At 43.5% G+C, this 112,089-nt stretch overlaps 5 protein-coding genes and 1 long non-coding RNA gene across 10 annotated transcripts; 3 read left to right on the plus strand and 3 right to left on the minus strand.

Annotated features, from left to right (window-relative positions):
- Positions 1-16,458: 16,458 nt before the first annotated feature.
- kras (v-Ki-ras2 Kirsten rat sarcoma viral oncogene homolog) lies at positions 16,459-27,379 on the minus strand. The gene is made up of 6 exons (XM_047595910.1): positions 27,102-27,379; positions 24,898-25,015; positions 23,935-24,113; positions 23,424-23,583; positions 21,194-21,318; positions 16,459-18,806 (listed from the first exon to the last, which is right to left on the minus strand). The coding sequence occupies exons 2-5, from the start codon at positions 25,006-25,008 to the stop codon at positions 21,199-21,201; spliced, it is 570 nt and encodes a 189-aa protein (XP_047451866.1). The 5' UTR covers positions 25,009-25,015; positions 27,102-27,379; the 3' UTR covers positions 16,459-18,806; positions 21,194-21,198.
- A 4,541-nt stretch (positions 27,380-31,920) lies between these two features.
- On the plus strand, positions 31,921-44,296 carry LOC125015437 (ras association domain-containing protein 8). 3 transcript variants are annotated; one of them, XM_047597306.1, is made up of 6 exons: positions 31,921-32,824; positions 37,639-37,840; positions 38,870-39,663; positions 39,833-40,030; positions 40,566-40,710; positions 42,343-44,296. In XM_047597306.1, exons 2-6 carry the CDS (start codon positions 37,738-37,740, stop codon positions 42,462-42,464), a joined length of 1,362 nt encoding a protein of 453 aa, XP_047453262.1. In that variant the 5' UTR covers positions 31,921-32,824; positions 37,639-37,737; the 3' UTR covers positions 42,465-44,296. The 3 variants fall into 3 exon arrangements, with proteins under 3 accessions (XP_047453262.1, XP_047453261.1, XP_047453260.1); XM_047597305.1 differs by having other exon boundaries at positions 31,959-32,824; positions 38,870-39,669; positions 40,566-40,704; XM_047597304.1 differs by having other exon boundaries at positions 31,993-32,824; positions 38,870-39,669.
- Positions 44,297-45,306: 1,010 nt separating this feature from the next.
- On the minus strand, positions 45,307-50,477 carry bhlhe41 (basic helix-loop-helix family, member e41). The gene is made up of 5 exons (XM_047596698.1): positions 48,943-50,477; positions 48,784-48,850; positions 48,518-48,625; positions 48,301-48,412; positions 45,307-47,978 (listed from the first exon to the last, which is right to left on the minus strand). Exons 1-5 carry the CDS (start codon positions 49,002-49,004, stop codon positions 47,035-47,037), a joined length of 1,293 nt encoding a protein of 430 aa, XP_047452654.1. The 5' UTR covers positions 49,005-50,477; the 3' UTR covers positions 45,307-47,034.
- Positions 50,478-50,640: 163 nt separating this feature from the next.
- sspn (sarcospan (Kras oncogene-associated gene)) lies at positions 50,641-54,777 on the plus strand. Its single transcript, XM_047596699.1, has 3 exons — positions 50,641-51,014; positions 52,370-52,456; positions 54,160-54,777. Exons 1-3 carry the CDS (start codon positions 50,787-50,789, stop codon positions 54,517-54,519), a joined length of 675 nt encoding a protein of 224 aa, XP_047452655.1. The 5' UTR covers positions 50,641-50,786; the 3' UTR covers positions 54,520-54,777.
- A 4,103-nt stretch (positions 54,778-58,880) lies between these two features.
- itpr2 (inositol 1,4,5-trisphosphate receptor, type 2) lies at positions 58,881-109,355 on the minus strand. Of its 2 annotated transcripts, none has more exons than XM_047596697.1 (57): positions 108,961-109,355; positions 104,562-104,632; positions 104,180-104,298; positions 104,012-104,098; positions 102,883-103,041; positions 102,066-102,164; positions 101,878-101,961; positions 101,609-101,755; positions 100,520-100,615; positions 100,157-100,201; positions 98,326-98,477; positions 97,112-97,211; positions 96,874-97,034; positions 96,647-96,788; positions 96,370-96,528; positions 94,455-94,627; positions 94,167-94,286; positions 93,764-93,946; positions 93,378-93,629; positions 93,158-93,305; positions 92,920-93,067; positions 92,357-92,544; positions 92,113-92,236; positions 91,964-92,021; positions 91,704-91,869; positions 91,318-91,485; positions 90,870-90,956; positions 90,663-90,788; positions 90,446-90,568; positions 90,109-90,309; positions 89,590-89,841; positions 89,370-89,495; positions 89,059-89,187; positions 88,599-88,719; positions 87,889-88,070; positions 87,361-87,503; positions 86,918-87,026; positions 78,237-78,357; positions 77,772-77,956; positions 77,507-77,687; positions 76,523-76,776; positions 76,241-76,441; positions 75,847-75,957; positions 75,487-75,582; positions 75,275-75,394; positions 74,377-74,511; positions 74,054-74,246; positions 73,755-73,880; positions 71,047-71,222; positions 70,806-70,970; positions 70,517-70,700; positions 69,373-69,459; positions 68,594-68,715; positions 68,296-68,461; positions 68,049-68,209; positions 61,670-61,831; positions 58,881-60,215 (listed from the first exon to the last, which is right to left on the minus strand). In XM_047596697.1, the coding sequence occupies exons 1-57, from the start codon at positions 109,050-109,052 to the stop codon at positions 60,135-60,137; spliced, it is 8,067 nt and encodes a 2,688-aa protein (XP_047452653.1). In that variant the 5' UTR covers positions 109,053-109,355; the 3' UTR covers positions 58,881-60,134. The 2 variants fall into 2 exon arrangements, with proteins under 2 accessions (XP_047452653.1, XP_047452652.1); XM_047596696.1 differs by having other exon boundaries at positions 77,772-77,959.
- Positions 74,160-87,490, plus strand: LOC125015054. Of its 2 annotated transcripts, XR_007113551.1 has the most exons (4): positions 74,160-74,297; positions 83,768-84,244; positions 84,402-84,486; positions 87,353-87,490. It is a non-coding gene; the product is annotated as an uncharacterized LOC125015054 (long non-coding RNA). The 2 variants fall into 2 exon arrangements; XR_007113550.1 differs by lacking the exon at positions 74,160-74,297 and having other exon boundaries at positions 80,870-84,244.
- Positions 109,356-112,089: the final 2,734 nt, after the last annotated feature.

Here is a 112,089-nt window from a genome sequence, read left to right on the forward strand (position 1 = left end):
TGTTTCATCTGAGAAACGGAGCAGTAGAAAGGAGGTTATTTTTTTTAGTTGCCAAGGACGGAAGCATTCAGCCGTTACAAATTATATAAAAGGTGGAATTTTATCTGTGTAGTTAAGTGCAGACTGACTGGAATATGGAGATATGATTGTGCCGGTGGTTTAAGCAATTGAACAGCTGGATATAAGGTCAGTTATTCTTTTGTAAAGGCACAAAAGGATACGTTACAAGGTCATATTCACTTAAGCAATTTTTAATAAGGGTTTGAGGAACGCACTGGTGTTTTCTGTAAACACAGAAATCAGTTCCTGTGTTGGTTCAGGAGATGTGTGAAGGAAACAGAGCCACGGTGTTGCTGAAATAATTTCTCTAATTGATTTAGAGGGAATACTGGCTTGGCAGCGTGCACAAACACCATATTTTTGGACTCACTGATGACAACCGAAAATAAAGCGAGCAATAGCCCAGCTACAGACCTCAATCCCTGCCTGCTCCTCTACTCTGCTCCTTGATCTATGAAAGTTTCTCCTCCAGCATAGGCTTAGAATTCGTGTTATATTTTGACCCTTGTTACTGTACAGTAAAAGTCATGAGCAGCACATTATATATAGAAGTTCACCCTCAGTCTCCCGCACAGAGCTGCCAAGATGAATTTTAATCGATAATTCTTAGAGAAATCTAGTTGTGCGTTTATTAAGGCTGGATGAAGCCCTTAGAAACAAGTGTGGTATTGATTTTCAGAAACCTGTTGGACATTTAAATACCAGCAGAGGTGATCTCATGGTCAGACTGTACCCTATTTTTGACTTAATGATTTTTTACAAGCTGAATCAATCAATTCAGAATGTCCTCAGTTCAAATTTATCGGTGATTGGATGTTGGATGGTGATTATATTGTGGCAGTTTCTTTATTATTTACATTTAGCACAGGAGGCAATAGGTCTTCCGTTTTAAGAAGACATGTTTTATTAAAATAAACACAAAGCTGATGTGCAGTTGTGGTAGCGTTCTTACTCTCTAATTAGATACACACCCTACTGTCAGACATCTACTCATTAGAGTTCAGTCTTTTTTAATCTTTATCAAAAGCTGACACCTGACTCCTTTGTTGTCTGCCTGTAAGAGATTAACTAGGAGTAGGGAAATCTGATAGTGTTTTAATTACAAATTATACGTTACAGCTAATTTCTTTCTTCAAAAAAAAAGGCATACAGCTGAAATATGGCTGACACCTGACACACTATTTGAAATCTCTCGATTCGTTCAGAAATTAATTTCAAAGAGATTAATTCAAGTACATATATAATAGAATATGGTAGAATTCATCAGATAAACCAGATTAAAGGAAAAATGTGTGAGGACCAACTGTTGATGATATGTTGAAGGAAACTCGGGCTCATATTAGATTATGCATGTACCGTACGTGAATAATGAAGAGTCCAGTAATATCCAAATGATTGCTTAATGTTGCCAGAGTTTCTGGGGTGAGTGTTACTAAATTAAATCTAGCTGCTGATTCAGTTACACGGAGGATGCGGGCTTCATTCTCCAAGCTGGCTTTGGATTCATCACGCTGCAGGAATCTTGGCCAGGGGCTGCATGATTGATGACATCAGTGACGTCTGAGGCATCAAGACGTGCAACTCAAAATGCCAGTGATTAACATGTCAAAGTGAACGATTATAGCAAGTCTGACATGAAAAGTTTGCTATTTCCCCGTGTTTTAGTTTCGGATGTTTTCCCCTGATTTATTGGGAAATACGTTTCTGATGAGTGGTCCTCAAACGCACCTGGTGTTTACCTGAGCCTCGTGGTGTGTTTGGTGTCTCTCCACATCAGTGAATCTCCTTTCGGGCCATCAGTCAGGAGCTGTGGTTGATTAAGACAAAATTAAAGTAGAGACCTCAGTATATTTTGTCACGCTTTAGCCCAGAATGTGTCACACCGAGTGAGTAGGAGCCCCACACACCCTACTGTCAGGCATCCTTTTATCATCTGATCTATGAGGAAATTCTCCAGAGGCACAGTCATGCAGGAGCATGACAGGAACGCTTTGCACTTTGAAGTAGAGTGACATTATCAGTAAGTATGGTCTTGAAATAGCATCTCTTCTCTCTCCTTCTCACTCCATTTCTAAGTCTCCCCCCACCACCTCCCGCCTCATCTGATCTCCGACTTTCTTCCCTCCATCTATTTTCCTCTGCCGCCACCCTCATTTTCCAGCTCTTCCTCTTTGCTTTTCTTCTCCCCTCACCGTCAATTTCTAATCCAGCGTCTCACTCTCCTGCCATTCCTGCCTCCGGCTTTCCTTATTTTCCCCTTTCACCCGTTATCTTGGTCATTCACCTGCTTTCTCTCTCATTCATTGTCCTGCTCCTTTGTGAAACTCTTCCCATTTTCCCTCCTCTTCCTTCCACTCCAACCCTGTTGCCGGCACACCTTTTCCACCCACACTTTCCCCTTTGTTTTCTCCTATATTGCCACCTCCTCACTTTCTATCCTCCTCACTCGCCGTCAGTGTGCTGTTTGGCTGCCTCTCGGGGAGGTCATGAGATCGGGGGCAGATAGAGATGGGCTGCTGGTCAGCGGTAATGACACACAGGCTGAGGGGCCACTCGGGTCACCTCTGTCGGGAATGTGAGATTTCAGCCGGCACGGAGAGATAAATAGATGGATGGATGTGGATGGGGAGGAATGACTGAGCATCCCTCCCTGCGCACACAGGAGCGAGATGGTGATGAATTTCCACCGGGACGATATCTGAAATCATTTGCGTTCGGCAGTGAGAACGTGTATGAATAATTCAACATAAACATGTCCCCCTGCTGGGAACAAAGAGGACAGAGAAATCTTTAAAATCAAGACATCCATCTGGTTTTGCCTGACAGCCGCCCAAACGCTGCATACCGCCTTAAAATCCTCAAATGGGGGCTGAGAGAAACTACGCATCCGCTCCCACAAGGCTAGGACCTGGAATATGAGTCAAAGGAACTAGGGCAGTAGTAACATCAAAATGAATTACCACGCAAATGAGCAGATAAAAATATATCATGGCGGGAAAAAAGGTGATAATGGGCGAGGAAACGCTGAAGTAATGCCAAGCGCACTCTGGATTTCCTAATTAATGGCCGCTACCCAGGAAGTCGTGGTCCCTTGCTGCCAATAGAGCCTTTATCAGCTCAGCCATTTGTCATTCCAGTCAGCACCAGAGAGAGAACAGTCTGTACACAATGGCTAAAAGTACCTGTTTGATGTTCCAGGTTTACAGAAATAAATGGGGTTGCTCTGTAGGGGCTATGCAAACAACTGAAAGCCCGTCGGCGTGTGTCTGCAGCGGCTGAAGCGCCGCACTCGAGCGCAGGTGTCTCCAGCTGACCTCACAAGACACACACAGGCCATTATAAAGAAAATCTGCCACATAACAGCTTTGCTTGCTGGATTGGATGCAAACTCTCATGGTCATACACTGATCACAATAGTATGATCGTGTGCTGTGCTTTTCCAATTGAATTTCTAATATACAATACAATTTCACGACATTCATTCTATCTGTGCATCTTTTATTCATGTTCCATTTTTCTAAGCGGTTGAAAAACCAGAGTACAAATCAGCAGGTAACAGTTTGCATGTATCAGTTTCTGCAAATTTGCTTCATGACATTTTGCGAAACGACAAAACTGCGATTGTAAACTCCCATTAATAAACCAACACACAGAAATTACCTCCTCATATACAAACCGGACCATAGGGATTCCTTGCCCACCTCAGAGACTCACGCCGGCCAACCTCCCCCACATTTTATTACTTCTCCACTATAACCTCCATCCCCTTCCCCTCATTTTCCTCCTCCTCCTCCTTCTCATCCTCCTCCTCCTCCTCCACCACCACCACCTCAGTGCGCTCCCTCCGCTTCTCCTCCTGCTGCCTCTGTGGTTATCACAGGGAATCTGAAGGATCTATCCTGACATTTGATGTGACACAAAATTGGATTTCCACTGTGATTATCTCCCCAAGCCCCTCGTGAAACGCAATCCACGCTGTGACTAATTGAGTGACATGCCAACAGTCTGAGTGTGTAAATGGATGGTTGCTGGTGAAATGTGTCTGTGACCTGAGCCTCTTTCTTTCTTTCTTTTTTTTTTTTTTTTTGTCTGGCGGCCTTTGAGTTCATTAGACGGAGGAGGGAAATCACGCACAGACACACAAGTCCCTAGCCGTGCAGTGTCCTCCGGTGCAAACACACGTTTCATCCTTTGTCAATGTCACGTCTTGTCGTTGCCCACCGAATGTGTCCCTGCTCGCATTGTTATCTGAATGTCCGTCTGTGACATTCATGACTAATCTCAGCAACAGAAAATCAATTTTTCTTGTTGCTGTGGACCGGTTGAACCTGTGTGATGGGTGACATGAATTACCAAGGTCTGACATTGACATTACCCCGTGTGCATAAGCAAAACCTGTAATCCAAAGTGAGAAGCAGAGGTGTCAGAGACAGATGTTACAGGATGACTCACCACAGCTATGTTCCCTCTCTGACCACCAGCATCCCAGAAGGCTCTGCTTTAACCTGGCAAATCCCTTATGCAGACAGAGGAAGAGCTCAATAACAATGACGCAACACAAGAAAGAAAGAAAAAAAAAATAGTTTCCATGTCTATGGGTTATCTTTGCACAAAATCCCCACAGCCTAATCTCAAATCTCTGTCATGCCCTCTGCTCTGGAGACCCCGCATCTGATTTGGATTTGAATAATTGAAGCGGCTTCCCTCCCCGGAGGACTGGATACACCAGTTTCCTCTTCATTAAAAACTTTCCTCTAATATGTGTGTGCGTGCGTGTGTGCGTGTGTGTGTGTATTTGTGCCTCCTCATCCGCTGACTCTCCTCCCAAGCCCCCGCTAAAAAACACACGCCCACACAAATTCAAACACACACACACACACACACACACAGGACTGGGACTGGGATGTAGGAACGTACGCTGGACGCACACTTAACTGTGACACGTTCTGAAAACAATGGTGATTACTTTGAGCAAGTGAGTTGCTGGCAGTAGTGTGGAGCGTAATGGCAGGCGGCACGCAAAACAAAAGGGACTGATGAATGCACTCATGGATGGATGATGATGTTGGCTTATACGTACCTGCAGGATTTCATTCACCAGACTCTCCCTGCTGGCTTCACCCATCAGTTTGCCTCTTACCCTCTCTCATGCTCGTTGTGGATGTGGCTGTGCCGGTGCCAGTCTGTTTCTGGAGGAGGGAGTCTTCACACTATCGAGTCGGGGACCGGGGCTCAGCTGCAGAGACTGACATCATCCCTTTCAGAGAGGAGGTTTTCCCCTCCCGCTATCTGCACCCTCTCTCTCTCTCTCTCTCTCTCTCTGTGTCTCACTCTCCCTATTTCTCCCTCTCTCTCCCCCTCTCTCTCACCCTAACTCAACCACTCACTCTGTACAGTAGTACACTCCTCCTCTCTCCCCTCCCCTTCTCCTGTTTTTTTATATCTTCTTATCTCTTTTTGCTTCAAATATCGCTGCTATTTTTTCAAAGCCACCCCAGGTGAGTGGCTCTGGCTCTATATACAGTAGCTAGTGCTATTAACGGCAGCCTGCAGTTGTACTGTATTTCCACCCTCATAATGATTCGTGTGACTTTTCCATCACTGAGGAAACTTTACAACTAGGAGTTTAACAAAAGGGTTTTATTAATAGATGTGTTTGCCCGCAGGCTTCTCACAATTAGCTTCCCCTTCTACCCCTTTTCCCCCCGCATCTCCTTTCCATTCCCGGTAAAGATCAAGGACTTAAAGGAGTACATCAAGACTGAAGCCTAATGGGCAGCCTGCTTTCCCCTATCCAATTCTTTTAGATCAGCAGGACTGAAAAAGGAAAGGAGCTAAGCACATGGAGCCTCTTTGAGTCTATTGAGATGGATGCCTGCTGTGGTGCCTGCGATGGTGGAGATCGGTGTTGCTGTCCATGGTGCTGATTACAGTTGAAGGAGACATCACTAAGGACAGCAGTGACCCTGCAGACCCAGAGAAAATAGCCTTCGACAGAGCTGGGAGGAAAAAACCTGTTTCAGCCGCTGCAGAAACCTTAATGAATACACATGCACAGGCTCGCACGGACCCACACACGCAAGCACTCGGGCGTACACACACGCCGACGAAGACAAACACACACGTATAGAGACTTAAATCTGCCTCCCAGCCTCCTCCTCTGTCTCCCGCGGGCATTTCTCTGCGTCTCAACTCATTTAGGCTTACATTCATCATTGTAAGGTAACTGTGGCAGGTGGGATTAAAATGGATTAGCCCTATTAAAGAAATGTGCGGTGCATATTACACCAGAGCCACACACGTTATCCACGGAGCCACATGCATTGAGCCATTGAGCTGCAGACACAGCGACTAGACTCAGACAAAAAAGACAAATGCCGGGAAGTACATTGAAATGCACATAGATGGCGAATACACAGACAAACAGTCTAGAAAAGGCAAAAACCTCGGGATGAAAGTAAAACGGCTGACAGGGCGGCTCGATGATGACATTCAAGACGGCAGAACAGGGGGAAGAAGTATAGATGCTGTGTATATTGCTGCTTCTCTGCCACTCACACAGTGGACTCCTTTTTGTTGTCTTAACTCTCGTCTCAAGAGGTAGCTTTTAGAATCTCGCCTCCTTGTTTCCATAGTGACACTTTCCCTCCTTTGTGCAAGAGACTATGTGTGTATTTCAGAGACACACAGAGAGGAGAAAGACAGGCGTAGGGAGGGAGAGAGGAGGGGGATGACAGCAAGATAACTTGGTTGACTTACATTTATTCACTAGAAAAGGAGAAAAAAGGGCAAAAAAAGAGGGGGGGTCACACAGTCGGTTCTGTACATCAAGGAAAGTCTCATCTGCTCACTTTACAGTGGCCGACAGCAGCAAGTTGCTTTGCACGAGCACGCCAAAAATAAAGCAGTTGTTACTTCAACTGTGATCCCCACAATAGTACATGCTGATTCCTCGCAATATTTTGGATGACTTCACCGTGTGAAGTGCTGCGATTCCTTTAAAAAAAACAAAACAAAACAACAAAAAAAAACACTACTGGAAAAAAAATGGTGATAAAAAAATGGTGAATTGAAACATGTTTTTCTTCGTGGTGAAATAGTACATTGCTGTGTGTTTTTAAAGATATTTTTTTAACTCGGATTTGGATTTTTATCAGTTGTGGGGGATACATTCCACCCGAGACCATCTGGCAATCCTAAATCCTAAGTGAAGACATAATTAGAGAAAAACATAGTAAACAAGCATCACAGTTCCCCCTCAACTGTTTATTTATTTATTTATTTTTCTTTCCGTACCTACCCGGGTACTGTCACTCAGTCACATTAGAGGTACGTTACCGAACGCCTATACTGATATTAACTCCTAAAGGTTAATGAAAAACATCCAGAATAACCTTGAAGGGTACAACTATTACCTAGATAAAATACAACCTAATCTAAATCTGTGGCGCGCTGCGTGTAATAAATTATTAATTATGGATATTAAATGGCTGAATTTATCACTTTCAAAACAACGAGGGTGGAGTTAGGAGATTGATGGCGGGAGAACAGATGTGTGTCGCTTGTGTGCGCGCACACACCCGTTGGAGAGTGCAGATACGAGAGTTTAAGTCTCCTCTCGTGGCCCAGTAGGAATCTGCACGGAGAAAAGACTTAGCCGAGGAGCAAATCCCTTCTCCCCATGCCCTCCAACATCTCAGCCGACTGTGTTCCACATCAGTGAAGCTGATTCCGGGGCAAGGACGCCGGGGGCTCGGCTGAGACGCAGGGGTTGACTACACATAAGGGGATTGTCTAAACTGAGACGTCGGCCATCTTGAGCTGTCACAACTTTTGTCTATGAACAAGGATACATATGACAAACTTAATGAAATGATGGAAGAGGTAAATTGATCCTTGTAGAGCATGCAGCACATTTAAGACCTAGACACTTTTCGGCTATTTTGTGAAAACAAAATAGCCGAACGTTGCTCCTCTTTGCTCCAGCCTCAAATGAGCGCGACGTCAGGGTGGTTTAAACAGCAGGTGTTCGTCATGAGCGGTCGCAGGTAAGTGGCTGCTCTTGACATCAGTTCTGGTTTTGTTTGAGAAAGAAGGGGGAAGAGCCAAATAAGCAGCGAAGGAAAATGCAGAGAGGAGTGAGATGAGGCTGTTCGTATCAGCCTTCTGCTGGCTGACGCTTGAGTGGCTCTGAACTGCTCTCAGCAGCAGGTTGATGTCGTCGTAAGCCCAGTAATGCTCAGCGGCTCCATCAAGCCGCAGTTATCTCCATAAAAAGAAGGTCTATCACCATGGCCGTGAGGCTGATGCGAAGGTGGAGTACTCGACCTTTCAGCATTTCAAATTACTCTAACCTACCAGCCGCACGCTTACACAGGAGTGAAGCCGCGTTACCTTGTAAGGATTTGTTATCGCTGTTATATTGAAGTTGCTCGTCCATGTGATTCTGAATTTTTGTGTGCGTGCGTGTGCGCGGGCGAGACAGTGACTCCAAGCAAGTGGCGCGTGGCCACAGATGACTGTGTAGACTTCTCTTCACTTTTCTATTTTGTCTTGAATCAATCCCCAGAGTGTAACAATACCTATTTCTCTCTGTATAATTGGACTGGATGACAGGCACATCTGAAGTCAGCGGATGAAAGCCTCTCCTGACAATGGAGTGTCTGGCCTGTGACATGACTTGAATGAGGAAGAGATAACGCTGACACACACACACGCACACATATGCACACACACACGCACACTCATGCACACACATACTGTAGGTGCCAAAGGCGGCGATAAGCGAAACGCCACAGAAACTATGCACACAGATTTATTTACTCATTCATTTGCCACAACTGAGTAAATGTCATGACGGGAACAGTGAGTGATCACAAATAACAGGCGTATAAGAGATGAAATGATGCAATTTGTGTCATGATCTCCGGCCTGCCCCGCAATAAATCTCCCCCGTATAAGCGAAAACTAAGTTGCTGATTGAATTTATCGCGGTCCACGCCAAATATTTGCCGTGGGATTCTGCGTTCTGCTTGCTCTGCACAACGCTACTTTGACAGACTGTAAGTTTGAATAGCTGCCAGTGAAACAAATTATTATTCAGTTTCCCCTGTATTCTGGCGTGCCTATTTATATCCGCGTGTGAGGGTGTGAATGTAATATCCTACATCCTGATGCATATAAACCCACACGCAGGCGCACGTGGATCTCACACACGCGCGCACACATGCTAGCAGGCTGTGAACAAAACAGTGTGAATACGACTCAATAAGGCACTCAAGGAGGTATTTGTTAAACCAGATTCTTCACTCGTGCCCCAAAAAAAGCACAAAATGTCTCTCTCTTAGCGTATTTGCTGTACGCTTTGTCACCACGGAAACCACCATTGCCCAAATATCCCCAAGCTTATGGACACTTACGTTAAATCTCTCTCTATCTCGATCTCTCTCAGTTAAGCCCCTACCTTTTCCTGAGCCTTTTATCTCTCTCCCCTGTCATCACTTACCATCATGTGGTCAAGCAAGTAAACATCTCTGAGAAACTGTCACCCTCGCATCCAGTGTTCTTTGCTCTAAGCGCCGGTTCTTATAAAAGAAAATACAGATCAGATTAAAAAAGCCAAAAATAAAACCTCAGCGTGTTCAACCTTTTTGCTTTTTTTTTTATTATTATTCTATTAAATTAAAAGCACAGGTGGAGAACTGCACTGTGCGTAAATCAATAACTTTACCAGGCACAAGTGTGAAATGTTGTTCTGAACAATACATTTGCAAATCTACCCTGTGCTGCCTGTTTTCATGCTCTCTAATGACAGCCTCTATAGCACATCATATACTGTGACGTAGATCTGTGTACATAGATGTACGTAATAGGCAGAGAAGTGTATAATAGAAGCCATAAATCAATACGACGCAACGTCCAAAAGTGATTGGTCTTCTTTTTCGTCCTTGAAATCCCCTTCCCAACTTGAGCGCGGCCTCGCGGAGTATGTGTTTCTCCACCCACGGCGCATAATACACCACTAACTGAGCGATGATTAATTTTAGCGAGAATGTTCCGCAGCGAAACTGCAGACTGGGAAAATATTTGTGAATAAAATGATTAATCATGAGACAATTCAAGATTATGAAAAAAGACCAACACAAACAGGGAGCTAATATGTTTTTCCTGGATTTTTTTTTTTTTTTTTTTTTTTTTGCACACACTGCAGTTTGCCCGGCATCAGATGCTAATCCACATCTGAAATAGTTCCACACATATACAGTTGTATTTATTAGAATCTACTGTCTAGGCAGCAATAATCAGCATTTTTGTCATAAAAATTCATCAAATTACCGCGTAACGTGAGAGGGTTTGCTTGTATCGAGGCGCAACCACAGTTATGAAGATGATGTTGTCTTCAGTATTGCAGTTTTTTTAGCCTGCAACATTAATATTGTCTCATTGTGGTCATTTTCAGATGCAGATGAATGTTCAAACTCTTGAAGTTAGCTGCAATCTGGTGGTGACCAAAACAGAGGTAAAAGTAGCAGGATTTCATTCTTCAGGTGGGCATCAGGCAAAACATTAGGACATTATAACATTATGTGGAGTCTGGAAACTGAATCTTTTTTAGTGGGGGGCCTTTGGGTCCTATGGGTTGAAGGGAGGGGGCTTTGATGATCAGGTCTGTTCCAGTGCATCCTACAGATACTTGATCAGTTTGGGATCTAGTGAATTTGGAGGCCAGGTCAACGCCTAAACTGTTTTTGTGTGTGTACCTTTGTAAAGCTGCATCCTGCTGTTGGTGGCTGCTGGTCTAGGTGGGTGGTACATGTAACATCCACACTAATACCAGGTCTAAACATTTCCCAGCAGAACATTGTATTGTCACAAGATGACTAAAGTCATTCACTTCACCTGTCACCGGTCATGATGTTATTCCTGATCGTTGTGTGTTTATCATATTCATTTCCACAGTAATAACGTGTCAACATTCAGACTTTATCCTGTTCTGCTTTCATCACGTCTTCACCGTTAGAATAATGGGCCTGGGTGTGAGATGGGGTTAGGAATCAGAATGACACCGCCTTTTTTTATTTATTTATTTTGTTAGTTGACAACAGTAAATGTAGAATAGCGTCAGCCTCGTCTTTTAACATGTGATGCAATCCCGTTCAACACCTCCCCGAGCACCTGGCTGACGATATCAAGCTAGCATTTATTGCAGGGCTTTGATATTGATTGCGTTAGATTAAAAGTGTCCAGCAAATGATGTCCTGTGTTATATATGTATGGGAGATTTTGTACTTTTTTTTTTAATGGTGGGAGCAGTGGGAATGATTTAATGAATTCTCCCACAGCTTAGTGTATCCATCATTGTGTGCCTCTCTGACACACTGGTCAGCAGCAGCAGGTGGTATCATGTGGCTGCAGTGTAAGTGGCTTTCACAATGCCGGATAGCCTGTCAGCCAGAGGCCCTTAGGGGAACAGCTTCACACCATGCAGAATGGCCTTTACGCACTCCTCCCCCTCTTTTGCTTCGCTCTGCGGCCGTGTGTGTGTGTGTGCCTAAAGTTGACACGGAAGCTCATCTCTCTTGTTTTGTGTGTGTGTTAAAGCAAGTGAGGCAGAGGATGTTAGTGGGTGGGTGTAAATCTCTGTCCGGCAGCACGTTGGGATGGGTGTTTGGGGACTGGTTGGAGAGCTGGCTCACAGGAGCTCAGATTGATGAAGTGATGGTGATGGATGGAGGTAATAAAGGCCTGGATGTCCTGTCTGTTGCCAGTGATGAAGCTAGTATGAATCACCCGTCTGGGGCTCCGGAACATGATGCTGCTCAATCCCCAGGCCCTCCAGTCTGCCACCCAGCTCCACCTCCGTCCCTTTATCTCTCCGCCGTGTGACTTGCCATCATGATGAGGAGGAGACTGCAGCACGGATGCTACAGAGCATAAACATTCAACATCATGCCATTACTGTATCAGTCTGTGCTGATGCATACTTTGGAAGATATTATGAAGCTTGTTTATTCATCTCGAAACACAGCATGCACCCAGTTCAAAGCATTGCACGCTGTTCATTAATTTTGTGTCCAAACATCACTTGTTGAGTGATTGCAAGGCATGCGAGAGAAAAAAAAATCCAATCAACTCAGCCAGCCACTCAGATACAGGGTCATTTGAATAAAGAGGGGCATCTGAAATTGCAGTGTTTGTGTCAACATAACAAGTTAATGATCTTAGATGATAATTGGTAGTTGGATGCCGGAGCGCTGTGTTGTGGCCCGTGAGGTTCAGTGCCAAGGACCTCCTGTGATAAAAGAAGCCGCATGAGGGCTTTCAAAGTGGCACGATGCTGTAGGCAACACAATTCATCATCGTGCCATGAATATTCATCCAGCTCTCCGTTTCCTCCAGGGCTGGGTGAAAACATGTCTGTATTAAGTCTCTTCTATGTGTTGCAGTGTGAAGACACCTAAACCTTCTGGCCTCTCATTACCAGACTGCGCTCTTGCTGCCCTGCACTCAGCTGCCTGCCAGGGAGGGAAGCCACGCTTCATTAAAATAAAAAGGAAATTCTCTCGCTCCGTGCACTAACAAGGCAGAGGTCAGACAGTCAGATGATTGTGAATTCACCCTTCTGCATATGCTCGCCGGGGTCAGGACTAGTGATTGTGATTGAGTTTTCTCCGTATAGTGCGCGCAGGACGAGCGGGCTGATGGACTCGCCCGCCTGGGCTCTGCGGCTCATGTGCGAAACCGGTTTGAGGCATGTTGTAAGCAATTTAGAAACATTTGCTGTGTCTTTTTCTCCCCCGACCTTCTCCCTGACAGGAGCCCAGAGCAGCATGGATTGGTTTCTCGGGCATCTTTTCAGCGCTTTATCAGACCTGCTGGCTCCTCGGTGCTGTCCCCAGATTACAGTTTAGGAAGAGGGTGCTTGACTGACAGGCCTTGGCCTTGGCGGTCCCCAGGGGGGAGAGGAGGGGGATTTGTGATGGCTGCACCGACTCGTACTTCTCTTACAATTTTCTCCAGGCTGGTTTCAGACTGTCAGGCTGAGAGAAAGCTCTCTCTGCATAATTCATTAGATCTCCTCTCTTTTTCACTCTTGGCTGCTATGTGGCAGGCACCGTAGCACCATTGTTTAGAAAGACAGAGTAATGGAGCTTGTCACAATATGTTAACATAGTTTATTGTTCACAGCAACAGTTTGGAAACAACTTAAGTTCCTTTGAAACGGGCTATCCGGCACATCCTGCATGGAATAATTATTCAAATGAGCTATTAGAACAAACCAGCTAAAAAACACTTGCCTCTTTTAATTTCTAATTGGCAAACTGCATGAAAATGATTCATTAATGATAATTATAACTGCCAGCGTCAATACACAGCTTTGGCCATAAGACCATAATCCAAAACAGGATATAACTAAACAAGCTGCCTCTACACCAAACATTGTTTTGCAGCCAATTACCCCAGTATTGCCTGCATGTGACACATACACAGGCCTGTCCTTTTGAAGCTTGTATATTGTCTATGGCCATGATCGAGCTGGCATTTATTTCCCGGAAAATCTGCAAGGGAAAAATATCTCATCTTTGATGCTACATGACATCCCCCTTCACAGAATATGACTAAACAAGCACATCCTCTAACACGTAACGCTGCGCGTTGAAGCCAGAGGACATCTTCTGTCACTGGATCGGTAAATAAGGACTTTTCTGTGGAACTATGCCACCGCGGTGCCACGTTGACCTCCATTACACCCTGCACAGACGTATTATGTGAGGAACTGAAGGATTTTTTATTTTTATGACATGTATCAAACATAGGCAGAGCGACACGAATCACTAGATTCCCTTCACCTCGTTGGGTGGCGTTTGGGCAAAATTAAAGACAGAGCAAAATATATTTGGGTAATTTGAATAAAATTAAATTTGGTTCAGTCGGACATGTGTTTCTAAGATGTTAGAGCTCGTGATGAAGGAAGCACAAGTCACACGAGAGCAAACAATGGAAAGAAGGCATCATAGGAACAACAACATCCTCTTTAACACTCTCTATTTGCTCCATCTACTGAATATCTCCTACAGGTACACATTCTTTTGAAGTGCATTCTTTTAAATATATTTTCAATATACTATATATATATCACATTAGCCCCAGAAGACTTGAATTTCATTGACCATGTGTCTTGTTTTAGTTGACAGAAAGGTCACAAAGCAACCACAGCAAGGAGCTAAGCATTTTGCTTCAGAGAGAGAGAGAGGGGAACATGTGAACTGAACAAAACATGCCCTCGGGGGAAGTTCCAAAGACATGCAAATAGGAAAAATAAAAAGCTGAAGCCAGAATTTGCACATTAATATGAAAGTGAGGGGAATTTCTTTCAAGTTTGCAGCCTGGTATTAGTATTCTGATGCTGCGGGGGGAGGAGGGAAACACCCCTGGCTTCTCATTCAAAGTTATGGATTACCTTTGCTGGCCGAGTTAAACGCCTCTGGTGTTGTTTTCTGTGCTGCTTTAGTGCTAAACATGAGTAAATTGGGTGAACTTTTACTAAATGGATTTAAATGAAGTCAGTCCAAGTCAGAAATAGGGGTGTGGTGCATTTAAAATACTAATGGGAAAAAAAAAAAACTTATCGAAATGATCCTTGAATCATCCTCTTCTTAACGTTGCTAATAAACTGTAGATTTTTAGCACAGAGGGACAAACCTGTTAAAGGTCTGACGTGCATTCATTTTAAACCTTGTGCCTGATCGTATTTACAACTTTCATGTTTCACACCCAACTGCTGCCATTGATCTCTGATCGTATTCGAACAGATTGCGCATATGGTAACATCACACATCACTTACAAGAGGAGTTGTAATGAAAAATGTGACACAACGGAGGGCGAAGCGGGAACTCTTTGCAGAGGTGATAACTCATATTGTGGAGTCATATTTAACTATTTAGAAAACAGTGAAGCTATTTGGAGTTACAGCGAGTTAGAGATGCAGCTCTGTCCCCGTGAGGTCACTGTTTCCAAGTGTGCTCTTGTTGACGGGTTAAATGCAGAGAACAAATTCCCTGTATGTGCGTACGCATACTGATCAGGCATAGCATCACAACCGCGCTCCTGATATCGTGTAGGTCTCTCTTGTGTCCCCAAATCAGTCGTGACTCATCAGAGAATGAACATGGGCCTTCTGAAGGTGTCCTGTGGCGTCTGGCAACAGGTTGTTGTTAGTGGGGGGCCTTGGGAGGTGGGAAGGGTCTCTGTGGACCATCCCACAGATACTTGATCACTGTGGGATCTGGGGTGTCAGTGGTCATAATGTTGTGGCTGGCTGGGGTATTTGATAATAAAAGACAGTGAAGCGAGGTTGTTAATCTCTTCACAATGCAAGATCAAATGCAGTACTATTTTATGTCTGTTTATGCTGAATTGCTTATTAATTGACTTTTAGCTAAAGTAGCTAACATTGACTATTTTTGCTGTTTATGGACAGTTTGTGTTAAACAAACATATCTTCGTTTTGCATTACGTGTCAGCTGCACAGCGTGTCCCTGCCTTTGGAGTCGGGCTCAGTATGATGAACGTGCAAATGTGATTATAGCTGCATGAGCAGGTTCAGTGCAATATGGTATTACCTTATTAACCAGATGAGGATATTTAGTTGGAGCTAAATTAATTTTAAAAAAAATTGGGGATTTGCTCAAATTTAATGAGCCGCCTAATGAGTCACCTTTTAGGACATTTAATAAGAAGATTACACTTATGTCATGATGGCTAATGTTCATATCATTTTCATTGAATCAGCACTCTTACAAATTTAAATTAACAGTCATTAGAAAATTATAATGCTCTTGTAATTACGTACATTTTGTGAGAAAGAAACACCCAACAACACGCAAAATCAGATGCACGTCATTAAGACACAGCAGACTTTTGACTTGACAATGCATGAAGTGAATTTCTTTACCATTCGTTTTATACAGTGCAAGCATTTCTGCCAAGAAGACCTTTAGACTTTTCCCTCCCTCGCTCTCTCTCATATGAATATATTTAGTGCATGTGTATTTTTGAAATATACATGATTTGTAAAAGCTGAAAACGACAGTCTGGATATGCGAATAGCTGGAGAATAGTCACTTTATAGATTCTATGGTCTAGATAGAAACAGACGTGGCAAAGTGGGTGAACAGTGCCACCTGCTGGTGAAGATTGATATGATCTTCAAACAGTGGAGCATGAAAATAAGTATGGCGTCTTTTTTTTTCCAAGTTATTTCAAGTATTTATATCGCTGCAGATTAATGTTAATATGATGATTATGATCAGGTTGATGCAATGTGGAGCAGGCTTAATAAAGCAACACTATGAAGAAAAAGAAATGGAAACAGAAGACAATAAGAAAGAAAAAGGTTGGTTCCTCTTTTCTTTGTTCTTTATTACACATTAAATAGGAGTGGTGAGATTCATGGCAAAAAATAGACTCATTTGAGATCAGATCACCACTCTACACTGCCCACAACAGGTATGTTGTAAAGTGGTCATTCATTCACTTCCCTAGACCTGGACCCAACCACACACTCTAGTCACATACACAGAGCGGAGTGAAACTCCATTAAAGCAACATTCATTTAGACACACCAACGAAATGAAGCACAATTTACAAAATATGCACCTTTCAGTATCACAACTATACAAAGGTTGTTAAAATACGATCCAGGTATAAATGATACATTTCAGAAATCAGCTGTTGGCACACAATAAAGGAAGAGGAACATTTCAAACATTACAGTAAAACTACTTTTGAAACAGTATTGTTAACAGGAGGGTTCCATAATTAAAATTGCATTAACATTATTATTCTACTTCATGAATAAAAGAGGTAATAATAAAACTGGGTCAAAATCCATTAATCCTGAAAAGAAAACATAATTTCTGGATTTTCTGTGAAGAACGTTACTCCCCTTAAAAACAGCCTTCTGTGCATCTCTCGTATACACACAGGACAAAGTAAATGTGGTCTCAGCTCTTTCTACCGTCTAAAAGTAGCACCTAATGCAAAGATAAGAGGCAAATAAAAAAAAAATTTAAAAAAACCCTAGGCAAACAGATTGTAAATACAAGGGTGAAATATGGGTTGACCCAAGAAAGAAACTAGGACTTTTCTTTAAATAAATTCTGTCAGTTTTCTCTAAAAACCAATTTTATGGCAATTGCTGTCTCATTTAAAAACCCGTTCCAGTTCCATCACCATGAAACGCAAGTTTTGTGAGAGAAAATGACAAATTATTTAGCCGGACAATCATTTCTGTTGAAAGGCAGGCCACCGAGCAATTTCAACACTTAAGCAAATGAATCCAAAAAAACTCTTTCAAATGTGTGAGAAAGAGTCTGAACAGCCATTCGGACAACATTTTGAACAACCTCGGTGACTACACCAAATACGCATTCTGCTTCCTGGACAGTTGCTAGCAAACGAAGTTGACAGCTTAGGAAAATGTGCAAGAATGACACCTCTATGGCCGGCTACTAGACGCGTGAATCCTCAGATTTAGCCTCGACTTGACAAATATTCTGTTGAAATATGAACCTCGTTTAGGAGGTGTAACAAGTAGCAATGAAATGACTATCATAAGGATGAATCAAAACGATCCTACAATCGAGCCGAAAGGAAAGCAAGACTCAAATAAGGCATGAATCCCTGCAACATGAAAACGACCAACACAAAATCTGGCTGCTAGTCCCCATTTTATTATTACAAAATGGGCAAAAAAATAAAAATAAAACCATTAGGGATATTTAATTAAATGGCAAAATTCTTTTTCAAAAAAATATTGACAACTAATTATGAACCTGAAACAGCAGACTTTATGATGTCCACTTCAGTCAAAGACGTCCTCGTTGTCGTCTCTGCTAAATGTATCAACCGGAGGCAGTTTGTAATGTCACCTAGGACACACCGCATGCAAAAAAGAAACATCTCATGTAGGCAGGAAATCACTCCCCACACATCACAAAGCATTGACAAATTAATTAATAGCTAATTAAGGGTGTTAAAAAGTTCGGAGAAGAGTAGGAGTTTGCATGCATACTTTTCAGTGACATAACCAAGTCATACCAAGAGGTCATTAGAGATGGGGAACATTACACAGTGGCTGGGACATTATTTGGATCTCATCTGGCTGAATGTTGGTCCTTTCCTCATATCTGTTTTAACTATGCGAGTGGGATGAAAATTCATTCTTTGGCATCCCATAATTACAAAAGAAGAAAAAAAAAAAAGAAAAAAAAAGGACACTACAGAAAATTTGCAAGCCGTGACTTTTCAAGCAAAGGAGAAAAAAATTTTTTTTACTCAAACGTAATCTGTGTCTACAATTAGCTCGCAAGCTACGCAGCTATGTGAAATTATCCAAATCACCATTATCCTGGACATGTCGGCAACTGGCACTAAACTGAAAACAAAGCTTATCGGTGTCCAAGTAGCAAAGAACAGAAAGGCAGAAAATTCAGGTCGGGTTTAGTATTCAGTATGGTGGGTATTCAGAAAGAGGCTAATAATTTAGTGTAATGTACAAAATGTATTACTTGAACTGTTCAACATTTTTTTTTTTTTTTAGTCTGTCTTGAAAAGGGGTGATTATTCACATAAGTGTACACTTTGTCTTGGACTTGTTTTTCTTCTTTTTGCCCTCCTTGCTCATCTTCTCCTTATGCTTGCGGATTTCTCGCACTAACGTGTAAAAGGCATCGTCGACGCCCTGGAAAGAAAAACAATAAAGAGAGAGCACTGTTAGAGGCATTGTATTTGTTACTGTACCGTACAATTTAAAAGCACAAGATAAACTTAAATATCTCCCAGAAAGGAAAAACAAACACAAAAAAAATAAATCTTCATTTGGCCCCAGTGAGCAGTCTATCCAGTTCAGGCTGTGTGAATAAAGTACAGGTCAAATGTGTATTTCAGAGCAAAAGTCATCAGTGTTTGCACTAACGGCAACACAGACAGTAGCTGCAATCACACGGGCCATTTTCTCTCCCTCAGAAGAAACAAGTTTTTTTTTTTGAATGTCCGGTAAATAAAAGTGACAGAAGGAGCTGCCCCGTTAGCATCTTCGCGTTCGCTGCATCAACAAAAGTTGTTGTTGGTTTGCAGTGATGTAACACTTGGAGAAAAATTTTATTTATTTATTTTTTTTAAACAGTTGGTAAATCCGCTAATTGGCACAAAATTGATTCATGAATGGTGTAATGGGGGGAAAAAAATGCACCACCCATGAGCAAAAGATATAAAAGGCAGCACCGCGTCTTTCTTAGATCAACAGCTCTGCTTCCAGTCAAGTGAGCAGACCTGTGACATTCTCAAAATAAAAACCTGAAAGAGTGTATAAAAGGACTTAAACCACCACTTTCAAGCTGATTAGGTCGTTCAACGTGCCAATTTCTTCTGACCAAGGCGCTTAAATGAGGCCTTTATGCTCTCTCTCAGCTCTTATTATGATTATCGGAAAATACCAGGCTCCATGGAAATGCAGCTAGTGTCGAGGTAAGTACACGAGCACCAGAACAGTTTGGATAGTGCAATAAATGTGACATTAATCTGCAAGGAGCTGTAGAGTAAAGAGCCTGAGGTGACTCCAGGTTGCGAAGAAGAAAGATGAAGGGATTTTTATGGACAAGGAAAAAAAGTTTTCACCCACAAAGACATACAGTCATTTCGTTGACAATGTAGTGGATCTGCCAGTTCCGTAACACACCTCCTCCAAGGAAACACTTCATCACATGATTTAGTCCCAGATACACCAAAATTTCCTTTAATCACACATGACGGCCTTTATTCACGATGATTTCAGCACATAAGGACACTTTCACACTGGTAGTTTTAGTCTGGATCTGAGAAGTTTTTGCCAGGAACTCTGATCGTTTTCTAAACACAAGCTCAAAACAAAGGATCCTTTACCGCATAGTTCTTCAACAGGGGGTTCGCGACCCCTGGGGGGTTGTTTAGACATTGTTGTCTATGGCTGTTTAGACATTTATGTATTTTTTAATTTCCCCCACAAACTTAAATTTCTTTAAATACACATTAACATGAACCCAACACATTTTACTAAAAGGGAATGTTTAATTTTGAATGCAAAATTATAATAATAATAACACTAGGCCGAGTTTAATAAAGAACATAGTAGGTGGGGGTCCATACTTATACTCCCCATCAGTTTGGGGGTAAACTACTTATGTCATCTTCAAATGAAACTTGTGGTTACAACATGGCGTTCAAATGTTGACGTCGATCATAGGCGGCATCCAAAAGCCACGGAGGCTAACAGCAAGCTAACAAGCGGGAAGAACTCACTTGAGGAAACAGTTGTGTTTTATAAAACTGCAAAGAAATATCTATAGGACTAGATTTACACTATATTAACTTACCATTTACTTCCATCATTTCTGAAAATGCCAGCAAGGGCCCTTTTATGGGCTTCTCTTGGGAGCCTAGTTAACACAACTCCTTTTCAAGGCAGCATTTTGTTCCTCGTTTTTAATTATGAACTTGAGCTTTGGTAGTTTTTTTCCCCTCTTACATTCTGTATTGAGTTCAGGTGGCTGCATTACCTCAGTTGAGCTCATGCAGCTCTGCCCGTTTGTACGTCAGTCTGGATTTTTTTATTTATTTTTTTTTATTGACATGCATCCAAATGTGCACTATCACCATTTCTCTATGGAGACTAAAATCAACGTCTGTACCTTCAGGAGGAAAGAATAATGCACGTGTATGTGTGTGACCAAAGAAGTATGAAAGCATACCAGCCGGGGTCAATCGAAGCTATGATCAGACTCCATAAATGCACCCAGTGTGAAAAGGGCCTTAGATCATAATCAAACACGATACAGAGAAACAAAAAAAAAAAAAAAAAAGGGAAGAAATCAACAGCCGTTTCAGCCTCCTGTTAGAGCCTCACCACAGCCCCAGTAGAAACCAGCAGGTTAGCTTTGAGAGCATATGAAGCACCAGCTCTCATTCTGTGTTTTCGCCCAACGCCGTCTCCACAATTCCCACTAACAACACACACATACACACACACACACACACACACACACACACACACACACACACAGAGCTGGCGGGTGTGCGGCTGCATACACTTACCCATTTCACATCACAACACACTTTTTAAGCTTCACACAGCGCAGAGTCTTTTCTTCCTTGCTGAGCTTATTGAGCCGGTACAGCCTGATCTCCCGTACCAGAGTGTAAAAGGCATCTTCCACTCTCTGCGGTATGAAACACAACTTTCCTCAATGCTGAGGAACACAGGGGGACATACTACGTGTGCATGTGTTATGAACTCATACAAAGGAGCGAAGCCGGTCCTACATGGAACGTCTGGCCTTTCTGCCTCATCGAAAAATATCCTGGCATCCCAAAAATCTATATTGCGATTGTTAACACTCACCTCCTGCAGGCTTGGAAAGGTTCTCAATTTCTTGCATCTCCATTAAGAGAGAGGGCGGGTAGATTGAATACCAGCGGTGACAAGTTTTCAAGGAAGACATGAATATCAAAGCATTCAATGAAAAACATTTTAGAGTCAGTATGTCCTCCAAAAAGAGTGCTACTGTGCTACTTTTATCCCCTTTCCACCAATGCAAGCTTGGGTTCTAGTCTAATGCTGGTGTCAGTTCAGCTTTGGTTCAACTTGAAGACTAGTTTACTTTCCCCATGATCGAGTCTCGTCTTTACACCACCTAATAGTAAAAAAACACTTACAAGAGCAATAACAAGAAGCCATTGGTAAAATTAGAAAATAGCATGCCAACATTGACTCGTTACCGGTTACGATAGCTGGTGAGGTATTCGTTAGTCAGCTGACATTATCGAAGCGAGCTCCTGACTTCTCAAATTGAAATTAGGCGCTCCTGTGAAATCTTAGTGGGACTTGTTGGTCACAATAATCCAGACTCTCTTTGGCATAAGCTGTTCTGAAGTGTTCGTGCCAACATGGATCCATTTTTTATTTATTTATTTGTTTTCGCAACGAAAAGGGAACAACGAGATCACAGTCGTTCAAAATCGGGCCTCCAACTGCGTTAGTGGAAACAGGGAATTTGAAAGCCCTGCGAGATATCTGAAACACTTAAAGGAAGCGGTGGATCGTGGTGCAGGAGTTGTTTTACAATTCTGATGTCTTATTTGACATTTTTAGACAAGTGTCATCGCTTGAATAAACTCACACTGAACTAAAGAAAACCCCCAAAAAACAAGCTGGTGGGTTTAAAAAGTCTCTTTCCAAGCCTGCAATGATTGAGAGGTGCTGAAATACAGAGAAGAATCCCTTTATCTTTTTAGCCTGATATGAAACAAACGTGCATTAATTAGGGGATTATTTTGTGTACTTTGCATTACAAATCTGTAATTTGTCTCTGTGATATCTGTGAAAGTCAGATGAAATCATCGAGATTTGAGAAACAAGGATCATCTTCAAATGAAAGTGGCCGTTGGTGGTCCAACAGAAGCAGCACCCAAGGACAGTGAATTACTGCTACACTCAGCAGGTGCAACAGAAATAGGTAAACAAAGCTGTAAGAAATGAGTCACTGTGTCATTAATTTCCCAGCACCAGAAGGAACCGTGATTCGCCCAAGGTCAGATAGACGGGAGGAAAAAAAATAAATGTGTTTACACATCACTCCATCGGCCAGTCAGCCGCCTAAGGCCATGTTCACAGCACACACCATTGGATGTGACACCACGGCAAATCTTCCACTCCCAGTCACGGTAACAAGTGAGCAGAATCATTAACCCCCTGAGTTATTACCAACAGATTGTCCTTTCATGCAGACTCCTTGGCACAGATTTTATTGATTGGCTGGTTATTTTTAATGTACGATGCTTTGCAGGTGGGCCTAATGGCGATGCAATTTCACATATCCACGACAAAGTAGCATGCAATGATTACATTATCACCCATAAACAAAATTAACCAGGAGAGGATTTACTGATGCACGACACATCGTCTGAGAAATTTCCAAGCAACATTATAATTTAAAAAACAAAAAACAAAAAAAAATAAATAAAAAGAGAGACCATTAGAGACCATTAGTGAACGCGACACAATCAACCACACCACATGATTCGGCCACATTTTTTGTGATCCAAGATCAAGGACACAAATCAAAATTACCGAGAGCTTCTCAGAAATAATAGAGAGAAAAAAAAAAAGGGAAGTGCATGGGATGACTGCCAACATCCCTGAGATCACATGCAACTTCGACATGCTCTGCAGAGCTGCAGTGGGATTCCACGGCAGTTTAGTGCAGATTTAACACCTGAATTGCTGTAGACTCGAGGGTGTGGCCGTCTCTGGTCGGACTCTCACCTGTCTGGTTTTGGCTGAGGTCTCAATAAAGGGAATGCCGTAGCTGCGTGCTAAGTCCTGAGCCTGCTTGGTGTCCACTGTCCGGGACGGGAGGTCACACTTGTTCCCCACCAACACCATGGGGACGTCCTCAGAGTCCTTCACCCGCTTAATCTGTTCTCTGCACAGACACAAAGGACGCTCTTTTGTCACAATAATAAACACGTGCGCAGATGCTATAAATTGTTACTGTAACTGTTTTATAAGTCAACTTTGATTTGATTGTAAAAAGGTCACATTCATGCTTCAAAAGGTCAGCCACGAACAATGTGATACAGAGGAGTGAAATGGCAAGTGATGTAACCGTATTCAAACCAATTTCTATATTAAGATTTTCCCAGCTGGACTCGAGGGACACTGCGAGTACAAAGGAAGTTATTTAACCCTTTCTGTCACTAGGACGCCTCAAAATGTGACACACTGCATCCGCTCCAAGGTCCAAAGACTGGAGACCCTTAATCTCTTAGCTCACCTATAGTGGTGAATGTCCTCGAAGGACTTGGTGTTGTTGATGGCAAAGACACATAGAAAGCCCTCCCCTGTCCTCATGTACTGATCCCTCATGGCGCTGTACTCCTCTTGACCTGCAGTGTCTAGGATGTCCAACAGACACGTCTCTCCGTCAATAACTACCTGCTTCCTGTAGGAGTCCTGGAAAAGGCAAGAGAGTGTTCAGAACAATGGGATTAAGTGGAATTCAAACATTATAATCTTTGGTGAATCTGTTGGTCATATTTAAGTGATTAGGACAATTAATATCATAAAAATCATAAGCAAAACACAATACAAGTAAAAACATGTTCAGCACAGTGGGTTATGATAAATAGCAAACACTTAATTATTAACTGAACTTTGGAGGTTGTTTCAAAAAAAAAATTAACAAATGACATAAAATATTAACATGATTTTAATCAAGGGCGTCACAGGACGCCAGTTAAATATTGTCCCTTTTCCAGGCGTAGTAGGGCCCTTCATTTTCCAACAAACCTCAAATTACACTGAGGTAATTTGAGGCGTGTCATTTCAACTGTGCCAAAGGACTCCAGCTTCGTATCACGCTGATGGCCACACTAATCTGATCCAACACAAATGATTGCCATGTGATCTAGTGAGCAGCCATAACCTCGGATAGATACCATCTTGTATTTAAATCATCTGCTGGCGTTCTAACCCGCAAAAGCAGATCAATAATTGATTGACACCATGATGAGGCTTGCTCTGCGCTAGGCTGGCCCTCTGAGAAACAAGGCAGGCAGACATGTATGGAAAGCTATTTAAAACCTGTTTGGTGTCTTTTTAAAACTTAAACCAGTAGAGCCTGTTACAACTCCTTTTTAAAGGAGTTTCTCCTTATTCTGTCCCCCCCATATCCTGACATGCGTACAGAACTGTGGAGACGGTCGTGAACGTTATTGCACACAAATATTTTCTTTACCTCAATCGTGGGGTCATATTCATCCACAAAGTGATTCTGGATGAGCTGAATAGTAAGTGCACTCTTGCCAACACCACCAGCTCCTACCACAACCAGCTTATATTCTGTCATGATTCACCTGTGGGACGAAGAAGAAGAACACATATTTGAGGACGGTGCCACAGACAGCCATCTGGGAAACCATCAAGTCCTTGAATTGATATATTGCATTCATCAGATGATTAAACCTCTCTGCTACAGAAATCTGATGGTTAAAACTGCTCTCAGCATTGAATCATCACTTAAAATGATTTTGCCATCCAGCTCCATTTACTGCTCAGAAGCAAATCTGCACGCTCAGGACTGAGAAAATGTTAATGCACGAACATCGCCTCCAGATAATGACAATCCTGAAACACTGGAAATTCTGATTTCACGCAATCAAGTGTATTTTCTTTGCCACTTAAAAAAAAATCTAGCATTTGAGACGACACCTGTGGAAGAAACGAAAATTGGCAAGAATACGCATGAGATTATGTGCAAATGAGGGAAAATAAACACTGGGGAGGAAAAAGTCAACTACATTCAGCGACAAAATCTGTAAGACAGGAGCAACGAGCTTGATATCAGAAATAGTCAGTTAAAAGAATCGAAGATGCTCTGTGTATGTAATCAAATATGAGAGCCAAGCAGCACATTCAATGGCATTTTCTGAGTGAAAGCCACACAACAGAATCTAACCCCAGGCAGAAATCCATGACGTTACATTAAGGCTCCAAAATTGACAAGCGACTGGGAGGCTCGCCGCCGTCTGCCTGCTGTGTGGAGCAGCACCCATCAATAGTGGCAGCTGGCCTTTTCAGAAGTTACAGTACGCAGTGCTCATGGCTCGGCACAGTCGCTAGTCAGGGAGGGGTTGCACTGAATATTACTGCCATGTCTAGACAAACAAAAACCACAACGTGGCTTGATGGGGATTCGACTTACAAAGGTGCACTTTGTTTGTGTTCGCAACATTTTTTTTTTTTCTACGCTCCTTAAAATGCTCAACTGCATGTTATACATTACGCCCCAACGCAGTCCGTGATTTACACATGGCACAAGTGAGGCTGTCTATTAGGAAAGGGTCTTCTCTTTACCCAAGTTGATCCAGAAACTCTTTTGTCAGACTCACACGTACATTACCTTTATGGACACTGTCAATTTTCAGCTCACTACTCAGGGAAAGTGGAAACTAGATGCAGTGCACTAGAAGAAAGTGGTGGGATGCAGCAGATAAAATCAGATTTCTCATACTCGTCGGTGATGTAGTCATTCTTTGAACTGCGTTGTGTTGCCTCAAACTGTGAGAAAGTTATGATGTTGTGGGATTTAAATGGTGAAAAAAAAAATTCCTGAGTAATCACTATGCCACTCCTGGTTGCTGCTTGTCTCATGTTGACACCATCCGGCTGGCAGAGTGTATATCCACTTTTTTTTTTTTTTTTTTTTAATTATTATTATTGTTGTTATTAATTAAATCACTAGCAGCCAGGCTATAGTCAGTGGGGAACAAAAACGAGAAAAGGACATCCCCGATGAGAGGACTAATGGAGATTCATTAGCAGCCATATAAATAACAGGCTAATTTGTAACAGTTAGCCACATCTGTGAATTAGCCGAGGTTAAAAACACATCTCCCCGCTCATTTAAATGAGACCCCTTGTGTTTTGTCCAAGCGGGCAGAAACACCGAGAGGTGGCTTAATAATAGTCGACAGGAATTTGATTTAAATCCACGGCTGTGTGGCCGCAGGGTGGCCAGGACGGTTGTGTGTAGCTAGCTTAGCATTGGAGCTCACCCGCACAGCTTTAAAGTTACGCTAACTAGCCCATTTCAGCCAACTTAATTGGTACAAAATGTATTCAATTTCACCTTTGTCTGCACAAGTGTGCCCGGTCACACTCACTACCATTCATTCAAAGGGGAAGGGTGCAGATTTTGAAGCCGCCATTGACAGGCTAACCCCACAGGTCTGCATTGCAGGGCCAGACGTTGGCTTTAACAATTGGGCGTAGTTTGCACTAAAAACGAAAATGAATATTTCCACCATAACGGTATTTTCCAGTGATTTCATAGCGGGCGCAGTGGCCCCCGTACGAAAGAAACTCAGCGAGGGCTTCGCCGTGGCGAGGAATCGGCAAAAAGGGGGCCACACATGTAATAATCTTATCCATTTGTTTTACCTTTTAGCGAGTGGAGTTCCGCGTCCGAAGTAGCGACCGAATAAGTCAAGCTGATAATCCTCCCGTTTCACACGATCTCTGCATTTCCTATTTCACGCCAAAACGCCCGCATTTAAGTCGGTCTAACGTCGTCTCAGAAAGCAAAGCGGGGGACATGCACGAAAAAAAAAAGTGGGCAAATTAATCGATTGAACTTTCCATCTGATCCTGCGTCCGGGCCTAGCTACTCCGTTTGGCCTCCTTTACGCGAATATGGGCGGATACCACAGGGCGCACTTTACCCAGAAAGCATAGCTGGGGATTTTAACCGGTCCGAGGCATATCACTCCAGAGTGTCGCAATATGAGCAGTAATGCGCTTTATTCTTCTCATTTGTGTGTACAAAACATTGTTTTATGGGCATCTAATTTATAAATTCAAACTTCAAATAATTTATTATGAACCTAAATATATGCGCAAATACTGGTGGATTTATTTATTTGTCATTATTATCATTATTATTATGATAAAATATACATTTAAAACCAGACAGAGTGACTCACATAGATACTTTAATGATCTCATATAGTATTTTAAATATATAGGTCATCACACGGTGTCAGTTTCAGGACGTCTCCTCTCAGCACCATGGCTGCTGCTGTTGCTGCTGCGGCTGCTTGCTGCAGAGTCAACAAAGCCTAGGGGGCGACTCCACTATATAAAGGCTCTAAATATAACTGGAATGTGCTGGAGGGACGTCATTCCCAGGCAAGGAAATGATTTGGCAATCCCTTGTCAGTTTTCCCAAGCGTTCGCCAGGGTGCCTCCTGCGCAGGTAATGTGCATAAAAAAGGCGTCGGTAACAAAATGCAGACACAAAACCAAATACAGAATGTAAAAATAAAATAGCAAAGAAAAGAAATTACTTAAAATTCCCCGCTCATGTTATCAGAATTAGAAAAAAAAACGTATTAGCCCCGAGGCGCAATTAGGTTTGCAAAGAGCGGTACATAAAATTAAAGCGCAAGAGAAGAAATACACAAAGGTGGGCGGGCAAGTGTGCAATGGCAGGCCTGCTGCCAGTAATGCGTGGCTCCTGCGTATTTATATATTATATAAATAGGTAGGAGGTGTATATTATATAAATGTCATTCATTTCACGAGTCTGTGGTATTGAGTTGAGTTTGAAACCTTACAATAACATTAATGAAACATTAGTCGATAATTATAATCGCATATAGGAATTAAAAAATAATAATAATAATAATTAAAAAATGTGCGATTCATTACTTTATTTTACCCAACAGACCCACTAGAGGACAGTGTGGACCTCTTTTGTTACAGCTCTCTAATCTGCACTACGTCGATTTGACCACCAGGTGGTATATTTATAACAAGAAGAAGATGACTCGTCTAGTTTTCTCGAAGATCTTTCACCACTTTTCAATTCTAAAAGACTTTTTAGTAATTTAGTCTAATTTTTGTATGCAACATCTCCCATGCAACTGAAACTCACATGACCTGGTTCTGTTAGCAACCACATACCCATCTGCAATTATAGGATATTGTTCAGATTAACCTGGGTGGTGTCGTGTTTTAAACAGGTTTCTGAACACGTTTTAGCTATTTATTTTATTTATTTATTTTTTTATTTTTTTTGATATCTTGACCTAGAACCCTGAGAATCTTCACAACCCCAAGGTGGAGTAATTTTGATGAACGATCCACAGTCCGTGATTAGCAGCTTTGTTTGGCCTGGAGAGATTACATGTGTTTAAGAAAACTGGTCAAGGTCAAGCGGTTAAGAGGTTTTTATTGTGACTGACTTATGTTTAGTTCAGGCTTGGCGCTTGATTTCTCTTTGTTGCAAAGATGTCAAGAGCCCTTCTGTTAATCACTGGTTGAAAGAACTTTCAGCTTGTCCTTCAAATGTTAACATACACATTGAAAAAGAAATCAGCCAAATTCAAAGAGATCTGGAATCCCTTTCTCGCATTCTTGGAGAATGTGTGTGAGTTGAGGAAACTCTAGAAACTTAAAAGTGATATGTCCCTAACTGTTGATATATCAAACATGTGATGCTGAGCTTTGTATGATTATTTTGTAATGTCATTATTATTTTTTTCTCGTTTTGGTTTGTTTTTGGTTCTTTATTTTATTTAACTTTTTATTTTTCCTTAGGGATGGGGGGAGTGGATTCCTTTACAGTTTGACAGACGGTGTGTTAAATGTATTAAAATCTAATTTTGTAAATTGTGAAGACTCAATAAACACGTGTCTATAAAAAAAAAGAGGTTTTTATTGTCATCTTAACCTGACATGGCATGGTGAAATGAGACAACATTCTTCCAAGACCATGGAGCTACATAAAGACAAAGGACTAAGTATAACAAAAGGGACTATATACAGTTTACACGGTTCCGCTCTGCATAAGGTGTGTGTGCGAGTTAATGCAGCAAGTGCAGACAGTGCAATGACACAGTAAAATACATACAGTAGACTTAGGAAGACGAACGTACTTACAAAAAAACACTACAACAGAGAGCAGCGCCAACTCATAAACATACTTTCAAAACATGAGTGAGGGGACTACAGTTTATCAGCAAAGAATGTGCAAAGATGCAACAATGGTCCAAGGTAAAATTAGAACGTAATGAGACATGATATTCAGACATAATCGCTTCTTCCGAGAATTTAATAAGTAGCGACTGTACTGTCCAAAAAAAATATGAAAAGTCTCATATTGTATTTTTAGCATTTTAGTTTATGTCACAGCTATTTTACATGAGTTTGACAAAGTACTATTGATATCTTGAGGAAATTTATGATGAAATTGGCTCACCATGCAATAAAAATATAAAATAAATGTATGTGGGTCATTCTATAATTAGGGGTACATATCATGTCCATTGGCTGTATTTTTCAATTTTACTAACTGTTCACTCAAAGCCATGATCATTTCCACATCGGGCAAATTTCTCTTTTATTTAATACAAAAAAAGTCAACAGATCCCATTTTTTAAATTTTTTTTTTTTGCAAAAAAAGCATATATTATGTTGGAATTTGTTGTTTTTGTGCTGTCCGATTTGCCAAATTTCAGGTTTTGCTCTTTAGATTAATGCTAAATTACGTGTTTTTGCATGAAGAAATCACACCTATTTGTTAAAAATTATTATTAAAATATGACAAAGATGTTTTATAATCAATTTGCTCATTCATATACATCCAATTAACCAGTTTGTGTGTGTCCGAGAAATTTCTGTCATCCGTGTTACCCACTGAATATCCTCCCATAAATCTGCAGTGGTTTGTTCTTAAGCCACAGCTGATTGTTAGAGATTGGATATCTATTGGCATGTGAAATTGATTGCATCATAAATGATTTTAAACATCAAAGAGTCCATGCTCCCTCGCACAGAAAGGTGATATTCTTCACACAGTCTTCAGTTGTATAATGTCACTTGAACAAATACTAATACTAGTCTACAGTGGCACTGCATATTTAATCTTCATTTATGTATGGGTATATTGTATAGCTATAGGTCTGTTAGCTATAGTTTGCAGAAGTGAAAGTTAATCTGTGACTGAAGGACATTTCTGCAGTGATGAACCTGTTCTGGTTTACCTACTGTACGCGCCTGTAAAGGTGCAAAATATCAATCATACAACATATAGTTTTATCAATTCTCATGGAGTTTATTTGTGAGAAAGATGGGTTGAAATACTTTTTGTATTTGTGTCTGAGGAATACCAACATATAAGGAGTGATTTAATAAAGATAAAACAATAGAGTCCTTTCCACGTGAAAGTTTCCCACACAAACAATTCACTGCTGAGTTTTTTAATAGATCATTTTGGTGTTACTGTCAAAAGTTGATTTATTGACTACCATAGTAATTGAATACATACAAGACTCCTGTTCTACCCCGTGGCCATTACTCACAGTGTTGTCGGTGGTGCTGAATGGTGAGGTCTAAAATCAATACACATGTCCAAAAGAAATGTATACAAAATAAAATACCTCAGAGTATAAAAGTGCCACATTTCTTGTTGACAGGTGCTGTGAAATACTCGAAAAAGACAGTAATAAGTAAAAAAAAAAAAAAAAAAAAAAAAAAAAAAAGTAATAAAAGACAGTAATAAAAACATTTATATTTGGCACAGTGACCTACTGGGACTCTTTCATTCAAAAGGATCCTCCTAAACATCATTAGCTAGTTCAATAATCCCGTGGGACCAAGTTCAAATGTTTGCCGTGATAAAGGTTTGCTGTGCCATAGCTTTGAGAAAGATTTGACAATTATGTTAAGGGGACTACTTTACAAGTACTTTTGTTAAATTAACTCTGTATAGCTTTAAAAAAAAACTGCTAATGGCGCAACACTTATGACGTGCATTTTAGTCACACTTAAACCACTCTCGGTTCCTGGAAAGCCCAATGGATTTCTGAGAAATAAAAATATCATCCAGTTATTTATTTATTTATTTATTTTACAAGGGGAAGGTTCTGTCACAAGAGGGCAGTAAGCCTCCATTTGTACATGTTCACACTGCCAAAGATTTCATCTGCTGCTCCGGTTGTACTTCTGTTTTAATTGTGTTGTGTTGTGAATTCTTAAACATATAATATGGAAGTATAGTAGCCTACAGTGTGAACTATCCATTGCATGTTGGTGATATGTTTGTTAATTTATTTCATAATATGTAACGGAAATTATATTCTTTACTAGTTTGTGAAGGTTCTCAGACATTCAAGTTATGGAAGTTATACGCAAAAGCTTTTTCTTTTTTCTTTTCTTTTTTTTAAAAAAAAAAAGGATTTGTAGAGATTCATGATGATTTTTCTCCAATCATCCAAGTAGCTTCTTTAATTCGTACCTGAACTGACTCTATAAGTCAAGTTGCCTTTCTTTGATACTTTTGGATATTCCTTACTACATTTATCAATGTGTTTTCATTGTTTTACAAGTGTTTTGCTCCTATTCAACAATAAAGGTTATCTTTGTTGTAAACCTTTACACCGGGGTGTAATATAGCCTACTAAATGTTGCGTTTTTCTCCAAAATATATGACTTATATGTGTCAAAATATAAGAAAAGCCTGTAGTTTCACTATATATTAATTGTAAGACTGATACTCTAGAAAAAAAAACAAGTAAGCTGCTCGTTTCTATGAGATTTCTCAAGGTCTGGGTAAGATAAGAGGACGTAGCCTGCGTGTTTTAGATAGCAGCTTCTCCAAATAAAAGTCCGCACGGCATCGTTCTTGTTCTTTCGAGGTCCTGGACGTGTAAAAGTTGGTCGGAGGCATCCTCCCCCCTCAGAGTGTGTTGCAGCTTTAAACAGTCCACAATGCCTTGCGGTGTCCCAGTTCCAATGCGATGTATTTACCAGCAGGAGTAATGAAACGGGGGAGAGGGGCATTTTCCGCAGCTTATTGGTGAGACCGCAAAACGACTTATGCCCAGGGAGGACCGAGGCAAACTTTGGGAGAACGAATCGAAACGTCTTGTTTCTTCCTTTCCTTCTTTCTTTTTTTTTTAATCGGGTTCGGGTAGCCCTTCTTGTTCTGTTTTCCAAAACGTGACTTTGTCGCAGTTCGTTGGGAAGTGATTTACTGAGCATCGGTGGAGGAGGAGGAGAATTTTTTTGCGGAATTCACGCCTTGTACCTGTGTTTTGCTCCACGAACTTCACCTCGGATAGAGAGAGAGCACCGAGTTGAATCCCGTTGGCTCCTCAAAGGTAAGACCATTATTACGCGGGCCTAATTATAGCGGTGGTGTGCTGCAGCCCAGGCTCTTGTAGTTGTGAGGCTGAGATAACGGAAACATTTCTGTAGTAGTAATAGTTGGGCTACTCTCTGAGCCCACCACAGCCCATTATCGCCATTTCTCCAGCCTCGTCCCACTCGACACCAACTAAAAGACACAGAGGTCCAACTTAACACTAGAAGGTGCTCACGTTTTTTATTTTATTTTACACATATATATATATATATATACATATATTGTCTTTTCTGGATGTTTACAGCCAAGTTGTCAGTGTTCAAACAGTCATGTTACATTGTCTTGAGAAATAATACAATTTAAAGTCATTTCACGTGTCTCCTGTTGATTAAGACTTTGAAGATTCACCTCAAATGTTCCTTTATGCAATTCTTTCCCTCATCAGAAGCAGCATCGTTTTCATCTTTAATTTCTTTCCTAAAGTCTCCATGCATCATCAATATAACCAAGAACAAGATACAAAATCCACCGCTTTAAAATGCACACATATTTTTGCAGAGGCAACCTGTAGAGCTGTCGCACTCAGTTATTTATTCTCCTGATGGTTTGCTTAAGTTTGGAAATAGAATCCTATAATTTGGTGGTCTTCGCGTCATTCAAGTGTGTCATAGCACCTTGAAGGACCAGGCTTGAAACACCCACTAACAGACTGGAAAATTAAATTTGGCCCTCTCCGTTTGTGAGCGCCCGTCCCAGCTGCTCCTGCAAAACCCATTTTAGTTTTTTATAAATGCTCACGCGCAGGAGTGTGATTCAGAACCAGACGAAGGCTTTCGCAAACCGCAGTAACATGTATAAATTGGCCCGGGGCCTGGCGTGCGCCCCTGCTGTGCTGCCGCTGAGCCTCTGCCCTGCTGCAGGAGCCTGCTGCCTTCCCCGCTGGCTCTTCAAAGCTGGCCAGTGAGCACTGAATATGGCAAGGGAACAAAGGCGGCATTATTGCTGGCTGAACGTGCCGTCCAGATGTTTCGGGATTCTGCCAGCGCTGACCTCCCAAACGGGGGAAGGCTGCTTCGGCTCCTAATAGTTTAATATCAACCAGGCAGAGAGAGTGGGAGCGAGTGGGGGAGTCTAGCTCCGGGGCAGGGGCCAGAGGAGAGCTCACAGGAGCTGTTGGTGTGCGTAGCGTGACTGGACGTGGGTTTAATCCCACACAGACCCATCTTCAGGGTGAAGAAGTCTGAGCGAAGGGTGATACGTGGTTCTGTGTGTCTTCGATTTGGAGATACTCCGATGCCAAATGATATTAAAATGCAGCTATAGCTGTCTATATTGCAGGTGGTTGCCATTGTAGAAGCTAATACATTTGAGGCATTAGTCACGGAAAGAAGAAGAAAATCATTACAGCAAGTCGTGTTTTCCAGAAGCAGTGTCTTGACGATTGCACTTTGATTTATTCACAATCTTTCCAGCGGAAGTTTGTTCGTTCTCTAATGATTTTCCGACATGGATGCTCTTTGATGTGTCACTGCATCCCTGCTGCATGCCGCACGAGCACTGAGATTAGTGAGCACAGAGACCCGTAGCTTCCTTATCTCTTAGTCATGGCCTGTTGCATTCTCACAGGCCAGGAATGCATACCCTGGATGTTATCAGCTTCCACTCTGCAGGATCAAGGCCCGTCTCTGGTCTTTACCATGCCCTGCAATGTTTACACTCGCACTGGGCATTGTGAGCGTCGCAGGCTGGCGTATTTGTGACAGGGAACCTCTTTATCGTGTTGTCAGCCACGGACCCTTAAATGTTAACCACAGTGGTTCCGTCCTGGTTCCGTGTAGCATGCTCGTTACTGAGTCCTCCCTTTTTTAAAATGACCTGAGCAACAGGGATCATACTTGTTTCTGTAGTTGTAGAACCTGATGCTTATCTGCCCCCCCTCCAAAAAAAAAACTGTAAGAGAAACAGAGATATCTTGAGTTTGTTCCAACCCAGTCACCAACAGTGCCTCCGCAATAAACCAGCGTCTGTCTCGGGGTGCTCACAGGGATCTATTTCACAACAGATCTGTTACCAATTACAGCTGAGTATAAATTGCTAGTAATTACATGCTGCTCTACAGGGTGTGCAATTTGAATTAAGTTTGTTAAGCAATAGCCAGGAAGATTTAAGCACCAGAGAAGACCCATGCCACTCCAGTCCATAGAAACAATCTTATTGTCTTTAATTAACAACGCAGTGTGGGAGTGTTGTTGATTGTCAGGAACCTCCTATTATAAATTAGCTTTAATCATCTGCTAGGATATAAAGTCTTTCCAACTCACGGCGCCTAATCTGCGTTTCATAAAATGTCTGCACTGTTTTCCTCCTCGGTGAACAATGGTCAGCAAATTTGGACAGGAACCGGCGCGAAACAGCGCCTGTTCGACGAGGTAGCGCATGTGAGTGCGTTCGTGTTTTCCTGTGAGATCATTTTTCTCCACAGTTGCTGCCCCGCAGCCTTTCCACGGCATCGACTCAATCTTGGTTTTGTTTTAATGTCATGAATACCCATTTTGTTTTCCTCAAATCCCCCCCCCCCCTTTTCCGCCAAATTGCTAAGCTTGCACGGCACTTGAGCCAGCACATGATGCTCGAGGAGAGATCGTAAATCCCCAAAAGGAGCAATTCCATATTTGCACTTCTTAAGTGAAAAAGAAAAAAAGTCCTGCGGTATTTCTTTAATGTGGATGTTACTGGAGTGTGTTGGTCGTGTCGAAACACCCACAGGAGCATATGGTAGCTTGTTTACACCAGCAGCCAGTTGAAGCCCTCTCCCTGCCAGCTTGGTTTGCTCCTGTAGGTCTGTGGACTTGTCATCAGCAGCCGGCCGGGCAGGCTGCTCGGAGGCTGCTCGCACACCTCACTGCTCAGGGTGGAACGCGTCTCAAGTCAATGTTGCTCAACCAACACGCAAGTGAAACAAATGACTCTTAAGTGATCCGGGTGCAGGGGGGTTTTGCCGCAGTTGATCGTCTCTCAGCTGAGCTTAAGTAGAATAAGCAGGAGTTGAAATGCTCTCTCCTCTCTCACGAAAATGCCTCTGTTGGCAGGAGACAGGCCGCACAGATCAGGAAGGCAGGCATCTCCCCAGGCTGTGGCTTTGACGGGCCAGAGGAATGGAGCTCGCGGGGCTCAGGATGGCACTCTGCCCTGCACCGCTGTGCCTGTATCAGTTGGGTTTTCTAGGTTAACGTTAATGAATACAAATGTTACGAGCCCGGACCAAAGCGAGTGGCATTTGTAAAAGCCCCGCTGAGTCTCCTTTAGCATGTGCAACAAATCAGCCTGCGACCATTTTTAATGCCAGCGCTACGTACAGCGCAATATTCCACGCAGTGCTCTTTATAAATCCCCCCTGGCTCAGCCGCCATTAGTCTTAAACTTTTGCTATAGTTATTATTCTTTCGTCCTTCCCAGCCCCTTCCCCCACCGCTGTATCCAAACACCTTCTCCCCCGGCTGATCCACCATGCCTGCTTTGCATCAAAAACCTACTCGGGTGACTATTACAGTTTCCACGTCTCCCTGGAAAAGGGGTTAAACGAAATGGTGACAGCGTCGCGGGTCACGGCAGAAGAATCTTTCAGCGTACTTGTGTGCGCGTGACTGTTTTTTTCCTCTTCCTCTCCATCCCTCACTCTTTTCATGCCATGTAAGGGCAGTCTGAAAGAAAGACAAACGGACTTTCGCACCAGCCGCGAATGTGCCAAGAATGGAGTGATCCGGCGGCCGACAAAGGTGACACCTGCCCGTGCATATGTACGGACTATAATTAGAAGATTAATAGAAAGAGGTGCGCAAACCCACACTTTTAGCAAAGGTTACTTAAGTTTTGGTTTGATTGTAGAGCGGTAAAATCTCAATATTTAGTAATGGTTTAAATAATTTGGAAAGCAAAAATGCTAAAGATGCCGCTTGGAAAGTTTAACTTGCAGCGCTGCTCGGTGTCTTGACCATATTTAGGAAAGCAGTAGTTTAGAGGGTAGGACAGGCGGGTGTGGATGACTTTGTGAATGTGGATAGGGAATATGTGGGCTGGGGGAGGTGTAATTGGTGGGGGCAGGAGAACAAAAGGACCTTTTGACTCTGCGGTGTAGGTGCAGTGAAGGTTAGATCCACGGAGAGTGCTACAGATCCAGGAGATGCCATTCACTCTGTCCTTGAAGAACATATAGAAGGATCCCCCCCATGCAAATGCGTGTTTAATTTTCTGTGGTGTGCCAGTAGTTATTTACATTAACACACGAGCTAAGCATCTAGATCAGCTTGTCTTTATGAAGACAGGGATGTCTTCCATGACAGTGTTAAATATCCTATGGAACAGGCCTTCTCTTCTCCCTTGTTTTATGAATCTCCCGGCTCGCCTTTTTCTTAAATTACATTTTCATTCCTTCTCTGTTTTTGTCGTTTGCGCCTAACTGAGTTAATCTTCAGTGCTTCCACATTATTCTCTATACAAAAGCAGGAACTGGGCTTGGGAATGTCTGCTGGCAGATTCTTCCTGCACCCCCAACAGACATGTACCTATTCATAGAGAAGAACTAAACAACAGCATCATGGCCAGCTGGTCCTGGCATGTGTGGCTCCATGAGTCTTCTCTTCACTGGAGTGTTTGGTACCTTTAGCTAATGCTTCAGCTAACCAACCTGCCTTTACCCTGTATTTTCCGTTTTTTTTTTCCTGATATTTCATCCTCTTATGTTAACAGACGTTGCCCTGAGAGCCTTATAGTTTTGGCCTTGAGCGCGTCCTGACTAACAGCTTCCTGTTTCCGCTTGTGTTTCCTCCTCAGTTAATTAACCGGAGAGGCTTCAGCTGCCCCGCGCCACCGCAGCCTTCAATAATGTTGGGGCCAGCACAGCACATCCGGCTTCCTCGCTTCTGACCCAACATGGAGCTCAAGGTCTGGGTGGATGGACTCCAGAGGGTTGTCTGCGGGGTCACTGAGGCAACCACCTGCCAGGAAGTGGTGATTGCTCTGGCCCAGGCCATAGGTAAAACAATCCCTAGTTTACGAAACAAGCATTCAGTTGTGATTGGATCGCAAGGGCAAGACCTTAGTCAGTCCGGATTTATTAAAACAGGAAATGCTGCATCGCTTTGAGGCTATTAATAGTCAAAATAAAATCATGCATTGCACATTGGCCCGGTAGTTCAGATGGGTTAGTTACACCACAAGCATTGATTATTTATATTTATAAAGAATAAAGAATGTTCCTCCTATATATTCTTACGCTTTTAGAAATCTTTCCTTCTCCCTCCCTTTCCTTGATGTTCAGTTGCTTTTACTTTACTCAAAAGAAGTCATCATGCAGTAAAAGAAAATGTCCTGCCTACACGCTAAGCTCCTGCCGAGATATAGTGGGTCATACGCTTTTTTGGGTCTAAGTACCCCCTCTTTCCCATATGGCTTCTTCAGGAACCGGGCCACTCAGGCCTAATGTATTGACATCACTTCCCACAAAGCACTAGTTGGAGGAGGGAAAGTCTGACTCATCTTTCAGTCGCTTGCCAAAGGGAGAAAGCAGCGCTTCTTAGCCCCCTCCTCTGCCTTTTAGATTAAATACATATACACCATGTTAAGTCATCAGACATCAGTATCGATTTGGTACTTCGCCGTTTTACAAGCAGCTCTGTTTACACATTGCTGCGAGTATTGCGTCTAGGTTTTCTTGCAACAGCCTGAAGCAATTTAGCGCGAATCAAACATAACGTGAAAGAGTTGCTCATGTCTGAGGCTTAACGCTTTCATCTCTCACATAAAAAGTGCTGTAATTTGTATTCTGAAACCGCATGCAGATGAGTTGGTTTGAAGCGTTCCACTTATTATGCAGTCACAGTCGCTGAGATGATAATGTTCATCTGTGTCTTCTGAAGGCAATAAGGCCAAGGTTTGTTTTCCAACATGTTACCATGACCCTGTCATATCCCTGCTGCATTTCCGAGAGTTAATTTTGGAGGTTTTCTTCCCCCTAGTGGTCAAAATGACTTAAAGCATCTTTATTGTGCTCTTATTTTCACAGGCCGCACTGGGAGATACACTCTAGTAGAAAAGTGGAGGGACACCGAGCGTCACCTAGCCCCTCACGAGAGCCCTGTGGCTTCCCTGAACACCTGGGGTCAGTATGCTGGCGATGTCCAGCTGATCCTGCATCGCACAGGCCCCTCGCTAACCGAACGACCGCCCTCAGAAGGGCCGCCGCTCAGGGGGCCTGAAAGGGGCCTGCACCGGCAGAGCCTCCCGCCTCTCGCGAAGCTCCGTCATCCCAACGACCGCTCCCTCCGCAGACGCGAACCTCGCCGCAAGTCCCTCACGTTCACCGGCGCGCCCAGAGGCCTCAGGGAGATACTGGGCGGAGGCCGCGTCGGTGAGGCCGAAGCCAAGAGAAGACTTCTTCTGGGAAACGGGGGGAACCATCACCATGCGGGGCCGGCCATGGGGACCGCATCCCCTGGCCTGTGGGCCTGTCGCATGGAAGAACTGGTCCGACTTGTCGGCCTACAGAGGGAGACTCTCGGCGTGCTGGAGAAGAAGCTGGAGGCCTACGAGGCCGAGCTAAAAGTCTGGGCCGAGGGGCGGGGCTTGCGGGGCGGGGGGTGCATCGGAGACCCAGGCGGAGGTGTGGGGCTGGTAGAGGAGATACTGAGGCTGGAGAAGCACCTGAGGAAGAACGAGGTGGAGATGGAGGAGGAGGAGTTTTGGGCCACCGAGCTGCAGATTGAGTTAGAGAGCGAGAGGCAGCTGGAGGAGAGGCTGCAGGAGCTTCGTGGGCGTCTGCAAGGGTGCGAAATGGAAATTGAAGAAAAGTTGGCAATGGTACAGGTGTGCTATCTGTGGAAGATTTACATGATATTGACTTGTAGAAAAAAAAAATGTTTTGTTCACCATGATTGAGGCTGAGGTATTTAAAATCTTTCCGGGAGCATTTGCATATTGTAACTTGCGATTCCTCGTTTTCCTTAAATGCTGCTCTTTTTCCTGTCAGGGTGTAGAGGCAGGTCTTGAAGAGGAGAAGCTGCAGAGGGAGCGACAGGAGAACCAGTGGGTCAGCGAGGCCGAGGCTCGGACGCAGGTCCTCAGGTTCAAAGCGGAACTGAAAGCCCAAGAGAGACAAGCTGTCCAGCTAGAGAGCAGTTGCAGAGCTGTGGACAGATCACTTGGACAAAGCAGCAAGAAACTGCAGGTGAGATATATGGATGCGCTGCTGTTGTTTCTAAATAGCACTGCAGTTAGCGATAAGGGAGATGCACGTAGATCCCTTATCAGTTGCCTTCCTTATCATCTATCCACCAGGATTGTTGCTGATGTGCAGAAAGTTTAAGGTGAAACTCCACTGAGTTCACCGAGACATATGAAACGTGTTTCATATAAATCCCTCTTGGACTCCAGGGGACAAGATCGTGTGCAAAATCTGATAAAGAGGCTCCGATAAGGTGGAAGCTTTAAAATGAACAAACGTGTGTGTGTGTGTGTGTGTGTGTGTGTGTGTGTGTGTGTGTGTGTGTGTGTGTGTGTGTGTGTGTGTGTGTGTGTGTGTGTGCAGTTAAAATGAATCGAGCGTAGCAGTTCTCTGTAGGTCGTCTCTCATCTCTCATCTCGAGGCGCGTTGATGGTCGACTTCTGATGCAGATTCAAATTTAGGCACAGAAATGCACAGTTTCCACTCTGCAGAGACGTCCTCTCAATATCATTTCTCTCTGTGCTTTTTCCCATTGAAGGACATGCACCATGAGCTGGAGCAGCTGACTAAGGAGCTGAGGCAGGTTAATCTGCAGCAGTTCATCAAGCAGACCGGTACCAAGGTCACAGTACTGCCGGCTGAACCCACCGAGGATGAAGCTACCTACAGCACTCATGGTATAGGTGTGAATTTTTTCTTCATCATTCTCAGTGTCGTTACAGGGGGGAAAAAAAGCTAATTAATACTAGAAGTTAAAGAATTCTTAGACACCACTGGCTGTGCTTCAAGAGTAGAGTCACATATTGTGCTGTGAATGCTGAGGTCTCCCCTGCTGTGGACATAAATGACATGCGGGCAGCTGCCCTCGTAGGTACAGTATGGAGTCGATGGCACCGGGGCTGTTTAAGTCTAATTGATCTGCACTGGTGTGACCCAAGACACGAGTTAATCGAATGTCAGAGGTTGTCATTCACACAGGAGACATGACTTGTTTTTGAGTGCGGGAAGCGCAGTTTGTGCTTGACTCTGCCTGCACATTAGACAAGTCCTTCTGTTCCTCCAAGGCACTTATTATTATTTTTTTTTTTTAGCCCTGTGTCTTAACAGCCCGCTGAGAGAAAATGACTCAGCTTTGTGTTCAAGCACGTATGTGTTTGTGCGCGTCGAGAGTTTGTGAAAATGGGTATGGAGTAGCCTACAGTATTAGTTTTTGCCCACTTCAGTCGCAGTTATAATCTCCATGCCAACAGCTGCCTGGATACCGGCGGATCTGGCGACATTCACTCACCTTACTTCCTCCGTCCGTCCTTCACTGCTTCCACCGCGCTGCCCCGCTATCACATGCTCAGCAGTTTCTGGGATGGGCTTATTGAACCACAACTCTGTCGTCCTACAGCAGATTAAGATGTTGACAGAAAAAGACAACAAAGCACTGTGTCCATAACTATCATCAGCCGGTTATAAAAAAAGAAACCTTCCAGTACTCAATTATCTACCAGCTTGTAATTATACCTTGCATTGAAGAGCTTTGTATTCGGTTTGCAAAGTTTATAGGTAGAAACCAGAAACCGTGTCCAACTTAAATATTCAGGCGTGTAAGCACAGAAATGAATATATGAACAGAAAATTGCCTTAAAAAGCTGGTAACTCATCCCAAAATAAGTGAAAAAAATAAATAATAGCGTGTTTATTGTGTAAAAAGTTGCATATTAGATATAGAAAACCTCAAAACCCTTTTGCTAAAGGAATATGTTGGTTATCTGCCTCCTATAATTCACGACACTTGAATGTCTCAGCAGATATTTTCCTCTCTACATGACAAGCTCTTCATCATTTCATAGTTTATAACACTGGGTCTCTTAATTACACCTCGCGGGGGTGCTTTTCAATTATGTGAAGTCGTAACCGAGCGTTGATGATCGTCTAGTAACCTTCTGGCGCATGTGTGTAAGTCAGCAAGAGCTTCTGTGCCCGACTACAAAATTCCCTGCATGGGCTGAATATCTGTGTGGCTCAATCATGCCCCCTGGTGGCACCATAGCAAAAGTACATCACATTACATCATGCATGGCTTTGTCTTTGTATTATATATATAAATATATAAATATATATATATATATATATTATTTATCAGGAATTTGAGAATATGTTGGTTCTTGTTTGGAATTGAAATGACAATGTATGTTTGTTGATGATACAATGCTATGAACTATGAACTATAACGATTCTTCACCACTCTTTGGTCAAATTTTAAAATTCACTTCCATTTGTTCACCGTCTCCTTCTCTTTCTTTCACGTGCATCATCTTTGACAGATTTGGTCCCCCTGACCGGCTCGCTGAAGCGCCCGGTGTCGTCCCACGCGATGTCCAGTCATCTGCGGGTCCTGCAGAGCCCGCTCACTTCTGGCCTCAACCCAGAGGGCATCTATGTGTGAGGCATCTCTACTTGGAGGGAACGCGTTTTGTACCCCCTTCAAGGGCCTAGTGTTTCACACCAGAACTGATTTGTAAGTGGATATCTTAGTACAGGAAGGATGCCCCCCACCCCCACCCCCACCCGTAGCACACTACTATGCACTGTTTTACTCGATTACCTGAAGGCGACCTTTAGTGTGAATGCATAATCTTTAAATGGAAGTCACGGAGCACTTGATGGGAATGAAAGATGGCGTGAAAATGTAACACAGCAACAGCGCCAAGGTGGTTCCCAGTCTCTGAAAAATGTTACTTTTGATCAGGCAGGTATGGACTTCTTTCATAAACATATCCACTTGATGTCTGTTACTCTCACTTTATTACCTACTGAATGATTTCTATTGTTTCCTCCCTAGCATTGTGATTTGAAACTATTGCCTTTGGAACAGTATTGTCGAGAATCTTGTCATGTGAATCATGGAGCCGTATCTCTAAAAATCATTCGTAGTTCCTCTAGCGTAGCGACCGGCTCTCGTGTAAGTGAAGGATCCACTCCTGTGTCTATAGTGAAACCGTGAAGAATCTTTATCGTTTTGCATATCAGAATCTATTCCCGCGCTTTGTTTGTCGAAGGTAAATCTATGCACAAATGGTAAATGGTTTTGTTACTGAAGAATGTTTCCGTCTGTTCGTACCAAAACGATCGCTTACTGTAAATACGTTTTCTTACATTTCAGCTTTATTTAGCGAATTATTATATTTTATTACGAAACAGTGCATTTGCAGTTACAAAAAAAAAAATGCAGTCCTTCATTCCCGCAGTGATATCTGCAAACAGTGTTGATCATCCTCTTAAGCTGATTTATTTTTTGTCATCAAATGACTACAAAATGTAATCTTTTTTTTTTTTATGTTTTTTTTTTTTTTGTTGTTGTTGTTGTTGTTTGCCAAATGTATTAAGCTTGTTTTCTTAAGGATCAGGTGGCCAAAGATTAGCAGGTCTTGTTGCATGATTGTCTATATGTGAATGTGCAGAGCAACCACAGTCCAGTTAGTTCAGTCTAAAAATGGTGGCATGTAATAATAGAATGGATAGTTCCAGCTACAGCACGTGTTCGTGTGAATGAGTCATTGGATCAAATTGTGTTTGTCTACATGTGTGCACATGAATAGCCAAGATAGAAAGCTCCTATTAGGCTGTCGATCAATTATTTGTGTGTGTGTTTGTAATTAAAAAGGTGTGTGTGTGTGTGTGTGTGTGTGTGTGCGTGCGCAGAGACAGACTAGCCAAGGTATGAAGCCTCTCTTAGGTTGTAGTTGAGCTGCTAATCACATCGAAGTGCCTTATATTCATTCCACAGTTGGTGTATTCAAGTGTACAGTGAAGCTTTAGTGGTGACCGTGAAGGACCGATTGTAGATCAAATGTTGGCGTGGAAGCGAGGGAAACGGCAGTAGCGTGGCAATAAAGAGGAAATTATAATTACTGTCTGCGATTTGAATTCGATGAAAAGAACATCATTGGTTCCACTTTGCTGCTGTGCCGTTGTCACCATGATGATATGTGCTGTAAAATGTATTAGCATAAGTTTTTTTTTTTTTTGAGTTTTTTTTTTTGTCATGCAACACGTGTATACTGTAGTTTGGATCAGTACTGTCACATAGTTATGGTCACTGTTTACAACTGCGTATCTTCTAGAAAACCGCAAGATGTCGACTGTACATAACCCGTTTTTTCTAATTATTTTTTTTTCTTGCCTTAATATACTGCAAAGTGTTGACACATGTATGGCTGTAACAGGCTGCAGATATGACGTGGATTGCATGGTTCAATAAACCATCTGACAAAAGTAGACGCGTCGACGCTGGTGCTTGATTTAACCGTTCACAACTGTGGAGGTAAATGAGTTTGTGACAGCTTTCCACCAGTAGATGGAGACATTTCCTCAGTAATGGTATAAACCTGCTCTGTGCTGGTAGAGAGTCTAGGGGTTTTTTTCTTCTTTTTTTTTCTTCCTACAGGAGATGTTCAGTGCATAAAAACCACAGTTAACTTGTCTTCATTACAGTCTTACTTGGTTACTCGGCTACAAACGAGGTTCAGAGCAAGATGGCATATTTGCTAAAAGATGAAACAAAATGCGTCCCCCCTGTGCCTCCCATTATCCAAAGACGTGCTTAATTGGTGATTCTAAACTGGCCACAGGCGTGAGTGGTTGTCTGTCTATCCACCTATCGCCCAATGACAGCTTGGGGATATGTGTCTTATACATTTTTTGCATTTAGGAAGCAAAAGTGATGGTTCAAAGTAAGTTAAAAGACTCAGTTTACTGACACATATACATGGTCACATATATACTCCTCCCCAACCTTGTGAGGTGTAAACTGGGTGCAGCTGGATTAACATGTTCCAGGATTACTTAAATTCTCAACGAATCTTGAGTTTTGAAGTTACCCGCAGGGGTTAAACTGACATTACAGTAAGCCAGTTAATGTTAACGGCAAAGACTAATTTTGATCCTGCTTAAAGCTTCTGACAAGTCTATAGGAGGCCCCCTTGTTTTTCATCAGACTGTATGGACGGACTGTAATCTCTCCCCATCGCCCTTTTATCACATGACATAAGCCTTGGCTTACTGTACATTCCTCCGCTGTGACCTGTCAGCTGATTGTAGTGTAACAATATATTCCATCTGCCTCTGGTTTACTCATAGGTGCCGTTCTTCATAATGTACTGGGATCTCTCGGCGTGTGTTTAACCTGATGTCTTACTCTCTTTTATTGGTGTGGTTTGCCACGACCCGAATGTAACTGCTGAATTAGACACGTGGAATCCGCGTAGTGCAAGAAGAGGAGTGCAAAGTTAAGTTTTTGATATTTATTTTACAACTCATCAGCAATAATTTAGAACAGCGTATGTGTAAAGCATTAACGAAATGTGCAACAGTTGCTCAGTTAAATCTTTTTTTTTTCCTTTTTTTTAAAAAAAAAACATAGACATCTACAACATTGACAAAGACGTGTTTACTTCATGGTATATTCACAAAGAGAAGAGGGAAAAAAAACTATTTACAAACACACATGCCACTTTATAGAACGGTTGATAACAGATCGGAGGCAAAAAAAACAGCTGAGGGAAAACTACAAAAGCGATGTCATGTATGCAAAAAAGAAAAAAAAACACAATGGAAATCATCTGTCTATTCAGTGTGGGGAAAATAAGCAACAATACACTTGCAGGAGTTAATTCGAAAAGAGGCCGAGATAAAGTTCCTAAAATGACTATGGTTTTTCTGTCCCAGTTTTGTCAGATTTGTTAATGTTGCACATGCTTATGGCATATAACACAGAAGCATGGACGGCCTGATGTGTTGTGTTGTGGAGGGTTCTCAGATCTAATTATTACTTTCCCTTGTAAGAGATGAGCAGTGTCTCTTCCAATATGTCTCATATCAAGACGACTCAACACAATTGAAACCTTTGAAGGGAACTACAGTGGAGTGACTTTCAAAATGTTAAAGTGACTGCTAGGATGGGGAAGGGGGGGGGGAGTAAAAGCAGAAAAAAGTGCACTTAACGTCTCAAAGAGTAAAGATCGTCCTACATACAAACTTTAACAGCTGGGAAAATACAGGTACATTCAATATCAAAGATCTATAAGGTGCTATCCTACAATGTTTCCTGGAGGTACAGGAGGTCACTGCATCTCTGAGCAGAAATGCTTCAATAGGGGCGGCCTACAATATGCTGGTCAAGCAAACACTTGTGAATCAAGGGTTTTGTCTTTCCATTATTCTTAAAATGTTTTTTTTTCTTCCCTCACAAGGACAACCAAGCAAAGGACAGCAGAGTAAACCTTTGTAAAGGTGAGTTGAGGGAATGTTTGATTGTTAAAATAGCTGTTTTTTATGTCTGTTGTTAATGTTTAAGGTGATGTGTGTGTGTGTGTGTGTGTGTGTGTGTGTGTGTGTGTGTGTGTGTGTGTGTGTGTGTGTGTGTGTGTGTGTGTTTACAATTCATTTCTTCTCAGGAAGGAACGTTAATGTTCCTCCCAGTCACCCTAAAGTTTTGGATGAGGTACTGTAGGCATTACACTTCCAGGAGCACTTCTTTTATAGGCCCGTTTAGTGTACATTTACATGTTAGCGGAGCAGACTATCTTTCGGGTAATAATATTTACAGTCAGAGTGAGCCAAGTTGTTATTATAATGATCTTGGCAGAGGTCAGTTGCAACTTCATATACATCCAAAGAGACTCACTGATTGGGATATTGCGCACTGTTGCGGTACTCAAAGTTTTTTTTTTTTCTTTTTTTGGCACCAACGCTGCCATGTCAAAATATTTTATCAAAGAGGATAAAAAACTAACTCCAGCACAACACAGCCGTGTAGTGTCAATCATTGTCGATGATCATTCAGATTGTTTAGTTATAGCATAAGTGCAAAAGGCACACGCTGTCACAACTGCCCCCTGTTTTCGCCAAGATATTATACACGAGAAATTCATCTGTCAAAGCCCTAGCCTAATTAAAAAACAAAAATAAAATGAAAATACACAAAACTCAAAGCACAGAAAGGCGACGCAGACTTATTAGCTCGTCTGACAAGCTGCAAACTGGTCGTGTGGGCTGCTCTTGCTCTCCTGGGACGCGTCACCCACGTCATCTTCTCCTTCGTCACTTGCGGGACTTTCCTCGCGCTCCTCAGGTGAGGCCTCGTCGTCCTCGTGTGACCCGTCGTTGTCTAGAGAGAGCGAGTCCTTGGCCTGAGAAGATGCTCCAAAGTGCGCAGACAGGCCGGGGAAGGCGGCAGCGGCAGCCGCGGCGGCCGCTGCTGACGCGTGCGCGGGATATAGCCAGGGGAAAGGGGACGCGAGCGCTGCTGCGGCGGGGTACATGTACTTTTCAATGTTGTTTTTATCAAAAAGGGGCATATAAGACGCCGCGGCTGAGGGGTTGATGAAGTAGAAAGGCATGCAAATTGGTGTCTGTTGTCCCACATTGCTTATTCCCATCAGAGAGTTCATAAACGCCACATCGGGCCTGGAGGGGTCTGCGCTCCCCAAACCGTTCCCAGGCCAGTTCATCTTTGGTTTCTTGGCAACCCGCTCATCTCCAAACTCTTGCTTGATCTTCACCGCCTTGGGTCCCTGCGCCTTGTTGCGCTCGCATTCTTTCTCTTTGCCGTCGCTCTTTTCTGCCTCGCCCCCGTATCCACTGTCCGTGTCAGTGTCATTCTCGTTGAGCTCCCCGCCTTGGGTCCTCTGGATGACCGGGACGCAGTTGGCTTGGCTGTCGGATTTCTGCCCGTCCTGTGCGTCCCCGGCGGGTAGCTGGTGCTGGAGGGGCGTCGCGCCGGGCTGGAATTGCGCCAACACCTTGTGAAGGTGGTTGATGAGCTGCGCGCACCTCTGCTCTCGTGCCGTCCAGTTCTCAAACTGACTCAGGTACTGCAGGACCTCTTTGGCACAGGCCTGGAACCCGGAGTGAAACGCGTCCAGATCAGCGTGAATGGAAGGCTTCATCGACCGGTCCCCTGCGAAGCAACGAGTTCAGAGAGTAACAGATCATTGCTCTGCGCATCACAACCAGTGACAAGACAAAGTGAGCGCCTGTAGACAGCACGTTTGCGTGTCTGCATACCGACAGAGAACAGATCGTCTTTGAACTTTATCAAGCATTCTCATAATTCACATTGCTCCATGTCGCCAGTTACTTGTTCGTTACAGTCATGTAGATTTTCTGTCTAATAAAGTTTGGTAGAACTAAATCAGTTAATCAGTGAAAAACTGAAAAATTATCGACAAGCACGTTTTCTTCCAAAACTTGTATATCAACGTTTTATTTCTTCATCTTACCATTCTGCAAAGCGATGATCTTCTGGTGCTGCTGCTCAGTGACAGCAGTCAGGGCGTTTAAATGTTTCAATGTCAACTCCAGGACCACCGCTTTCTCCAAATGCCCGAGCGTCTGAGGAGAAAAAACATGGGTTCCGTTGACCGTTTGCGAAACCAGCGTCAAGTAAACGACTTCAGTAAAAGCGCGTAAAATCTCTGAATAGTGCCGTGACCTCACCGAGAGCTTGAGGTGTTCGGGTAACAAATCCTTTAGCTGCCCGATACATTCATTGATTCTGTCTCTCCTTTTCTTCTCTATCAACCGGTGTGGTAACTTGTATGCGTCCTGGTGGCAAAAGAAATACACAGAAATGCATGAATTTACTGTTTTAAGATGGAAATAAATCAAATCGGGGTTAAGTTTAATACGCGTAAAAATGTTGGTTAATCCAAGCAAAAAAAAAAAAAAAAAAAAAAATATTACGTTTCCTATAAAAAACTTACCTTTCCACCATCCTCTCGTTTTATTCCTCTTTTAGATTTGCACATGTAGAGAGAGGGGTAATCCACCCTAAAGTAAAGAGGAAAGTGTCCGATTATTCACTAGGCTGTCCAGGCAGTTTGCTAGTTTGACAGAGTTTGCCAAAAGCGGCATGCACTCACCCCAAGAAATCTGCGTGCTCCATGAACTGCCTGTCCTGTAAATGCGGTATTCTTTCATCCATCACTTGTCCGCTGCTGGTTATCCGCTCCGGAGCTTCTTTGGGGAATGTTTGTTATTCCTCGATCCACACGCGAACGGCTGAGGGAGATGGCGCACGCTGCGTGTCCTCCAGTGGAGCTGCGCTTCAGACTGATGTCTATAGTTCCCTGAGCTGCCGCTTTGCAAAGCCGTCGGCTCTGTGGTTAGAGCGCACGCGCGCCTCCGCTCGGGAACGGCTTCCGACTCACGTGTAGGCTGCACCAGCACAAAGTCCGGTAATTAGACCTTGTCTGTATTATAACAGCGATCGCTGCTGTTCCTATAGCGATCTAGTCCAGACCGTTTTGACCTGGTTGCTGAAACGTGATTCATGCGCAACGAAGGTAGAAGAGGCACACGAGCGAGGAGACACAGAATATTAATCCTCAGAAGCAGCAGTTCACTAACAGCGGCGGTTTTATTTGCATCTCACACTAGCCTCACCAAAACTTACTGGAGGGGCTGTTTTGTGACGGGACAGGTGTGTCCTCGCGTGACATTCCACATTCACAGCAACAAGGGGCACGCACCTCCACCCCTCTTATCTGCCACGATAATGTTTATTTGTGCAGTGTTAAGCCTGAAACTAACAAATTGTCACTCCCGAATCCGAAATCGACGCGCAGTCAAATCTTCGGCGTAAACAGAGAGGGTTGCCGCGGAGTAAACACGGAGCGTAAACATGGGAGCGACATCTGTCAAGTATATAAAGTGCGCCTGCCCGTGCAGTCTGTCACAAGGTAACCTACTCTCACAGCAGCCGTCCAAAGCTGCGTTGTCAGTAACCATGGCACCGGCCCAGCTGTGTGCTCAAACACGTGCGTCGTGGTTCGGGGCATTGGGAACGCTCTCCCACCTTCATCTGGGTGTTTTTTTTATTTTTGCTATTATTTATTTATTTATTATTTCATTTAGAGTGACTTTTCATTTGTCTGACGTGCTAAAAAAAAGAAAGAAATAAAAAAAACCCTGCTATCTAAACAATGAATCACGTTTTCCAAAAATAATCACCAAAGTCAATTAATTAGTTTGATTACTCCACCACAGTGATACCAGTATCAAACACCCAGAACTTTCCATTACAAATATGCTATTACTACAGATACTACAAATTACAAAAGTTTTATATGTTGGCTCCAGACAACTAATGAGCTCCTAAGTGGCACCTGCTCCCCTCTTGTGAAAAGTGAACTGCTCCAAAACACTAAAATCTGAGCCCCTGTAATGCCCTCATATGCCTCATGATCACATTACTCCTTCCTGTGAGTCATGTGACTTTTTCTGGCTGGCAGCATATGGCTCTCTTGTGTAACAGTGCTGACAAAGAAAGATCCAGTCACTTCGACTCTCTAATGAAGTGTGACCTCCTCTGCGCTGGTTTTTCATTAACTCATACCTGCTGATTCTGTACTTTCCCTTTCTTGTCTTAAATGTGACAACAAGAGAAATGACCTCGTTGTCGTGTGTTGGAATCCCCCCTCGCGTCTTCCTGCCTCCCTTCCCTCCACTTCCTTTCCTCCTCAGTATGCTGCCTGCTCTATATGTGGCACTGGAGCCGCTTTAGGAATCCAGTCCAAATGTTTTCCATATTAGTTCAGAGCCTTCTCTGTTTCCAAATAGCAGCCGAGCTGGGCTCACGGCGAGGGAGGGGAAGCGAGAGGGGAGAGCGAAGCAGACGGCAGACAGGCTCACCCAACCCAAACACTGCAACAGTGAAAAGTCGTGAGGACAGGCAGGGAAAAAGAGTGTGGAGACAGGAGGAGAAATGGGACAGGGGCAGAAAGGTTCCTCAGACAAGAAGGAGGGCGAAAAGAAGAGAGATGACAGCCCAGCGCCGGAGGACGGCCATAAGTGCAGAGTCTGCCGCTTCCCTCTGCTTGTTGCCCTGCTCCAGCTGCTGTTGGGGGTGGCTGTCATGGCCGTGGCCTTCCTTATGTTGGCTATCAGCCCCTCACTTTTGGCCAGGGAGACGCCACACTGGGCTGGGATCATTGTAAGCGCCATCCTTCCACTCTATCGTCAGCCTCTGTACTCGCCTATTTGCATGGAATGGAGTCTCCTGTTTCTCTTACTCCTGCATGACCCCCACTTACACCTCTCTGTGTGCTGTCCTTCCTCACCCTACTGCATGTCAACACCGGCCCTTGCCAGCCTGTCTCAGCCAGACGGACACCGTAGGCATGGGAAATCACTACTATTGTCATGTTCTGATAAATCTCCATCTGTCACACTCATGCTGAAAGCGTACACTCGCACCTCCGGTCCTTCTCAGTCACATGAGTCTGTCCGCACCTTCTGTTGTTTGCGTTTCATGTCCAAGGGGTCCTCAACATCTGGCGAGAGGAGACAAGTCATCCATGTCACGCTCTGACCTTTTGAACACCTGAGTAGCACCAGAAGAGCCTCTCACACAAACACGCCTCAGTTTAGCTTTAAAATGGGTTGACTGTAATTCAGTTTGTGCAAAATGTAAAATTTCAAGACGAGAAAAATTCCCGTAAGCATCCAAAGGAGCTCAAATGTAAGTTGAGGTGAAGGAGATTAGGACACTTGAAGCTCTGTGGGTTTTTTCCCCAAGAGAGATTAAAGATTAAAGTGTCAGTTAAACAGTAAATACTGAAATTTCATTTGAAGTTTCATTTGAAGTGGAACACAAAGCCGCAGTTTGTTAACAGTAATAACAGTAACGCGTGTCACGCTGGGAGCTAATGAACATTCGGTTAAAGTGCACTTAAAATCAAAGTTGTGAAAGCGATCAACATTTGGAGAGGAGAGCTCAGGCCACATTTTAGGGACGGGAAAGAAAAAAAAACAACATGTTGTTCCTATTTGTTCTCCGTCCCGGCCCTATCAAAGATGCCATCTGCTCTCGAAAACATCCTTGGACACCAACATCCCGAGTTAGATCCTCACGAGATCCAGCCTGAGTGAAAAACACTGAGGTCATCACGAACTTTCCAGAGAATCCTGAGTGCTTAAGAACCTGGGAAAAACATTTAAATGAGACCCTGCACGTTAGTCACAAGACTCCAATCGCTGAACAGATAGAGATAGAGAGGGTGAGTGTGTCTGTGTGCGAGAGAGAGAGAGGGGCAAGCGAGAGGACTGAGTAATGTAATCAGATGGGAGCTTTCTGCTGAATCATGCATTATTAAGAAAAATCCCTGAAAAACCTTGGCAGGAATAACTTTCTCATGTCCATGTAATGCGCCTAACAGCAAACATAAATACAGAAACATACACATGGCAACGAGGCACGGTATAGTTGAAATGATATCATCGCTGGAAGGCACGAGTTTATTCCAATCTTGACACATGATTGCCATATGTTTTCTGGTGTCTTTGCAGCTGTGTCTAGTCTCCATCCTGGGCTTCATCCTGTACTGTATCACCTACATCCCTGATGAGAGGACATCTATGCAATTCGTTATTAAGGTGGGTTCACAGACAAGCCTGGCGCATTTTCTGCGAAATCCCAAGTCGTAACGCAAAACCAGTCCAGGACGGGTCTCTTCGAGGGCGAAGAATCTCAGCCCGCAGTTAAAGGTGTGATTAAATGGGTCAGTTTATGTTCCAGACACGAGACCTTTGCAGAGAACATTGCCTGATACAGTGCAGGGTTGTGCTTAGGGAGCCGCAACTGTCAGGCAGAAAATAATTTTAACTCCGTTCCTGCTCTAAAAGGCTCTACAGGGATCCCTGCAGAGTGGAGGAGCGCTTTCATTAAAGCCACTTGATCGTTAATTAGCCGCACGACGTATGCAGCTGGAATTTCGAGGCAATTAAAATCAGTCGGCCATTGTTTCCTTGGAACCAGCGTCCACTTCTCTGCCTGCATACCAGGTTCAAATATGTGCGTACGACTCCAGATAGTGTAGTAAAAGAAAAAAAAAATGTAGCTATGTAGCTAGTTTACGAGTGTCGAAAGGTATGTTGGAATGCCAGTGCTTATATATATTGTTATACTGATGAAGAAGTTATAAAGAAACGCTGCTGATTGAAGCACAACAAGAGATTTTTCAACCTAATCTTGCACTATAGTGTGCACTCACGCCAAACATCTACTTGTTTACCCATTTTCTCACTTATGATTCATGAGAAGTGAGGCCAAATAAAGCATTTTCTGCAAAATCAGTTAATAAAGTGCGTTTTAGAAGAGACACAATTACTCTGCCTTGTCTCTTTCCCCGGCCCTCAAAACAAATGTGCTTTAACTCATTGATGTCAAGCACCTCGATGAACCCATGGCCACACTATATGCTCCCTCAAGAATTTATGCCTTTGCAGTGAGCTCACTTATTTATTTCATTTGGTGAAAATCGGATGAGTGAAAAAAAAGAAATGTGCTGCAAACGGAGATATGACTGGTGATAAATGTTGCCGCGCTATCAGACAGGAGTCCTGGCCTCATTTATTCATGTCGAAACACTTCAGCGAGTGTGTCTCCAGGACACCACGTGGACTTTAACGCTGTCTCGCATTATCTGGCACGCGAGGAGCCGCTCGGTGCACTTGTTGCACGTACAAGCGCAGTGCATCGCGCCTTAACCGACTATTCTCCAGATCTCGCAGCTGTTCCGCAATTAACATAAACAGCATTTCAAATCAAGCACCACTCATCACTTGCATAATTCCATAAGCAGCGTGTAACCGAAAGCAAAACACTGCCAGCGAACGAGGCCTCGCGTTATATAAGTGACGGATTAAGATGAAGGTTTAGTTGCATAAACGACACAAAGCCCCCGTTGCGTTTTTTGCAAACAGTATTTTTAGTCACCCTCACTGTTGGTTCAGTGTGCCCGCGCCGGGTGTGCACTAAAGCTGGGAGGCGAGTGTAGCTCCAGGGAAGTGTAACATGCACGGCTTCTCTCACTCTGAGGGTCAGGCCTTGCCCTGTGGAATTGTGGGTAATCTCTTTGAACTGAGTCTGCCATGGGCTCCGAGCCAGCATGTCTGCTTCTAAGCTCTGGTTTTGGCACGCCGGGGTGATCATGAGACAAATGGCTAAAGAGCAAGAGCCAGATTATAATATGAAAGAAGCAGTTGAATACACAAATATATATATATATATAAGTTTTTCTGATCAAACTGAAAGTGCACAGTCTCATGTTTGTTTTTTGTTTTTTTCCCCTCTACAGCTCCTATACTTTATCTTGTGCACAATTGGCCTGGTCATATCAGTGCTGGTCGTGGCGTTCGCCGGGCACCACTACTCGCAGGCCAGCAGCTTCACGTGCAAGCAGGAGGGAGAGGACTGCGTGTGCACCGTGAACCGCGACGACCCCATCGCCCGCACCTTCACCTACGAGGGGGTCACCGACTGCGAGGTCATCACCGGGACCCTCCCGCTCTACTTCCTGCTCCAGATCGTGCTGAATCTGGCCCAGGCCCTCGTCTGTGCTGTCGGGGCCTTCATCATGTGGAAGCACCGCTACCAGGTCTTCTTCGCCGGTCTGCAGATTGGCTCTCCCTACACCCAGCAGTGGCAAAAAGTTTAACACCTCTTTTTTTTGGTCCGCGTGCCTTACGGGCAGATTTGGTTATATTAGCGTTTTGTGGGTTTTGTACTATAATGGCTTTTTGCACACCTTTTGTATACCCTTTGAGTAACTTTGTACATGTGTGGTGGCAGATGTAAAGATTTTTTTTGAAAAACAATTACTTCATGGTCATGAATGATTGTGGCATACAGCTAGTGTACATGTTCCAGAAAAATAAGAACCTCTGCACTGAAAATGAATCTCTCTGAAAAACAACTTGTGAGCCTGCAACATTTCCTTTCCTTTGTTTTACTCATTAGTGTTATTAGTTGCTTAAGAGATGCTTCAATTGGCACGCTGACTCATTTGCAAATGTTATCATGCTAACACGGCTTCCAGTTGTCACACAATGAAAAGGTCAAACGTTGGCAGCAAATGTTAGTAAGATATTTCTTTCCAATCATGATTTAATTAAACGCTTTGTAAGTTTTGCTTTGCGACTGTAAATCACATTAGAAGGGAGGTTTTCATTCTACGCTGTTCGCAGCTCATTTTCAGGTTATTTGAGACGAGAAAATACGGCGCATATGCGAGAGGAGAATTTAACCGGATTCATTTCATGAACAAAATCAGGTTTGCCTCAATTTGCTGCTACATAAACACATGCAAGCCGGTAAACAATGCAGGGGAGAAAAAAAAAACTTATCAAAAACAAAAGGAGAAGCAACGCAACGTGGTACGGCTACACTTCACGAGGCCTGATCCAGGCTGAACTGGGCTGTGGGCTTGTTGAAGGTGGATGCCAGGCCAGTAGCCAGCGTGACTCAAACAGCCTGTAGGAGTCAAACTACTGCAGCCGCAGAGGGAGGAGGGGTGAAAGCTGGGCCGTGGAAAGGGGGACTCAGACAGGCAGCTGGAGCGGAGCAACGAAACCATCTCGCTGAGGTGGAGTCGAGTTATTTTCATGCGCGCACGACTGAGAAACGGCGGAGAAATGAGCACAAATTACTCTCAAATCAGGTGCAGACTGCAGTCGCCTACATTTCTATACACGCTGAGCGGGGCCACGGTTAAACGCGCCGCCGTTTCCATAGCAAATTATACAAACATGAGCCCAGAGGGAGAGCGTAATAGTGGAAAGAAAGGGAAAGGAGGCTGATTGAATAAAAGTAATACGGCCTCGTTATCTGTTTCTAACAAGATGAGTTAAATGCCGCGTTTGAAAGTGTCTCGTGTGGATAAAAATATTTTAATACAAGTCAGTTAGCGGTTAAATCTGCAAACCTTTCCCTCAGTGGAAAGTCTATACAGATAACACGCAGATACATACAAGCACAAACTCTCAAATAAACCCACTTGCCAAAACATTAGGTACACTAATGCATTCCAGTATAACAGCCCTGCACTAAACCTTAGCTTTGTGCACATTATTATGTTCAGTTTATGTTAAAATTCATCTGCACGATCTGTTTGAAACATGGATGAAACTGGATTGAACTGAACCAAAAAAAAAAAAAATGTTTCTTTAGTGTGTTTATTCAGCCTAGCCCACTGACCCAAAACGGGGGTGGTCAAAATAACAGAACATAACATGTGTCTGCACAACGTGATACAATTCAATTGTACTCCAAACCACAGCCCCTGCAAGGAAGAAACCGATGAATCAGCAGCTCTCTCGGCTACATAAATGCTCAATATAATAACTTTCATGCTGCTAAATGTTCGTGTAGAATCTTCTATTAGAGTACATTTTTCACTAGTGTACCTAAAGAACTGGCAAAAATTGCATTAACATTACTAGGAATTGAGTAGAGAGTGGATACGTTTAACTGTGATTCCTGCAGGCTGCACCCTTTTTAAGGCTCCTTAAAATTTGGAGTAGCGCCACTGGTAGTCCAGGATGTAATTAAAATTAATGGAAAACTATACATTATAAAGAAATTTGTGGTCCATATCGCGCTGTTATTCTAAAATGTAAAGCCAAGGTGCGACATCAGCTAGATACAAAGGTGTACTTGTGATTTACTGTGGTCTGCGTTCATCTGTACGCCGGGCTACCCCAAAGGTCAAATCTAATCTCAAGACACTCAACACATGTTTGAAACGTGACTTAAGAAACACTTTGACAGTCATTTTGTGCTTCCCTCGTTAAGGGAATGGTATAAATTATGCATTTCACGCTGCACTTTCAGCACAAGTTGTGTGACGGAGTCCAGACCTGTTTGCAGTGTTTTTCCTCGCGCTCGCTCTGCGCTGTAGCCCGTTCGTGCGTCATGTGACTACAAAGGCTCACTCTAGCAGCCACACACAGGAAGTCACATGCCAGTCTTAACGGGGGCAAGTTTATTTATAAAAACGACAGTTGGGGTGGGGGGGCTTCTGCCCTCCTCCTTACCAAGTAGCAGCTCTCTGTGTGGTCAGTCTATCTTTCAGGGCGAGAAAACGCTGAACGATATCCGATTCTGCTGGCGACTGATGCCGCTGTGAGTCTCCAAGAGGAAACGGCACAAGACAGAAGATCAATGTGCGTATTGACACGAATCACCACAACTTTCACTGCGACACGAAAACACATTGAACTCTCCTCCTGTTTTTGAGGCATTACTATCACACGTCTACGCTGGATCTCGTTTATGTCCTGTGGTCAATATGCATAGATTATGTTATGGTTTACACTTAAAATGTGGACCGACGTCCTCAGTGAAACTGCTTCCAGCCACAGAGGTGTTTTTGGTGACGGTCGCCTTGTATCCACTGACCCTCCCTGGGTGTTTTTCTCGCTCCCTCTACTGAAAACGCACATGAAAAGCATGTGACTCTCGAGTGTGGTTTGCAAAGGGATTCAGAAAATGATCTAAATGTGTCCCACTGAGTGAATGCACGATGCACATGCGCGAAAAGGGTTCAGTGTGGACTGAGGACGAAAGGAAGCAGACTGAAATTAGATTTTTTTTTGTTTTTTAATAAGTGGACATGGAAGTCAAATGTTTCTGCCTCTTGGTTAAAACATACATTTCAGGGTATGATGGGGTCGGTTTAGTAGGTGACGCGAAAGCCGGAGCAGCGCCATCACAGTACGGCAATCAGACTTATTGCCAGACAGTAATGATGGTCCTGATATTATCCTCTCCCTCCCTCTCCCGTCTGAGCGTGATGCATTCTAGCGATGCTGCACTTTACCCTTCTTGTCTGCGCAGTGACAGCTGCTCACCATTATGGCACTGCGTGAACTAATTTTAATGGCTGTCACAGGCAGCAGGAGCAAATGCGAGGCCTGCCAGCGTAAACACTGAACTGAAGCCAAGAAGGATGGTCTTCTCTGCGGAGGGTAAACGACGGGACGGGATAAAAGATAGTGAACCGGCACAGATGTACAGGCAAAATGAGCGGTGACGATGAATTATCTACTGTACGTCCACAAGTAAGGAGTGATGATCTCCTTAGCGACCAGCGAGGACAATGGGAAAACAACATACAGCTGAAATGATACTTTTTTCATACAATAATTCATTCGTCAGTCCGTTACAGTTGATTTCAACCATTTCATGTTTTTTGATGATCTTTGTCAGACATTTATCTGCTTTTCTCCTAACTTTTACATTTTCACCCATTCATACAAGCAACGGTAGGACAAATCGTCCTTTGTTCCTTCTGCTATAAAGCTTTTAAACACAGGCCCCACTCCCACTAGATGAAACTTTTGTGCTTTTATCTATTCATTTATTCAGAGTATTTTGAGATAGTTATTGGATTTTTATTGATCTTAAGGAGCACTGATTTTTATGACTGATTATTATGTGCCCATTCTTTCCTTGGCTTGTTTGTTTATTGGATCGATTGACTGTGTATGGGAAATGAATTGCCTGTTTTAACTAGGTATTTTTTCTTTGTGAAGTCACTATTTAAGTTTGATTAATTAACATGCAAGTACCTCCTGGAAGCTGAAGATGATCTTCACTGTTCTAGAAAACAAAAATCTAACTATTACATTTTTTAAGCATTGCATATTGATGCATATATATACACACTTATTAAATTCAATAAATATACGATGTGACACACAACTTAATGCCATGATGATCTAGTGAGAGCTTCCAACGACTGCCCGAGCAACGCATGTGTTAACGCTGCCTTAACTATTAGGTGACTGAGGCGCGCTGCAAAAGCTCAAACAGTTACAGATCTTTTCCCAAGGTCCCCAGGTTCCCTTTACGGACAAGCACAAGTGTGAGTAAGTTAATGCTGAGTGTGTGGGTGGCTCCGTGCAGAGGGGGGTCAGGGTGAAAGCGTGGGAGTGCTCATTCATCCACAACAACAACGACAACAACGACGACGAGGACTGATTCAAAGTCTGCCAGAAAACTGCTGACTCTAACAAGTCTTGTTACAAATTTATTATTAGAACATCTGACCACATAAAATACATTTTCTATACAATGTGTTTTAATTGACAGTTTCACGGGACAGTGGCTATCAGGCGGACGTGCTCGTATTCTCCCAGTCGTTTGTGCAAGTTTACAACACTAGTGCGGACTCAACGATCGACTGCAGTCCGAGAGGGAAAAGAAAAGACGATTCATACTAAAAACAATAACTTTAAGAGACAGTAGAAGATAAAGATGACATGAGCAGATACAGTAAATATTACAGTATTAGCTGACATCTCGACAGACGGGGGGGTACGTTCATATTGTAACAAAGAACCGCGAGTTTATCATCTTCGGTGAGAACTAGCTCGTGTACCAATGTAAGATTTAGGCTTAAAAAATGTTTCAAGTAAGTTTCGCACAGGCAATCATTATTTTTAATTCACATTTATGTTACTTACAATATATACTCTGCAGAAATATGTAAAAAGGCAACTGAACTGGTGCAGTGAGTGCATATTTAGACGGAACACAAAGGACTCAGAAATAATACCCCAAAGGAACCCATGTTTCCAGTTGCCGGTTGAAATTTGTTTCTTAAAAATTGCACATTTCCAGCAATTACAAACGTGCGTCTATAAAAGTCAACGACTAAGGCAGCTTGAGACTCCTTTTTGCAAAGAATAATACTCCAGTTATACTCTAGTCATGAAGCGACAATGTTATTATAAATACCAGCTGAAATCTAAAAAGTACAGGGACGTTAGATTGCACACTCTTGCCCTGCAGGTAAAACATTGACCTCTGTGAGTCTGGCTGATCAGCACTGTGACAGTGGTGGATTTCAGGCTAAGAACTGGCCGTCCACACACCCCTCCAAACACTTAACCATTAACCCTAAGATTTGCCTCAACCTCTGCCTGGCACAGTAACGCCACACTGGCAGATGTGTGCCGTGCCTGGCCAATCATTCACAGAGTGCTTCTGTATACAGACGGCTTGCAGAGCGTGGCCACCGTGGCTGAGTGGGCGCATAAGGCACATTTTGTATCCAATAAGGCGGTGTTTATGTCTTAGACAAGGCGCTGTGTCGAGAATGACGTGTCGACACTTGTTGGCCTCTTGCAGCTCGACACCGCGGTTGTAGGTGTGCATCTGACTACGTGTATTGTTCTTAAGGCTGGAGTTTGCGTGTATGCATTTCTATCCGATTCGATAGCCAGGCCGCAGTCGAGCCGCTCGTCCCCCTTCCGAGCCTCGCGGTCCTCAGTGAGCTGGGATGTGATGGTTGGGCTGAGGAGGACCCAGGAACCCGAGCCTCTGCTTGTTCTTCCTTTGTTCTGTCATCTGTGGAGAGCAGAGACGTATGTACATTATATTATTATATTATGTTCAAACCCGTGTTTGTGCTTTTATCGTCACAGCGGATGCTTTAGGATGTGAAATAAAATATTTCATATCCAGAGAAGAGGAGGCTTGTTTCAAAAATTGTTCAATTTCAAACTGTTATTCTGCTATTTTTAAAAACCGACGTTGATCTCCTTTTGACTAACGTGTGACAAAAGAAAATCTCCACAGGTGAAAACAAAAAAACCTCGGTCAACACGATTATGACTGGAAACTAAAATGTTCCTCGGAAACTTCATTAGTGGACACAGTCATGTGTGGGCGTGTTTGTGCGGAGATGTTGTGATACTGTGTAATTGTGTTCGTGTCGTCTGTGTGTGTGTGTGTGTGGGATGTTCGCGAAGCAGAAATGTCTGGTTTCTCACATTTGCAGCGGTTACGGTGTTGACGTCACAAATGGAGGCCGTTGGTTCTGCAAACCATAAACTGTGCATGCGCATCAAATGAAATCAAGTGGACTGTGTAGAATCCTAAATGTCACACAACCGAACAGAGGGACACGTATCCAAAACCTGAGCGGCGGCCGCGGGAAGGGCCAAGGTCAGCGGAGGTTGAAATGAGGGCAGGCCCCCCCGCCCTTCTGCGGTTTGGCCTCTCCTAGTTCTGCATAACTACACTCAGCTCTTGCGGTGGACACCGAAATAACTGAAGATCATGAATCCGGTAACATCCATGCTCAACCCATGACTCACTATTAGTCAGTAAACACTCCAATAAACCTAGACCAGAACGCCTGCACTGCAAACTGAGCCAAAGAGTCGCCGCTTCTGCCCGTCTGGCTGCTGGAACCTGGTTACGTGAGGCATCCCAGTCAGCAGGGACCGACTTTCTGCTCGCAGAGGTCGACAGAGGTTGCTGTTGTTGTTGTTGTTTTGTTGACTGGAGTGTGATCCTCCCTCAGTGGGAGCTGTTTTCACACATCTGGCAGAAGAGGAACAAGGACAGGCCTGTGACTGGAATCACATGCAGAGGAGGCAGGTGATGAGAGTGATCAGTCACACTGCAGCGGCGGAGCCAGTCATCCACACAGCCAGAGGCTCACTGGCGGACCTCAGACGCTTTGATTGCTGACGTGATAGTCACCTGTCGCGCTTGCGCTCAATAGGCATCAAGGGGCTGATATAGCCGATCTATATAGCTGAACCCGGCGAAGAGACGGATAGAAAGAGGGAAAGTGCTGAAGGCGAGCTCTTTCATGTGACCTCTTCCGCTGTGGGTGTTTTTAGGTGAAAAAAAAAATAGACCTCAGGTAGCACGTGGATAGACTAACCCCCGCAGTCAAACGAGCAGCAAGAAGCCGAACAAGGCGACGCTGTGAAAGATGCGCTTTCAGAAACATTTTTACTGGAAGAACACACAGTGAAAAAAAAAAGAAAAAAAAAGTGGTATTCTACCTGTTCCTTGAGCTCAGAGAGCTGGCCCGAGAGCAGAGCCACCAGGGTGACAGTGCTGTCCAGCTTCTCCTGCAGAGACCTCATCTCATTCTGCTCACTGTCTCCCTCGCTGCTCACCAGAGACATGGCTCTCATGCGGGGGAACCACTCCAAGTTCTTCTCCTGGAGGAGGAAGGAAAGGAAGGAGAAACGGGACGTGAGACAAAAAAATTAAAAAATAAAAATAAAAAAAGGTGAAAGGAGCGAGAGGCTGGAATAAAGCTGACTCAATAGGTCAGAGACGGTGCGCTGGCACAGGCGCCGTTAAGGTAGATTTGCATAGACTTGTAGGGAGCGCTAAAGCCAGACTGCAGGAGGAGAGTAAACAGGGAGGTGGTAGTGGTAACTGGAGACAGGAGGTTTAATATTAATCATCTCATCAGAATGGAAGCCGCTCTCTGTTTTGCACTTGACAAAGTGGGTTTTTTTCTTTTTTTTTTAACGTAGCACGGCTGTCTCTTGGATACTGCAGATAGCAATAATACACTAAATGAACAGTAACTGGCATTTCAATTCTCACCCACTCCTTAAACACCATGTTGATGTGGGGATGAGTCACTGTCGTTTATCAAGAACACAACTGGGAGTATAGTGTGACTTCTGTGCTTGTGTGCGTGTGCGCACGCTCCCGTGCAGACGAAGTTTAGTTTATTTGTTTTTCCAACAGTGCAGTGGGCAGAGAAAATCATCTGCAGCGATTTCCTGAGAACACGGTTAGCCAACAAACCTATAGAATTATATAAAGGACTCGAGTGTGTTTGTACATGTGTGGGTGTATGTGCTGTTGCGGTTACATCTGCACAGACACGCACGATTAGTGTGCGTTTATTGCAACATGCGTGTTGCCGTGCATCCATGAGAGTGAGATGGGTTTCACAGAGACAGACTGCCATCAGCTGATCTTATGTAATACTCCTTTGCCGGTTCTTCCGATAAAAATTACTTAGAAGGTGCCGAGAGTGGGATTTGACTGGCACCACATTAAGTCCGGTAGGAGGAGTGAGGTATTCTCCCACCTACTCTTATATAAGAATAGACTGCGGGGAAAGGAAGATGGATCCGAGTGCGAGACGCCGAGGACAAAGAAGCGGACGTGAGGGGAGAGCAGTCTGAGGGCGGACGGGGATGTGCCGTGTGTGGGTTATTTGTTTTCGCTTCTTTAATTAATGAGTTTATGACACTTTACTAAGTGAATATCTGCAACATATCATTCAAAGTCACTCATTCAGGAGCAGGAAAAAGAAACTATTATTAAGAACTGTAAAAAATAAATAAAAATAAAAATCTGACACAACATTATGACCACCTTCCTAATATTGCGTAGGTCTCCCTTGTGCCTCATCAGAGAATAGACATGGGCCTTCTGGTGTCTGGCAACAGGATGGTGTTAGTGGGGGTCTATGGGTTGAGGGGAGGGGCCTCTGTGCGTCAGGCTTGTTCCAGTGCATCCCACAGATACTTGGGATCTAGTGAATTCGGAGGCCAGGTCAACACATTGGGCTGTTTTTCGTGTTTTTTATTTAGTTGTTCCTAAAGCGTTTTTCTGTGTCTGTGTCAGGCTGCACCCTGCTGGGGATGTCTGCTGCCATAACAGAGTGTCATTGCTTTGGAGCTGGGGTGTCTGGTCTGATCTAGGTGAGTGGTACATGTCTAAGTAACATCCGCATGAATGTCAGGTCCACATGTTTCCCGGCAGAACGTCGTACTGTCACGAGATGGTCAATTTTATTCACTTTATTCACTCGCTGGTTTTAATGTTGTGGCTGATCGGTGAATAATTATTCTTAAGGAGCACCTGTAGCTGTTATTTTATTCCAAAAAGTAATTAAAAATCCGGAAACTGTTTTAAACCTACAGCCCGTCTGTTACCCAAATCAAGTGGTTCCCATCTGTGCATCATCAATCCAGGACATCTGAGACTCCGAAGCTTCGTTCATCAGTCTGACCTGTATGTGTAGACTTTTGCTTTTTATCTTATAATCCATCAGCTTAAGCAGCCTTTTCTCAGCCCCAGCATCGCTTTGAGTCTAATTATAACATCGGCAACACTAACATTTGCTATTTTCTGCTTTTTGCAGGACTAATCATATTGTAACATTTAGCTCAAAGTTCAGCTGAGGCGTCGACATGCAAAAACAGAGAAATGGGCCTCGTGCGGCAGCCAGGTCCACATGTTACCGTTAATGGGCTGCTTTCCATGATTTTTGTTTTACAATCTAAAAATAGGTCAAGCTTCATTTACCGAAAGAGATTTTAATTAGGTGATGTCCTCTCGTATTTTAGCAACTGTTGTGATGTATTGGACGCTCTATAAAAGACCAGTGTCTTTCTCAGTGTTGATTTACATTGAAAATGATCATCGCGATGCCTTTTTGTGGTAACCATTGCATCATATATACATCTCACTCAGAAGATCTGTAACCGAAGATACGCGTTAGTTCTCAACATTCGTTTTTTGTTTTATACTCAAACTAATCTTTGCACTGCTGACCACAGAGGAAGCACTTGGACTGACGCAGAGGCGTACGTGGCATGAATCGAGTCATTCTGCAAAAGTTCGAAAATCTTCGGCTAATTCGGGCCCCTGGCAGCGAGCGGACGATAAAATTAAAAAGAATAGTTGCCTTTCTTGCCGCTTCTACAACACAACGAGGGCTGTGTGAGCCCAAAGACAAAGCTTCAACATGACTTGAACCGAGGACTATCTGATCTGCTCATCTGTGGCGGATGGATTACCTCAGAGACATTAACGCAATGTCCACATTGTTTAGAGGCGTCCTCTCTTAAATGAGGAGATAAAGTTAAACACTGACTGTACAGAGTCTGAAGAACCCAGCAAGCTCAGTGTGCAGGAGTTCACCGTGTGCCCGGCTGTACCGACTCGATGAGTCAGGGCTTTAGTGTTGCTTCATTGATCAATTTGAGCACATCGGTGAGCATGGATTTACAGACGCTCATGTGCTTCTCCCTCTGCGGCCGTCAACCAGAACACTGGCGCGTTTCGCGGCGTGTGTGTACATACTGTACTTTGGTCACGCAGAGAACTACAAACTAAAACAGGAAATGTCAGGTCGGTGCTGTGAAAACAGAGCGGGAACAACCCTCGGATGCCGCGAACGGCAAATGCTACCATAGCATAACAACGACGAGGCTGGAAGGTGCAGCTCACAAGTCTCGTCATTATGTGTGTGGAGGAAACGGCCTGGAATTTATTTCATGAATTTATTACACAGATTTAAAAACATTACGAAACATTTCCTAAAACCAGCTGTAAGATTGTCAAGAAGCATATATTTCTTTATATTTGTGTAGATATATACGCCTATCAGGCATAATATTATGACCACCTGCCTAATATTGTGTAGGTATCTAAAACAGTTGTGACTGATTAGTGAACGGACGTGGGTTTTCTGAGGGGTGTCCTGTGTCGCCTGGTAACAGAATGTTGTTAGTGGGGGGGCTTTTGGGTGCTACCAGTTGAGGGGAGGGGCAGTTTCGGATCGAGTGAATTTGAAGGTCAGATCAACACCTTGTGCTGTTTTTCATGCTTTTTGAGTTGTCCCTAAACCATTTGTGTGCGTCTGTGTCAGGCTGCATCCTATGGTGGAGTGCTGCTGCCTTCAAGGAGTGTCATTGCGATGGGGTGGGGGGGTGCGGTGCCAGGTGGGAGCTAGTGCTGGGTCTAAATATTCCTCACAGCTGTTTACTCAAAATGTTCTAAATAAAAAAAAAAAAGATAATTTGCATCTCTTACTAGCTTAAACGTGCAACATTTGATAATTTTTTTTTTTTTTATATTTCTGCAGCTGCTGAATGTACTGGCAACACCTCATTATTCATTACTTACGGGAAGTATAATTATTAAATGTATTAATTAATTAATTACGGGATTGTGTTCTCAGTGACATGTATTATTTATACTGGACAGAATCGTGGGTGAGTTGAGGCTGCCGAATGATACACAACACTGGTAATCAACAACCACTGAGATACGGAAGAGTGTCCAAAGATACAGTGACGCAGCGCACATAGATTACCAGACAAGTACACAGATATCGCAGTTGCCAGACACACAAACAAGTTCTTAAGCAGTTTATAAAGAGCCGTGGACGTACTACATCCCATTAAGCAACATCTGCCCTCTGCCCTCACTTTACATCACAAACTGAGGCCATGGGTCCACTTCTGTTGCTGTTTTTTTTTTATTTATTTTTTTATGGCAGACAGGGTGTCACATGCGTGTTGTATAGTAAATGAAAGGTTTATGGTGTGACAATGACTTTGTGTTAGCGCGCGCGTGTGTGAGAGCGAGAGATAAAGCGAGAGAAAGGGACAGGAGAGCACGTGCCAGGCAGGGCTGAGCTATTAGCAGGCCACTTGAGATGGGTTATGTAACAGCGCTGTGGCTGCTGCAGTACCTGCTAGGCCTGTAGTCGCTGTCATAATTTTACACACAAACACCCGCACACTGATTCGCATCTGCGCACACACAAAACACAGCGACGGAACAGACACTCGCCGTAACAAGATCCTTTTGCCTGGCACCACATCACTTGCAATTATTATTAGAGAGTGTGTGTGCGTGTGTGTTTGAGGTCATCAGATTTCAGTTCCTTTTAAACATGGGGGCAGGCCGGGTTATAGAAGCCGTTGCAAATGTCGCCCTAAAAATTGTTGTACAGTAGCGCAATAAAGTCTGCAGACTGAAGTCAAAGCTTACTCCGGGCTGCAGCGCGGAGAAGACAAATGGAGCACGGTGCTGCTGCAGAGATCAGCATCATGGACTAATATCAACTGATCCTTTACAGCTTAGGTCAATGCACCGGCGCTCTCTCATCTAGAGCCATTTACTATGCGTGAGCAGGTAAGCAATTAAGTATTGCACCGTAGGCTGGGGCGCTCACAAGAACAACAACTTTTTTTTTTGTAACTCTGAGATACCGACTCTTGTCCCAAGTGCAGTAATCAGACCTCACATCTAAAACGTTGACATAAAAATAGCTTATACCGGTGAAGGAAATGTAATGCACAACATTTTATTTGCAGCTCTCCATGTTAAAGTTTGGTTATCCTTAATTAAAATAAAATATAATAAACACATTTGCCTTGTTTAAGTGTTTTCACGCTGTAAAAGATCTCTTTGTTTGGGGTCTTCTTTCAGGTTAGATGTGAAAATAAATGAAATTGCCGTCAAATCAGTAAATTAGATGAGTGGTTTGTGTTGAACATTCACTGAACAGTAACTGAATGGTTGGATCCTTCTTTGTCAATTTTAAAGGTGGTTTTCGGCATCTAGATGCGGAAAACCGAAAAAAAAAATTTCACATGTTCTTTGTAAGTTTGATGGTTTTAGTAAAGATTTGCTAAAATTTGCTTTCACTCCTCTATGTGTCTCACAAGTGGGGGACATCGTGACTACCATCTAACCACAGGAATGCCTCTTTGGTTTTTGTTTCACAGAAAAGAAAAAAAGAAAGTTGTTTATTATGCGTGTTACTCTTTTTTTTGTATGTCCCTGCTCCTCAGCATATTAAGAGGCGTTAATATAAATTCCTGACTCATCATTGCCTCATCACCCGGCAATACCTTGGCCCAGCATCACAGGACCGACCTGTTGGAAGACCTGCTGATGCATATTAATTCAATGTCTATCACCTGTTTGTTATGCAAATTGCTCATTATAATTGCACCATTCTTATGCCCATCACGGCCGAATGTTAATCACAAAATGTGCCATTGTACTCTAAGGCTTCATTTGAATCCATTAACCTAACAGCAACACCTTTAGTCGCCCTTACATCCTTCAACTTCTTGTCTGTGTGTCAATGCGGCAAGTTTGTGCATTGATGATAATAAGGCTGGACTGGGTTTAATTACTATTTAACCACACCGTGTCCCAGCAGGTTAGGAGCACAGTATAGTGAGGACTACCTGAGCACTGAGAGCACATCTTTCTCTCTCCAGCATTGAGCACGAAGGAAAATAAATTGGGATGCCTGGCACAGGCCTAGAGGCTCAGTCTCATTTTTCGATCGCTCGTCTGCTGTAGAGGATCACGCTTTCTGCAGCACACTGTGCAAGTCTGCTAAGTAAGGAAGGCTGTGAAACTTTTAGACTCCAGCACTAAGGCATCTGTATGCTCATCTGCTCGGTGCAGCTTGCCAGCAAAATATGAATTATGGGATGAAATGAATTTGTTTGCTTGTCCATATGTTCCCGGAATAATAAACACAAATGCTTGGGTGTGTTTACGTGCTTGTGTGCCACCTTAAAAATAGTGCGCCGCAGCCTCGTGTTTCTCTCAATGACAACACAGTGTGTGAGCGTTAGGTCTACTAACTGCAATCATCTGGGCGACGTAGCTCTCGGGGCCGGTGTACTCGGTCGGATCTTTCACCCTCACCAGAACCAGGAAGTAAAGGTAGTGCCACATGTTGTGCTCGGATTTGATGTGCTCCTCAAAGGACACGGTCTTGTTGTCAAATTTGTCCCGTTCCAGTCCTGAAAAACAATTTCGCTCCGTTTAATGAAAACTCCCCCAAACATAGCCGGATGTTCCGTTTGGGCGACCACACAGCTGTACGCACCGCAGATGAAACAGGTGGTTTTGAGGATCTCCTCCTTCCTCTGCTTTTCGCTCCTCAGGTCCGCAAACGTGTCGATGATCACACCGAAGATGAGGTTGAGAACGATGATGATGACGACGAAGAAGAACAGCAGGTCGTAAACCACTCGGGCCGCAAAGAGAGGCTCCTGAATGATCGGGTGACAGGTTAAATGAACGTATAATTCCAGTCAAAATAAATGGCCACCAAGTAAAGGAAAACATTCTTCTAACAGATGGACAAACGCAGATTTCATATGGTAATTTGAGGGTTGTCTGACCTCTTTGGAGGGTCTCCTCAGGATGTCTCCCACACCTCCTCCATTACGCAGTCCCTGATTCAGTACAGTGATTATACACATGAGCAGAGTGTCACAGACCCGCTCGGTCCCGTCATCTTCATCTACAAGACACACACAGACGACCACGTTAAAGGAAATAATAATAATAATAATTCAAATTAATGTGTCCTGCTCAATTGAAACTAACCACCACAATTCACTTTTCATATTATTAGCGCGACTTTAAATAAAAACTCATATAAACTACTCACAGTGGACGTAGTTTGATCGAGTTTGAAAAATGATCTGTCACTGACAATAAAACATCTTCACGTTCTTCTCCAACTTGCACGTGAGAATAAACATTAAATATAAAGAATATGATATTAATCCGATACATGGACTGCACAGGCACTGGACGTGCATAAAGCCACGCACAGCGTGACTGCAGAGGAAAAAACAGGAGTTGAAGGATGTGGATGAGAACACGTGTGTGCCCCTATAGTGCAGGCGAACCATGGAGATGGAGGAGAACAAACAGGAGTGTGAGTCACCCCCCCCACCCCCCACCGCCTCATCAAGTTTCTTTGTGTGTGCACTCCTCATTGTGTGTGTGTGGGTCTGTATGTGTACATGTGATTAACCTTTCAGGAACTGACTACTGTCGGAAAGGTCACTAACGCGGCTACAAGCCCAGTCAAAACACAAAATCTTAAAACTTGTCTACTCAACAGTGACTTTCGTAACAGGTTTATGCTAAACTTAACCGCAGATCTTACCAGGAACTGACTTGGGTGTTGAAACAGGGCAGCTCTCTTTTAAACATGAGTCTTTAATGCCGCCGTTACTCAACGAATCCATTTTTTCTGAAAACAAACAAACAAAAAATAATACAATTAAAGATTTTTTTTTTTTTTTTTTTTTTTTTTTAATTGTGCTCCAGAAATAAAACTTCTTCCTGCTAATTCTTGTCAGCAATGGTAAAATAAGCAGGAAAGATATAGTCAGACATTATGTAAACTGTGGCAGCAGCTGCTGGGTGGGCGGTGAAGTGCTGCTGAAAAAACCTGAACAAATCATTTGCACATCGGCAAAGCCCTGGGCAGCGGAGGAGCTGTACCGGCTGAGTGTGATCAGCCCGGCAGAAGGAGAACTGCACACCTGGGACACAGAGTCACCAAAAAGGGCCTACTCCACTGACAGCCTGTGGAGCACAGAGGGAAGGACTGGGAGACATAGGTGAAAGGAAGAAGAAGAAGAAGAAGTAGAAGAAGTAGAAGAGGGAGAAGAACGGGGGCTCCTCGACTCTGATGGAGCTGTGGCTGCTCCTCAACTCAGTCGGCTAACGTACAGACAGCCGCGAGCCCAGCTGGTTACATAACCCACCACTGCTCTGCTGTGTCTGCTCTGCTCTTTTCAGCAAAACACAGGATGGCGCGGCCACCAGGTTATGCAACAGGTGCACATGTGCTAGCAGGATGTCTTCCTGACCGTCGGTGCCGGAGCTCATTAACACACCCACACTCTCCACAGTGTTTTCAAAACATGTGTCTGGGTGTGTATATACAGTATGCATTCAACAATTTTTATGTGGTGATTCAGAGTGACTATGGCTAAGATATAAAAATGACTTTCTCCAGTTCACATTTACTTCAGAAAGTATAGACCTAAAAGGAAAATAAGGGATATGTGTACATGTCTATGTAGAAGATGTGTACAAATTGTTCCTTAGCTGGACTTAAATGGGGGTGGTTATAGTTATATTTGCTGGTGAAACAAAAATCTCAATCGTAGAGCATTAACTAACCCTAGCCCTAACCCAAACCCTAACCCTAACCCTAACCCTAGCCCTAGCCCTTGAATTACCGATCAGTAACAGCTAAGGACAGACTGAGCTTTAAAAGAAGTTAAGGGCACTCTTACCCGGTGAAGGAAGACGATCCACCTCCATGCGGAAGTCGTCCTTGAGGAAGAGGAAGCCGATGATGGAGAAGAAGTAGACCAGAAAGATGGCTAAAACAGCTGTCAAAATAATGGAGCGGCCATTTCTCGTCACGCTCTTGATCACGTTTAGCAGCGTCTCCTCTCGGATCACCAGGTCGAACAGCTGCGAAGGGAGATCAACACCGGTGAGTCACCAGAATCCGTTCAGAACGATAATTTCTCCTTTGTACTGCGCTGGCAATCAATCAGAGCAAAGGAGGATTCTTACCAAAAAGCTGTAGAAGAACTCGTGAACGAAGAGGCCGAGGACACAGACGATGGCGTAGCCCAAGTGGTAGATAAAGAGCATATCCATCACGACCGCTTTGTAGCCTCGAGTGAACGTTCCTTGGTTGCCCACGAAGCTCACAAGAAACACTAACTTGTTAAACAGCTGAAAAGAGAATAAATCAAATTGTTGATGCAAGAACGGCCCACAGCAACACCGGGTCAAACCTTCCTTTACTTACATTGACAGTACCCAGCAGCAACAGAGCAGGGCCGAGGCCCATAGTGTAGATGGCACGTAAAATGAGGGAGACCAGGAAGAACAGGATGCCCCACGGTTTGGGTAGGACGGGAAGTAAGACGGTGAAGACCCCCAGCGCCACCCACAGCAAGATATTCCAGAGCGGGGACAAGGTGCCTGGGAAGAGGAATAAACCGCTGAGTGAGGCACGACACATCAATGCTCGGAAACGTGGCATTTCTCTAATGAATTATTCACCTGAGCTAAGAGCTTAACTTAGCACACACTGTCAAAGGCAACACTTTAAAATGTCAAACAGCGGTCCATGGGGACCACATCACTCAAAACAGCCGTCTCCTCTTCAGCTCGCAGAGTAAACCAACAAAGTGAAGCGCGAGATTCTTTAGGAAAACACACTGCTTGTGACGAGTTATTGAGGAAGATGGTTTTTGGGGAAATGCTTTCAGCTTTCTCTACCCCACAAGAACCACATATACGACACATGACAACTAAATTGCTCATCTTTTAATAGACTTCTTAAATCAATACGCCGCAGGTTGATGGCCGTCGATGTCTGATATTCTAACACGTGCAGATGAATGCAAAGTAAACAGATGAATTGGGAAACTAGCAACATGCAATAATGCATGTTTGTTAAAGGCTCTTCACTCCCACTGCATGTGTGTTTTCCCTTAACTTCACTGATAAGATCTCAGGGTGAAGCTGGAGGGAGTTACACAAAGTAATAACATAAAGCCAGTAATCTCGTCATGCCAATAAAGATGATTAAAGTCCAGGTTGTCCCACCTCTAAAGGTGCAACTAGAGAGGCTTTCATTAAAGGACATTTTGTACGAGCCCTTATTGTCCCGAAGCCTGATTAGGCACAAAAGGGAAACCACCCATGTGTAATTGCAGTCTCAGGTGACATAGAAGCCATTTTCAAAAGTGAGCACACAGTAATAATCAATAATAATTAACAGTCCAGAAAAACAAATTTGTGGAGCATTATATAAGAGACTCTCTTTGAACTCTTTAAACACTTGAAATAAATAAATACAAAAGTGAACTTTTCGTAAAACACACACGAAGAGATTCAACAGTCAGTAAGTTGTGAATTATTTAATAGAAAGGCAGGAATTTCATTTGGCCAAGGGCAACACTATCAAGGTTGTTCAGTGTAGTGAACAGAGAGACCTGTACATTACTAATTCTTGTAAAGTTTGTTTGGAAACACATAAAATCGCTGGATGCTGAAGTTAGCTGTGCAGCAGTCACAGCCTGTGTAATAGCAGTTTATGTTTTATGCATACAGAGAGGACGATGTAGTGCACCCGCACTCAAAGTGATGTAATGTGTAAGGACTTGACATGTCTGCTGTCATTCTGAACTACAGACAAACCCTTATTGAATGAGGAAAAAGCTGCTATTAAAGACAGTCGGACAGTGACGCGTGTATTTGACTTTCTCTTATTTCCTATTTTGCCTTATTTGTAACTTACAGAAACAAATAAAACGTCAGATTTTTGCATTCAAGCCACCACTTGCAGACTCAACGGTGATCCACGTATTTGTATTTGCTATCGACAGCTTCCTTTTTTTAGATGGTATTTCTCATTCCGAGCGCTGAGGTATGTTGTTATGTGGAGAACCAGAAACATTTCTTGTATGCTCCCTAGATTTTATTTTTCATTCTTCCCGTACACCAGAGATGTTGAATTCATAGAACCTGTGTTACATTCATAACATTTTCATAACATTTCCACCTAATCTTTCTCAGTCTCTACAGTTGTTGCCCTCTTACGTTCTTGCAAAAGAAAATTGCTAATCAACAAAAAAAATAAATAAATTACAACTGGTAAAATACGTATAAATCTACCTGACACACCCTTAGAAGTAAGGTTCAAATCGTAACCAAAAGTGGTTCTTTGCATTGATGCCTTTTAAAGTTCTACAAGGAACCTTCTGCCTAAAGAACCGGTTCTAATAAATAACCAAAAGTGGTTTCTCGCAATGATGTCATAGAGGATTTTAGTCCATCTATCATTTGGTGAAAACTGTGATTTGTACAAAACTTCAGTTTAGTGTCAATAGTATTTGCCTGCCTGTGTACATTCAAGGTGCATATTAACATAGTATTATAATTGATACAATTTCCATGTTGGGTAATTAAGAATTAAATGAGAAGCTGCATGTTATTGATTACAGTATCACAGTATTGCAGCATCCAAATGACTTCTATATAAAAAGTCGTTTCAAAATATCACCGTTTAAATAAAAAAAAAGTTACCATAACAATCAATCTTTCTGCACACAGCCACAAGCAGTCAGAAGGCTAATGCTATCAATTGACATAAAGCCATCTATGGTTCTTCAAAGTACCGAGGGCGCATCATGGGGCTTTATAGAACTCTTTGTTGAAATTCAGTTCCCCAAAGAACTTTATTCAGTAACAAACGGTTCTTAGACATCAAAAGGATGTCCAGAGCACTAAAAGTGCCCCAGAGCACCGGTGAACAGCCTATTTTTTATCAGAATGTATTGATCAGCTCAATTCGAACTGTGTGAATTCGTTTGGTGAGCAACTGACTGTATGGACGATTATTTATATGCAAAAGTCCTAAACTAATCTCAGGATGGAATTCATTGGTCCATTTGCCACACTGAAAAGATTACAGGTGACCCACAAAAAGAATTTAATGCTTATTACCCTCATCTCCATCATCACCAAACGGGTAGAATACGGCCACGGCAATGTTGAGCAGACAGGCCAAGTAGAAGGAGATGCTCCCCCAAAGAGAGCTGTGGCGCGAGAACCAGAACATAGCCTTATTTTCTGTGAAAACATAACAGGAAGCATTAGCTCTAAAAATGCAGCGTACACACACACACACACAAATCACACACACACGGTGTCTTCAATTTAGTGTAGAATTACACAACCAGAGACTGTTCCTGTTGCCACCATCATTATTTTCCAAGCACTGGATCCAGGATGTAAAGACTTACTTCTTATCTTCTTCTGCCACCTCATCTCATTGTAGAGGTTGTCAAACTGCTGGAAGAAGTCGTTAACCTTGCTGCCTTGGTCGTCCCTTTCGGTGGTGGTGAACACGTGCAGCTTGGACTCCTCGGTGAGGTACTCGCAGATGTTGGGGACAGGAAACACAATCTGCTCCATGGTGCGGTCATGACGCACGATCTGAGGGGGAAAAAAAACAAGTTTCCGGTGTAACTTTCTATGGAGAGAAGAGTAAGTGACTGAATTGGAAAAAAAGCTTTTGCATTAGCGAGGATAAAATGGGAAAATCAAAAACAATGTTGAGGTTTACCTCTATCTGAGCTGTGTGCTTTGCGTAATAGTGAAGGGCGTCGTCCTTCTCGTTATCTGGGTCCACCCCTGACCTGGAACCCAGAGTCGACCCCGGCCTCAGGCTCTGCTGAAGGATTTTGTTGTGTCTGGCCAACTAAGAAATAAAAGGAAAATACCTGATTTATTTCATGGAGAAAACATGGAGACATGTATTTAACTAATACTAACTACACATACATCAATTTTGTATTTTCAGTTACATTTTTATTTATATATATGTATATATAACCAAATGTAACTGAAAATACAAAAGTGATGTGAGTCCCACAGTTTAACAGTTGTTCACTGGATATTTAAAGTGTGTGTGCGTCATCGGTGGTGTTGTTTTTATTTTCTGAGGTCAAAAAGAAATGTTAAAATACAAGAAAAGAAAAAAATATTTTTTTTGTCATGGTGAAACTAGACTGTTGGACGGACAAAAATACCCCGTCTGACACATGGCTCTAAAAAGGCAGAAGTGAAAACCCGCCCGGCCTGCTCTCTCCGACTTACATAAACTGCAGCGAAAAGACTGACACACATAGGATGGAGATACACACTCACGGCACAACTGCTTTCACACTCCTGTCTCATTCTTTCATCCCCGATACCCTGGGCAAGGCCAGAACTAAATTTTGCTTTTACCTTCACTCTACCCGTCTGCTGAAGCGGGGTCACAATCTGAAATCTAATTTTAGAAATCTTTCAGAGGAGTTCATTCAGACAGTAGCAGTCTCCCATCATTTACAACTCCTGCAGTAGCCCCGCAGGTCGGCAGAAGGTCAGGCAAGACAGAGGAAAAGCAGAAGTGCTCCAGTCACATTCAAATACGAGAGCAGGCCTGTTTTTTTTTGTTTTTATTTTTTTTTTGTAATCACCTGATGTGCCAGGATGTAAATGTTGTGTCCGACGTCTCTGGGTTTGATCATGTCTCCCATGCTGTCCTCATCCTCCTCACTCTCTAGACCCTGGGCGTAGGCTTCCTTCATTACATCCACCTGAAGTGTTAAAAAAAAAAGGTTAGGAAAAGGCACAGATCACCTACTGATCACGTCTAGACCTGATCATTCATGCTGAAACATGCGCTCACCAGTTCTGTGGGTCTCATCTTGAAGAGAATCTTCTCTGCGTTCTCACTGTCATGGCGGCTCTCCATGATAGCCAGTAAGAGTTTGGAGGCATTGTTCTGTAACATGAGGCGCCGTCATTTGTTTTAGTTTCACCCTAGATCATCTACGCACTCAGTAAACACAGGCCAGCTCTTCAGAAAAATAAAACATGACGCACTGCCGTGCTGCTTTTCTATATATCGCAGTACTGATAAAATGACTACCACTTTTTGTTCCAGCTCTATAGATAACTATACAACAAATTGTAAGCATTGCTATAACGATGGCTGTGCGTCATAGTGAGAGACCTCACAGGAATCTCAGAGACACCTGCTGCTCACCTTGAGCTCCAGCACCAGGTCCAGCCGATTCTTCCCCAGGGGGTTGATTGAGTTGACAATCAGTGCTATTATAATGTCAATGCCGTTTGACTCATGCTTGGCTATAGAGGTCTGGAAAAGAACACGAGATGTAGTTAGTGTCGTGCACAATGGGCAAAAATTAAAATCCATCCGAGGAAAAGTGTGGGTGGCTTAACAACCGAGTGTACACACACAGATCGGTATTAAACCACGGCTGGCTGTGAGAATGTGCTGTGTACTGATGTATCACTAGCATACGAAGACTTTCGCTGTGGTTATATTTTCTTAGTTTAATGGTCCTTCTCTATAGATAATATATTCGCTATCTCCTAGCTAAGCATGGCATTTCTAAACTAACCAGTCATCTCCCTACCTGGTTTTCATGGCAGGGTCCCTGGCAATACTCTGTGATGGTTTCCAGGGTTTGACGAACCAGATCCACATTACTCTCATTTATATAAAGTCCCAGCAGCCCTAGGCCTCCAGTAGTGCTCCCGCAGATACAGTCCAAGAACTGAAGAGTCTCACACACCAGGTTGTAGTTAGTCTTGTTGTTCTGGTGGCGCAGGAAGTTCTGGAGTCAGAGCATAAAACAAGAGTCAGTCAGAGTTAACAGCAACAGCTAGACCTCAGGGTTCGTGAAGCGTGAAGGTACCTGCAGGTCAGAGTTGTGGTTCTCGCAGAGCAGCTGTAGGTAACGTAGGATTGGTTTCATGATTGTGATGGCAGGGCTCATCTGAGTCTCTTCTATAGCTTCCTCAGTCCCAATGATTTCACTGTTCTGGCCAAGGCCTTCGAGGTCCGGGTCTAGTTCCTTCCTGAAGGCATTGAAGGCCTTTGAGGTCGCTGAGGAGGCCTCCTTCAGCTGCCCTCGCATGTCGTCCCTCATATGAAGGGTTCCGTCTTTCCCTACAAAGCAAGCGTGCAGAGATGGTTTTAAAAAAAGACACACAATTCCCTATATAGCATTTGACAGAAGATGGTTCTATGTGAATGGATATTGTTGAGCAAGTGTTGATCAATGCGACTCTTGACAGACTATAAACATTTAAATCCTGAGATGCCCCTTGACAAGTGGGCCACCATTGAGTGGGGTTCTGTAGTATGAAAGCACCCACTCCTGATACAATGGCCTTTTGATAGCTTGTGATGTGGGCCGTCACATGGCCTCTGACATGTGACGGGGGAACAACAGTCTGCACAGAGGTCAGCGGACCAGCAAAGATCATTCTGGATTTATTCGTCATTACTGTTTTAAAGCTGAACGTCAGGACCTCACACACTGTAAAAACATCAATGTTTTCAAGTTCTAATTGAGTTTTCACTCACTCCGGGACCTGATACTCTGTAAACGTCTGCCTGCACTGAGGTCATGACTCAGCATGTCACTTTTAAATGCTCTTCTCTGTGCACCTCTGACATAATTACAGACCAGATTCACTTGAAATGAACTTTGCCTTTGTACTTTTGGCTTCATTTTGACATTTTGACACAGTGGTTTGCTGCATGTTCCAGACAGCGGAGGTAACAAATGTTTTCTGGGGACACTTGGGACTTACGCCAAGGAGCCAGTGCGAGTTGGTTATCATTAAATAAATAAGATACAGAAAGGTTAAAATACATCATTACTCAACAGTACCTTTCTTGAACCTGACATTAGTGGCATCACTGTCGTCATCCCTTTTTCTGCAGCTGAGTTCAAACATGTTGACAGACACGGTGGCTCGAATCTCTTGCTGAGCCAAACGCATGCGGTCGTAGAAAACCTTGAAGAACTTCTCAGACTTCTTTTGCTTGAAGAGTTGGCCGTAGAATGAGTTCTGGGTGGGAGGCAGAGTGGTAATGAGTTTAAATCACCAAGCTGTGCAGGTAAATAAGGCATAGGAGATATGAGTGCACCTCACCTGTATCTGCGTGTTTCCACCCTGTAGCAGAGCGATGCCCAGCAGGATGCTCTCCTCAAACACCCGGTCATTCTTGGTGTTGACAATGAGGTCAATTACCAGCTCTGAAGCTCCAACATTGTCCAAGAGACACTGGATCTCCACCATACTGCTACCGGGCTTGTCAGAGTCCAACATGGGAGAGCCTCCTGCAGAGATTTAATATAAATACTCAATAAAAGCGTTCTGAAAAGCTTCGGCTCCACACTTCATTGATTCTTTTTTTTCTTATCTGATATTTTTTTCATATCTGTGTGAACCTAATACTTATTTATGTGATGCTTTAGGAATCGCTTTAGCTCGATTCAGAGGCTGCCAGTGATTGTCAGACAGCACGTCTCCTGAGCAGAGTGCTGTCATGTTAGCTAGTGTCTTCAGCCAGTAGCTGCTGCAGTGTCTACCGGTTTTATTTGGGGTTCTCAGTACCTCCAGACGATGGCTTGACAAAGCCGCCAGAAGAGCTGTTTCCACTTCCAAGCTCTGACTTGGAGTGGAGCTTTTGATTTCCAAAGTAGCGTGTGAGGAGAATCTTTCTTAACTCGTTTCCCTGTGGAGACAGAAATCATAATGTTAAATCCGTGTCGGAGTCTGACAGAGCAGCAGACCTGAAGTAGAAAATCACATTTTGGGAAAGTTTTATTTTTGTGAGCCATGAATGATGTCAAAACAAGGGACGAATGTTGATAAATGTTAATAAATGTCCCATCCTAGAGAGCGGGTGAGGTCCATTCGCTGGCACGAAATCCACCTTATCTACCCCATTAAGGCTGAGCTGGTTTCATCTCATTTCACCTGATAGGAAAGATCGCCATCATCCCATGATACAGTCTTGATGGGAGCAATGGCAGGATGAAAACAGCGCCATCAATAAACAAACTGGAGCATCACGGCGCATGGCAGTAAAAGTGTTGGCCAATAATGTGATCTTAACGGGGGGATCCATGATGGCTATTTATTTATATAATTAGAAATTTCCCAAAGTCCTCTACATAGCTGTTTTTGTCTACTTTGAATATGAGATCATGAAAGTTGACAATAAACTTTTCAATTTGAAACTGCACACGCTGGGACCGCTTTTGTGGTGCCGCTTTTATACCCCACGTACACACACCTGAGTGACAAACAAGGGAGCGTTTACGCAACGTGTCCATTTACAGGAAAAAAAAAAAAAAAAAACGCATCGCAAAATGCCAGCTTCCTTGCAGCAGAGCGTTTATTTAAGGAACGAGTTATTTTCTTCCTGACTTATGAACATCACTCCACGCCTCTCTCGTGACATTTGATGCAGATGAGCTGAAACGAGATGGAGAGATTCACTGAGACAATCTCCCTACAACGCCTGTGTAATCAAAGTGCAAGTGATTGACAGGTACACGGGTCACGTCGTGTTCGTCACCACCTATTTTTGCTGTGAACGACGGAGGGGCGTGACAGATACACAGACAGATGACTTATAAAGAACACTAAAGGTGGTCAGCATCAGTTTCTATGGAAACGCATAATGGCCTTGTTTTGATGACACCTCACCACTGGTATTGATCACCGCACTGGACGGATGAACGGGGGAGGGTTTTTAAACATGACGTTGGGAGGGTGGAGCTAGAATAGTAAATGGACCACCTGTTGTTACCATGGAAACATGTTAGTAGGCCAAGCCAACATAAACATCTGAAAAATACCAAAGCTGGGCAGTGAATTCGGTTTTTATGACGTTTGTCCAGTTAGTAGAAGAACCAAATGAAAGTGCAGTTTTCCTGAGTTTCAGTTTATGTTCCATAATTTTTTCATCATCTGCGAAGGCTGTGGTCCTACTAGCAATTCAGCATTTATTTCCCCTCTCACTTCCACTGTGAGTTTCCTTAGTGGTGGCTGTCGCACCTCTTTTACATCTGACCCATACTGCTAACCGGTATTCATCTTGTGAGTCATTTGTGTGACTGCTTATGTAAGTGTTGTTCGCTTACGTCCCAACGTAGCAAAACTGTAACACGGCACGTGGAAAAACTGGCTACACCCCGGTAAACACAGACGACCAGAATTTAGACAAGATGCATCAGACGCATCAGTCAAATGAGGCAGTCTAATGCCTCAACACGAAGCCTGGCCAGGCACGGTCCAGCTAAAGATCCTCAAACTAGGCGCACGGAAAAGCAAAGATGTGGAGGAGCACGTGTAGCTGATGCTCCCTGTGTCAGTAAACACTCCATCTCATCTGCAGTCAGCAGAGACACTTGTCTGCCTGCACTGTCTGGCTGTCTCACAGACACACACACACACACACACACACACATACACACTTTTTCAACTGAAGGTGAGGATCCATTGAGCCAGCTTCTCTCATTTCCTCACAGCAATACAGATTCACTCTCAGAGCAACTACGAACTCAGCACTGCACTCAATAAGGCGGCACATCCCAATGCGCGCTCTTTTGACTGATTGCAGATTGAATCGCGTTTGACTTAACATTTCCTCTTTTGTGACAGAGGACGTGTAGGTTTTGCTACTCTCAAATACCAGCGAAAAAAGAAAAAAAAAGAAAAAAGAAAGCGAGGGGAAGTTGAAATGGGGTGAGGGTGACAGGTTTTTCTCTTGTTCGCCTCCCCTCTGGGCGATGCAGTCTGCTGGCTGGGTCTGCAGAGAGAGGAGAGGAGAGGAGAGGAGCAGAGAGGAAAAGAGGAGGCAGGATGGCGGTAGAAGAGAGTCAGCCCAGCCTGACTCATCTGCCTGCCGCCGCCGCCGCTGCTGCTGCTGCTGCATTGACAAGAAAAACTCCAGTCAGGTGATGTAAAAGCCACGAGAAAGAAGGAGAGATAGAAATAAAGATAGGAGAAATGACACAAGTAAGAGGAAGGGGGGGGGGGGGTGCAAAGGACAGGAAGGAGGAGAGGAACAAACAAAACCTCGCAAGGAGTACGGTTTTAAAATGTGCACCGGCACGCCACACTGCGGCTGTGGTGTCCAAGCTGGGAATGCGCTGCCGATCCCCACCTCCGGCATCCTCACACCCCGCTTTCTCCCCTCCCTCCCTCCCTCCCTCCCTCCCTCCCACAGACCTCTCGCAGCTCTGCTGTCTGCAAATCTCTCCGACTCCTCAGAGAGGCATGGATAAAAAGACAAAGACACAGCATGCCCTGTGCTTCTTTAGGTGGTCTGAAAACTCATGCAGGCAGCGGATGGCAGCAGCAGCAGCAGCTGTAAATCAGGACAGACAGTGCCAGGAATGAGAGGAGAGGCTTAGTTCAGATAAGGTTGACTCTGGCAGACTCGAGCCGCAGAGGTGGACAATGCACCCGAAACAAGGTTGAAGTTGGGAGTTTTGGGTGCAGGGGCTAATAGATTTCCTTTCTCCCACAGCAGAGGACACTGGGTTTGTCTTTTGTGGAGATAAAGTTCGCCGTGATACAGCCCAGTCTCCCCATTTGACTTACGAGTCCAACAGCTGCACAGTCAGAAAGCAACATTTACACCCCTGCAGAAACTTCAGTCGACGAACAATGTTCAGGAAGCGCTTTCAAACTGAAATTCTACCTTCTACAGCTGTTGTCATTAGCGCGTGATACTTCAACTCTGACTGAAAGGAAACCGATTATGTACAGTGTAAAAACATGAGTTGCTGGTTATCTAATAAAGATTTCTTTTGCCTGTAGTTGTAAAATTGGTGCCGGGGGGAAATGAAAAGCTTAACATTAAAGCCTCCCGCAATATAATACATATGCATATCATAACATGTTTTGCAAGTCACCAAGGGACTTGCAGTCGCATTATCCTGCATTTTAACTTGACACAATGGCAACATGCAGAAAGTAGAAAGACATCTTTTTGCTTGTCTGCATTTTGTTGTGTCGTGATCTAATGATCTAATGATCCCTGGATAGGCCTGGATGGGCTTAAATTAGCATGCCGCTACCAAAGATCGAATATAAGATACTTACTGCTAATGGGCCGTGCTAATCTACGTATGTTGGGTAATGTTTAATTAACTTAAGGTTATGCAAACTTTTATTTATATCTTTGGTCTTCATTCAAAGTTTTACTTGTCGGACATGAAATAGCTATATGTAACTCTTGAGGTTTGGATAGAGGGAAGTGCATGAATTGCACATACGTCTGATGATACCAGGCATGACCTGACACCAGCATCACGAGACACTTTGCTATGTTTCCAAGCTGCAGTTCCACAACACTTTGAATGTTTCTAACAAACAAGCACATCAGCAAAACAAATTATGCCCACATGTGAGAGCAATTGGTGAGACCAGTTCAGGGAAATACAAGACCTGCAGTGTAAACAAGCGTCAGTGAAAGTCCGCTCAGCAAAGGGCCCGATTGTCTTATTCGCGACCGTAAAGAACTGATTGTGTTTACTCAAGGGCCAGCATGTAAGTAGAAATGGTATGTGGGGTTTTTGTTTTTTTATAAGCTAAGAATGAGCCCGTCGTATCTACAATTGGAGCACATCCACCACGTTGCATGACTATATTTCTACAGTAGCCCAGAATAGACTAACTCAACAGTGCCTCTATAGAAATTCATATTTTTACTCTGAAAGGGCCATTAAAGATTCTCTCCTTTTTAACTGGGACGACAGGGGAAAACAAGCTAGTTTTATAAGCTTTTACTAGGGATGTTTGTCCTTTTTAGTCAATGGGTCCTACATCTGACACCTACAATACCTAATACCTACATTTTCATTTATGGTCCCTAAAAGATAAGACCGTCTGACTTTGGAGATGCCGTTTCATAAAATTTTCCTTATTGACTGAGATATATAAAGAAATATAGGTAAAGCATAAGAAAATGTTTATTGTTGAACAGAAATGACTTTCTGAGATGGTATCTGCTGCATGGATTGACATTGCATTTGGTCTAGCTATTCACATTTGACTAAGGATGACCCTCCACTTTTCATTTTGCACATCAACAGTTCATCACTCAAATAAAACAAATCAAACGCTGTGGTACATGACAAAGGAACTGGCATCGCCAAAAGTCTCTGCTGTGTTTAACGCTTATCGGTGAATGTTAGCATGCTTGCGTGCTAAACTATCACAGTGAATAATGGCACATGGGCAAGTTGCGAGATCGACGGTGGACTGAAATGCAGTTGTGAACGTGTGAATGCAGTTTTGCAACTCTAGCATAGATGTGACTACTTCACACATCGCCGAACAGTGGCCTCGAGTAGGCAAATATGAACTGCTAAGTTACTTGCTAAGATATTCAAAGGCACTACAAACTCAGTCCATAATCAATCTCAACAAAATCCAAACCTTATTTAGTGCAAGACCACCGAAACAATATTATAAAAGTGTTTCTGTTATTTTGTCCATCAGCTGCGTGCATCAGCGTAATAAAAAAAAAAGTCTGGAAGCCAGCAGTTCCAACACAAATCGCAATTTCTATCATTTGTGCTCTTGCCTGTCATGTGCCTCCCTTAGCACAAGTGACTTAACTCACATGCAATTGGATTCAAATAACACGCTATGAACTGTGCCAAAACACTGTTCACACTGACAATTAATCTCTTTCATAGTGCCCCTCAGACGCGTGAGACTCTTCAGTCAGGACCTCAAGATATTTTCCGTGATGAAACAAAGAAATTAAAGAAAATCGCTTATTTTAGGATGATGAAATCTTATTTTTTTCACCAAAGACAAATAACCTTTCAAGAGCCAAATGCACTAGGTGATTTAGCTTGTTTCAAGGTAAACGGTATTGATTTGGCTTAGTCAGCCTATTTTCTAGCTGACTAAAGCGTGGGGTAGGAATTTAAAACATCTAGAAATAATTGCTTATACAATGTCAGGCTTAAATCTAAGTATTCTTTCTTTTTTCAATTTAGTTTTTAACTTCAGTTCTGCAGGGCTGGATTCTTTTTACCATTTCTATATGAGGAGCTTTTGCAATGAAAGTGTTTTTTTTTTTTTGTTTTGTTTTTTTTTCCCTCTCCCTGCAGCCACTTGTCACTAAAAGAATTCAGCAAACACCGTGCTCCACGTCTGAAAGCATTTCTACACGGGTTACACAGACTTCCTGTGCCCAGTCACGGCCAGACGAGACAAACAACAAGTGCTAATCCCTCATCACCATGGAAACAAAAGCACGATTCTTCCCTAACAGACACCTGACTGATGGATCGAGGTGAGCGAGGGCAAGGAGAGGCTCCTCCGCGCAAGTTCAGGTAGTAATAACAAAACATTTTCAGCAAATAGATATTCACACAAATCCTCATTAGCTTCTTTTGGCGTTGTATAAAAAGTTCGGAAATTGCAAAAGGAACTCGGGGTCCAACTTTCTGACTCAAGTTGCTGTGTCACCCAAAGGTCAAATTCTAGCTCCCCGCCTGCCTGATAATGCTCGAATCTCAAAAACCTAAGCCCCAGTCCACCATGACTCCCACCAGCAGGCAGACAAATAGGGAAAACCCTGCAGGGTGAGCTCACACAGGGACAGCCAGCATGGCACTGCCTGCCTGGAGTGTGTGTGTGTGTGTGTGTGTGTGCGTGCATGCGTGTGTCTACATGTGTGTGCATGTGATGCGCTTAGCATTGAGAGGGTGGTAATCTGTAAATCTCCTTTGCCTTGGGCAGGTGGTGTGAAACTTGGCAGGCAAGAAAGAAGACGAACAGACAGACAGACAGCGTGTGAATGACAGGGACGAGCGTGAAAGAGAGGGTGGGTAAAAAAGAAACCCCGTGAGAGTGGTTTATATTACATAACCGGCTTTATTCAATCGTCCGTAAACAACGGAGACGCGCTTATGTATGTACATATGACAGCGCACGCACATCTATTCAAAGAGCTGACGGAAAATATCCAAGTTTCTGTCAGTTGCAATTGTGTTAAAGATGCTTTTTTTTCCCCCTCACCGTCAACAAATGAACCAAAAGATTATAATGGGCTCTGTAGGACAATCAAACGTGCACACTTGTTTGAGTGACATTCCCCCGGCTTTTCTAGAAAACAAACTCCCGTGTAACACCGGAATATAGTATCAGCACGCAACCCCCCCGCCCGTCACCCGAGTAATCTTCAGGACAAGTGGGAGCTCGGAGACATTCACAAAGCGTCTCCTCTCTTGTCAGTCAAAACGAGTGAAGTGCGGGGTTAGGAGGCAACATGTCTCCGTATTGCGAGTTCAGACCTTCACTGCCTAACCAGCACCCCTTTGGCATGAGGGAGGCAAACACAGAGCAAAGGGGGGGGCCCGGGTGGAAATAGAAGGGAGCGAGAGACGGAGAAAATAACTTGGGCGGGCAGGCAGAATGAGATGAGGCTAAGACAAAGCATAGAGGAAGCAAAGGAGGAAGAGAGAGGGAGGGAGAGAGGCAATGAGCGGACAGGGGAGTAAGGAGGGAGGGAGGGAGGGAGGGAGGCAGAACGTGATGGTCCACGTGACGCTGGATCAGCCACTGCAGGCTGTTACGTAAGCGCACCCCCTGCCCTGTCTCCTCATGGACTGAGCAGACTCTGCTTCTCTCCAATCCCTCACCCTGCAGCCGCTGCCCACTTTTTTTTTCACTTCCACTCACATGGCTCCTCACATGGCTGCCTCCCCCCCCCCCCCCCTTCCTCCCTTCTTCCCTCAATGACTCTCCCTCCATCTCTTCCTCTCACTCTCCTCCACCCACTCACTGCACCCCAGGGGAGCCACCAACCTCTGCTGCCTATGCTGTCACTCTGTCTCTCTCCTTCTGTTTTTGTCTGTCTGCCTCTCCTTCTCTCATTATTTCCATCAATCGCTTTCTTCTCCCGCCCTCTCTCTCTCTCTCTCTCTCTCTCTCTCTCCCTCCCTCCCTCTCTCTCGTGCAGTGAGGCTGCAGCTCCACACTCAGGGCTTCGGGGACATGACAAAGAAGACGCCACAAATACATGCTCGAGCACACTCACGCACACCTACACAAACTGACATTTCACATATCGTTACTGCACTGTCTGGCTTCTCGAATGCACCAAGCTGCTTTTTTAAAAAAACTGACTGTTTTTTCCCACTTTGAAATCCCTCTGATCTTGCTCCACACAACTGTTGAATCATTTGCCTTTCAGAAAAGAGAAAAAAAAAAAAAAAACTGCTTGGCTGACTGAGACAAGATACAGGAAAAACACAAACAGGGAAAACAAAACTGACTCCTTCAGCAGCTGTAAGTGACACTGGTTGCCGCGCACTATTTTTGAGGGAGGCAGTCTTGACTGTATTGCTAATGCAATTACACTGGCAGGGAAGGTTAAGGCACACGCGCACTATCCATTTTAATAAGCCGTGATCTGGTGCAACAAGCAACAGCCTTCAGTGGGATGACATTGGGAGACAATATTTATCATTTGTGCACGGACTTCCGTGTTGTTAGACGCGTGCCATCGTCCCATTCAAGACAGCATTTATCTCGACAAACCAGGTGTACAACCAAGGACAATTCTTGCTAAAATGTCTCGTGCACGTTGAAGTTTTTGACTGAAGCAGCCGTTTCAGTGTGGATTTCACAGTGACACCTTGTCTCCCAGAACCTGATTAGACCTCCAGACTCTCTCTACCTCGGTGCGCACACACACAGCAGACTCCCCAATTCTCCTCTAACAACACTTGTCATTCACTTTTCAGGCGTCTGGCTGAGAGGGGGTACAGCAGGACACGGGCTCTTGTACCCCCCACTCTCTGCAGTATTGATTTGTTTGTTCACTGGTTGTCCTCCTCCTCCTCCTCCTCCTCCTCCTCCTCCTCCTCCTCCTTCTCCTTCTCCTCCCCGTCCTCCTTCTTTCCTTGCTTCCTCCTTCCTATTCTCCCTCTCAGTGTGAGTGTGTCCTCAAGTGCCTCCCTGGCTTATGTAACATAGAAAGGCCCGCAGCATACTGATGAAGGGGAGTCTGGGCTCTGGGCCGACAGACCTGGGAGAAAACAAGGACTCCACTGCACTGCTGATAGGACTACGGCACTGCTGGCACACGAACACAAGGCTAAATCAACTGCAAACACTTAGTGCGCAATAGTTGCACCTAATTAATGCGATTCGAACGCAACAGTGATTAGGAGACACTGAAACCATTTTCTCAGAGAATCTCCTTTTACTTCTAAAATGGCAAATCACTTCCTGGAGGGTCAAGTACTCACGGATTCCTGAAAGCATTCCTTCTTGCCCAGCATCTCTCTGAGTGTCTGCAGGATCTTGATGCACAGCTTTTCCTCTTTGTCCATGAGCTTCTTGGTGTGTTTGATTAGTCTGGCAGAGCAACAAGAAGAGGCGGTGTATCGTTTAGGTGTATCGTTTACAGATGTTTCCCGCTAATGCAGTCACTGGCTCGTGAAACAAAACAGCACTTTATCGATCTCCACAGGTAAAATCTCCTCAGAGCGACCGTGATAGTTTAAAGACGTATTTATATACACTTATGCACAGACACAATATTTAATTAACATATTACAAGCACACGATATATTATTATGTCAAAAACTCATTCAACCCCCAGTCACTATATCGTCCATGCTGCTAGCCTTCCCCATACACCAGGCTAGTAGTTTAAAATGTGCACTTTGTTCTCCACACAGCTACTCACTTGGACATGAAAGCTCCACTCTCGCAGCGTAACCGAGCGGCCTCTGGAAACAGGAGCTCAGGGCTGTGAAGGACATCTACCAGCACAGAAAATTCTGCTTGAACTTTCGGACTGAACTGCTCCTCCAGACAGGATACAACCCCCTGTATAGCACAGACAGACAAACAGAAAAGATGCTGCTACTATTGGCAGAATATTTTGTTCAGACGCTCATGTTCTCCTGCTGTAAATATTTGAGATTCAACTTTAATGTCAAAAAGTCATAAGTTTGTCCTCAGATTTTTTTATTTTTTTACATTTTTCCTTATGCTGCATAATCCACGCCAGCAGCAAAACAGTAAAGTTAACACTCATTTCTCAAAGTCAGACATACAAAGTGACAAACTGATCTGATCCACCCACGTGGCAAATTTGATGCACTACACATTAACTCTTATAGGTTTCTTTCACCAGTTAACTTTTCTAACAACAAGTGAAGCACAAGGCTATTTTGTAACAAAAAAAAAAAGATAAGAATAAAAAGTGCACCTGCAGCTTCTCAATAATGTTCTTGTAGTCCGGGCCCCCCAGAGGCTCCTTTCGAGGTCGCGTGCGGGCAGAGGTCCTCCAGTCTTTGGCTGCCCGCTGCACCATGTTGCTGTGGACCTTGAGAGACAACGTGTTGACCTGACTGTCCAGGTCAACCGGGATGGCTATGGCCCGTGCCTTAGCTGGGGAAAGAGGTAAGATGGCGTGTGAGTTTGACGCTCTGCTCGAAGAGGAAAGGTTTTCCAGTGGTCAATGTTGTTGTGTATCACATACTAACTTTACACTGTGATATAAATTTATATCGTAGTTTAAGGTGTGGGTACATCTCAACCCTCTATGAAATAGATTTTATAACATTTAATAGTTTATTGATGTTAGGAATTTTTGATCTCGAGAATGGTTTATTATGAGATATTTTTACACTTGGCCAAGGTTTTCTGGTACCTTGGGGATGCAATTCTAGTGTTTCTGTGTTTAGTTGATGCAATCTGCCTCCCAAAACCGTAGCCACAGCTATGTCAGCATTTAAAGAAAAGAACTAGAAATATATAAAAGATCCTCAAAGAGGTTTAACCCTTTTCCCCCCGACTAAATACCACCGCAAATTTAGCATAAACAATATATGCCCCACTAAATTTTATATTTTTTTCTAAAAAAAATATATTTGAAATGTCTCAGGTCTCCATCAACAGCAGAGAAGCAGCACGTACCCACGTCAGCCAGTGTTTTGATACAGCTCTCGATATTAGTCTTCTGAGCTGAGTTGATCCAGGTGCAGTTGTATAACCTAAAAGCCGACTGGAGCAGCTTGATGAAGACAGACTGGTTTGTCTGTGAAAAAGAGAAGAGAGAGCAGCCGATGATGTGTTTTTTTTTTTTTTTTTAAAGTGGATGAGTGCAGAGAAATATCCAGATAGGAACACTTCAACGCCGGCTCTGACAGCAGACATTAGGACCAACAGAATAAAACACCTCAAGCAGCAACTCAAGGTTCAAATGTCTGCAACGAAGGTCCCAGGCGAATGTGCAGTGAATGCTGCTGTTAAATACTTCTTAGATGTTGAAGCAGCAAAAAGTTGTCAAAGGAGTTGGACACGCTCTGAACAAGCACTTTTTTTTTTTAAGTCATGTGGCACATTTCTCCATCTTGTCACCAGTGGAGAACAATACCTGCAGGTTGGAGTGATTGACAGAGAACTGTGAGCTGAAGAAACCCTTGACAATGGCCATCACTGTCTCTGTCACATACTTCTCCAGAGCCACGTCTGCGTGGTTACGATCCGTGGTAGTGTTGCACACCTTAAACAGAAAAATAAAGCAGAGGTAAGGTTCTGATCCCTTCTGTCATTCTCCCTGCACATGGATTCGGTGAACACATTCGGCATATGAGTAAGCCGACGTGTATCTCGAAACATACAGCGCCTCATTAGGGAAGAAAAAGGGCTGCATGTGTGTGACCTTTCAATCTGACAGAGACTTACACTGGACATGTCCACCAGGAAGTTGTCAAAGAGCCTCCAGATATGGGGGGAGGTGTAGATCTCCTTCATTTCTACTTCCGTGTCCACGTAGCAGTGATTCACAAAGTTCACATATGCAGTTTTCACCTGGGAGACGGAAAATAAGAGACAAAAGAGTGCTTAAAAATGTTCATTTTACACGGTTCAGTTTATATTTTCAGTTATCGAGTAAAACTTTTACCTCTGGGATACAGTTGACGTCGGTGACGACTTTGACAATGTCGTCCAGCGGTAGCAGAGAGTTGCATTTCAGCTCAGTGTAGACATTCTTTCCCTCGGTGCAGGCGGCCAGAAGCTCCACGAGGGTGTTGTGATAAGCCAGAGCTCCATCCTCCTCCGTGCGCTCGCGCTCGGAGCCCATCATCTGGAGCAGCACGGAGAATGACGAGCGGTCGTTGTAGAAGACCAGCACGTCCTCGCCACCGTTCACCAGCTGGACACACAAGGATTTGGAGGTTTGAGTTAAACGGTGTTAACCAAGGTCTTTAGAAACGACTGTAAAATGCTATATTTAAAATAACAATAGATAGGAATAACGCGGTTATTGCTTCAGGAGACCACAGAATTGGATCTACATGACCCTGATATATTATATATAGTATTAGTTTAAATGTAGTGTATCTTCATCAATCCCTCGTTTCCAAAACTACACGTGAAGTCCTTGATGCATGGTGTAAAATGAAATTAAATAAATTCTCACCTCTGTCATGACTTTGTCCTGACACTTCTTCACGTACTTCCCATCAGCTTTCACGATGGTCTGTAAGAACTTGAGGTACAGGACGTGTCTTCCATGCGTTTCAATGCAGTGGACAAAATGGTGGACCACGCGGTCGCTGATCTCGTTGCACAGCTGGTAGTTGTTCATGAAGATGTGACGCATCGTCTCAGCCTCTAGCAACTGGGGGCGGGGGGGAGGGAAACGGGAGTTTAGATTCTTTTGGAAGACGACGGAGTTATGGAGTGGCTTTCATAATGCACACTCTACGAGAAAGAGAAGGTCTCTAAAAAGGTAACGGCAAGTCAAATCAACCAACCCCTGGAGTGAGGAAGAGGTTCAGGTGTTTATGTAGTAGAACTTGATTCTGAGGGTTTCCTCTACAGAAGTTCTGCAGGAACGTGTGCGCCAGGGTCATGATCTCATTCATCTTCTCGTCGATCTGCAGAAGGACAGAAGCAAGCGAATGCAAATTCAAATGATTTGAGAGTCCAACATAATGGATTTAAGTCACTCAGGTGGCGCGTGATCCTCACCTTCTCATAGGGGATCTGCAGCAGGTCCAGCACCACAGTGTGAGCTCCCATGTTCTTCAGCAGCCTCTGCTGCTGCACGCGGTTCTTTTTACTGGTATAACACAGCTTACTGAGCCGAACTAGGATCTAAAGAGGAGACACAAATCATTTACAGGTGGACAGCAGTGGAAACGATACTTAACGAGAACAAAAAGACGTGTAGCTCACCTCTTTGACTATGTTGTAGTTGTTCGCCTTGTTGCTGTCAATCTGAGGTTTATTATCACCGTCCTGCACTGGACTCAGAACAACCTCCTGGCAAAGGACACACATGAAGGGAGATTTATTACTTTTTTATATCCACTTAGATGTTATTACTGAATCCAAAAAATTATATGGGTTTAATTCAGTTCATTTTTTTATTCTGCAAAATAAAGTTACCTAATAACCACAGGTTCCTATTCACTGAATTTTCTGTTGTAAACTAAAAAGCAATTGCCGATGTTTGCTTTCAGCTCTGATGAACAATAGCAACGAACTAAGGAACCATTTACAGTGCAGCAGCATGACTGACAGGACGTTTAAGACAATCACAGTAACTTCCCACAGAGCTGTAAATATAAAATGCTAACTTCGCTTTAAGATGCTTAGCCGTTTTGCTGTTACGTTAGAGTACCTCAATGTTTGGTTCTTTGCCCTGCCTGACCACCAGGTCTTCGCTGCTGTAGACTCCACTCTTCTCCACCCAGAGCTCTGACTTCTCAACAGTCAGACGCAGCTGGTCCAGGTCTGCCTTGATCTGCTTGTAGTTCTCCACATCCTGCTCCGACACCAGCAGCTGGACCTGAAACGCACAAACAGACACAGCAGATGGAAAATAAACCACAGTAACACAGAGATTTTAAAACAAATCCACGTCTGCGCGATGTTCAAATGGAACTATGTGCAGTTTTTAATTCCAAAGACAAGGAATATCTTAGTGAGGCACGGTCCAAAAATCACTTTAAGCACGGAGTGCCTCGTGCCACGCTCATTTAGCTCACTCAATGCAGCATTGCTAACCTGCTTGAAGGCCTGCAGCACCTCAGCTCTCTGACTGAAGTGTTTGAAGATGAGTTGAAGAGAGCCAGACACCAGCGGGGGATAATCTTGCATGATTAGATGGATCAAAACTCTCAGAAACGTCCGGCCGCCCTCGTCGTCCAGCTCCACCGCACTTAACTCAGAGCTGAAATCGTACATCGGGTCAAGGTATTTAGGTTAATCTAGGTGAATGTTTGTATTGAAACCTCGACTCAATAAAGCAGCGCATCTTCTCATACCTTCCAGCAAACATGCTCTCCGCTTTTGTTGTAATCTCATCAATGTCAGGTTCAGAAGCTGAAGGAAAAATAAAATAAAAGTAACTACCAGTTCAGTAAGGCCGGCTGTAACGATAAAAAAACATCAAAATAAGAGAACAGAGTCTCACGTGTCATTATAGGCATTTCAGCAAGAGAGACAGAGTTCTCTGTTAATGTCTTGTCCCCAAACTCTTTCTTGTAGATGGACAACAAGTACGTGATCCTGTAATCCAGCCTCACGCTCAGGATGAACTAACAGGGAGACAAAAAGCACACAAAAAGGAAATCAGACACTGCAATCAAACTGGTGAATAGTGCAAAAGCAATGCACCAGCAGCAACCATCGGAGATCATCTTAGCAGCCGTGCTCACTTGTAGGATCTCTATGATCTTCAGCTTGGTGTCCATGACCATGACGTCCTCGTTGTCCGGCAGGAAGTGTCCTTTCCCGTAGCGCAGGGAGGGAGAAGTGTCCGGGAGGCTGTGCGGCACACCTCGACTCATCACCATCTGGGTCATCATTTCACCAACGCCGTGGATTGTTCGCAGGACATTGTTGCCTAAAGAAAACATCCATATTCAGGCATCTTACACTGTGATGTGCATATTAAAAGAAATTACATATATCCATCTAGAGGGCGCACATTTCTGTGTTCGTTTTATTGTCTTTTTTGATCAAAAACTATAGCAACAAAATTCCAGATTGATATAAATGATTTCTTCCTCTGCTCAGCCCTCCTCAATGCTGATTTAAATGTAATGTTTCTACAGATAGCCATGATCTCACAATCTTTTAACTGTCACATCCATATGTTAAATCAGGACAGTTAAGATACAGCAGCTCAAATAATTTGATAATTTTAGACTCAATCAAGTTTTGTGTGTGATATTTGTAACACATACATAATGTGCTTTTGTTGTTTCACTGAACTAACCAGCTTCTGGGCTCTTGTTGAGCTTGTTCATGAAAGACAGTGGGTGTTGAACAATATCCAGGATGGCCAGAAGGGTGCGTGTGAGACGCAGCAACTCGCTGAAGCTGTAGAAACCAAAGTAAACCAGGTTTCGAGCCAGATTCACCACCTGAATAAGAGAAACAGAACACAAAACTCATCAACTACCGCTAGAGCAACAAGGTGCTAGGTTCAAAAAATATGTATATATATATTTTACCTCCAGTGTGAGCTCATTCTTATCTTTATCCCCAAATGGAAAAGGTTGGTTGACCACATCTTTAAGGTACTCCTCCACAAACTCCATGGTGGGGGCGAACTTCCTCTTCATCTCCTCCCTAGAGCTGTCAGCCGACTCGTACTCGAACCTGTGGAAACAATCCACATCTAGTCGAGATAGCTTGAAAGGTACGCTCGTGTGTTGACGCACGGACGCTCACTCATTGATGGTGATCTTGGAAGGGATCTCGGTCCAGAGGCGGGCGTAGCGCACAGGGACCACAGACTCCTGCGGGTCGCGGTCCACGTGCATGTGCAGCATGAGGCGGCAGAAGGAGGCTCGGAGGTTGTAGGGCAGGCAGTCGTCGAACATGGAGCGCAGAATCAGATCGACGGGCAGCTGACTGGAGATCTGGTTGATGGCTAGGTACTGACGGTCGAGGCACATTTTAGCAAACAAGTTCAGCTGATACCTGCACGGGAGGTGAAGAACATTCAAATAAGGGGGCAGAAAAGATGCTTCCTTATTTCACCTTTTTTTATTATGTCACATGGGAAACAATGTTGTGCACACTGGGGGAACTAAAAGCGAGAGTGGCAACATCACCTGTAGTAGGTGATGATGTCTGCATCTATCTTGTGGTTGCCCTTGGAATCTTGGGCCAGGTGGCGGATGGATTTGCCGTGGGGCTCCTTGTGGCTGTCGATCCAGTAGAGCCAAACCTCCTCATCCTCCACCTCATCCTGCATCATAGAGGGCTCCAGGGTGGTATCGGTGTTAGAGATGAGTCTAGGGGAGAGGAGTTTGTGTAAAATAAAGCAGTTACTAGAGAAAACAAGAACTGCACAGTCCTGATCTATTGCACATGAGGCAGATAGTCTGGGAAGGAGAACTCTCACATGCCGCGGAGAGCATGTTCGTGTTTAAACCTGTTTTTAAAAAGAACGCCTGAAATATGACGGGATCAAGCAGGATGTTTTAAATATAGATGCCAGAGGGTGTGACTCACTTGGTCTGGATGAGGATATCTGCGTTGGAGGGATTCAGCATGAATTTACAGATAAGCTCCTGTGTGACGGGGATGGCGGTCTTGTTGGACACGCAGAGATCAGACAGATAATCCAGGAATCTGCAAACAAAAAAGTGATTAACTACACAAGGTTTGAATATATAAACCCGCGATCATGCATTTACAGCTAACGCTACAAAATATGAAATTTTAATGAGCAGGTCTGCTAATCAAGAGACATTCTTTTTTATTAAACTGTCCCCTTGAGAGGTGGTTTTTATGTCTGACCGGGGTTCTCTGTTGCGTCTCAGCAGGCTGACAAAGGTCTCGATCTCTTTTGCTGTGATGTGTTTTTCCAGCAGCTTGCGGTTGTTGTGCAGGAGCGCAGTGATTGTGTCCTCAGCCAAGATCTCATATCCAATCTGAGACTGCATGATTGAGAACTTTTTGGCTATGTACTCCTACATAACAAAAGAGAAAAAGAAAAAGTCATAAAGTAACCATGGGTGAGGGAGAACTTGTTGAACAAGAAAACTTTGCTGATTCACATTCACAAAGTTATCCAGTTACACTTGAGAGTTGCCCGTCAACATCCTGTTAGGCACAATTATTTATAAGCAGTGGGTGGTCTTACAAGGGCTGTAGCTGGAAGTTACTGAATTAAGTCTGCACTATGGACACTTATTTTAATTAACTGATTAATAATTTAACTTTTAAAATGTCAAAAACAATGACAAGGACACTTAAAGTCTAATGAGGTTGTCCATTTCTCTACATTTGTTAGCTGACTTGGCCTAAAAAAAATCATTTATAATGTAATGAAAGTGATTAAATGTGCATATTTTATTTTAATCTCTTAAAATGAGGAAATGAGGCTAAAGCAATGAAAAAAGTAGGAGGTTAATATAAATGAATGTCCTCTAGAAAGGTATTGCTTCTTTCTTTATTCTAGTTTTTCTTTGAGAAATACTAAAATGTGGTAGCAGCAACATAAGCAGGTCAATGACTAGGCTGTAAAATCAGTGCTGCAGAAGTATCGAGCTGAAGCTTTACAGCTAGCTGTATAAGAGCCGGTATCAGCAACTGGCTGTTACTGGTAAAGAAGACTTGAGTAGAAAACTTAGAGACAGGTCAAACTGGTGTATTTTAGTCCTTATCAATAAAGCTTTTTCATTCATATAAGAAAATATGTTTCTTTTATTTAACAAGAATTACTAAATTTTGGTTGCCGCCACAACCTAGTCTCCAAACTCTACTGTGCTTTATGTCCATACAGATCCATGAGTATGTAGTGAAGAATTGAAGGATGCACATTTAATAAAGGTGTTCCTGCAGAATATTATGATCCCACGGTGATGGTGGCATTTGACTTTTTGGACATAAAATGTCATCACAATATCTTAATTTTATCCTGTGAAATTTGCTTCACATTTTTGCACGATTAGCATTTTAAGGTCAGAAAAGCTTTCTCAAAGGATCTTGAACTATTGACCTTTAAACACCAAATTCTAATAACTTCCCCCTTAAGTTCAACTGAATACCTGTGCTAAATATTTTCAGGTTCCGTCAAGGTTCTCCTGTGATTGCATTCACAAGTTTTAGATAGGCGAATTGACATATTCATGTACACACATACAACTAAAAAACTATACCGTAATACCTCCACCCAGGTTTCACTTACTTTCGCTATTACACATAAGTTATTTATTTATTTTATCGGCTCATTAATTACTTAAAAGGCTGCTTGAGAACTACTTGGACTACTTGATTAGGAGCCTTTCAATAAATTATTCCAGATCGATGGACAGAACCTGTGCCAATAAGTTTCCAGTCCAGAGCCATCTCTGTCCTTCTCTACCTACCGTCCTGTAGATAGTGAACATGTTAATGCAGTGTTTCCCCTATCATTCTACTGGGGAAACACGCTAGTAGTCAATGAGCTAACCATGGGGCTAAGTTAGCATGCTGAGGCCTTGTTAAACACGTTGCTGTCATTTGGCTGACAGACTCTTTCAGTACGTCTGTATGTTAGTGTGTATCTGTTAACCAGCAGCTGTTTAGCTAGTTGTGTTGTCATTTATATTTTAATGTAGTTTTCCGTTTGCCGTGTGTGCTACCATGAAACAGTAGGCTAACCCAGTTAGCCTGCTAACTGACGTAAGTATTGATGTATATTGCACTTATAAAGAGGCTGAAAACATGCCTGGTTCTTGCGATAGTCCTGTTGGGAGTGTCGTAGCACCCTGTAGCAGAGCCTAAACATGTACTTGAAGTGAGCATAGCGCTGGTCTCCCAAATCCTCCAACCTCAGCATCTGACCTTCGCCGTGATCATCAAATGGAGCCTTCAAGATGCCAAATATCTGGAGGAACAGAAACCCACATGTACAGATCAAGACCCAGCCGAGCATCTACAGACTATAGCAGACCACTGTTAGCATCTGATCCCAAATTAACTTTTTTATTTTTACTCATTCTGACCTGGGCAAGGATGTTTTGTTCCCTCATGAGTTTCTGCCTCTCCCGGTTGGGTGTAGAGGTGACCACAGACAGAACATCCTGTCCGTTGTTTGGTACCACACACACAAAGAAAACAAGGTCCTCCAGAAGCTTAGTCACAAACCTGAAATATAAATGTGAAGTTACGAAATAAATCATTCAGTATGCACACAATCTGGTGGGACATCTGTGTGCTCTTTCCTCCATACCTCCTCTCGTTCTGAGCAATGTTGGCATACTGGAGCTTCCTCACGGTGGACTCCAACACCTTGCTGGCATCATTAGCAAAGTCCAAGTCTCTGACCTCCGACAGGGGAACCGACACAATGGCAAAAGCCTCTTTGTCTTCTTTAGTGGGACAGGTGCCGATCTATTGGGACGGACAAAATGAGTTTTCTAGTAATACAATCATTTTTGTTTTACTTGCTGGTTATTGTGTCTTCAGACCTTGAGCATGACCGGACGGTCTTCCTCTGCATCGATGGCGAAGTTAGTGCTGGTCACCCAAGTGTTGGTGCACAGGTGCCTCAGTCTCACGTAGGAGTTTCTGGGGAAGGATACAATAAATATTTGAGAGCACATATGAGTTTAAATTGACTATATGATCTTGGTGCAGTCACTACACTGAAAATTATTCATACTTGTGAAGCCAGACTCAGACTACATGGTTTTTAAAGTCCTGCCAAATTTTGATAGCATTAAGTATTACACACTCAGTGTGGAGGATTTTTATTTAGGATATTGTGCAAGATCAGGAAGCACTTAAACGCCACATCACATCTACATATACTACTACATCTCCTGATCTTGACTTGAGACTGTTAGGTAGACCTCCAAACTCCAGTCTAAAGGAGAAGAAGAAGGAAATCTATACTGAGCTAGGTCAAGTCCAGCCTAGCAAATTAGATGCATGTCTATCTTAAAATGTCTCTTTTTTTTTGGCTTTGGGGACACTAGAAGCACAGTGTTTGTATCATGATAGTTTGAAGCAACAGCCATGGTTTCCCTAACTACTATTACTAAATTGTGGTCCAGATAACGGTTCAAAATCTTGGCAACTATCCCATTTTTTTTTGTATTGCACATTTGCACACAAGGAGAAACTTCACATACTTCATGTAGGTAAATTAGTGCACGATCAACATGCACTGAATGCACAACCTCAAGTGATCTCGTGGTGTTAAGGATAAAAATAGATCGGTCCTTGAAGCCTGTAGGTGATAGTAAAGCACCTGCATCCTGCTTAGCCACTGATCAGTCAAGCGAAAAGTAGAAGAATAAGACCCTCTACACTGCGCTAGGTGGAAATTAGATGGGTGTTAGTTGGATATCTATCCCTAAAATGTCTCTTTTTGGCTTTGGGGATAGTAGAAGCCCACTAACTTGTAGTAACTAACTTTCACTTGTTGGAACATGTACCCATGGTTAAAAATGACAGTATATTTCAAATTAAACAACAAAATGACACCAACCTGAAGAAATCTCATAGAAGCAGGTGTGTTTTGGGGTCAAAATAAAGTGGCATTATCTCACCCTAATGGCAGATTTTCTGACATGAACCACTGCTGCACTCTGTGCTGTGTATAGTCCTTCCTGTGGACACAACTACAGCTAACTTGTTTGTGTTAGCACAGCCCCCCCACCCTCCGTGAGCAACTGACCTGGGCACCAGACAGTCAGCCCGCTGCAGAGTGGTGGCATCCAACTCAAACAGGGAAGCAATGTCATTCCCATGGGGAACAGAAACCAGGGTGAAGGCAATCTTCTCTGCCGCCTGATGCTTCCTCTTGGAGAACACGGTATCCGTTTCATTCTGCAGCGCAGGCGCACAAACACATGGAGAAGACAGCAATTAGTGTGTGCAGTCTAAAAGCTGTGTTGCAGATATAGAAAATCATTTATCAGTGCTCAGACGGTGGATTTTATTCCATCCCAACAGTCTTTAAACAAGACATTCAGTGCGAGAGCACATTTAAGTTCATATTATAAACTAAAAGAAACATGTTTGGGATTGTGCCAATTAACTAAAATGAATTATTACTTTCGTTACTAATTATTGAGTAAATTAACTGACAAAAGCAGTAATAAAAGTCACAAGGGAAGTCGCAATGGGTATGTTTGATGGTATGGTATGTATGTTTTTTTGGCACTATACACTAAATGAAGAAAAAACATCATCATCACGTCCTTTTGAATAATGAAGCATGAATGTGTATTTTTATATTGTAGCCTACAACCAAAATATATGTAATGCATATTATGTGGTTTCGCAGAGTAGATTAAGTGTAACAAACACTTTAGAGATTATTTTTCTGTCCACCCATTGATTAACTGATAACAGTTTAGCACTGAAGTCAGTGCCCAGAGCAGACACTTCACGTACAGTCGGCCCTCTGACAAACCCACTGACACCTCAAGGCCACAGTTTCAAACTGCAGTCACGCGCTCCACATGGATGATGTAGATCTCGGCATTTTCTTAAAAATTCAGCCCCGGAAGTGAAATGATCACTATGGTGAGCGTTAACAAAACTGTGACCGAAAAAGCGGAGTGGGGTTGCCTTATCTTCGCATGCGTCCTCATCTAAATACTGATAAATGCAACTGAGGATTTGAGCTAAACTATGCTGTCACAGCTACTCCAGTTAGACTAATGAGTTATCAAATTAAGCCGAAGTGTAGCCAGAGAGCCATGACGTCTCTGTGGTCGACTCTGCGGCATGTAGGCTGCTACAGTGTGCGGATGCAGCACATTACGGCGAGGGTTAATTTCACCCGCTGTTCTCTGCATGTCAATGGGAAGCTTCCCAGAGCTGCCTCTACGCCTCAGCTTCTCTATCCTCCCACTCCCCTCCTCCTCCTTCTCCCCCCCCCCCCCCCCCCCCCCCCCCCCCCGCTCGCGTGACTCACTCCGCCAGCTTAGCACAGGCGAGTGGAGCAGAGCAGACAGCACGTCTGCCTCCCCTCCATCCCCTCTCGCAGGGCACCCCCCCCATACACACACACACACACACCCAGACGTTATGTAAGGAGCCCCCTGTGTGTCTGAAATTCAGCATGTGCATGAGAAAGTGTGCGAGACCAAGAGAGTTTGTGCGCGCTGTGTTGTGTGCAGCATTGCCAGAATACAAATGTGCAAGGTAGCACCGAGCTGAAAGAAATGTCTGGATATAGATTCAGAGTTTGGCAGAGTTTGTATGCGTGCGTCTGCTGCGAGTACAAGAGAAGTGGCGCTATTGCATAACCAAGGATAAGGAGACGGACATTAAGTTTGATCTCATATCAGCTGAGATAGCTGTTCTTTACCAAAACACACACTATTTCATAATTGCTCAACTCCTCATTAACTAATTTTCGAATGCAAAAATGACGAGATCGGTGTCGACGATGTCCGCCTAAGAGATGATGTGAAGAATGCGTCTGTAATAGCAAGTGCGACCGCTGCGTCTGAGGTCAGGTATCGCAGGTAGATGTGTTTGTTTGACCTACTCACCTCTCCTTTAGATTCCACCGTGTTGTCTTTGAATTCAGGGTTCACCTGCAGAGAAATTGACAGCTCAGCGGTCTTAAATCTATAGAAAGCTCCGATGACAGCCCTTTAATTAACCATCACCCAATCTAAACTATTCAGCGGCAAAGGTGGGACAATAGTGGCCAAAACAATGGGAATACTGCCACCTACAGCGCATTAAAGAAAATTCCCTTTGGCTGTGCTCCTGAAAAGTACAGTGGATAATTTAAATTTAGACGTGAGATTGTCGCTGTCGGATGCTTTCTAGCAGTAATTAAACACAAACAGCTTAAATATGGAACAGGTGAAAATGGATGCTACGACACAAGCTGAGAAGAAACTCACCTCCGCTGCCAGGTAATTCCCCGTCGCCAGGTGTTTGAAGCGGAAGAGACTGTTCCACTGGCCGGCTCCACCCCTGCAGGGGTCGTAGTGCACGACCTGCCACAGGAATGTGAAATACGGAGCATTATTGATCGGTCATAGGAGCATTACATTATTTACAGTATTTTCTATCTCTTATGTACATCTAAATGATGTCACCAAAAGCACGTTCTAATTTTACACCGACATAATTTCCTTCCGCCACTGCAGCGACACAGTGAGTCAGAACGAGAGACGTCTTTTAACGTAATGTGTAACAGTAGTTTTGGAAACGGTGCAGCAATGTGTCAACAGCCGATATGGTAACACGGGCAGATTCTGACACAAGCCAAAGAGGGAGAACAGGAACTTCAATTTAGAGCACGCTGATAAAGAGGAACGCGCAGAACAATAGAGGGTATTACAACTAAAGGTTAAAAGAGACCGATGGGCAGGCATTAGGGGGAAATGATGGCAGGCATTCATGACAGAAAAAGGCAGCGATTATGACAAAGCTGTAGTTAAACAAGTGTCGTTTGCTTTTTCAGTCTGATTTAGGGTTTAGCTTAGTTTCACTTTGCCAAAACTATAACGAGTGACGTAAAAGGTTCATGAAAGATCCAAAAGTGAAAAGCAACTCCCAAGTCTGGTAGAAGTAGCTGCTTACAAACTGCCACGGTTCATGGTGGTGATGTGCATTGTTGGGTGAAGCCCTGCCCCTTCCAGTGTGGAATATTTTAGTAGAATTCAATGGTTGAGCCAGTTGAGCTGCTGAATTATACATGCAATGTTTGTCCAAACGATAGTGAAGTACATTTTAGTTTTGTGCAAAAGAAGGCATCCATCAGGCATAACATTATGACCGTTGAAAAACAAAAATCCCAAACTGACAAAGTATCTGTGGGATGATGCACAGAACCCACAGGACCCTTTCAGGGACGATCAAAACATTTCAACAGTTTAACAACAAACGGCAACTGTCTTGACATCTTGTGTAAGCCTTGACAAAATCATTTGTCTCGACTACTGTGCTTTCTTTCTTTCTTTCTTTGTTTTTTTTTGTTTTTTTACCTCAACCTCCCAGAGGGCCTTGGAGCTGGTGGCTGAGGTTGCAGACTGCCGCAATGTGGTCCTGAGAAAGACATGCTGCTGCTTCTTGTACTCGTCACAGGTCAGGAACTTCTCCTGCTCGGCATGAAACAGCCTCACCACGTCTCCCTGACAGAGGCCAGAGTGCAAACATCAGACTGCTGCATGTTATGCTGCTATAAAAAAAAAAAATGGACAAACTGCATGTGCACCGGAATGAACCGGCTTAAAAAATCGATGAAACCGCATACCCCCTTCAACACGTCGTCCCTGTAGTCGCTAAACTTCATAAACAAGGTGACCTTCCAGCTGGTGTTACAGTTAACGGCATTAACCTGCAGCACAAAGCAGAGAAGGGGAGGGTGAAATACAACGCAAATGCGAAACCCTTGTAATGTTTTACTGCTGATGGAAACAACACACGCAACACCGGTCCCACCTCTTTGCAGCCAAAATTATCTAACAGCTCGATGTTACTGGCGTGAAGGGGCTGTCCGGCGTTCACTGGCATTAGCACCACCTTGTCTCCAACCACCACCTTGAAGCCAATAAGAAACAGAGTCAAACTGCAGCCGGAGACACAGTTTTGTGAAGTCCTGCAGTTTTCAAACAGATTAAACAGAAAGTAAAAGTGCATCCATGCAAGGGGTTTATGAAACATTCCCATCCTATTTTTTTTTTTTTTTTTGTAAGGGTGTTGCAGCAAACAGAATAAATCACATCACAGTCAGAAGATGATAATGTAGCATACAAAGATATGGTGACTACACCGTATGCTACCTATTATTGAATCAGTGCTCTCATAATACATGTAGTAATAGACTCACAATCATCATAAGCAGCCACACACAAGCACACTGTGGCTTCAGAAACAGGTCACGCTCTTTTTATTTTATTTTTTTTCAATGCTGTACTGGACTATTTAGAAAATGCAGTTTCGGTGGCATACAGTAAATAGAAAGCAGACTATTATTTTTTTTTTTTAAGCTCAACCGAAAAATCTACATGCATTCAAAGGGGGTGCTGCGTCCATGCTTTGTCATGATATTCCGTGTGTGACCCTAACGCACAGACACCATGCACACTCACGAGCAATACCTTTAATCATAGGATGCTAAAGCCAGAGGAGAAGGACAAAATCAGAAATGTTACTGGACAAACAATGAACTGATCGGTCCAAACTGAGAGGAATGCCAAGTTGTTGTACAGTACTTCGTCGCTACAGACGGGTGACGTCGAGCGCGGGCGAAACGTACATTATCTCCTTCGCTGCGCAGCTTCCAGAAGGGCTGGATGTAGAACCAGGAGCCCTCGTTGCCAGCTGGGTCCAGAGAAACCCGCATGGCGTTCTTCTCCAGGAGAGCAGGAAGACGCTTGTTCACCGTCAGGTACTTATTGCTCTTTATGTGCAGGAGCTGAGGCAGAGGAATCAGACTGTTTATCGACTACAAAGTGCAGCAGTGGAAGAAGAATTCAGACCACAGAGTTATGAAAAGGCAAATATGTTAAATGTGGTTTGACCGTCTTCCTCAAGTAAAAGTATGCAAATATAATCACAAAACCATTACTTAATGTTATATTATGGACAAATGGATGCGTGTGAAATTGTAGACCCATTAAATGATCAGCGTTTGTGCTTAAAAAATAATTTAAACACTAATCTAAATACTACCCAGAGAAGTATATTCTCGTCATGGAGAAGGGCGTGTAGCCGCACACGTTTTCTGAATGCACTGAACTAACAAGCTCCTAAACTTCACCCGTGCTTCGAAGTAAACAAATTGCTTTTTTAAAACGGAGGGTTTACCGAGGCAAAGTAAGAATAGCTGCTGCCCCGACCATGCCGTGCAACAGATGCTATCACGTAGTAGACAGGTTTCAAACGTAGGGCCTGTGAGGGGCTAATCTGTCCCGCAGCATGAATTTGCTAAAGTGTGAAAATGACATGGAGGACTGCAATTTCTTAATGAAAATAACTGCTATCCCTAATTTGTTTTACCAAGAGAAGTGGACACACGGCAATGTGCCCAAATTGCACTTATTTTTCTGAAGAAACTTCACGGTTTAGTAAATGTAAACAGTCTCTACTTGATTTTTTCTTACATATACATTACATTATTTTACTGGTCTGACCCCCTACAGATCATATTGGGATTTATGTGCCCCCCCCCCGACTAAAATGACTTTTACATCACCTGACGTAGTTTCTCAATTGAGCCTTCAAGGCGTGAGATCAGTAATCAGCGAAACAAAATACACTATCACCATTCCTGTTTAAAAACCTGCCTGAAGTGACACAAACGCCACCTTTGTAAAGAAAGAAAATAAAAACAAGGCTGTGGACAGTCTGACGCCGCGGGTGTTTGCTTACGAGAGGGCATCTACCTGGATGACGTTGCTGTATTTGACAACTTCTCCGAGAAGCTTCTTGTTCTCCGACTCGTTCTGCTTCTGCTCCAGTTCGGCTGCATGCTAACCGACGAAAGAAAGAGCTGTGAATGCTTTTGGATGCTTCAAGACGACGGTCTAGGTTCAGACTGGGCTTAAAAATACCTGTAACTTTTTAAACAGGTCTCCTTGCGTGTTGTTGTTTCCTTGTTTTCCTTGCTTTGCCTTCCAGAACTGCTTCTGGGCTGAGTATCTGTTCATGGGACACACCTTGAAGAGGCAATCTGCAGAGGAGGAGGAGGAGGAGAAGCGTTCATGCTCAGAGGAGGCACTACCTTAGAGGCAGGACTGATGATACTTAAAGGGGTCACAATGTGGTAAAACAGCACAGTGAGGTTAGTAGTTATTTGACTTCAGGGGCCTGTTTAGCCACCTAAACACATAAAAGCTTTTCTAAAACCACAGTGTTGTGTCAGACAACACTGAGGGCGGACAGATTTGCGTTTGAGTGATCTCAAACTAGAGGGACTGGAAAAATCGCACGCACCTCTGAACTTTTTGGGCGGATTGGCAAGGTCTCCAGCATCAGGCTGGACCACGCACCTGTCATCGACAAGCCTGCAGAGGAGAGCAGAACAGAGGGAAATCTGTCATGTAGTCATCCCATTAACCTTTGAATCATTTGCTTTTAATATGGAGATGTGCATAGCACAGAGTGTACTCAAATTTTGGTGACAGTTAAATGCAAATACACAGAGTCAAATCTTACACTATTACCGCGACGGGCCATTTGAATATGTGTATCAACACACTGATTGGTCACCTGCAGGATGAAAAGCAGTATCCATGTCTTCAGAGCGCGTCCAGTATCCAGAGTGATACAGAACATGTCTCTCATCGGCTTTAGAGGGGTTTCGACCTACGTTTCCACCTCAGCATGAGAATCCTTAGTGTTTAGTTTGCATTAAAATAAATGAACTATAAATAAATGACAAGCCACACAAACCAGATGGCAACGCAATGTGTGTAAAACGCCAACTGGAGCTCTGAAAATGAACGTTGCATCGGTCATGGAAGAGCGGACCTCGCTGTCAAGCCTTGTGTAGATTACTAGAACACAGTGTGGCCACCAGAGGAAACCGTGTGGTCTCTGTGCAAGGCTGATTAGAGCGCTTTCAAAAGGTGTCATCCAGTTAACTACGGCGTCATTTCCCATATCCTAGCCTTACAGAGCGGTTGCAAAGAAGTTGCTGACTGTTTTACACATTGGCGTCGTTTCATTGACGGGTTTCAGAGACACGTACCAGCGCGACACGTGGCTCGTTCGATGAGCAAAATTAGGAAGCTGATGATGGCAGATAACGGAGGAAATGCTTTGGTTCAATGAGCGAAAATAGGACTCGATGTTTGCTGCAAACGAGTGAAGGACGCACCATACAGGCAAACTTAAACTGTACATATAAATATACACACACACCACCACATATATATGTGTGTGTGTATATATATATATACACACACACGCACACACACACATATATATGCAGCCATTTAATACATGTAAAAAAAGAAAAAAGAAAAGAATAAAAAATAAAAGAAAGAAAGAAAAAAACTGCAGTATGTCCATCCAACATGACACACAATATAAACAACACAACATTATTACTATACCTTTTTACTTATCACTATATTTCACGTCACACAGAGTAAAGATGAGCGGTATCTGATAGCATGGGCTGATTTATTATATACCAAAACATCCCAGATGGGATGTAAGCTGAACCTGTAGGAGGTATTTCTGTGGTTTAATCGTCACATTGTGTTAAAAAATGTCCATCTTTGAGTTGTCTTGTTAGAGACAGAGGGGATACCAGATCAAAGTAATGGGCACAGGGCGAGATGAGGATGAAAAGGTCATGAATTTTGTGGAATCAAAGGAAAAAAATAAGGCAAAACAATGGAGACAGAAGAAGAGCAGTAGAACAGCTACAACATTGGAGAGGTACGCGCTTTAATTTTTATGGCCAAAATGCAATAGATATTTGCATCAAAAGAAATGAACTTGTGGGTTTTATCACTGTCCTTGCCCGAGCCGACTTGTTATAAACAGTTCTCATTGTAAGAGACCAAACAAACTTCATGCAAATGAACCTCATCATAAATCTGTTTGGCTCAGTCACGACAAGGCTTGGGGGCATTTTTGGAGAAGCAAATTAGAGATAATGTGAGATAATCCTGTTTTCTGTGAGGCCAGTGATCACTGTCTTTGAGGTTTGTAGTACGCGGCTACACAATAAATGATGACTTTAGCCCAGAGAAACACTATCATTTCAAACCGCTGAAATACAGCCTCCGCCACCAGCTATGAAATCCCGTAAGACTCCATATCATCCCATTCCATTTATCCATTCGCACCACAGTTCGAGGTGCACAAGCGCATCCATTCATCCCGTCCGCTGAGGAGAAACATAATGCAACGGACAATTCCTCCGATTCATACAAAGCTGGCAGACTCGCTCAAGTGAGCTGGGTCGTTTCCTATTTATGCCACGGCTCTTGATCACTGTCAATCCAGAGGCTGCGCGTTATTTCCTCTGACTTTTTTATCGAAGCCTTCATCTAAATGAGAGACAATAGAGTCCAACAGGAAGCATTATCAAGTACCTAATGGCCAAACAGGAAGGCTCGCTGGAAATGATCCCCCGAGCCCATAAATAAGTAACTATCAGCCTGAAACTAGCCGGGCGTTAGTACAAACAGTGGGACTGCGACAGTGCCTGACACTCTGTAACTAAGTTAAACATGAACCAGAGATAAATCCACCAGGCTAGACACACACACAAGCTAATTATAGTCATTGCTTAGTGTTGAGCGAACCGAGACAACGACGCGTACAACGCAGACGAGACGTGGGTCTGATTCGTAGGTGTTTTCTAAGGAACGGGCAACATTGGAATGACTCGTGTTTAAGGAAAGTGTGTGAAGGAGTTTATCACCAATGTCTCTCTTGCTGCGTGTTTGGACTTGCTGATAAAGTACCACAAAAAATCTAACTGAGTCACAGATTTCTTCGTTATTCATATCCTGGGATTGATTTCACTGGAGGCGCACAGGGGAGAAAAAATAAACTCATTGAAAAAGAATAGATCAGAAACTTGCACAATGAAGAAAAAAAAAGTGAAAGGGTAAGATCTAAGAGGTCAAGGTCACCGATGGAAGTCAAAAGTCAGCAGGCTTAGAGTGCTTGTAATGGTAGGTGTGTGAGGAATTCACAGATTTAAGGTTATCCTGAGCAAACATGGGCATGGGCAGCCTTGGATGGCCGAGGTTACATTGTGGCTCAGGGAGGTTCCTGCTGCAGGCTCTTTGCTTTAGATACTGCCCTTCGCTCTGGGCCGCAGTGAGCTCCGATAAAATACTCAGGGCCCCTGTCAAACTACATGAGTTATTGAAAGGCAGATAAGCATTTCACCGCTTTTTCCTCAACAACAACGAGGTATGAACAATAGCTACTGTGAACCTTTTGCATTTTGTAATGCAAGTCCCTGCACATGCTGCTGCTGCTGCTGCTGCTCACATTTGCAATATCTCAGGCCTTTAGGAGACTGGCGAGGTAAAGGCACATATTAGCTGCCATTTTCTCATGAGAACTCCACAGGTTGTTGGCAAACTCGTGTGAATCTGCCGCTTGCGGGATTCATTCAAGACAGAACAAAAAAAAAAAAAAGGAACAAGAGAGAGATTGAGAAATAGAGCGAGGAAAAGGGAGAGGATGTGGGTGGGGCAAATTCATTCCTGTCAATCTTTCCACAAGGCTCAGAGGCCAGAGTGCACCCGGAACCATTTCACCTTGCACTGAGCTTTCAGCTAAGGAAGAACAACGGGCAAACAAACTGCTGGTGGCTTCTTTTCACTGAGAACGGCGCAGTGAAAAGGACTTTCCGTTGCACCTACACACAACCTTGAATAATAATAAGCCAGACTCACAGCTGACTGTGTGAGCGTGCGAGCTATGACACTCAGCTATATGCAAACGCTCACACAATAGTTCTGTTTTACGAGATCATCTGAAGGCTGTTATACAAATTGCACACATAATTTCGCTGACCGGTGACCAGAACGCAGTTCACAAGATTCAGACAAACTCTATTACAGCTACAATAAAATGCTATTTCGTCCTTCCTGTCCCTCATCTGATGGCCTCTCGGGCTGATCTTGTGACCCACTGGTGGTGTATCAAGCCTCAGGCTGGTGGCCAGTGCTTTAAATAAAGACCCGTGCTGAACTGAGTGACATGAATCTAAAGTCCAGAACCGAAATGTAGCTCAGTGCTCCTCAAGGCCTGGTTGTTAAGAAGCTGTCGAAACTTTAATCGACTATGTGCGTGATTGCCAGGGGAGCACGACGTGGTGTCCTGTAGTGGCTATAAACTCCCATACAAACACAATACAAGGTTTAAATGTCTCCAAATGTCTCCTTGGGCATGATTTACATAACTGGAGGAGGGAGATGCACGGGTCAGTACTTCTTACCCCAACATTAAATGAATGAAAACAAAGACACACATTACTCCTTCCTCATCTGGCTTAGGAAGCCCCCTGACACCTCCTCCTCTCCACTTCCAGGTCCCTCAGCCTCTACACTCGGGGGGTCACAGCAAAAAGATCCGCTTGCCACTCGTGTACCTGGGCAACACACGCTTCTTTGCATTCCTGTCGCATTTGCGTAAACGTGAAGAATTTCCTGCAGTTTGCACGCTGACAGGCCTTGGCCACAAGTCGCACTTCTAAGTTTTGACACGGGCGCTTTAACGTGAACGTACAGAGGTCACTAAATGCGCCAACTCGTGTCGGATGCGAAGTGAAAGTAGTTAGGCGATTACACATGAGAGCAACGACATATTTCGGACTCGCCACTGAGCGGAAAGTGAGACAGGAGGCACATACCCCAAAGTACTGATGAAGCCATTCACCGATCCTTCCGCGTACAGAGACACAATGTCTCCAATGTGAAGAAAGCTGGATCTGTGCTCTGACATTTTTCACTGAAGACGCGCTTTAGATTCGTTCTGCTTTTCCATTTATGAACAAATGGCACTGGTCCTCGGCTGAAGTAATCCACACGTTAAGGCGCCCCCACTTCAGCAGCAACCCTCAGATTCACCTTCATACTCCCACTTCCACGGGTCAGAAAGTCGACCGAGAAAAAGGAAGAAGGCGAAAGCGCAACAAACTGCACTGCAGGCGTATTGTTAAAAGGAAAAAATGAAAGCTTTGTGTTTCTGAGACTTATTCAACTTCTTCCTGTATGCCACACAGACCCGGGGAGCGCTCTTCTTCATATCCACTTCAGGGGGAGGAGACTGGCGCTGTCAGGGCTGTGAGCAAATTCCGTTCATGACATGTTTTTGTTTTTATTTAGAGCAGGCGCACTGGGTAATGCAAACCATGAAATAAAATGGCAACTTTTGGAAGAGGCTGAAAAGAAAAATGTAAAAAGTTGGAAGACTTGATAGAAATACTACTTTTTCTTTTTTCAATTTTTTTTTTATTTTTTACATTGCAAGTGTTACTTTAAGTAATTTCTGTCTCATATGAACAATCACAAAATATTACAGGTCAAACTCCTGCCTGCTTTACATTTAACGTCTGGAGTAAGCACCCATGGGCAGAAGAGCCGAAATCTGTTTTTCAAACTACGCTGTAATGGACACACATGGTAGTACACTTTAATTGGATTCCCTTGAGTTCATGTGTACTGTTTTGTCTGGTATTGTGTGTCTGTAAAGCTTCTCAGTCATCCAAATCGTGGCGTATTAAAAAAGAAAAGCAGGGCTAAAAAAGAGGCAGCTGGACTCGTCTGACTTTTCTTGAAGAAGTTTCACCTCATCCTGTTCTACAGGCTCCTTCAGTTCTAAATGACTGATGGGTGTTTTTATTCTAATGTCTTGTTAAGAAACATCCCAGGGCGGTGCCCACCCGAAAGTCACGTGTAAGGGGTTAAAGAGACCCAATATGTTTTCCCCCTGTAAATAGTACTGTGCAATGTATCCTCATCCTATATCATCTTTTTTAATTTATGTACTGCTTACTACACACACTCATACATATATGTATATATACTGTTTTTGATCAGTATTCCAGCTGTGATCTGAGCCATTGCACAGAAATTTCATTTGTATGATAAATAAAGTCTGTCTAAGTCTAAAGTACATTTAACCAGTCCTTCCCAACTCTTTTCTCTCATGACATGTTAATAAAAACAGTAACTGCCTGGAGCCTCTTGTCTCTAACAGGTCGAGACTTTGATTTGAACTTCTGTTTAAGGCCCAGATATGATATAATCTCATACAAAGATTAAAGAACGGTTAAACTTCAGACTCTTGAAAAAAATAATTTCAAATGTGCACTGGAGCCTTTTGTTTCTTTCTTTTTGTTTCTCTCCCTCTGTTTACACATGTCATGACCCCGTCCGTCATGATTGTCTAGTGACTCTTTGAAGGGTCACAAGCCTCAGGTTGGACAGGATAACTCAAGAAGCTCCTTTCATTGTGATGAACAATCCAGCAACTGATCACACTATCCCGCAATATACCACTTAATGTGCAATATCTCTTACATATGCTTGTGCAATACTCCTCTCAGTTTTAACTACACATACATGTACCTATATTTTGTTTATGTACCTGCCGTTTTTTGCACTGTCTACATCTCCTTGCCAACGGGAGATGTGTAGACATATATATACATTTATATTTGTAAGCATACCCACTTCTTTACTTGAACACTGCTTTGTTTGTTTTAATATATATATTTTTTAATATGTGTTTTGATATTTTTTATATTCTATTCTTTCGTCCACCCATATGTGCACCGTGTGCACTGTTTGGGATGTTGAATGTTAAGTGTCTGCTGCTGTTAACAACAAGGATTCCCCTACTGATGAATAAAGGCAGATCTTATCTTTTCTTACTTGAGTACTTTTCCTAATAAGTGGCAATGACTGCAGTGATTATGATGTTGATGATTATTTGTATTTATTTTAAATTTGATCATGGTGAGTAATTCAAACTTTATTTATAGTGCTTTACAGCAATGGGATAAAAAAGAAACAGTCCACAATAAAATAATAAAAACCAACAAACAAGTGACAGGTGACTGGGTAAAGCCGGCCAAAGGCTTGTCTGAAAAGGTGAGTTTTCAGTTTAGTCTTGAAAGACTGTTCTGAAGGGTCAGGATTAGGGCGATCCAGAGCCTTGGAGCTACCACCTCGAAGGCTCTGTCCCCTTTAGTTTTTGGTCTGGTCCCATCTCCACCAGGAGATGCTGGTCTGTAGATCTGAAGGAGCGGCTGGAGGAGCAGGGGTACAGACTGTAAAAGTGCCAATTTGAATATTATTTAATCTGATGCGTATCCTTTAACTTTGGTGATTTATTAAGAAGCTTTCACCGCCACTAGGTCTTACAAAAACAGGTTTTCGTGAAGAATAGGGCCAAGGTGGCATTGTACCTCCGATGTTAATACACCAGGGAGCGCTCGAGATCCAACCTGAAAGAGCGCAGTCTCAAACGTCAACGAGTCAGCTTCATCTTTGGGTCTATGTCGCCCCTCAGCGTTCACTTCCCTGAACAAACACGTACAGCAAATCTGCTGCTCCCTGACATTGGCCCTTGTGTTAAACACAAACACCACAAACTGTTATTTCATACTGGCTCCAAAAACCTGTTCTTCAGTGTGTGCTGGAGAGACACAGTGACACATATTTAAGAAAAACAAACATTGACAGATTTCAGAGATTGCTCTGGTGACACGAGATGACAGATTGATGAACAAACTAGATAATTTGTACCCGTGTAAAACTGGCAAAACACAACTAACAGAAAATATATAAAGTTTAAACTGACTAACTATTTACTTATTCTGTTTGTTTAATCATTTTGTACTCTGTAAACATGCTGTGTTATGTGTTCACACAATAAGAATAATGGGTTTTCCCATTAGGTAAATATTGTGCAGTATACACTAGAGTCTGCCTTGTAATGTTGAAACCCCAATAAAAAAATTCCTCTCTCTGTA

This window comes from Mugil cephalus, chromosome 10 (genome assembly GCF_022458985.1).
Source record: "Mugil cephalus isolate CIBA_MC_2020 chromosome 10, CIBA_Mcephalus_1.1, whole genome shotgun sequence".
Classification (NCBI taxonomy): domain Eukaryota; kingdom Metazoa; phylum Chordata; class Actinopteri; order Mugiliformes; family Mugilidae; genus Mugil; species Mugil cephalus.

Excerpts from the sequence above, each read along its gene's own strand:
- kras (XM_047595910.1), bottom strand. The coding sequence starts at position 25,008 with ATGACAGAATATAAGCTGGTTGTGGTAGGAGCTGGTGGTGTTGGCAAG. Across the intron at positions 24,114-24,897 it reads AATATGACCCCACGATTGAG|GACTCCTACAGGAAGCAGGT; the intron begins GTAAAGAAAATA and ends TGCCTTTTCCAG. Across the intron at positions 21,319-23,423 it reads CCTCAGCCAAAACCAGACAG|AGAGTGGAAGATGCCTTTTA; the intron begins GTGAGAGTCCGA and ends TTCATACCGCAG.
- LOC125015437 (XM_047597304.1), top strand. The coding sequence starts at position 37,738 with ATGGAGCTCAAGGTCTGGGTGGATGGACTCCAGAGGGTTGTCTGCGGG. Across the intron at positions 37,841-38,869 it reads TGCTCTGGCCCAGGCCATAG|GCCGCACTGGGAGATACACT; the intron begins GTAAAACAATCC and ends TTATTTTCACAG. Across the intron at positions 40,711-42,342 it reads CTACAGCACTCATGGTATAG|ATTTGGTCCCCCTGACCGGC; the intron begins GTGTGAATTTTT and ends CATCTTTGACAG.
- bhlhe41 (XM_047596698.1), bottom strand. The coding sequence starts at position 49,004 with ATGGATGAAAGAATACCGCATTTACAGGACAGGCAGTTCATGGAGCAC. Across the intron at positions 48,851-48,942 it reads GAGCACGCAGATTTCTTGGG|GGTGGATTACCCCTCTCTCT; the intron begins GTGAGTGCATGC and ends TCTTTACTTTAG. Across the intron at positions 48,413-48,517 it reads CCGAACACCTCAAGCTCTCG|ACGCTCGGGCATTTGGAGAA; the intron begins GTGAGGTCACGG and ends TTTTCTCCTCAG.
- sspn (XM_047596699.1), top strand. The coding sequence starts at position 50,787 with ATGGGACAGGGGCAGAAAGGTTCCTCAGACAAGAAGGAGGGCGAAAAG. Across the intron at positions 51,015-52,369 it reads CACACTGGGCTGGGATCATT|CTGTGTCTAGTCTCCATCCT; the intron begins GTAAGCGCCATC and ends GTGTCTTTGCAG. Across the intron at positions 52,457-54,159 it reads CTATGCAATTCGTTATTAAG|CTCCTATACTTTATCTTGTG; the intron begins GTGGGTTCACAG and ends TCCCCTCTACAG.
- itpr2 (XM_047596696.1), bottom strand. The coding sequence starts at position 109,052 with ATGTCAGAGCACAGATCCAGCTTTCTTCACATTGGAGACATTGTGTCT. Across the intron at positions 93,630-93,763 it reads GACATCATCACCTACTACAG|GTATCAGCTGAACTTGTTTG; the intron begins GTGATGTTGCCA and ends CCTCCCGTGCAG. Across the intron at positions 75,395-75,486 it reads AGATGAGACCCACAGAACTG|GTGGATGTAATGAAGGAAGC; the intron begins GTGAGCGCATGT and ends TTAACACTTCAG.